Source organism: Dasypus novemcinctus, chromosome 9 (genome assembly GCF_030445035.2).
Source record: "Dasypus novemcinctus isolate mDasNov1 chromosome 9, mDasNov1.1.hap2, whole genome shotgun sequence".
NCBI lineage: Eukaryota > Metazoa > Chordata > Mammalia > Cingulata > Dasypodidae > Dasypus > Dasypus novemcinctus.
The window spans coordinates 3,351,576-3,494,792 of NC_080681.1; the positions used below are offsets into that span (position 1 = coordinate 3,351,576).

The following is a 143,217-nucleotide window of genomic DNA, read 5'->3' on the forward strand; positions in this document are numbered from 1 at the left end:
CACGTAGGAGGAGTGCGGGCTGACACAGAGAGCCGGTGCAGCAAGATGACGCAACAGGAGACACAGAGGAGAGAAAATAAGAAGACATAGCAGAACAGGGAGCTGAGGTGGCGCAAGAGAGTCAGCTCCTCTCTCCCACTCCAGAAGGTCCCAGGATCAGTTTCCAGAGCCACCTAATGAGAATACAGAAGAACACACAGCAAGTGGACACAGAGAGCAGACAACGGAGGGCATGGGGGCAGGGGGAATAAATAAATATAATAAATATTTTTTTAAAAAAGGGATGGTGTTAATTCTTTTCTTAATTAATTTTTTTAACAAATCAATTTTATTGGTGCCAATTAGTAAATCCATTTAAAGCATACAGTCAAGGGTGTTTGTGCATTTATCACTTGAATCTGTTAATTCTTCTTTAAATGTGGTAGAAATCACCTGTAAAGCCATATGGTCCTGGAGTTTTCTTTGGTGAAAAGTTTTTTTTATTATTTATTCAATTTCTGTACTTGTTATAGGTTTGTGAAGGTTTTCTGTTTCTTTCTGAGTCAGTTTAGGTCATTTGCATGTTTCTAAATTTTCCATTTCATCTAGATTATCTAATTTATTGGTGTACAATTGTTCAGTGAATTCTCTTATAATCCTTTTTTTTTATTTTGGTAAGGTAAGTGGTGCTATCACCATTATCATTCTGATTTTAGTTATTTGGGTATTTTCCTCTTTTTTTTCTAACTAAAGATTTTTCAAATTTACTGATTTTTTTCAAATAATCAACTTGTAGTTTTGTTGATTCTCTCAATGCTTTTCTTTTCTCTATTTCATGTATCTCCACTTTAATCTTTATTATTTCCTTATATCTGCTGCTTTGGAATTACTTTGGTCTTCAGTGTGTAGCTCCTCCAGATGTATGGTTAAGTTATTGCTTTGAGATCTTTTTTCTTTTTCATTATGTTCATAGCTATAATTTTCCCTCAGAGCACTGCTTTTGTTCTGTCTCTTAAGTCTTCATATGTTGTGTTTTCATTTTCATTAGTCTCCATTCTCTAATTTCCTTTATTATTTCTTCCTTAACTTATTTGTTGTGTATGAGTGCGCTGTTTAATTTCCACGTATCTGTAAACTGTCTAGTTTGCCTTTTGTTACTGATTTCTATCATCATTCCATTGTGTTCAGAGAAGTTGCTCTGATGATTTCAATATTTTAAAATTTATTGAGACTTCTTTTGTGCCCTAATATATTGTTTATCCAAAGAGTGATTCGTGTGCACTGCTGTTGTTGGTTGAAATGTTCTACATATATCTGTTAGCTCTAGTTTGTTTATAGTGTCATTCAAGTCCTCTATTTCCTTGTTGATTTCTTCTCTAGATATTCTATCCAGTATTAAAAATGGTGTATTAAAACCTCCAACGATTATTTAGAGGTCTGTTTCTCCCTTCAATTCTGTCAGCTTGCTTCATGTATTTTGGGCCCCTGTTGTTTAGGGACATATACATTTACAATTGTTATATCTTCTTGTTGAATTGCCTCTTTTATCTACGTATAATGTTCTTCTTTGTCTCTTGCAACAGTTTTTGACTTAAGGTCTGTTTTGTCTGATATTAGTATAGTCACACCAGCTCTCTTTGTTGCTATTTGCATGGAATTTCTCTTTCCATCCTATTACTTTCAACGTATCTCGATCTAAAGTGTGACTCTGGTAAACAGCACAGAGAGCATACTTCTTCATCCGTTCTGTGACTATCCTGCTTATGACTGGAGAGTTTAATCCATTTATATTTAAGATAATTACTGATGAAGCAAAACTTGCTTCTGTCATTTTGCTAATCATTTTGTGCATGTCTTACACCTTTTATGGCCTTTCCTTCCTCCATTTCTGCCTTCCTTTTTGTTTAGGTGGTCTTCTATAATGAGTCATTTTTCCCCAAACCCAGAATTGGATTTATTAGATGTGAGCTCATGTTGTCAGCTTGCCCTGAGCCCCCGCCCTGGGATCTCTGTACTTGCTTTTTGGGGGACTGTGGGTTCAGGGTCTAACCACTGGCAGAGCACGTTTTGAGACTAACGTGCTCTGCCAGTGGTTAATGGGGTGCCATGACGTATTAGCAGGTTAAGAAATCAATTCACTGGGTTGCAACAAGCATTTTACTGGGATGGGATGGACAGGAAGAGACTAGGAAATACGTTGGCCCCACCTTGTGGAACACGGGTGAACCTGGCTTTGTGAAGCCCTGACTTAGGCTCCTAGCACAGCGGTCTGGCTGCCTCTGTTAGTGAACGAGTCAAGTGCGTGTGAGCTGATGCCCAGGCCGCCGTGCCAGCCCTGGCCACGCCACCCGCCGGGCCCTGCCCTGCTCAGGGGCAGTGCTGGCCTCCCGGGCTCCCAGCGCCTTCTCCGCTGGCACGGCGAGTCCCTTCCCACCGACCCGGGACCAAGCCATCCCGGCTGTCGGTGTTGCCGGTTCCTCCTCGTTCTACCGACTAGCCTCGGGGAGTAGAAGTGTCGCTGTCACGCAGGGTGGAGCGGCACTTCTGGGCTGGTGTCCGCCGGCTGGTGGGTGGCCCCGGGGGCCCTGGGCGCGCCCCCCCTTACTCCCCGCAGGGCCAGTCCCAGCGGCCCCAGGAGCAGGTCCCGCCCTTGAAGTTCTGGGCCGTGCCAAGGGGCCACGGAGAGAAGCATCCGCAGCCACGGCCCCCACGGGCGCAGCCCCTGGTGCGGCTCAGCCAGCGCGGGGCGCGGGGTGGTGCAGAGGCAGGGCCCCCTGAGGAGGAGGTGGACGCACCGTCCCAGGAGCAGGGTCCCTGGGCCGTTTGTAGGGGTCCAGGAGCTCCAGACCCTGGGACCAACGGCTCAGATCCTAGCTCCTCCCCTTCCTGACTGTGTGACCTGGGCCGAGTTACTGAACCTCTCTGAGCCTCACTTCTGAAAGGGGGGACCATCAAGGGACCCACCTCCTGGATTTGTGAGGATTGAAAAAGTAATCCATGGGCAACACGTTCAACAGTGCCTGCAGGCTGTAGGTTTTGCTCCTGTCATCACTGCCATTAGACCAGAACTCATTAAATTACGGGTTTTCACATAAGTTCCCAAAATCACAGCGATAAAGTTAAATGCAGGCCCCGAGGTGCTGACCAGAGTTAAAGCAGAGCCGAGCGGGAAGCGGCTGCGGCTCAAGCAATTGAGCTCCCGTCCACCCTGTGGAGGGCCCGGTTTGATCCCCAGGACCTCCTGGTGAAAAAAGAAAGAAAAGAAAAAGAAAAAGGACCTCCTAGACCTTTAAGACAAGCCCCCTCCCTCCCCTCCACCGAAGGGACGCCCCAAAAAGAACAGAGAGAGAAAAGGAAACAGCAGAGCTGAGGCTGAGGTCTCCCTGCCCCTCTGCGTTTAGTCGTTCGATGTGCACTTATCGTCTCAGCTCCTCCTCTGTGCCGGAGCCAACAGAGAGCAACTCCCGCCCTCTGGGAGCTCAGCATCCAGGAAACAGGTCAACGGAAGCCAGACGCTGGGCCAGCCGTCCAGCGCGGAGGTTTCTTCGCAGGGAGGGCAGGTGGACCTGGCGGGGCGGGCGAGGCACGAGCCTGGTGGCCTTCTGGGGGCAGAGCCTGCAGGAGGGGAGGCGCGCGGGCCGGTGGTGGCCTGGGTTCTGGTTCTCAAGGCCTCCTCTGACCGCTGTGTGGAGATGGACGGAGGGACACAAGTGGGACCAGCTGTCCACTCCCCTCCCCGGGCCGGCCTCTGCTCACTCCTCGTTAACTGGTCCTAACCAGATATTTTTCTTTTAACCCCTCTCTCCTGACGAGGATTGTTGGGCTGCAGGAAAAGCGACTGCTCTATCTGGTGTAAGTAAAATAGAGGGCTTAGAATAAGGATTCAGGGGAGCCTCTGAGAACCGCAAAAGAAAGTAAAGCTAGGCTTTGTGGAAATGCAAAAGTTGCCCATTCGTTCATTAAAAAATTTTTAAAGAACAGCGACTGTGTGCCACACACAGTCTTGGCACTGGATAACAGTGATAATAAAACAGGTCAATTTCCTGGACTAGTTAGGAAGGCTTAAACAGACAGAAGTTTCTTTGTCTCTCACAATAAGAAGGCCAGGTCTGGCATGATAGCTCAAGGATGCCATCATGGATCCAACATAGTTTCCATATTTTTGTTCCACCAAACTTAGGGTATAGTCCTTCCCAGTCATTATTGTTGACTCATGGTTGCAAGATGGCTGCTGCCCCTCCATAGATCATGTCCTGGTTCCAGGCAAGAGTGAAGGAGTGGAACGCTTTCTCCTGGTGAGACTGTACCTTTATAGAGGGGAAATATATGCCTTTTGCAGGGACTTCCAGTGACATCTCACAATGTGTCAGATGGCCATCCTATCTGCAAGGGAAGCTGGACAATTGAGTATGTTAGCCTTCCAGCCTCTGTTACAGAAAAGGGCCAAGGAGGAGGTTGTAAACAGCTTGTGGTAGCCAAATTGTCGTGTCTGCCAGGGTTCTGCCCTCATGGAGTTTGGATTTTGCCACCCTACGGTTACTCTCTCCCTGCTTTCCATCCTCTTCTCTCTCTTTTGGGGGGCACATGATCACTTTTCCTGCATTTCTCTGTACTTCCCCTACAAGCCCACATTTCTGACACTGAGAACTTCAGCAGTTCTTTATCAGTTACCTCATCATCTTACCTCCTGGAACCTCTGCTCTTTCTGCCTGCTTCACACCCTTTCTGAATTGCCTCTTTCTCCTTTACTCCCTCCTTGAATTACCATGGAAACAAGGTGGTTGTGGTCACAAGCCTTTCTTTTATGAACCGAGGCTTAAGACAGGTCCATGTTCACGTACAGAGGCCTGAGTATTTAAAATCTGACTCAAGCCAGCAAACCATTCAAAGTGTTCGGCCTTTCTACCTGGACACATAGACCTTGGTAACAATCTGTCAGGCTAAGTTCAAATAGGACCTCAGGGATTCCTCAGAGTTCCACATAAGAACCACAGGAATTGCATTTAGTATACTAAATCCATTACAATTTAGTTTGTATTGATACCAACTTAATAACCTACATACTCTGTGCCTATATCCTGCTGCCCCTCCCCTTTTGTTTTTGTTCCAAACTACATCTTTATCCATTGTTTGCCTAATAAAAAAGGTTTATGGTTGCTTCTATGAATTTGAATGTTAAGCCTTATAGGAAGGAAAAGGGAGCTGGTGGCTGGTTCACACTCAACCAGATGTACAAGAGCTGAACTCTCAGCAGACTTTCCCTTCATCTCGCACGCCCGCGCTTGTTCTAAACGTCCACTCTGGTTCCAGGGTTACCATCTAGTTAATTCCAACCTCTTTTTCCAGCTAGCTCATTTTTCTGGTGGAGGGAATGACCTGTAAAACTCCCTACTCCATCATTTTGCATCTGCACTTGAGAGGGGATATCTTTTCACTTTTTTGATGGTATCATTTGAAGCCCAAGGCTTTTTTAATTTGATGAAATCCAATTTATGTATTTTTTCTTTGGTAGCTTGTGCTTTGGGTATTATATCTAAGAAGGTCTTGCCTAACTCAAAGTCACAAAGATTTAGTCCTATGTTTTCTTCTAAAGGTTTATCACCTCTCTGTTCCATTTTGATTTGATTTTTATGTATGGTGAGGGAGGTGTCCAAAGTCATTCTTTTGCATGTGGAAATCCAATTGTACCAATACCACTTCTTCCACTTCTTTTTTTTTTTTTTTAAAGATTTATTTATTTATTTAATTTCCCCCCCTCCCCTGGTTGTCTGTTCTTGGTGTCTATTTGCTGCGTCTTGTTTCTTTGTCCGCTTCTGTTGGCGTTAGCGGCACGGGAAGTGTGGGCGGCGCCATTCCTGGGCAGGCTGCACTTTCTTTCACGCTGGGCAGCTCTCCTTACGGGGTGCACTCCTTGCGCGTGGGGGCTCCCCCACGCGGGGGACACCCTGCGTGGCACGGCACTCCTTTCGCGCATCAGCACTGCGCATGGCCAGCTCCACACGGGTCAAGGAGGCCCGGGGTTTGAACCGCAGACCTCCCATATGGTAGACGGACGCCCTAACCACTGGGCCAAAGTCCGTTTCCCTCTTCCACTTCTTAAAAGGGCTATTCTTCCCCTGTTGAATTGTCTTGCCTCCCTTTTTGAAAATCAACTGACAGCAAATGGAAGGGTTTATTTCTGGACTTTCAATTCCAGTGACTGATGTGCCTATCTTTGTGTTAGCACCCCATTCTCTTGATTACTATTACTTTGTAGTAGGTTTTGAAATCTTTTTCAAGATTGTTTTGGTTATTCTGGGTACCTTTTATTTACATATGAATTTTATAATCAACTTGTCACTTTCTTCAAACAAGCCAGTGGAAGTGTTAGGAATGTATTGAATTTGTAAAACAATTTAAGTAATATTGAAATCTTAACATTATTAAGTCTTCTGATCCATGAACATAGGACATGCTTCCATTTATTTAGGTCTTCTTTAAGTTCTTTCAACAATATTTTATAGTTTTCAGAGAACAAGTTTTAAACTTAATTTGTTCACTTTATTTTATTCGTTTCAATGCTATTATAAATGCAATTGTTTTCTTAATTTAATCTTCAGATTGTTTATTGCTAGCGAGTAGAGACACACTTAATTTTTGTATATCAATCTTAAATCTTGAAACCTTTCTGAACTCATTTATTGGTTCTAATAGAATTCCTTTAGGATCTTCTAAAAGCAAAACTATGTCATCTGCAAATAAAGTTTCTGGTATTTTCCATCAGCACCACTTTGGCTGACTAATACACTTTCCTTTAATCTTGAAAAGCATGATTTCCTTTAGCACTTTAAACATATTTATAATAGGTGCTTTGAAGTCTTTGTCAAGTCCAAAATAGGAGCCCTCCAAAGGCATTTTCTACTGCTTGCTTTCTCCCCAAGTACGTGGAGCACACATTCCTGTCCCTTCACAAGCCGTGTAACTTTTTGTTGAAAACCGGCCACCGCCTCCCTGGGACACGCTGCTGCTCTTGTTCTCTTGTCCGTTTGGTGACTGGGCTGGACTAGTGCAGTAAGTCTACTGGCCCTGCAGTGCGCAGCCTCTGACCGGAGGGCGCCTCCTGGGCACTTGCGGTCACCCCAACATCCCGTCCTCCTCTGATCCCCCAAGAGGGGACAGCGGTTGTAGCCAGGCTGCCTTAGTCTCTCTCCCTGACCCTCTTCCTGTTAAGTTTCTGGATGTCTGCCAATATTGGAATCACACACAGCTATTAGCCCTACTCTTTGGAATCTGCCAGATCTGGAAATAAAACTTCAAGTTTTATGTATATGTCACACTAATGAAATGGCTAAAATGGAAAAAAAAAAAAAAAGAAAAGAAAAGGAAAGACAAGTCAGATATTATCACATGTTGAAGAGGATGCAAAGCGACTGGAACTCTCAAACACTGTTGGTCAGAGTGCAAATTGGCATAACCACTTTTTAAAAATGATTTTTAGTTATTCATTTCTCCCCTCCTCATTTGTGCTCTCTGTCTGCTCATCTTCTGTGTTTTTCAGGAGGCACTCGCAACTGAACCCGGGGCCTCCCCGTGGGAGGGAGGCGCCCAATCGCTCGAGCCACCGCTTTCCTGGCATAACCACTTTTTCTTTGGTCTACCTGGTTGTGTCGTCATCTTTTTGGTGCACCTCTCTGCACTGTGCAGATCTGGGACGCCTTTTTTCTTTTTCTTTTCTTTTTTACCAGGAGGTCCCAGGTATCAAACCCGGTCCTCCGTAGGGTAAACAGGCGCTCAGTTGCTTGAGCCGCTGCCGCTTCCCCCAGCACAACCCCTTGTGAAACTGCCTGGCAGTGCCTACTAAAGTGAACAGACCAAGGTCCTACGACCTAGAAATTCCACTCGAAGGTAAAACCCAGTAAAACCACATCGTCTAGTCTCCAGACACATGAGCTAGAATGTCCAGGGCAAGACTATTCAATTATTTTTTTAAGAAGATTAATTTAATTTATTTATCTGCCCCCCCCATTGTCTGCTGTCTCTGTCCATTCACTGTGTGTTCTTCTGTGTCTGCTTGTCTTCTCTTTAGTTGGCACCCGGAACCAATCCTGGGACCTTCTGGGGTGGGAGAGGTGCTCCATCTCTTGCACCACCTCAGCCCCCTGGCCTGCTGTGTCTCTTACTGTCTCTCCTCCGTGTCTCTCTTTGTTGCATCCTCTTGCTGTGCCAGCTCTCCACTCAGGCCAGCTCACCACATGGGCCAGCACTCCTGCACACCCAGCGCTCTGCTCGGGCTAGCACGCCGCGCAGTCCAGCTCTCCACGTGGGCCAGCTTGCTGTCACCAGGAGGCCCCGGGAATCGAACCCTGGTCCTCCCACTCGGTAGACGGGAGCCCAATCGCTTGAGCCACACCCACTTCCCACACCTATTCTTAAGAACCCCAAATTGTAAATAACACGAACGCCCACCGGCAGTGGAATGGATCAGTGCACAGCGCTGTGTGCCACAGGAACCCGGGCAGCAGGGAGGATGAAGGAGCCCCCATCTCACGGCACCACACGGATGAATCTCACAACCGTAACGTGGAGCAAAGGAGGTCAGGCACCAAGGAGCAGGTATGTTCCTGTTCACATAATGTTCAAAACCAGACAAACCCATGTCTGGGCTGAGACGTCAGGAGAGTAGTTGCCCTTAGAGGTGGCTGTGGGTGGCCCCTGGGATGATAGCATTCTCTTTCTTAATCTGGACTTTGGGAGAATCCATGGCGCTGGACACCTGGGGTTTGTGTGCTTTTCTGTAAGTACCTGGACTTCGTGGAAGGCTGGCTTAAAAAGGAGCCTCATGTAATCACACACTTCACCAGGCAAGCCTTAACTGCAGCCCGGGGCCTCGGGGTAGCCACAGGCTCACCCGCAGTCCCCCCGCCTACACCTGCTGGGCAGCCGGAAGGCTCCTCTTTCCTCCAGCTACGTCCAGGATTCCCAGACACATGTAACTGAAGTGGAAGCACCAGTTTTCCATGGTCTTCTGACACCCAGACACCCTCGCCTCCCCTGTCATCAGAGCCCCGCTCACCTCCTCTCTTGTCCGCAACCACTTTGCTGCTCGCTGCTCCCTGGTCTGCTACCGCTGCCTCTCTAGGGGCCTGCGTCGCTCCCGGTCTCCAGTCTCCTGTGCGCTCTTTTTTCTGACCAGTGCATGCACAGTTCCAGATCTTTCGGGGAGGGCCTGCACAGCTGTACTATGTGAGACTTCATGACATAATTCTAGTGTTTCTAGCACAGCCTTACTGTCTGAGGTTTGCAGTAGTTAACAAGCTGTAGCTCAGTTTCCCCTGATGTGCACTGGGAAAAAGGCAACCCCCTCCCCCATGTCTGAGGGCACCGCAGTTTCCACAGGTTAAATGAAGAAACCTGTCGAGACAGGAGTACAGGGAGAGACCTTCACCATCTGCACGTCAGAGGGAGATGGAGATCTCTACTACCTCTACCTGCAGGTCAGAGGGTAGACAGAAACCTTCGTATTTACATAGCAGAGGAAATAAAGAAACCCTTTAATCCCTACAGATCAAAAGAAACATCTGCTCCTGCAGCATTCCAAGAAGCCATAACTCCCTGCACTAGTCTCTGGTCATTATCAGGAAAGTTTTCACCTCTAGGGCTTCCTGTTGGCCTCTGCACCTCACTGGACCCTCAGCCCCCTCCCAGCAACTGCCATTCCCCACCTAGGGAAGTTCTATAGATTCAAGTCCCCCCTCCAGGAGTGGCTGACGTCCCTCTGCAGCCCCCTCCATTGGGAGAGCTTCTCAGTAAGTGGATTTTCTGCCTGTGGTCACTCAGTCTCTGTGTCCCAGTGATGGCCGTTCTTCTCCAGCACTTACCTTACCAGGGCTCACGGCTACGGGGGGAGGGAGAGAAGGACGCATTCCACAGTCCACGTGGCCTTCCCACTCCCTCCTCCCCCTGCTTCTGCCCTCCCCAGGTCCTGCTGCTCGGCTGAACTCATGCCGGTGTGTTTCCTTCCTCCTGGAGCTCTGCTCTCCAGGGCCCCGCCGAGAGTCCCTGGCGCCCACCTCCCTGGGTTCTTCAGGTCTTAGGCAGCTCTGTAGTTACAGGCAACGTTACAGACAACGTTCTAGTTCTCTCAGACTAGTAGGCTGGCCAGCTCACCAGTTTATCCATGAGTTTCCTAGTTTTCACACTGACTCCCAAATCCCAGGAGCCCCCTCGCCGGTCACCCTCCCGACAGCTTCTGGGCCCCAGGAACCGATGCAGCGAGACCCCCGCGTGACTCCCCCTCAACCTTCCCTGGCAGTTGGGAGGCCGCTAGGTCCAGGGCACACCTAGGACCTTGAGGGGACTGTACCGCTCCCTCACACGCAAGCCTCTTAGCCAGAGCCGGGGGAGAAACTGGGAAACTGAGAACTAGAAAAACAACCAGAAACCCCTGGACCCCGTCCAGCGGAGAGCCTGGCCTGGCCTGCGTGTCCCACGTCTAGCCGGTTCTGGGTGGCTAGAACGTCCGCTGGCTCTCCCGAGCGGGTCCCTGTCATGAAGGCACCGCCACCAGGAAGCCGGCCAGGTTGTGCGGTTATCGCAGGGGGCGACCAGAGAGAGGTGAGGGATGCCGACCACGGGCGGCCCGGAGACCCACGCTGGCTGGCGGCGTGTCAGAGAGCCCGGGGCCGTGGGGCTGAGGTTAGAACGGGGTCCCCAAGGAGAGGACATCCTTCTCATGGGCTTCAAAGTGCAGGCGGGAGGCTGCGCTGGCCAAACTGCATCCACGTGGAGGCTTCTCGTCATTAGAAAACGCTGAAGGCTAATAAAATATTAACTAGCACACTGTTCTCAGATGGCACCTGTACAGTGTTGATTTTAGGCAGTGATCTGTGCCTGTGGTTAGGGAAATAGCAGGCTGTAGTCAAATGCTACACACACACACACAGCCAGAAATGCTGCTAGCTTACATGTTCACTAGGGGAATACTTTTGTGCTGACACTGGATTTTAGTATAAGTAAAAGGCAAGCAATTTCGGCCACAATTAAGAAAAATTTTCCCATTAACCTGTTTGTCTTCCTGGAGAAATGTCACCATTATTTCATTTTCGCAGTTAAAAAAACACCACCACTAGTTTATGGGAGAAATAGGGGCTGAATTTGAGAATCTTTGCTTTAAGGAAAGGTAAGGCGCGTTAGAATACAGCACGGTGGTGCTTCAGGTCGCTTCAGACCTGTTTCCTTAAGCTACACATTTACTACCACAGTCTTTGTTTGGCTCTTAATTTGCCTTGCAAATCCTGTTGTTCAAATCGTTTAAAGATGAATCGGATGTCCAGTTTATTGAGGATTTACTCCACGGTGCAAGAGTTGTTTCCAGCCTCCTGACACGGCCCTGCTTCTTTCTTGTCTTCTGCGTTGGGTTCTTGCAGAGGAATTGGCTGTCAGGGGCTTCGGGGCGACTGGTGACTCTGCAAAGTGGATTCCGGGGACTCGAGCGCCCTCGGCAGCCGAGGAGGAGGCTTGCTGGGGAGGGAAGATGAGAAGAGGCCGCTGCAGATGGCTCCAGGTGGCAGCTGAGCAAGAGCCGGCGGCCTTCCCTCCGGGCGCTGTGGCTCTCCAGCCGGTGGGCTTTGCCTGAGGTGGGGGTGAAGGAGCGCATGCCGGGCCGGCGGCCTCTCGGTGTGGCCCGCTGGCCGTGGGTGGCGCCGGCCTTAGCCACAGCGGGGGGGGTGGGCGACGTCTTCCACCGGCCCCAGCAGCCCCTGCAGCTGCTGCAACAACCAGCCTTCTCCCTGCATGGCTTTGCTCCGTAATGGTGACCTCGGGCCAGGCCTGAGCCACTTATTTTTCAATTTCCTCAGGGACAGAATCCCTCCACAACACAGTTGTTGATCAGATGAGGCGACGCAGGAGCGGGCTGGTAAAGAGCCACCTGCTAACAGGGGACAGTTCTTGACTAACCCTAAGGGAGAGGCAGAACGCGACCGAGTTCTGCGAAGCCCAGTAGGGGGCGCCCTTGCCCTCCACATGCCCTGCACGCCCCGTTACACAACGCCGTAGCTGCAACTCCCGGGCTTGGTTTTCCTCAGTCTTAAATGGCAAGGGAAGGGAAGACGCAGTCTCGTTCCCTCCCCTTAGCGATGATGCCCAGGAGAAGGCCCCTTTCTTATGCCTTTAGCATATAACACCATTAAAAATCCTGTTGGTAGATTTCCAGGGCCAGCATTGCGGGAAGGCAAGTGATAAAGAACATAGGCATTGAGGGCAGTAGGGGGTGCAACCATTTTGGGGGACAAATGAATTGCCAGAGGGAGCCGGGAGTGGCTGTTTAAAATCTGTTTTGTGCTAGGTGTTTTACAGACATGATTTCACACCATCCTGTGTAACGGGTTGGCAGGCCACCAGCCAAGAGCCACTTCAGCTGCCTGGCCGTCTCCCCTCCCCTCACTGTCTGCGCTCGCTGTGCGCTCTCTGTGTCCATTTGCTGTGTGCTCTCTGTGTCTGCTCATCTTCTTTTAGGGGCACCGGGAATCACCCCCAGGACCTCCCATGTGGGGGCCAGGCACCCCAGTGCTTGAGCCGCATCTGCTTCCATGACTGTTCTTATTCATAAAGTTTTATTGGAACCCAGCCATGCCCATTCATTTGTGTATCGCCTGGGGCTGCTTTCATCCTGCAAGGGCAGAGGCTAAAATACTTGCAATCTGACTTTTTACAGAAAGTTTTCTGGCCCCTGGTCCATAACCATGTGAAGTGGGAATTATACCCATTCTACTAACAAAGGAACTGAAACTCGACAACTAAGTAGCTACCCAAAGTCACACAGCTAGTAAATGGCAGAGCAAGAATCAAATCAGAGCTGACTGCTTTCCAGAGCCTTCCTGACCTCCTAGCACTGCACAGCGCTTCCCAGGAGGCCAGCTGCCTGCACAAGCCGGCAGTTCACTTTAGTGAGTGCAAGCGACTGCACTGTTGAGTACCTGCACAGTTTAATCTCAGGCTCCTACCTCTCCCCTAGTGAGCCTAGCTCACGTCAGCCCGATCCTGCCACTTCCCAAACACACCGTTCGTTTCCTGCTAGTGCCTCCCTCTCGTGCTTCCACTACCTCCAAATACATGCCTCCCTCGCTCTTCAGATCCTGCCTGCCCTGCAGGAACCCTGCCTTGTCCACCCACTCAGAGCTGAATTCTTTCTCCTCCAAAATGTACGTACTTTATCTTTTTTTTTTTTTAGGAGATACTGGGGACTGAACCCAGGACTCACACGTGGGAAGCAGGAGCTCAGCCACTGAACTACCCCACTCCTCAACGAGAGTTGGTTTTTTTCATTTGTTTTTTTCAGGAGATACTATTTTAGGATTTGTTTCAGGATTAAACCTGGAACCTTGAACATGGGAAGCAGGAGCTCAACCACTTGAGCTACATCTGCTCCATTACTTATTCTTGATTTAGTACTTATCATATGCTGCCTTGTGTTGCCTTTTTTAAAAAAGATTTATTTATTTATGTATTCCCCATGTTCACTGTGTCCATTCGCTGTGTGTTCTTCTGTGTCTGCTTGTCTTCTGTTTAGGAAGCTCTGGGAACCCATCCTGGGACATTCTAGAGTGGGAGGGAGGCGTGCAATCTCTTGTGCCACCTCAGCTCCCTGGTCTGCTGCATCTCTCTCTCTTTCTCCTCTGTCTCTCTCTCTTTTTTTTTTGTGGTGACCAATTTGAAATTTTATTTTCATTACCCGGGATTTGGTGATGTGTCTCTTTTTGTTGCGTCATTTCGCTGCGTCAACTCTCTGTGTGGGCCGGCACTCCTGAGCGAGACAGCACTGTGCTCGGGCCAGCACCCCTGTGTGGGCCAGCTTGCCCTCACCAGGAGCCCCTGGAAATTGAACCCTGGACCTCCCCCACGGTAGACGGGAGCCCGATCGCTTGAGCCACATCCGCTCCCTGTGTTATCTTTTTATAGGCGTGCCTTATTTTCTAAAGAAGGTTGTAAGTTTCCTGGGAGCGAGGACTGTGCGTCCCCTGCACACCCTGCCGTCGTGTGCCGTCCACACTGGTGCCCTGTCACAGGGGTGGATTTAACTGAAGAGCGTTCCTCCGTAAAAATAAACCCTTCTCTCCTTCCACACCTCGGCGTGGAACTGAAAGCACAATACTGGAAAAACCTGGGTCTGTGGTGTGAAAGGCGATGACACGAAGTATCCTGGGTATACAGTGCAAGGAAATAGGTATCTTTTTAAAAAATTGTGGTGTTATAAATATAGATACTTGACCATTTTAACCATTTTTAAATGTACATTTCAGCGGAATTAATTACACTCATAATGTTGCACACCGCCGTCACTGTCATCCATTCCCAAAACTTTTACATCACCCCAAACAGAACCTCTGTGCTATTAGACAGTAATTGCCCATTGCTCACCCCAGCCCCCGGGACTGCGGATCTACCTTCTGTCTCCATGAATGTCTATTCCAGATACTTCACGTGAGTGGGGTCTTACAATATCTGTCCTTCTGTGTTTGACTTCTCTCACTAGCCATAATGTTTTCAAGGTTCATCTTGGATACAGCATGCGTCTACTACATTTTGCTCATCCGTTCTCCTGTTGATGGACCTTTGGCTTATTCCCAGCTTTTGGCTATTGTGACTAATGCTGCTGTGATCATTGGTGTGCAAGTAAGTTTGCGTCCCTGTTTTCAATTCTTTGATGCATATATCTAAGAGTGGAATTGCTGGGTCATATTTAACTCCTATGTTTAACTTTTGACTTTTTGAGGAACTGCTAAACTTACATTTGCTTTTTTTTTTTTTAGGAGGTACCAGAGATTGATTGAACTCAGAACCTCATACATAGGAAGCAGGTGCTTAAACTATGAGCTACACCCACTCCCCAATGAAAGTTTTTTTATTTTATTTTATTTCTTTCCACTTCCCCCTCCCCCCCAGTTGTCTGCTCTCTGTGTTCATTCGCTGTGTGTTCTTCTGTGTCCATTTGGATTCTTGTCAGCGGCATGGGAATCTGTGTTTCTTTTTGTTGCATCATCTTGCTGTGTCAGCTCTCTGTGTGTGTGGTGCCACTCCTGGGCAGGCTGCGTTTTTTCACACGGGGTGGCTCTCTTTACGGGGCACACTCCTTGCATGTGGGGCTCCCCTATGTGAGGGACACCCCTGTATGGCATGGCACTCCTTGTGCATCATCAGCACTGCACATGGGCCAGCTCACCACATGGGTCAGGAGGCCCTGGATTTGAACCCTAGACTTCCCATATGGTAGGCGGATGCTCTATCTGTTGAGCCAAATCCACTTCCTGAGAGTTGGTGTTTGTTTGTTTTTAGGAGGTACTGGAAATCGAACCCAGGACTTTGTCCATGTGAAGCAGGTGCTCAACCACTTGAGCTATATCTGCTGCCCCTACATTTGCTTTTTTTTAACATTAATTTTATTTATTTCTCCCCACCACTGTTGTTTATGCTCACTCTCTGCGCTTTGTGTCTGCTGTGTGCTCGCTCTTTCTGCTCTTCTTTCTCTTTTTCAGGAGGTACCTGGAACTGAATCTGGGACCTCCCAGGTGGGAGAGAGGTGCTCAATTGCTCAAACCACCTCAGCTCCCTGCTTTGTTGTGTCTCTCATTGTCTTTCCTCTTTGTGTCTCCCTGTTGCATCATCTTGCTGTGTCAGCTCGCCACGCCTGCCTATTGGGTCAGCTGTCTTGCTGTCTTCTCCAGGAGGCACCGGGAACCGAACCCAGGACCTCCCATGTGGTAGGTGGGAGCTCAGTTGCTGGAACCACATCCACCTCCCTACATCTGCTTTAACCTAGGACTGCAAGGCTAAGAATTGTCTATTAGGTTCCCTTCAGCCATGTGAGCTAACGGCGCCTTTCCTAGGACGACGCGATGACCAGCAGCGAGATCGCCAGTCAGACCTGAGTGTGAAACGCGACTGTGCTTCCTGGCTCGGTGGCCTTGGGCAAGTCACAGAACCTCTCGGAGCCTCAGTACTCACATATTTAGGAGGGAAAATGTAGCACCTGCCTAACCGAGTTGCAGCGAGGAGTAAGTTAGAAGAAACATGTAAAGCACCGCGCCTGGCTCCTCTTAGGCTCTGAATGATTGTCAGCCACTGTTTTCCACAGCTCTGAGCCTAGCTGAGCACGGGATCTGAACAGTCAAGACAGGCTGGACCCTGTTCTACTGCTACGCGTCAGGCACCGTCCCTGATGTCAGCAGCACCCCACCACGTGTGCACCGCCAGCTGAGGGGCTCCCCAGACGCGGACGATGCACCCCCTGCGCATGCACCAACGCTGCAACGGGGAGGTGGGACCTGGAAACACCGGTGTTTCCTCTCCTGCCCTCTCGCTCCACATTACGCAGCAGGCGTGAGAGCTCAGACTGGAGACGGCGCAGCAAACAGCGCTGTGCCCTGGTCTGCTGGGCTGATGCCCCTGTGCCCCTGGGTGCCTGTACCTGCCCCCCAGGACCCAGCACCCCCTGTTTGCTCTACTGCTGACTGAGGGCTGCGGTTTAGCCATGCCCTCTGTTCCCCTCCTCCCTCCACCGTCGCAACTGGCTAGCAAACCAAGTCACTCTCCAGGTACTAGGGTTACAAACGTTCTACCCCGGGATGAGGGCCTGGACTTGAGGTAGGCAACAAACGGATGAAGAAGCCACCGGTATTAACGGCGGGCATCGAATCCAGACTGAGTAGCTGAATTCTGATTTTCCAGCACCAGTGCTTTCCCTTTCTACTTGGTTGGCCAATTTTTCAATATGATCCTTGGAAACACCTGGTTTCAGGTTAAAACTACCCTCTTCGAAACCCTCAGAACTCTTAGGATAGTTATTCCCCTGGATTCTGTGTTTTCAAAACCTTTCCTGTATCTTTATCTCGCAGGACTCCAGGGAAATGGATGTGGCTCAGACGACTGGGCCCCTGCCTACCACACGGGAGGTCTGTGGTTCAGATCCCAGTGCCTCCTAAAGAAGACAGCGAGCTGGCATGACGGGCAGGCATGGCAAGCTGGTGCAACAAGATGATGCAACAAGAGACACAAGAAGAAAAAGCATAATGAGAGATACAACAAAGCAGGGAATGGAGGTGGCTCAAGCATTTAGGTACCTCCCTCCCACTTCAGAGGTCCTGGGTTCAGTTCCTGTGCCTCCTAAAGAAACAAGCGCAAACAAAGAGGGTGTGGGGAGAAAGAAATAAATGAATGAAATTTTTTAAAGAAGACTCCAATCTGGGAAAAATTCTTGTTCTGACTTTCCAGCTTCTTCACACAGAGTAAACTCATATATCACAACAGATGTAGCTAAGGGCAAAATCCCAATTAGCCATCCATCTCCCATCCTACCCCCATTCCACAAGACTTCCCAAAAAACTCTTGACATAAAATGTAACGACTCTCCATAATTCTTCCATTTATTTATAATGCATACACAGATTGACTGATTCCTTCTCAGTTGACCTTTTGAAGCTGTTAGACTAGTTTCTTTTTATCAATTGCCAAAGCAAATGACCATGAATAAAATCTCACAGGGAAAAAAAGTGCCTGACTTTCTCTTCAAAGTTACAGATGAATCTTCCAGACAAGAGAACATGTCGGTGCAGTCTCAGTGCACGAGGCACAACCATATGGGCAGAACTTCCCACTGCACAGCCTGGCCGGCTGCCGGGGCAAGCTATAAATAACTCTAAGTGCTCCTGAGTAAAGCCACGGCCAAAGAGTCCACTGGTAACGCGTGAAGGGCCTTTGCCAGCAGATAAAGTTCTTTCTGGAAGCTCACACGGGGAATCCAGGAGTAAAGAGGAAGACACAGAGAGATCAGAAGTGTTCCTGTAGTGGAAGGCTGGAGCAGATTTCCGGCTGAGACTCTCAGGAAGTCAGCAAACTGAGGCAGCCTGAGCACAGTGACCCGCAGGCTCACGGGAAGGCCGCCCTGAGCAGCAGGGCCTGCGGGGGAAGCAGAGTGCACAGCGCCCCTTATCCAGGGCGCCCAGACGTAGCTCTGGCAGGGCCATCACGGCCTCCACGTCCCCCGGGGCTGTCGCCCAGCTCTGGACCGAGGACGAGAGCTCGTGGCTTTTGAGTGGTGGGAGAAAGGGACCACCTCCCAGCAGGGACGCGTGGCCGGCACCGTGCTCGCTGCCTTGCATCCTGAGGGGAGGCAGGGAGGGCACCAGGAGGCCTGCCCTTGCCCTGGTGTTCTGTGGCCTATCAGAACAACGGGGAAGCAGACTTGGCCCGGTGGATGGGGCGGCCGCCTACCACATGGGAGGTCCAAGGTTCAAACCCCAGGCCTCCTTGACCCGTGTGCAGCTGGCCCATGCGCAGTGCTGATGCGTGCAAGGAGTGCCCTGCCATGCAGGGGTGTCCCCCGTGTAGGGGAGCCCCACGCGCAAGGAGTGTGCCCCGTAAGGAGAGCTGCCTAGCGTGAAAGAAAGTGCAGCCTGCCCAGGAATGTCGCCGCACACACGGAGAGCTGACACAGAAGATGATGCAACAAAAGAAACACAGATTCCTGGTGCCGCTGACAAGAATGCAAGTGGACACAGAAGAACACACAGCGAATGGACGCAGAGAGCGGACACCTGGGGGGGTTGGGGGGAGAGGAGAGAAATAAATAAAAAATAAATCTCTTAAAAAAAAGAACCATAGGCATTCACGGGGGTGGGTGTGAAATATGATAGTGGAAGGAGGAAGGCATTTCAGGTGAAAGAAGAAAGCCTCAGCGCCTGGATAGAAGTCTCCAGGCTTCTGGATAATTTGGTGTCACTTCAGATTAACATCCTTTATTAGGGAGGGGAGAAGTGACCTCTGTTAGTGAAAGCGGAGGCCCCCTTCTTTATATTCAAATAGGGGGTTTACTTCCACACTAGCCGTAAGGGGACACTGCACGCATCTGGAAGTGCCTTGGGTTTCGCAGTCTTCCCAGCACTGATCACGGGGGAGCATCAGCCGCTCAGACTCCCCAAGGCGGGAGAGCACGTCCTCGGGCGTAGGTCCCTGGGCTGGTTCGAAGCATGTTTCTAAAAAATATTCTTCTTAAATCACTGGAAGACTGGCAAGACAGGGGCATGTGAAGTGTGACTTTGTTTTTCAGCCTAAAAACTTCATTGTTTGATTCCTTATTAGCTAGAATACATTCACACATCACTTTTTTTTAAAGGAGGTATCAGAGATGGAACCCAGGACCGTGTCCATGGGAAGCAGGTGCTCCATTGCGGAGCTACACCTGCTCCCACATACCACTTCTGTAATCTATACTTTTTAAATATACATTTTTTTATTTTTTTCATCTATGCTCTTAACTATATTTTTAGTTTCCTCACTGTTATTCATTGATTGGCTTGGATACAACAGCACATTTAGCACTCTTCTATAGTTTTCATTGTCTCTTCAGTTTTCATTTAAAAGTCCTAACCAGATGACTTCATGAGAGGCATATTAAAGGGATTAAAATTCATAGTTAAGAAAATCTCTTAAACCCTGTACAAATGAAACCACGTTTCATTTGGTTTCAGGATTTCAGCTGCCAGGCCAGGTCTTCTCAGCATGGGCACAGGGCTCTAATTACATCAAGAAACGTGCGTGTCAGTATCACAGAAGACCTCAACCAGGATAAATCCACAGATGGTGGAGTGCTTCTACACATCCATCCAAGGACACGTCTCCCTTGAGTGGGTCGGAGCCTACTGACATTTCACCACCGGCTCGGTCGAAGCCCGGGTTAACGGCGCTGAGCCTCTGATCAAGTCTGGTGATGTCCCACCGCTTCTGTGAAGGAGCTGGGGCAGCCGGCCCTGCCCTGACTCCGGCTCTTGCTTCGTATAACCCAACTCAGTCACGGAAACACTCCAACACTCAGTTTCCTCATCTGGAGACTGGGGATATTAATATCTGCACAGTCGAGCTTCTAGGGCCGCTTGCCACCCAGACGAGGTAAGGCATGTGAAGACGTCGTTGTAGGTCAGCCGCTGCTGCCACACGTGCTGTTTTATGAGAGGGGGAGAATGTTATGTTGGTAAAGTAGTATCCTAACGAATAAAGTAATCCCAACCGATGGCGCCCCTTGACTTCTTGCCAAGCACCCTTGTGAACTGGTGGTTCAGAACATGTGGGGAGTAGGGCGGTGCTAAAAAGAGCGACGGCCTGGAAGTCCTAACACTACGTTCAGCTGAGAGGCACAAGTGCCAGTGTACCACTGAAGCTCGCTAGGTCCCTCATCTGTAAAATGAGGTGTTTGGATAAAAGCCCTTTTGTATTCTATAAAGACGAAAGCAATGCTTTTTAGACTATCGAAGATATACAAGATACCAAAGACCCACATTATAAACTCAGGGGCTTGTCTTCTTCACTGAGGTATCCTTCAGTAGGTATTCAATAGATACTTTTTGAAGATAATAATGACAGTTCAATCATAGTATTCACTGATATATGGGATAATTTTGTATTTCTTTTAAAGCAATGTTATTCTTGTCTACAAAGATGAATACAATCCTATACAATTAATATGAACTACTTTTCTAAGGCTTAATACCTAAAGATATCCAAGAACTCAAAAATGATTCTGATTTGGCATGAGGAAAAAAGGTGATCATGCCTTGAACAGGATTTGATATTTAGATTTGGCATTTTCTAGGACTTGGCTTCATTGCTTCATCTATGCCATTTCTTCCAGCACTAAAAATTTAAGATCTAGAACAGCTCATTGTATTTTCACTCCTTTCCACCCCTACGCCCTCATCCTGGCTTCACTCTGGCCTTCCAGAATGCTCTGCAGTCCTTCTGAGTGCCCGGGAGTCTAGGTTCAAGGTCTTAGCACGCAAGCTTTCTCTGACGCTGAACCACCTCCCTCCCTCCGTCTGTTATCCTGGCGACTCCTACTCCTCTTTCCAGGCTCGCCTCGAAACTTTCCCAGAACCGTTTCTTGGCCCACTGGGGTTTCCAGCTGGCTAGTCCGGCAAATTGGGTGTGGATGATAATAAGAGTACCCGCTTTATAGCGTTGTGAGAAGTAAGTTATTGAAGGATTCATAGACAGAAGCATAGAGAACAAGGCTTGGCACATAGTATCATATGTTTTTGCTAATATTGATGTTAAATATTATTATTCTTACCTGCCTGGTTGACTTGAAAAGCTCATAGTCTCCTCGTTGTGTTCCCAGCACTGTAACTGTCCCATAAACACTGGTTGCATCCGTGGATGTATCGTTTCTCCTTCACTGAAGCCACACAGGGCAGCCCTCTGACATGACAACGAAGCCCTGGAAAGCTCAGAGATGAGACGGTGGGTCTTGGGGGGGAGAGGGAGGGACTGGCCAAGTTTGCTAGATGCTAAAGCAACCTATTTCAACAGAGGATAAAGTTTTGTTAAAACCATTTAAAATGCCGTGCATAGTGGTAAATCACAGGGAAGTTAGCACACCAGGGGAAGTGGTACCTGACTCTGTCGAGTACTTCCCTTGTACCCCAACAAACAGTTCCTGCTCTCAAGCCAGGCCCCCGTGAGTGTAAACACGGTCTTTTGAAGATGTCGTTCTTAGTTAAGGTGTGGTCCGCTGAATTGGGCGGATCCCTTTTTAAAATTAATTTAATTATTTTCCCCCACCCCGCCCTGCTGTTTTTGCTGTCCATGACCATTCCCTGTGTGATCTTCTGTGTCTGTTTCTCTCTCTTTTTTTTTTTTCTTCTCTCCTCTGGGCTTCACTGGGATTCGATCCTGGGGACCTCTGATGGGGAGAGAGGCTCCCTGTCGCCTGCGCCGCCTCGTTTCCTGTTTTCTGGCGCGCCTTGCCTTGACCCTCCTCTGCGCCTCCCTCCTGTGCGTCATCATCTTGCTGTGTCACTCGCCGTGCGGGCGTGGCTCGCCTTTGTGAGGAGGCCCCGGGGACTGAACCTGGGTCCTCCCGTGTGGGAGATGGAAGCCCAAGCCCTTGAGCCACCTCCGCTCCCCAGGGTGGATCTTAATCCGTCTTACTGGAGGCCAAACGCAGAGAACCCGGAAGCCACAGCAGTCAGAATGCAGAGGCCGTTCCTTGGAAGGTGGAGAGTCACGCCAGGGAACCCAGGGATGCTGGCAGCCAGATGCCAGGCTCCAGGAGAAAACAAACCCAGCAGGCGCTTGACTTTGGACTTGCTGGAGCCTCAACACTGTGAACCAATAAATTCCCGTTTTTCAAGCCACCCTGGTGCTGGATTTCCTCCAGGTTCTTGGCTATGTTACATAAAAGGATTTAAAAACATGCCGATTTAGTAAGGCCGGTAGTTTATTAAGGAAACTGAGGGAAGAGAATAGAAATGGGAGAAAATAACAGATTATGGTTTTCTAGGTGTACTTGCAGGCTGGTCCAGGCAGAGACGGGAAAAGGAGCAATTTAACTTTTGCACTTTCTTTTTTTTTTTTAAGATTTATTTTATTTATTTATTTCTCCCCACCCCTCTGTTGTTTTGCACTTGCTGTGTCTGTTCATCTTTTTGGTTTCTTTTGGAGGCACCAGGAACTGAACCTGGGGCCGCCGATGTGAGAGGGAGGTGCCTAATCACTTAAGCCACCTCTGTTCCCCGCTTTATTGTGTCTCTTGTTATGTTTTTCCTCTTCTGTCTTTTGTTGCATCGTCTTGTCACGTTACCTTGCCATGCCTGCCATCACTCCAGCTTGCCGTCCTGCTTGTCCTCTTTAGGAGGCACTGGGAAACTTTGCTCCTTGCTTTGTTGTGTCTCTCATGTTTTTCCTCTTGTGTCTCTTGTTGTGTCACTTGTGTCAGCTCACCACATCTGCCAGTTGCACCAGCTTGCTGTCTTCTTTAGGAGGCACCAGGAATCAGACCACAGACCAACCATATGGTAGGTGGGAACCCAATCACTTGAGCCACATCTGCTTTCCTGCATTTGCTTTAAAAAAAAAAAGTATACATTTTTTTATTCCCACCCAGCCTCCTTGTTTTGCACTCACTGTCTGCTCTCTGTGTCCATTCCCTGTGTGTCCATCTGTGTCTGTCTGTATTCTCTTTAGGCGGCACCAGGAACCAACCCTGGGACCTTCTGGAGTGGGAGAGAGATGCTCAATCTCTTGCACCACCTCAGCTCTCTGGTCTGTTGAGTCTCTTATGGCCTCTCCTCTGTGTCTCTTCTTGTTGCGTCATCTTCCTGTGCCAGCTCTCCATGTGGGCCAGCTCTCCATGTGGGCCAGCACTCTGTGCGGATCGGCACTCCGCATGGGCCAGCTCTCCACCCGGGCCAGCTCGCCCTCAGCAGGAGGCCCCAGGAACTGAACCCTGGACCCCCTGTATGGTGGGCAGGAGCCCAGTGGCTTGAGCCACATCCACTTCTCTGCGCTTGCTCTTTAAGCCATTTATTATTCCCCCCACTTGCGACTGGAGAGTGGTCCCAGTTGTTCGCTGTTTTGATCGATTACCCACCCGTCAATTACCTCTGGTGGGGGTCCAAAGACAAAGCCTTCTGAGAATACGTGGGCTTTACCTTGATCCAGGGTGAAGTCCCGTTCCTCACGGCGAAGGCTGGAGGGCTCTTCCCGCAGCTTCTGGTGGGGAGGGGTCTTTCACTCAGAGGAGCTTCAGGGGGAATTCCGTGCCCACGTGTTTCCTGGCTGTGTTTCTCTGCCAGGTCCCAGACTCGTCTTTGCATTCCCTAAACCAGCCTGCCTCACACCCATGGTGTGGTACTCGTCACAGCAGCCTGGCATCCAAGACGAGCATGCACAGAGTGGAAGAGAACAAAGCAGTTCAGCTCTCCTCCCTGGCTCAACGTGGGGCGATCCGCCGTTTTCTCCCCAGTCTGTCTACCACACAGACACTTTCTCTCCTTCTCTCTGCCTCTTTACCTCAGGGTGGCCGCCACTGTCCAAACGCCTTAGCAGGGTTTGCCCTGTCATTTAGGATTGGGCCATACCCTCTTCCTCAGCCTCAGGCACTGCCGTTCCATGCATCCACCTTTTCTGTGAGTACCCGCCTTCCCCTTAAGAATCTCCTATCTTATCTTTATCTCCCCTCCCACAGATAAATAAACCTCAATGAGGAAAAAAAAAAGAGTCTCTTATCTTTGTCCTTGCCTGAATTGCACAGTTCATGATCCAGAAAACCTGCCTCCACCATCCACGGCTCAGCTCAGCTGTTGCCCCCAGGGAAGCCATCTCTGGCCCTCCCAGCTTCTTCTACAGATTACACATTGTCTCCTCACGTGGTTGGGGTTCTTCCACCAGATCCTGCCGGGCTGTGCCTTTCATCTGGCTGTCCCAGTGCTGAGGACTGTGCCTGGAAGCGGGCAGGCAGGCACTAACATGGTAAGTGTTCAACTGGAGAAGGAACGACCAGCTGGACAGAGGGACGGAGCGAGGGCACTTCCGGCTCGGCCCTCCATGCTCCTGTTCTGGATGTTGCTTTTCTCTCTTCTTGCCTGAAGGGTTTAAATTCAGCCTCTGTGGTCTCCTGTTCAGCACTCTCAAATAAATGTAGCCTCCCTGAGTCTCGTTTTTCCTGATTCGTGAAATGGAAATATTTATGAACATGAAATAAATGGGATGGCACCTGGTGTACAATAAGTCCCACGGAGACAATCACATTGCCTGCAAATGACAGTTGTGCTTCTTCATTTCCAGCCTCACACCTTTGATTTTCTTCTTCACCCCAGTGGGGTGGCGTGGATTTCCAGGACCAGTTTGAGGACAGCATCCTAATCTTGCTGCTCATCTTCGAGAGAGGGCATCTAAAGGTTCTCCATGGAACGTGATGCACATGGATTTTAAAAGCTGACTGGACTAAATATTTTTCTAGCCTCTGGAGTAGGGAGGAGAGTGAAATCTGTAACTTGACCCATATTACCTGTTTAATCCTGTGACTTGCAACTGATTTTCCCCCTCTCCACATCCTTGAGGGATAAGAGACTCCAGCCTACACGGAACCCAAAAGAGGCTTTTGGTAGTGGAGGCATTTGCAGGAGGTGGGTTGATTTAGAGCCAGCTCTCAGTACAGCTAGTACTGGTGATAATATCCCCGGATCCTCCCACCTCTTCCTTTGATCAGATAGAAAACACTATCATTTCCCCTCCCCCAAATTCTCTTCTGAGGAATAAAATAACTTTAATATTTGGATACATTATTCTTTAATAAAATATTCACTTTATAGGCTATACTTTAATAGTTTACTTTTAAAGCACATATCCTAGCAAAGCTGCTCACAAACGAACATTGATGCTCCTTCCAGCTGCTTCAAAAAAATTTCTTCATTAAACATATTAAGCAAGTATCTTTTAAATTCTCCTCTAAAAGCTAAGCACTAGGCTAGACTCAGGGGCACAGTTATGAATCAGACAGACGATCCCTATTGTTTTCCTGCTAGTTGCAGAAAAGAGACCAAAACAGTTAAAGGAAGTTTAAAGTGTTTCAAATATAAAGACAACAAGCAAGGCACTGACAGAGAATAAGGGGAGGCTACTTTAAAGAGAATAGTCAGAGATGTGTAGCAGTTTGATATGGTTATGAATTCCAAAAATAGATATTGGATAATGTGTGTAATCTGGTCTGTACCTGGGTGTGATTGGGTTATGATTAGGGCTTTGATTGGGCCATGTCATTAGGGCGTTGAGTCCCTGCCCCTTGGTGGGTGGAAACTCACAGATAAAAGGCAAAGCACAGAATTGAGGGTTTCTGATGTTGGAGTTTGATGCTAAAGTCTTAAGCTGGAGCCTTGGGGGGAGAGACAGAGCCGTTCACCTGATAGTCCACAGCTGACCTTGTGGAGGAAACAGAGGAGCTGAGCCCAGAGGAACCCAGGAAGCCTGAGCCCTCACAGACGCTAGCAGTGATCTTGCTCCAACACGGGAAAATCGACTCTGTGAGGGAAGTTAATTTATGCTTTATGGACTGGTATCTGGAAGCTTCTACCCCAAATAAACACCCTTTATAAAAACCAACCAAGGGAAGCGGACTTGGCCCAGTGGATAGGGCTTCTGTCTACCACATGGGAGGTCCACGGTTCAAACCCTGGGCCTCCTGACCTGTGTGGAGCTGGCCCATGCTCAGTGCTGATGCACACAAGGAGCGCCATGTGACGCAGGGGTGTCCTCCACGTAGGGGAGCCCCACGTGCAAGGAGTGCGCCCCATAAGGAGAGCCGCCCAGCACGAAAGAAAGTGCAGCCTGCCCAGGAATGGTGCCGCACACATGGAGAGCTGACACAAGATGACGCAACAAAAAGAAACACAGATTCCTGTGCCGCTGACAACAACAGAAGTGGACAAAAAACAAGAACACGCAGCAAATAGACACAGAGTACAGACAACTGGGGGGGGAGGGGAGAGAAAAAAAACCCCAACCAATTTCTGGTGTTTTGCATCAGCACCCGTCCGGCTGGCTAATCCAGAAGGTCTGTGTAAAGAGGTGACGTTCACATTTAGGATGAGAAGGTCTGTTCACAGAAGGCTGGACTGGCAATGGAGTGCTGACTCTAGGCAGAGCAGGGAAAAGGCCCTCGTGTGGAGTACACCTCTTAAGACTTATGCAGCAGGAGCTAACTCCACCACAAACAAAGCAAAACAGAACACAGAAACAGAAAACAATGTTGTCCATTCCCAAGTAGTAAGCCAGTCAAGCTAAACCATAACATTAAAGGCTGAACTCTCCTTTTCTTCCTTCCTCCCTCTCTCCCTCCTTCCTTGCTTCTCTCTCTCTCTTTCCTCCCTCCCTTCCTTTCAAGTAAAAGAACTAAAAAAGGTTTTTGTTTTCCATTTAGGAAGTGACTGGCCAGTGTCCCGTCATTTGAACCTTGGAGTGGGCGGTTCACCACGCACAGCTGCGAGCTCCCATGTGGACCGCGGGCTCCGAGCTGGCGGCGGCACACGAGGACATCTCCTGGGAAGAGGACCCCTCGCCGACCGACGCTGCCCAGCTCGTCCATGCCCTCCCCTCCCTGAGGGTTTCCACCATGGAAAACACTGAAGTCTCTGGGTTTAGACAGCCCTGCTTGCGTTGCAAGAGGCAGAAATGCAGTTCACACTAGATAAGTGCACCGAACGGCGGGGGGCCTGAATGGACTCGGCAGGGCAGTCGGGGGTCCAGGGGGCCTGGCTGCCGGGAGCTGGGCGCAGCGCCCTTGCCCGTCCCTGCTCTGCTCTTCTTCCTCTGGGCTGCCTCCACGTGCAGCCTCGTCCCGTTCTGCTCTCTTTTTCAAGCAGCAGTTCCAGCAGGAAGAGCGAGCCTTGCGGCCTCGGGTCCCAGCCCGGCCTGAGCCCCCGGCCTGAGCCCCCGCCCTCCCGGCTGGCACGGCCTGGGTCACAGGCAGGCCTGGAGCTGGGGGAGGAGGGGCGTGTTGCGGGGACAGGCGGGCCCTGCTCTCTCCCATGTCACCTGAGGGGAGCGGGCGGCAGTGGGAGCTGCAGGAAAAACGTCACCCGCGCCGCGCAGTGCCCAGCGTGTGTCCATCAGCAGCCGCGAGGCCACGCTGATGAGGACGCAGCTCCCGTGGGGAAGTGGGGGTGCGGGGCGCGGCCTGTGGGGCTCCCCTGTATATTCTCCGTGACATTTACGTAATCTAAGTACTTTTTTAAAAAGTAAAAAAATGACAAGACAAAAAATAATAGCCTCTTTTTGCACTATTAACCACAATCCTCATCTAGTTCATAAGAATATGGTGATGCATTAATAGAATTAATGTAACTTACGGGCAATAGTTAACAGAAATATTCTAATAGTCTTGCATCAGAGTCAGCCCTAAGGATCAATGGGACTTTTTCTTTTGGACTAAGGAAGACATTAAAAAATTTACTGAGGTGATGACTGCACAGCTCTGAGATGAAAGTGAGAGCTAACTGAGTGTGCACTTTGGGTAGACTGTACAACGACTCATGGGACGGTGTAACAGTGCAGCATGTGGTGGGAAATGGACTGCAGTTAATGGTATAAATAGAATGCTCTCTCCTGAACTGCAACAAATGTACAATACTAATGCATGTTAATAATAGGCGGTGTGTGGGGAAATATATCGAATGTGTGCTATGGACCATAGTTAGTGGTAATAGTCTGATGATGTTCTTTCATAATCTAACAAATGTTCCACAACAATGTAAGGTGCTGTGGAGGGGTGAGGTATGGGAAGTCTGCACATTACGCCTGATGGTTTTGTAAGCTCACAACTGCTCTAATAAAAATATACATTAATAGTTTCCTTATGGTTTACATTATGGTTTACATTTTAGCTTATAGACTTTTATACACATTTGGTGTATGTTAACATATCCCATATCCATCATTACATGATCTTGTGGAGCACGTCCACTGCCCCCCAGTTGCCCTGCTTCCATCTGGTTCGTTGGACTTACCCAGGTCAGCTAAGAGGGAGGTGAAGATGGTCAACCACCACACCAGGGAGCCAAGAGCGCCTACAACTGCAAGCAGGAGAATTGCATCCATCATCCATGTGGGATCTAAGCCCCCTCTTGATCTAGAGGTGGAGGGGACATCACCATCCCAGGGTCCACAGGATGGAGGATAAAATATGGACTACAGTGCACTTACTGATATTCTACTATAAAATGATTGTGATAAGTAATAGAAGAAATTGTCGCATTGAGGTGGAGAAAGTGGTCACAGTAGCTGCTGAGGGCAGGGAGAGGGAAGAAGAGATGTGATGTGGAGCATTTTTGGGACTTGGAGTTATCCTAAATAATATTGCAGGGTCAGATGCTGGATTTTATATTTCCTGCCATAACCTACTGAATGTACTGGGGGAGAGTGTGAACTACAACATAAACTATTACCCATGTGGTGCAGCAGTGCTCCAAAATGTGTTCACTGAGTACGATGAGTGTGTCACAATGATGGGGGAGGTTGTTGGTGTGGGAGGAGTGGGGTGGGGGGGTGGGGGGGTATACAAGAACCTCTTATGTTTTTTTGATGTAACATTTTTTGCGATGTATATATCTTCTAAAAATACAATTTACAAAAGTGATGGGAGTTGGAAGTGGGTTATATGGGAACCTCTTATGTTTTTTAATGTAACATTCTTTGTGATCTATTAATTTTAATTTAAAAAGTGTAAAAAAATACATATATATTAATAAAAACAATAACCTGCACTGCAGCCCATTTCTTGGCTTCCCTTCTTCCACACATATGGTTTTTAAAATGCCCCCACTTAATGGCTTTTGGTGTTTCTGCCCACGACTGGAAACGCACTCTTCCTCATGCCATAGGGAGACAAGCTTCCTTTGTGACGAGCCCCTGGCCCATGACCTCTAAGTGATGCTCTCTCTTTCTGACAGCCTGTAACTAAACGACAAATTTGACTACTCCCCACATAGTAAATGTAAAATAATGGAGGAGAAAATAGGGTAGCTCCTCCGTGAAAGCAAAGGGAACGGGTAAATAGTAAGCAGTGAGGCTGTCCCACAGCATGTATCAAATTCTTTTAACAGGAAATAGCAAGGGTTATCCAGGGGAAAGAGGCCTTTTTTTTTTTTTTAATGCTTTAGCTTACATAAATGTTACATAAAAAATACAGGGGATTCCCATATGCCCCACTCCCTTCCCTTCTGCACTTTCCCACATTAACAACATCCTTCATTAGTGTGGTGCATTTGTTACAATTGATGAACACATATTGGCGCACTGCCACTAAGCATGGATTATAGTTTACATTATAATTTACACTCTGTACTGTATGGTAAGTTATATAAGTTATGAAAAAATACATAATGGCCTGCATCTATCATTGCAATGTTATTCAGGGCAATTCCAATGTCCCAAAATGCCCCCATATTACACCTGTTTTTCCCTCTCCCTCCCCTCAGAACCTCCAGTGGTCACTGCCTCAAATCATGATAAAAGTTCTTTCACTGCTAGAATAACAATAAGCCTGTGTAGAATAACAGTAAGTCTATTCTAGTCCATCACTCATTCCCCAATCCTGAGGGTTCTGGGATGGTGATGCCCACCCCACCTCTAAGTGAGAGGGGGCTTAGATTCCATGGGGCAGATGGATGGGACTATCTTGCTTGCAGTTGCAGACTCTCTGTTCCTTGGGATGGGCATTGTCCATCATCATCTCCTTGTTAGTTGTCCTGGATGAGTCCGATGATCTGGAGAGTTGGGCCCAACTTGCACATGGACAGCCCAAATTTTTAAACCTCTTGGACATACACCTATCAAGTCTAGTACTAACTATAGGTTCAAATAGAAGGAGCAGAGAGCCACAAGCCACAACTGAATCCAACTCTGTCACACTTGGGAGTGTAAATTCCAAAGCAGGACCCACTGGCAGGGTGTCAAACTGCTGAGCAGTCTGCCCTGACTGTAGTGTTTGGACATCTCTAAAGCCCTCAGGAACCCTGCTATTTGAGGTACTATTTCCTGTGGCAGTCAAAGAGCTCCTGCTGAGATGTGTATAAGCATAACCTCTGAACGACCTCCCAACTCACTTTGAAATCTCTTAGCCATAAAAACCCATTTGTATTTACCCTTTTTCCCTTTTGGCCACGGTCTTTTTTCAGGTGCATTGTTTGTTGGCGTTTGGTAATAATCCCTCAGTGCCAGGGAGTCTCATCCCGGGGAGTCATGTCCCATGCTGGGAGGAAAGTAATGCATTTATATGCTGAGTTTGGCTTGAGAGGTCACATTTGAGTAACAAGGAGGTTCTCAGGAGGTAACTCTTAGGCACCTTATAATACTAGGCTAAGTTTCAAGTTCAAAATTAAAGGTTCATAAGCACAGTCATCAATATCAAGAGCCTGTCAGTGGTCCGTCCTCCTTCACTAGCCACTGTCCCTGTACTTGGGGGGTTCTTGTGTTCCATTAGAGAATGTGGCAGGGTTCCCCAGCACGGGGACTGGATATTCTGTTGGTGATTGTGTGACTCTCCACCCACCGTGACAATGCCCCATGAACACTTGAACACATTTATGTGCCTTATATGTATCCCCAGGTGAGCTTCCCCCCTGCATGCCCAGAACTGACACTTTGTACCCATGGTCCTTCCCTGTCACAGTTGTAAGCCTTCTGTGATCCAAAACTTCTTCAAAAGTGAAGCCAACAATTAATCAGAAAATGAAATAATAATGGTAGTTTTAAAAATTACAAATAAAGTGCAAAAAAATTGAAAAAATTTGAAATAAAAAATATTTTTTGACATTATGTTTTTCATCACTGTGAGATCTGTTGTACATACAATGATATTTTCTTACATATATTCCCCCAGTGTCTTTTTCTTTCTTTTTTTTTTTTAAGCTTTAGGTTACAGAAAAGTCATGCACAGAATAGGGGGGATTCCCATACACCCAACAACCTCCCCCTTTCCCCCCCTCCCCTATTATTAACATTTTACATGCAGATGGTACATTTGTTACAATCGATATACAGGCATTAAAGCATTGTCACTGACCATGGTCAATAATGTACATTATGGTTTGCATTTTGGAATGTACACTTTTATAAATTTTGACAAAATTTAAAATGGCCCGTATCCATTATCGCAAGCTCGTGCAGAACCATTCTAACACCCTAAAAACGCCCTGCGCTCCATCTAGTCCATTCTTCCGTCCCCCTCCCCTCGGGACCTGTGCTGACCGCTAAGTGGGAAAAACTCTTACACTTTTCCTGCATGACACCAGTGCGAGGGGAGTTGGAAAGGACCCGCCTTCCTTGGGATGGAGCTGCCCTGGCCGCCCACTTGAGACTGGATTCGAGTTACGGAGCTGTCTTCACTCGAGACCCTGGCCTGGGAGTTTCTTTCTCCAAAAGGCATTAGGGCTGACTCACTCTCCAGGCTTCGGGTTAATGGCCTCGATCTTGGCCTCTGTCTGGGAACAATTTGAAATAATTATCTGGGGGTGAGGAGCACTGACGAATCTGCCTCGTGAACACCAGGCTAGATGCTGGTGGATAGCTCGTAATTAGGGTGACCTGCTTCATAGCGGGTGGAATTATTAATAGCACCCCGACTCACGATCAAAATTGCCCCAGTTTAGATTATATGGTTACCCTACTTAAATTGGGGTTAATTCTTCCCTTTTTCAGATCAGGAGGAGTTGGATGCGGACCCCGGGGACAGTGTTTCTGTTGTCGTGCCATCACTACCTACATAGCAAGGGGCAGAGAATTTCATTTTTCCAACCTGGCACAGTTCAACAGATCTGATTCCTGACCATTTGGGATTGCTGGCTACAGGAAGAAAGGATATCTTTTAGCCAGGCTGTAATTTCTTCTTCTTTGCTTCTATTTAGGACCGAGCCTGTCTCTTCCTTTCGAATATTTATAAAACCTACAGGTGGCCCAAACCTTCTAAAATCCTGACATTTCAATCAAGTCCTTTAAAACTCCACCCGTGGAATGCTGTGGGTCTGGGAGCCAAGTAGAGCAGGTGACCGTTCATCCAGTTGTTTGGCTACCACACCACCAGGACTTCCAATCCCTTAGCCTGGCACAGAGGCATCTTTCCTAGTCACACTTTCTCAACACAGTCAACTGTGCATTTAAGTAGCTGCACTGCAACATCCCCGCCCAGCAGCAGAATGCTTTTGGCTGCAAGAATTAGATAGAACTCAATGCAAAATAGCTTAAGCCCTAAAGGGAATATTTTAAAAAGTCTAGGAGTATCTTGGCTTCGGGTATGATAAAAGAATTTCATTTCATAAGGATTTGCTTATGCTTTCTCTCTCTGTCTCTGTCTCTCTCTCTTACACACACACACCTGCTCCCTTTGGTAGCTTATCCCTCATACAGCAATGGAATTCACTCATCAGCAGGTCTTGCTCACATACCCACCACTGAAGTGGAGCTACAGATGGTCTCTGCAACTCTGTAATCCATAGGACTAAAGGTGAAAAGAAGGTTATTTCCCCGAAGGTGCTGGTGGTGAAGGAAAAAGAGGTAAGGGGAAAAGATTTGTTTAATTTAAAAAGAGATCCCAGGGAACAGATGTGGCTTAAGCAATTGGGCTCCCATCTACCACATAGAAGGTCCAGGGTTTGATTCCTGGGGCCTCCTGGTGAAGGCCAGCTGGCCCGTGTAGGGAGCTGGCCCATGTGGAGAGCAGGCAGGCGCTGAGAGCTGGCACGGCAAGATGACACAACGAGAAGAGACACAGAGGAGAGACGATAAGAGGCGCAGCAGACCAGGGAGCTGAGGTGCCGCAAGAGATTGAGCACCTCTCTCCCACCCAGGAAGGTCCCAGGACGGGTTCCCCGGAGCCGCCTAAAGAGAAGACAGTTAGACACAGAAGAACACAGGGCAAATGGACACGGAGAGCAGACAGTGAGTGCAAACAAAACAAAATGAAACAAAAAACAATGGGGCGGGAGGGAACAAATAAATCTTAAAAAAAAAACCAACCACCCAAAGTCGCAGGCTTAAAAAGCTTAGACTTTCGGAAGCTGCTGAGCGCCTTTCAAACCTACTGTCACGACGGGAAGAGCTTCACGCATTCACCAGTGGGAAAGGCCTTGTTTCCCTCCTCTCACCGTTTGTCATTACGGTCCCCTGAGGGTACAGAGGGCTGGCGAGGGCCGCGAGAGGAATGTCGTTTCCCCAGGGCCCCCGACCCGCCTCTCCCCTCGAGGTCCAGCTTCTCCCTCTCACCCAGGTGCCGTGGAGCCCGGTTAGCCCTCCGCGCGTGCTGAGGGCGCACCCGCCCCTTTCTGCGCTGGCTTCCCCTGCGCCTCCCTCCCAGGCCCTTCCACCAGCGCCTCGACCTCTCCAAGGATCCCCAGTCTTTAAAGCCAAGCGCCACCCACACAAAACCAGGGTCCCACTCCTCTCCCGGCCACCAAGCCTTGGCCACCAGCGGCACTGGGCGCCTGCCCGCCCTGGCCTCCCGCCCGCAGCCCTCCGCGCCCCCGGCCCCCGGCCTCTCCTGGAACTACAGGGCCTGCGCTCCGAGAACCCTAGCCCCTGCGGCTGTCCCGGCCCGCGAACACAGGCGGAGATGGCCCGCGGAACCTCGGCCTTTCCCCTGGAGCGCACGTTCCCGGCTGCTGACTCGTAACCTGCTCAGTAACTATCCCACTGCTGAATGGTACCTTCTGTCCCCTCCAGGCACGGAGCTAGTGCTAGTAAGTGTTCAATAAATCTTTGTTGAAGTAATTAGTTAACGTGACTGGCCACAAAACGGGAGGACTGGGTTTGGTAAGGAGGTGACGATGATGCGTGAAACGTAGCCTTCAGCGGGAGTTAGGATGGAGGAATAGAGTATGGATTAGAGTGGATTTACCGATATTCTATTCATGAACTATTGTGATTAGTAATCGAAGAAAATGTGGCCTTGGTGTGGAGAAAGTGGCCATGGTGGCTGCTGGGCGTAGGGAATGGGAGGAAGAGATGAGATGTGGGGGCGTTTTCGGGACTTGGAGTTGTCCTGGGTGGTGCTGCAGGGACAGTTACTGGACATTGTGTGTCCTGCCATGGCCCACTGGGTGGACTGTGGGAGAGTGTTGTCTATGATGTGGACCATTGACCATGAGGTGCAGCGGTGCTCAGAGATGTATTCACCAAATGCAATGAATTCTCATGATGATGGAGGAGGTGGTTGTTATGGGAGGAGTGGGGTGAGGGGGGTGGGGGGAATAGGGGACCTCATATTTTTTAATGTAATATTAAAAAAAATACAAAAATAAACCATAAAAAAAAAAAAAGAAATGTAGGGGAAGGAGAAGAGTGGTACGGGAGAAGCAAGGGAGAAGAGCTCCAGCAAGAGGGCAGAGATGATGCCAATTGCTGTGTCAAGCCTCCTGGCCTTTTAAATGACGCCGAGGACAGGCTGCTGGGTTTGTCCAGCACTCTCCGTGCTCCTCGCGGGAGAGGTTTCAGTGGAATGTTGCCAGACTGCAAGCCCCCGAGAGAGGCAGGAATCTGTAGGGTTCAGAAAAGGCGAGGATCACAGCTCCATTGATTTAAGCGCTCAGTAGGGCGAGGCTCAGCAGGAACTTTGGGCGGTGGACAATCCCATCTGGAGGCTTCTTATCCATTCTGCCCCTTCAGTTAGTCCAGCCCATTTCATCCTTGCGGCCAAGGCTCTCCAGAGAAAGAACATTCTGGAAATGGAGAGACTTCTTAAATGTAAGCTGACCCCTCACCCGAGTGTGCTGGTTCATGTGGATTTGAAAGGTGAGAGGCCAGGTGGAGATGGCAGGTGTTGGGACCTTCCCCGGCTGCTTTCAAACGAGTCAGGGCGCCTTAGGGAGGCCTGCCTGCTAGGGGGGTTCATTCATCCTTCTCACCCTGCCTGAGAGAACACAGCTAGCACTCGTTTTGTCTCCGTGTGGCCCTTCCTTGAATTTCCCGGGAGGGTCCTGGGTAGGCAGCCCCAGGTTAGCCAGGCGCCTGCGGGGGCAGGGCGGGTGGGTTTAGCTGGCAGTCTAGTTCTCCCCTGCGCCCATCGCCTCCCCGGCCCGCGCTCCCTCGCTGCCCAGTGGCTGCCTTTCACAGAACCCCGGACACGAGCAGGGAAGAGCGAAAAAGAAGCAGGAAGCCCTGCGCGTTCCTAATTCAGCAGCACAGGGTGTTTATGTGTCTCCTAATTAAACCGTGTCATCTATTTTCCATCTTTTAACTTAATTGCTTTTCTTGAAAAGATGCCTGGGACGAGGCCAGCGTCGGAGGGAAGAGTGTCGCCGAGTCAGGGTCAGGAAACAATCAGCTCCGTATGGTTTCAGGGATGGAGTGCCAGGATCTCCAGGAACCCCAATTCCTTGCGAGCAGTCAAGTTCTTTAATGAGCAGGATTCCAGCGGCTTAAAAAAAAAAGGGGGGGGGGGGGCGCGGATCTCATGAAAGTCATCCAAAATCGAATCCACCCCAGCCTTCCTCTTTTCGAAAGAAAAGGCGGCTCCAGCGCAGAGCCCTGGGCGCGCGGCGACAGCTCCGCGGCCGGGCCCCGGCGACCTCGGGCAGCGCGCGCGGGCGCGGGCGGGCAGGACCCCCGGGCCGCTGTCCTCCCGCCCCCCGTGCTCAGGGGTCCCCGAGTCCCGGCCGGAGGCTCGCGGGAGCTACCTGGGGGCGCCCGCGGCGGGGCCCAGGAAGTCCCCGGGAACTACAAATCGAGGCATGCTGGGAACGGCCCTGCTCCTCCCAGGAAATGTCCTTTGTCCAGCCCCACAGGAAGCCGCGGCGGACCCGCGGGCCGCCAGCCTTGTGCCGCCAGCCGCGGGCGCCGCGGGCAGACGCGGGGTGGGGCCGGGCGCGTGCCCGGGGCCCGCGCAGGTAGGGGCGTCGCCCGGGGCTCCGCGCCGCCTGGGGGGGGGGGGGGCTGGTCGCCGCCCCGCGGCCCTCGCCGGGACCCGGTGCCCCCCGGGCGCCGCTGTCGGCTCCCCCGCGCGCAGGGGCGCTCGCGGCCGCGAGCCGGGCTGCACTCCCTCGGGGGTCTCCGCGGAGGGGCGCGGAGGAGGCGGGCAGCGGCGCGGCGAGAGGGAGCCGGAGCGTCCCGCCGGCCGCCCGGGGGGCTTCGGGGACCCCCGCAAGGATGAAGCCAGGGAGGCGCTGGGAAGCCGGGAGGAGGCGGAGGGCTTTGTGTGCCGCGGACCCCGCGCGCGCGCCCGCCCCTCCCTCCCGGGGCTCAGGGTGCCCGCGCGGGCCGAGGGGCGGGGGGGCCGCCGGTCCCCGAGGACCCTGGCGACATGTGCTCCTCCTTTGGTGCCCGCCGCCCCTCGTCCCGGCTCCGGCCCGCCGCCTGGCTGCCCCCAGGCCGGGCAGATGGCACCGTGAGGGCGGGGGCCGCAGGGATGGGCGGCAGCGCCCGCCTGCTCCTCGCCCGGCAGGCCCCCGCGGAGGGCCTCGTCTGCCCGAGGTGGGCCGGGGTGGCGGGCCTAGGGGGAGCCGCCGCCCAGGGGGTGCGCGGCGCGCGGGGCTGCTGGGACCCGAGGACGGCCGCGGGGGGACAGCGCCCGGGCACTGAGGGGGCGTTAGGGCCAGGCTCCGGGAATCGGGTGCCCACTGCCTCCCGGGCTTTCCGCGATTTTCCTTTGCCTGACTGTACCCAACCCCCGCCCCGCAGAGCATCACCCCCCTCTCCTCCAGGAGCGCCTGGCGGGGTGGGCTGGGGACGTGTCCTTGCGGGGGCCCTCTCCTGTCGGGGCGCCCTCCCTCCCCGGGGCTGAGCGGGGCGCCGGCGGGACAACGGCTCGCGCGGAGCAGCGGTGGGCGAGAGGACAGCCGAGCAGCCCGGCTGCGCCTGCGGCCCCGGCCACTTCCGCCCGGCCTCGCCCTCGTGCCTCTGCTGGTGTCTCGTCTGCGCTTTGCGCCGTCCCAGTTGTCGCCTGCCTCCCTCAACAAGCCGACAGAGGGATGTGACCGAGTGTGGCGCTCGTTTAGGAGCCAGGCGCGCCTTTTAAAAGGCCCCGTGACGGGCAGGGCCGGCGGGAGGGGGCCGCGGCGCGCCGAGCCCCCGTGTGAAAGGATTGTGGCCGAGGCCCGAGTGCGTTTGGCTGACTTCTCTGGGAGCGCTGAGGTATCTGAACTAAGATAGGAATGGAGTGGAGAGAAACCGCGCTGTCCAGGCTGAGGGCGAGGCCGCTCCCGGGAAGGGAAGCGCTCCTGGAGCCAGGTGGTTTCAGCCGGACCGTGTTAGCGGTTCCGTGTGTCGCTGTCCAGGGAAACGTGGTGTCCGATGTTGAGCCTCGCCCAGAAGAGAATAAGATGAGGCCAGAATGAACTCAGACCATAAACAGGACGTGCGGCTGCCCTTTCCTTTACAGAAGAAGGAAGCGTAGAGGCCTTCAGGCTGAGAGAAGGGGTCAGCAGGGAGCGGAGAGACCTGCGTTCAGGTGGCAAAGGGCGGCCTCGCTGGAGGCCGAGGGGTCGCATCGCATTTCCTCGCCCTGCTCCCCTAAAGGCTCTCTGGAGTCCCTCAGAATCAACAGGCTTCCTAATTTCTAGTGTCCAGTGAAGGGAAGGAGAAAGCATTGAAATTGGTTACAAAGATGATAAATTAAGGCAAGAGAGAGCGAGCCTGCTCACATATACAGGGGGAAAAGCTGCAATGCTGCTAGTGGCCGGCGCATTTGGGCTCTTCTTGATACTGAAGATCCTTCTTCCTTTTACCTTCCTTTTTTCCCCTTCTTAATAGATGTCTTAGTACCCAGCACTACACAGTGTTGATGTAGTGAACAAAACAACTTTAGTTCAGTATTCAAAACCCCTCCCATTTCAGTGCTGTCTACCCCCAGCCCCCCCGGACCTGCCCCCACACTCCCCGCCCGTCCTTGCAGCACACCTCTCCCCATGCCAGATGCGGCAGCTGATCTTCTGCCTCTCCTTCACCAGACTGGACGCATGCCTGCTGATCCCCGCACGGTCCTTGATGCTGTTTGTCCAGATCCCAGCCTAGCTGATGGAGCTCCCTCAGGGAAATCTTCTAGGCCTCCCGGTCAGAACTAATCTTATCCGCTTGGTACTCTGTGTCCCTTTGATAAAGGTCATCTGTTAGATGTTCATCTCTCTCCTCCTGGAGGGTTACAGCCCACTCCACCCGGTGCTTTATGCCTAGTGGGTGCAGAAAGGATGTTTGATTTGGAGAACATGAATGAATGAATGAATGAGTGAAAGGATGGATACATTTTAAGTTATCTCTTTCCTAAGAGACCCTAATCACAATGTCTAATACAAAGGCATTCCTTAAAATAGGTTCCTTGATGACAATCTAAATTTCAGACTTGATTGGCAGCATGTAGGACCAATCCCAAGCAGATAACCTATGACTTTTTCCATGTTCCTAGACTTAAGAAGGTGACTTTCTTCCCAATTATGAAGGTACAATGTGCTCACTTAAAAGCACCACTAGAAAGACTGCCTTGCTATATGCAACTAAGCTGCGGACATCCTACATGTTGCTTGATTCTGCTTGAGTGACATCTACTCCCTGGTCATTTGTTTTTGCTCATTGTCTGCTTGTTGTTTTTGCTCGATGTCTGCTTGTTGTCTCTCGTTGTTTGTCATCTTTAGGAGGCACTGGGAACTGAACCCAGGACCTGCCGTGTGGGAGGTGGGCACTCAACTGCTTGAGCCACATGCGCCATTCCCCTGCTTTGATTTTTATAACCAAAGCAAACCTACCAGAATTAAAAGGTAGTAGGTAGAAGTGCAAGACAGATCAGACTCTCGAACTTTTCCCAAAGACATTGCCATTTAGTAATCCCTCACTTATTTATAACTGGGCAACTGGCAATTTTTCATGCTTTCTTTTACATGATTGTGGGTCACTATTTATTGAGCATTTACATATCAGCTCCTGAACTAATTTTCATGATTTATTCATTACTGTCTCCTTTCTAAAAATGAGGAAACTGAGGCTCAAAGAAAAATTAGGAAATTTCTCTGGAGTCTGAGTCTATACTAGAGATAGACTTCTATTCCTCCATCTTCCTCTGAGATTCTCGACTTCCCAGATTTGCTGCCAGAAAAACTGTTTCTAAAGTCACTCTCAGTGGATCTCATTCTGAGGAGCATTGGTTTTCCCACAAATGTACTATTTTAATGTCCTTAAACTCCAGTGGACTTCAGTTGGAAAGACGGGCTTCAGAATCTCCAGTAAAGCCTTTGGGCACAGAAGGTTTGCGTGGAGACTTTCCCTCTTTCTTCCAGCCTGTCTGAATTCCTTCTGCCCCTCCCACCTGGCCAAGGCTCCCTTCCTGACCACCCCAGCCTACCCTCAGCCTCTCCTTGAAATACCTGGGGCGCGGCCTGGAGCCCCCATCTTCTCTTCCCCCTTCCCCCTTTCTTTGCCTGTACTCTACGTAGTCATACACTTTGTATTACTGTATTAGAAATCTACAAATCTGCTTTGTGCTTTTGATACTGTTGGATCCTTATAATCAAAACTTTTACTAGGGTATTGAATCAATCTCGTCTTATTAGAAAAGTTTTTTTAAAAAAGTGGATGCGCGCCAGCTTCAGCAGCTTGCGGGACTATTTCCGTAGTCACTGGGTGTGCAGGGACTGTGTGTCCTCAGCACAGCCCGGCACGCCGGGGGCTCTGAGGATCTGGGAATCGTCGAATTGGGAATGACTGAAAATGCCGAAATGAAGACGTGACACTCCATGTGCATGTTGATGGTCTGCTGCTGTTGTCGGAGATGGCTCAGAAGACGGGACAGTCCTGTTCGTAGTTAGTTTTCATCCTTTTCCTGTGAGCGCCCTCTGGAAGCATGCCTGAGCAGATCTGTGTGTTGGGAGCTGTGGGAGCTGCCCTCCACCGGCGCGGAGCAATCGCGGCACCTTACTGCAAGGCACCTTACTGCTGTTGGGTGGCGGGTGCCTTGCTTCGGTCCCCACCCGCTCACTCTCCTCTGCCATGTCTTCAGGAAAACCCTTTTTGCTGCACCCCTGAAATTAGAGGGGCTTTCTTGACTCTCTAGGTATGCAGAAAAAAAAGGACTGTGATAAGGAAGGGTGATAATGCATTCTCTTTTCACCCCTGACAAGAGCAAAACTTGTGTGGCGTTTGTGTTTGGGCTTCATGCTCCTTGCATTCCTAAGGAATGGGGAAAGATCGCGGCCTCTCCTCTTTGGTGGAGGCACCATTGTCCACTTCAGGATGGAAGCCATCTCCTGGGGCTGTGGGAACCTGCTTTTCCCCTCCAGATTCTCCAGGCCAGGAGAGCTTCTGACCTCAGGGCCGCTTAGTGCCTCGCGGTGTGCAGGGGCTGCAGCAAAAGGCTGGCGTGCTGCTCTGCTTTCATTCCTCCTTGAGTTTTAAGCTGCTGTTAGGTGGGTCCTGTCTTTTCCCCCAGGGGTAGGAGACTGGGAGAGGCCAGCAGCACTTCCCAGCACCAACGCAAACAGCTCTGTGCTCCTCTGGTCTTCGCTTGCCTGGAGTGAGTGTTAGGTCCCGCGGGGCGAGGGCGGGGAGGGACTTTCACGGGGGTGGGGGTGGGGGCTGCTGACATCACGCCAAAGGATGCAGGGTTCTCTTCTGAGAACGCTCTGTTTCCACCTCTGAAGCTGATGGCCACATTCCGCTCTGACCACCGTCTAGCAGGATAAGTAAGCTCTCCTTACTTGGCTCCTGTTGCTGACAGGTTATTGGATCCAGTGAGGAGAGCTAGCTGTTTCCATGGCTCTGCCTAACCTGATGAGATCTTGAGCAGATCCCTAGATTTCCTCCTCTTCTCTCTCCTAGTTCTTCAATTTGAGGCATGAGGGAGAGAAAGAATTGTACCCAGTGTTATCCATTTCAAGAGATATCTGATGTCCCAATAGATGAGGGAATCACAAAAGACATGACTTGTCCCCACCTGGATGACAGTTGAGAGGTGTTGTGGAAGGAAGACACTAAGATATGGATTATTGTAACATTCATTATTCTAATAAAACTAGTATTAGGCAGAATAAGATAAGGGAAAGTGCCATAAAGAGCTATACAAGGTAAGATAATACTGAAAAAGAAAAAGGTAGTGCTCATGCAGCCTGAGCACGTACTGCTAGTAACTCACCTAACCTGACCCTGACCCTCTGACCTGGGTCCTTCTGTTTCCATTGTGTGGATGAGAAAGTCGAGGCTGAAAAGGTCAAGCAACGTGCTTTAGGTCATGCAGATTACAGAGCCAGAGACTGGCCTGAAGCAGGTGGTCTGGCCCCGGAACCGAGCTCCAGCCCCGCAGGTCCTGCCTGCCTCGGGGAAAGGAGAGCTTGCGGTAGGTTTCTTGAGGAGGAAAAGCATGGCCGGAGAGGAAAAACAGGGTGCGTGCGAGTGATTTAGAGCAACTTCTTCTGGTGGAGTGAGGGGACAGAGGCCGAGGAGAGGCGAGGGTCCTGGAGCTCCACTGTTGGGGACTGGGAGCTGGCGTCGCTGCAGAGCAGGCAGGGTCATCGGGGGGGGGGGGTTTCTGAGCAGGAGAGTAAATGGAGCGGCCCCGAGGTTCTGGGATTGGCCTGTTGGACTATGCATGGGAGCACTGACTGTTCAGACAGCCTCCTGCGGTAGGAGTGGCCGTGGGAAATAAGAGAAGTAGAGGAAAGGACAGGAGGGCCACTGTGATTGACGGGGAGGGTGGGGGAGGACGTGGGGGCCGCTGTGATTGACGGGGAGGGTGGGGTCGAGGCTGGGTTTTGAGCCTGGTAAGAGAAGGCCTTCACGGAAGTGAGCCTGGTCAGGAGGAGCTGATTTAGAGGACCGGGGCGGGGAGCTAATATTTGCTTTAAGTTTGCCTGGGACAGATGCGTTGCAAAGGGACATTCACTTCGGCTCGACAACTACCTTCAAGTCGTTGTTTTTGGTTTTTTTTTCCGTTGTCCAGATGAGAAAACTGATACTCAAAGAGGTCAGATAACTGTCCCAAGGGCTGTTGTGTATAAGCAGCAAAACTTGTCCTGGAGCCTAGGGCTCTTTGCTCTAGCGGTGTGGCTGCTCCTGTCTGAGCTTGTGCAGGCCGGGACCGGCAGGGGGCACCGCGGGACCTGCAGGGGCATCGGGGGACGGCAGGGAGCACCGCGGGACGGGCAGGGAGCACCGCAGGACGGGCAGGGGGCATCGGGGGACGGGCAGGGGGCACCGTGGGACGGGCAGGGGCACCATGGGATGGGCAGGGAGCACCGGGGGACGGGCAGGAGCACCGCGGGACGGGCAGGGGCACCGTGGGACGGGCAGGGGGCACCGGGGGACGGGCAGGGAGCACCGGGGGACGGGCAGGGGGCACCGGGGGACGGGCAGGAGCACCGGGGGATGGGCAGGGGGCATCGGGGGACGGGCAGGGGGCACCGGGGGACGGGCAGGGGGCACCGGGGGACGGGCAGGAGCACCAGGGGACGGGCAGGGAGCACCGCGGGACGGGCAGGAGCACCGGGGGACGGGCAGGGGGCATCGGGGGATGGGCAGGAGCACCGCGGGACCTGCAGGGGCATCGGGGGACGGCAGGGAGCACCGCGGGACGGGCAGGGAGCACCGCGGGACGGGCAGGGAGCACCTTGGGACGGGCAGGGGGCACCGGGGGACGGGCAGGAGCACCGGGTGACGGGCAGGGGGCATCGGGGGACGGGCAGGGGGCACCGGGGGACGGGCAGGGGCACCATGGGATGGGCAGGGAGCACCGGGGGACGGGCAGGAGCACCGCGGGACCTGCAGGGGCATCGGGGGACGGCAGGGAGCACCGCGGGACGGGCAGGGAGCACTGGGGTTCGGGCAGGGGCCACTGGGGGACAGGCAGGGGGCACTGGGGGACGGGCAGGGGCCACCGGGGGACCTGGACCAGCAGGGAGCACCGCAGGACGGGTAGGAGCACCGCGGGACCTGCAGGGGGCACTGCGGGACGGGCAGGAGCACCGGGGGACTGGCAGGGGGCACCGGGGGATGGGCAGGGGTCTTCGCGCTCCTCCGCGCAGCACGTCCCCCAGCTCTGCTAGAGATGTGGGTCTGGGCAGTTGGCAATTTTGGCAGCAGTTGGCGCTGGAGGTTCGGGTTAAGCCGTTAGTTAGTCCTAGCCGGGGTGGAGAGGGAGAAGAAATGGGAAAAGAAATCTGGAGCCTTAGCCTGCTGGAGGGGCTCAGAGGAGGCGGGTGCATCAGGGACGTTCCAGGACAGGGCAGTGTCGGGGGCCCTAGGAGGCCCTCCAAGGAGCACGCCCCGGGGCCCCCGTGGCCATTCGCTGACCCCCAGGGCCCTCCGCGGTCATTCGCTGACCCCCGGGGCTCCCCGCGGCCATTTGCTGACCCCCGGGGCCCCCGCTGTCATTCGCTGACCCCAGAGTGCTCGTGGTCATTCGCTGACCCCCGGGGCCCCCGCTGTCATTCGCTGACCCCAGAGTGCTCGTGGTCATTCGCTGACCCCCGGGGCCCCCGCTGTCATTCGCTGACCCCAGAGCGCTCGTGGTCATTCGCTGGCCCCCGGGACCCCTGCGGTCATTCACTGACCCCAGAGCACTCGTGGTCATTCGCTGACCCCCGGGGCCCCCGCGGTCATTCGCTGACCGGTACAGGCTCCTTGGGGCCTGCTGGAGACCCGCGGAGCGGGGGCCGTCGGGTTGGGAGGACAGGAGGACCGCCGCCGGCGTCAGCCCGCTCCCTCAAGTGGGCAGTAAGGACTAGCTCAACTGTCAAAAGTGGCCCATGTGGCCGTGCGGGGGCTCGGGGTGTGGGGGCCCCTCCCACATGGGAGGCCCCGGGTTTGGATCCTGGGGCCTCCTAAAAAAAGACGAGCAGACAGCGAGCACAAACAAACAAATAAAATAAGTTAATATCTGAAAATAAATAAATCTTTAAAAAAAGGAACGGCGCACCCAGGAAGCGGTGGTTGGGTTCTCTACAAGAGCAGGTGGTGGCCGGTCAGTGCTGCTTCGGATGAGGACGCCTCCCCGGCAGCGAGAGGCTGTCGTGCTTTGAGTGGAGAATATCTTTAAAGAGTCTTTTCGAATGGCATTAACGGTGCTGCTTCTTCAGGTCGAGACTGCGTGGGCTTTGTTTTCTCTCTCCGTGACTTTTCTTTCAAATGCTGCACAAAAAACTTGGAATTATTCACTGCTTACCATGACACTCCATTAAGTCAGTCCCAATTCGAGCAACTGCTTTTTTTTTTCCTGGTGAAAACAGTTGAGGGGAGCACATGGGGCTCAAGCAGTTGGGGGCCTGCTTCTACACGGGAGGTCCTGGGGTCAGTTCCTGTGCCTCCTAAAAACAAAAATAAACAAACCGCAAGCAGACAAATGAGAAAACCAACTCAGGGGAGATGATGTAACTCAGTGGTTGAGTGCCGGCTTCTCACATACGAGTCCCAGGTTCAGTCCCCAGCCCAGGCACCTCAGAAGAAAACAAAACAGTGGATCCAAAAATCACTGACTCAGAGACAGTCAATCAAAAATCACTAAATCAGAGACCATTTCTGAGAATCATGTAAAGTTACCTTTGAAGAGCATTTTCTATGGGTTTTAGGGGAAAAATAATTAAAATTACAATAGAAAAAGAATTAGCAGGAGTTCGGGAGAAAACAAGAAAAATAGAAAGGAAGAGGTGGCCTGGCGCATTCGTGCACCACCTCCCACACAGAATGCAAAGCTATTTAAAGCGAGCAGAAAGCTGCGCTCCCCGGAGGGTGCCTCTGAGAAGCGGTGCATCTAGCCGTGGGGCTGCTGGGCGCGCCAGGGCCTTGCCGCCTGGCGCGCTTTCCTTGGTGTTAAACGTGACCTGCACGTCCGCTGAGTTGCTCCCGGAGTCGCCTTCCTTCGCTCAGGGGTTTCCATGTTATTGTTTGCGGGCAGGATGACTTTGCTAACACCTGAAGATTGTTAGGAAGGAGTTGGTGGCTTTGGCCCAATTTTAATTCTTTTTCCTTTGGGAAGGATTAACTAACGCAGCACACCGTGTACTGGGTGTGTTGTGACTTATATGATTTCTCTCAGGACCCGAGTAAGCAGCTGACGGGAGCCATAAATCTGGTGTCAAACTCGCATAAATTAGATGCATTCCAGAGAGGCGGTGTGTTAGCTGTGTTAGGGTTTTTGTTTTTTTTTAAGATTTATTTATTTCCCCCCACCCCCTCATTGTTTGTGCTTGCTGTGTCTGTTCGTCTTGTTTCTTTTCAGGAGGCACCGGGAACTGAACCCAGGACTTCCAATGTGGGAAGGAGGTGTCTAATTGCTTGAGCCACCTCTGTTCCCTGCTTTATTGGGTCTCTTATTATGCTTTTCTTCTTGTGTCTCTCGTTGCATCATCATGTTCCATCAGCTTGCCGTGCCTCCTCATTGTGCCAGCTTGCGATCTCACTCATCTTCTTTAGGAAGCACTGGGAACCTCTGCTCCCTGCTTTGTTGTGTTTCTCAGTATGTTTTTTCTTCAGTGTCTCTTGTTGCATTGTCTTGTTGCATCAGCTTGCCATGCCTGTCCATCGTGCCAGCTTGCTGTCTTCTTTAGGAGTCACCAGGAACCGAACCGCAGACCTCCCATGTGATAGGTGGGAGCCCAATTGCTTGAGCCACATCTGCTTCCCCATTAGAGGTGCGAAGAGCAATCTAACTTCCTCTTGGTGCGCCTGTCACACAATGAATGATTAGCAAGTGGAAAGCAGGTGGACTGATGAAGCTGGGAGAACCGAGTCACCAGTGGCAGTGGCCGCAGGCTCTTCTGGGTTGAGTAGAAAGGGCATTGGAGCAGAAGGTGGGATGCCATAATGTTTCTTCTCTCTCTCTGACACTGGTGTGTTCGTGGGTAATTCACTTAACCTTTCTGGGTCTTCATTGCCTGCCTCGTCTGTAAAATAGGGTGCTGGCTCAGCAGACCCCAGCCTGAACTCAACAGGCAGGTTCCATTTGTCAGGTTCCCACTCTGCCCCATTGCCTCTTTGAAATATAATGATGTCTCTGTCAGTATCTCCCCTCCTCCGCCAGCCCACCAAAAGGTCTCCTGGCTTAGAGTGGTGCAGTCACTCTTACTTCCTCCCCTAACTATTCTGGAGTACTAGGGTAAGGAATTTGATCAAGAGTTCTCTGTCGTACTGGTCTATGACTGGGTCTCGTTTGTTTTCAGAGTGCAAGGTAAAGCTCTGGGTCTTTCCTTCAGAAAAACGTGCCTCCGTAAGGTTTCGGGGAGTTCGTGGACTCTGGAGAACCCAGGCTCTAGAAAATGCCATTGTTCTGTTTCACAAGCGTCAGTGTGCTGCTGCGCTCTCAGGAAGAGCTCGGGGCTAGGGCGAGAGGGTGCGAGGAAGCCCGGCAGCCAGCGGGAGGGAGGACTGGCCGGCGCCCGGCGTGGGGAGCGGCCCGGGCTGCTGCACATCCTTCTGGAGACGACGGCTCGCCTCCCGGGCGAAGGCTGCGTCCTCTGACTGGCTCTGTAGCCGACCCGCGGTGCTCCCGGGGCTGCACGGAAACCACCGTGCGCTCCTGACGTCCACCTCAGAGCGGGGCAGCGAGGGCTCCGGCGCTGGCTCTGGTTCAGCGAGGAAACGCGGACGGCAGGGCACTGTCTCAGCCGAGGGATCCAAGGCTGGGCCCGGAAAGCACTTCCTGCCCTGCCGGGGCTCATAACTAGAAGTCACATTCTCATAAATCGCTAGTGTGCGGTTTTCATTTCCAGCTTACACATACGCTTGCATTTTTCATCCCCTTAGAGCAGGGGCTCTTCACCTTTTCTGTTCCATGGACCCCTTTGCCAGTCAGGAGGAAACCACGGGCCCCTTCTCAGAATGGAGCGGCAGATAGTTTAGGACGCTCACCTAGCGTCCGGTCAACAGCTACCAGAATTTCCAAGTATAGATGGGCGTAAGTGATTTTTCAAGATACGCAACATCTGAAATGAACACTACTGTTATTTACTGCCTGCATTCGTAAGTGAAGGAAATGCTATACTTCAGTTTGAGGTCAGAGAAAATAAAGATAAGAGGTAGATTTTTTTCCATTCAAGCCCACAGGCCCCCTGAAATCGTTCCCTGGGTCTCCGTGCCTTGGATGGTCATTCTTGGGTTGACCAGTGATTGGCAGTTCACCTGCTGGGCACTCGCGTCATCTCATGCCCGTCACCGTCCTGGGGACAGAGCGCTGCGCCCTCCCAGGGCCCCAGCCTGCCGCTCCCCTTCGTTTTGAGGATGGATTTGCTGACCTAGTGGTGGCCAGCACAAAGCAGACAGAAGTGGGAACAGGATTCTGCTTCTATTTTGGACGTAACCACTATTGCGCTCTCTTAAAAAAGAAAAACAAATCATATATTTAAGTTTCTTTGCTTGATCCGTTTGCCCCTCTGCCCTCCCCCTAATTACCACTGTCTCTGTTCCATGTTAAGCATAGTAATCACCCCTGATTTGGCGTGATTTGTAAAAGTAGGTTATTTCTTTCGTTGGAAATCACCTACATTTTATTATGGTGTGCCCAGATTTTACGTGAATATAATTAACCTTAAATTGCAGAAAAATATAAAATCTTTTATGGTTTCCATTTTTAAAACTTTTTTTTACATGTAAGTTTTCTAGCAAAGACGAAAGTAGATAGAGTAGTATAATAGAACTTCTATGCCCTTGCCAGCTTCAGCAGTGATCAAGATATGGGCAATCTTGTTTTACTTGTACCCCCACCCACTCACCTTTGCCCTGGAGTTGTGTTGAAGCAAATTACAGATGTATCGTATCACCTGACACTATTTCATTATATATCTCTGAAAGGTATGTGATCCCTTTGTAAACTTAATCAAATGCTAATACCTTAAAAATTAGTAATTCTTTTTTAAAAAATTTTATTTATTCCGCAGCCCCCCCATGGCTCCCTTCTCTGTTTGTTGCTTTTGCTCATTGTTTGAGCTCACTGCCTGATCTCTTTTTTCTGCTCATTGTTTGCTTGTTGTCTTGCTCATTGTTTTTGCTCCTTGTCCATTCGTTGTTTTTTCTTGATGTCTGCTCTATCTGCTTATTGTTTGTCTTCTTTAGGAGGCACTGGGACCTGAACCCAGGACCTCCCATGTGGGAGGTGGGTGCCCAACCACTTGAGCCATATCCATTCCCCAAAATTAGTAATCCTGAAATATCAAATATCTAATCAGCACTCACAATTCCCAAATTGTCTTATACTTTGTTTTTGTATTTGTTTATTTGAAAGGGGATTCAAGTAATGTCTATCCATTGAGGTTGACTGATATATCTCAAATTTTTTAACCTATAGGTTTCCCTCCGTTTCTTTTTATTCTTTTTTGGGGGGAGGGGAGGGGGTCTTTTTTTTTTTTTTTGCTGCTGTTGAAGAAACTGGATTGTGTGTCTTAAATAGTTTCCCACAATCTTGGTTTTTGCTGATAATCTGTTATTTTTGAAGGAAACAATAGTAACACAATATGTATGTAATTTTTAAAAGGTATATTTAAACTTATGCAAATATTTCAGTTTAAACTGAAAAGAATCTAGGTATGGAGTGAAGAACTCCAGGCAGGAAAATTCAAGAAACAAATGACATGATGTCTTCCCATTTTTATTCCTGCCTTCTCTTTGCTGGATGATGCTGTGGCAGACAGAATGCAGAAGGGTCACTTACCCACTGCTGACAGGTACTGGGCCGGGGCACGCCAGCCATTCCTTACCAACAACACTAAACAGTTATTTTGGGCAGAGCATTGGAAGAGCAGTTTCTTCTGTTGAATCTGGGAAGCTGGGATGATTGAATGGGCTCCTCAAGCACTTTGGTGAAAACACTCTTCTCTCCCTATTTGCTGTGATGAACATTCTCTTGAGTGTTCTTCATTCCAGTGGAAATCTGATCACAGAATCATCTGGGTTGGAAAAACTTCCTGAGGTCACCAGGCCTTAGCTGGCAACCCTAACACAGGATTCCGCATCAGTTCTCACCAAACAAAGCTTGTTTTGTTAGTAACTTCCATATTTTTTTAAAAAAAGATTTTATTTATTTATCCCCACACCCTTGTTGTTTGTGCTCACTCTCTGCTTTCTGTGTCCACTTTTTTGCATGCTCATTGTCTCTTTAGGAGGCACCAGGAACCAAACCCAGGACCTCTCATGTGGAAGGGAGGTGATCAATCACTTGAGCCACCTCCGCATCCCATGTGTGGTGTCTCATTGTGTTTCCTCATTGCGTCTCCTCGTTGCATCAGCTCATCTTCTCTAGGAGGCTCCAGGAACCAAACCCGGGACCCCCCATGTGGTAGGTGGGTGCCCAACTACTTGAGCCACATCTGCTTCCATCAACTTCCATATCTTATATAAACCTGTGCATTCTAAGTCTCTTTTCTCTTTTGTCTTTCAGTGAAAGAGATGATTAAATTGCACCTTTTTCTGCTGTGGGTGTTGCGCACACACTTGTGTTTCTGTAGATCCTGAGATTAATCTAGATTCTTCCTTCTGCCCCCTCTAGGGGCCCCCATTCAGCTAATTAATAATGGCCTTCATGAAAACGGAGATGGTTTTATGGATAAAGTATCATAGGGTTATTAGAGACGATGCTTTTTAGCAACAGTATTCCAAAGAAAAAAGACCAAGGAAGCGAATGTCTCTAGACCCCGCCGTCCTTTTGAAGCGGTGTGTTACGTGAAAGCGGTGCGAAGATCCCTGGAGGCAGCGGCCCCCTGAGGTTCTGGCCATAGCTCTTCTGCCAGCCTGGCTTCAGCCTCTAACCTGGCCCCTGGCCCTCGGTGAGCCTCAGTTTTTTGTTTGTAAAAGGAATTTGAACTAAGGGAGTTCCAAGGTCTGTGATTCCATGAAATCCGAACACTGAACACTTGAGCCAGAGAAGGTATCCGAAAATAACCTATTGAGAACTGCTCAGGGTGGGTTTCTCCTGTTAAATAAGAAAGAAAGGAAAAAAAGCTGAGGCTGTGGTGGTGCCAAGTACAGAGGCTGCCCTCTGTCGTGACCAGGATTCCCTGTGCGGGGGGCTATTCTCATCAGTTCAGGGGAAAGCGTGGGTGAGCAAGTGCCTCCCTGGTGCCTTCCAATCCGAGCACGCGCGCTCCAGCCTTGAGGGGCCCTGGGCTGGCCCTGCGCGCAGTAATTCTTTCTTCTTGCGGGGAGTTGGGAGGGGGGCTTGACAGCTCTGCCAGGCTGCGGTCCTCAGGCCAAACCAGGGGCGCTAGCCCAGGCGCTGAGGGACAGGCCTGACCCCGAGGCCGTCTGTGCTGCTCTTGACCCAGAGATCAGACGGCCTGGGATTAGCCTGGGCCGGTGGGGGCTTAAGTGGATTTCTCTGTTGCCCTGCTTTCAACTTTGGTTTCCCTTTCCAGCTTTAAAAAGAGAAGAGAAGGGAAAAAAGCAGTAACCACAAGGAGGGAGCCGTGTAATTTTAGCTTCTGTCTGGAGCGCGTCCCGCTTAGCTGCAGAAGCGCTCGGGTTTCCTCCCGGAGGTGGCGCTTAGGCCCCCGCAGCCGCTGGGGAGGCGCGCACGGGGGCAGGGCAGGGGCCCGGGAGAAGCCGGCCGGCCGGGCTGCGCGGGGGATGCTCTGCTGCCTGGTGCCGCGGCCCGGGACACGCGCTCGGCCCCCTGCCCCCGGGCTCCCCTGCGCTGTGCTCCTCGCGGAGCGGCCCCCCAGCGCTCTGTTGGCGCTGCGGGCGGACACGGGTAACCGGGGCGGGAGCCGGGCCTTTGGACTGCAGCTCCCGCGGTTTCCCCGCGGCTCGCCCTCGGGCGCCCCTGCCCCGCGCGTGGAAACACCCCCCCCCCCCCGGGAGCGCGGGGGCGCAGGGGCGTGGGAGTGGAGGAGGGAGGAAGGGGCGGCGAGATGAGGGGAGACGGGAAGGAGCAGCTCGCGGTCAGGACAGCCAGCCCCGGGCCAGCCACCACCCACCCCCCTGCCCGGGCAGCCCTGCCCGCAGGAGGGTCCCCTCGTCTCGGTGGGGCCAGGGGGCCCGCAGGGCTCCTTCCAGCCCGGCCTTCCTCTTCCCAGTCCAAATGCCGGGGTGACCCGCGGGGTGGAGATGGGGTGGCCGAGCGACCCCCCCACGCTGCGTTTGGCTCTCCTGAGCCGTTTTCTCCCCACGTAAAACAGGTGAGCCCAATTTATCGCTCAGTTACGAGGGTCAAACGAGCTCGAGCTGCCAGGTGCTGCTTAAATTGCACAGACTGACGCCGCCCCAAATTCTGCTCGTTGGCTCTGCTGCGCTCGTGCTGGCCTGCAGATAGCGCGGGGTCCCCGCGAAGCGCGGGCCCTGGGTAGGAGAGGGCCCTGCGATGGGCTGCCTTTTAGAGGCAGTGAGACGGGGTTATTTCCAGCATCGGTTTGGCGGTGAAGCCTGGGCAGGTGCGGAGGGGTGTGGGCGCGTCTTCCAGCATCGTCCGGGAAGGTGGGTTGGATCCACAGGTGTGTGAGAAAGCGTTTGCAGGCAGCCCAGCGTGGGCGGAGGCATGTGCCAGGGGCGGGGCGCTGCTGGCCCAGGCCCCTTCCCCACCCGTACATCCTTCTCCCCCCCCTTTTTTTCTCTCCTCCCTCCTTCCCTTCTTTTTAAAGACACTTTATCACATTTACTTCCACTAAATAGTCTTCACGGTGACCGGTTTAGTTCTTAAAAGGGGTTGAGTTGTCTAGAGGACCCTTGTGCATTTTCCTCGTGACTTTATAGGTAAGAAACATTACTCTCTTGGGGGGTATGGGGTGGGCAAAAGAACACAAAACTCTTGCAAGTTCTGGAAACTGAGATTTGAGCAGTCTTGGTGGAAGTTGCCCAATCCCATCCTGTATTGCGTGCCAAGCAAGAGGTTTGTGGTGGCCACTGGGTATTTCAGGAGTTAATAGCTTGCTGTGGGAGTTGAGTAAACAGGCTGGAGCTGAAACTATATCACATGACTACAGCTAGAAGAGGTGTCAACTTCTTTGAATAAGAGGCTCAGAGAGGGCAAGTACTTTCCCAAGGTCACACAGCCCCATGGCTGGCTGGGGAAAAAACAAAAAAATGGGGTCTCTCCCTCAGTACTCACTGCTCTTCTGTCTCCCTCAGTGATCAGAACTGGATGCAGAATAAATCGTGTCTTTCGGAGTGAATGATTACATGTTTTTTCCCTTGAACCCCTCTACCTTCTGACTCGGGGGTGGGGGTGGGGACGCCGCACAGGACTGTAAGTCGGGGTTTGTGGAACTGCACCTCCTGCTGCATCCAGCTTTTGACCTGTGCTATGCACGGGATGCGTTATCAGCAGCTACAAGCCCCCGGGAACGGAGCCTTCGTCCCCTGCTCCAGCTCCCCGGGCAGCTAGCCCCTCCGGGTTCTTACCTCCACTGGGTGACCCATTCTGCAGTAGAGCCTCGGCAGCCGGGTGGAGCCAGCCCGCGCACAGCCAGGGGCGCCCCGCAGAGCCGGGGGTCAAGCTGCCGCCCCTCAGTGACGGGGTCAAGCTGCCGCGGTGCTCTGCAGCTGAGGGGGGGTGTGATTTTTTTTAAATTAAGGCGTTGGCCTCGGTTTACAAACGCCCTCCATCGAGTCTCTGTTATGTGCCAGCTGCTTTTGCAAACACCATCTTAGGTGGCTCTCAGAACCCTGCGGGGTGGGTGGCGGCATCCTGGTGGTGGACGCAGAAGCTGAGGTTTCCAAGGGGAAAGTAACTTGCCGAGGTGAGACAGCCAGTACACAGCAGAAGGCGGGCCAGGTCAGCCTGGCCACAAAGCTGCCACACTCCCCAGCGCCCCGCGTGCTAGCCAGCCCTGGCCTTGCCGAGGAAAGCATGTTGCTAGTTTTTATTTTGAGAATGAGTGGAAGAGGCGTTGGAACAAAATGTGCCTGGGTGTCTACTGTATTGATTGACACTTGTTTTAGCACAGTGTCTAAGTAATGTTTCTGAAAATTGTCTTCTAGATTGCGGTAATCATATCTCCTATTATGTCTTCCTCTTTGTTGCTTCTTGGATAATCATAGCTTTTCCTTTAACATATTCTCTTGCACTAAAAACAGAGCTAGCTTTTTTTGGTGATAAAAATACGTGTTTATTGAGAAAATACAGACACGCACGGGAGGAAAAGTCTTCTCAGACAGTGCATGAGAGGAAAATCTGGTTACGAATGTGTGCAATGGAGCTAGACTTCAGGGATTTGAATCCTTATAGCTGGTATGACCTTGGGCTAGTCAAATTCTGTGCCTGTTTCCTTATCTACAGAGGTAGAAATAATACCCTACACCTCACTGGGTTGTTATAAAGTCATTTTTGTTATTGTTTTTAGGAGGAACCAGAAATTGAACTCAGGACCTCGTACATGGGAGGCAGGCACTCAACTACTGAGCTACCCCCGCTCCCCTTAAAATTTTTTTTAGGATCATTGGGTTAAGTTTAAATTAATTGCTATAAATCCCCCAGAAGGGCCCGAGAGATGTTTATTGACATTGTAATAACCCGATTTTCCTCTCTGACTTGTGTATGCATGTGTGCTGGTGCATGCATATTAGAAACACAAAAATGAATTCTTTCCTGGTCAGCTATTTTTCGTCTAATATATTGTCACCATCCTTCCTTACCTCTAAATAGTCTTCTCTGCCCCTTGATACCTTGCCTCTAGTACTCCATGACGTGACGGCATGGAAAGCAATCCTTATTGCTGGGTATGCAGAATGCCTATTTCGCACAGGCATATATGCAGTTTTCAATAGATTTGAGCAGATATTGTGCCATGAATTGTCTCTCTAGGTGAGGAGTTGCCCACCCTTTCCAGATCACACCCAGTCCTCTCTCTTGGTGGTAATGAGCGTTGGGATATGCGTCCTTCGGGGTTCAGAATCTTTCAAATTCCAGGTGTGCTCTAAATGGGGACGTGTACTGTCTCTGTTCTTTTTAAATCTAGGAAAACTGTCTCCTTGCTTAACAGGTCTGATAAGAATTCTCTCTAGGTTCCTAAGAAAGCAGAAGTGGGCAGGGTCAGCACTCGCCAAGCCTGAGGCGCTAAGACGCTGTGGTAAAGGGGCTCCAGGTAGAGCTGCTCCCTGCTTCCCAGCCTGCCCCAAGCCCTCCTCCTGCGCCACGTGGGCGCCGGCGCCCCGTCAGTCCCCGCCACTTAGCTTTGGGAGTTGCTGGCAATTGCCTTCTTGGATTCCGTTAGCAACTGATGCAGAATTCTTCTTGTGGTCTTAGACTGGGAGAAACAATTGATTAGCCCCGGTCCTCGCCCTGCTTTTAGCCACCAGCAAGCCATGGCTTGAAAACTCATCTCTTTACCGCCCCCTCCCCTGGGGCTGCATTCCATGTCGAGAGTTGAGGGACGTCCTTCTCTAGGAGGCTGGGCTCCAGGAGGCAAGGAGATGGGGAGAAGTGATTTGGGGCCAGTAGTCTCTTATGGAATAGACTTCTTAAAAGGTTACAAGGTTATGGCCCTAGTGGGATTGCTCTCCTACCATCTGGCAGAAGAAAACCTGAGTGTATGAAACTATGAAACCTTGAGTGTTTTTTTTCTTCTTCTTGTTCTCCCCCCCCCCCCCCAATGGCTCCTTCTGTCCCCTTGTTGTCCCTGCTAGCTGTGTCAGCTTATTGTGTTCTCATCTTTAAGAGGCAGGGGAACTGAACTTGAGATCTCCCATGTGGGAGGCAGGTGCCCACCTGCTCGAGCCATATCTGCTCCCTTCTCGTTGTATCTGCCCATCTTCTTTAGGAGTCACCAGGAACGGAACCCGGGACCGCCCATGTGGGAAGCAGGTGTTCAACTGCTTGAGCCACCTCTGTTCCCACCTGGATTTTTAAACTGTATTAATCTATAGAGACTGCTGCACTGTTTACCTTCCAACCTCAGACCTAGCCATTTCCCTGTGACATTTAAGAGAAGGGCTTGCTTCTTCACTTTAGGGAGTGTATTAGCATCCCTGAGAAAGGCTCTCATGTGGTGCTATGTAGGGCGATGGTCTGCCAAGGCGATGGATGGGCCAGTGTGTCCTTGAGGCGTGCTGGACTAGCGTCAGGACTTGAGAAAGAAACAGCGCACGGATCCCACGTTGTTCAAACTCAAGGCATGGATTACCCGTGGTGGGATCTTCCAGAGAGACGCCCTCCCTCAATCCCGATGGACACTGAAACACCGTGAGGTTGACGGGCGTGCCCTGGGCCAGGCAGCATGGCACCCGAGCAGGGACGCCCTCTCGTGGGAACTGCCGCCTTCCTCTCCAAGCCCCGAGAGCCGGCCGGCTGCCTGGGGAGCACGTCCCAACTGAGGCGGCAGCTCCCAGCCAGGCCGGGGGCGCCGGCCTCGCAGCGTCGTCTCCGCAGGTCCCGCTGGGGCCCGTGAGCAGCGAGAAAGCCTGTCTTTTCAAAGGCCTAGTGTAAGATTCTCGCCCTCGAGACCGCTTGGCTGCTTTGAGCGCCAGTGGAGGGGAGATGGGTGACAGAAGGAAGTTATTTTTGGCTTAACTGCTCAGTCTTGGCAGGGGGCCCTTTAAATTTGAAATGTAAACCTGCCATCTATAAGGGGTTCAGCAATCTGATGCCCGCCCCCCCAGTTCACACGCTGGCCTTTTCCGTACAGGGACCACAGACGATGCCTAATACACGCAGGGCGAAGTTTCTCTGCAATGAAAATGTTTAAGAGATGCAATAAGGACCGTGGAGAGTCTCTCTGTAGAGACCTTGTGCCTCCTCCTCCCGTGCCCAGTGCGTCACCTGAAGCTGCAGTCGTCTTGGCTGTCCGCTCCTGGCGTGGCAGCAGCTCCTCACCCCATAGCCAGGCTGCTGCCGTCCTCCACAGGGACGCGGACGGGAAGTTACTGTGCCCACACTTCTGTTATTCTCATGTCTTTTTTTTTTTTTTTGAAGATTATTTATTTCTCTCCCCTTCACCCCCCCCCCCCCATTGTCTTCTCTGTCCATTTGTTGTGTGTTCTTCTGTGTCCTCTTGCATTCTTGTCAGGCGGCACTGGAATCTCTCTCTTTTGTAGCATTTTTCTGTGTGGGCGGCGCCATTCCTGGGCAGGCTGCACTTTCTTTCACGCTGGGCAGCTCTCCTTACGGGGCGCACTCCTTGCGCATGGGGCTCCCCTACGAGGGGGGACACTCCTGTGTGGCAGGGCACTCCTTGCGCGCATCAGCACTGCGCATAGGCCAGCTGCACACGGGTCAAGGAGGCCTGGGGTTTGAACCGCGGACCTCCCATGTGGTAGACAGACGCCCTATCAGTTGAGCCACAGCCGCTTTCCTATTCTCATGTCCTGAATGTGCTTTTCCTCTAGCTCCATGCAGGCCCACCCATAACTAGCCGAGTTCCTCACCAGGGACTCCTGTGGCTTGCAGAGGGCCAGCCGATGAGGAGAGCGCTGCCCGAGGCGGCTCTGCTGCGCGCCAGCCCCTCCACGCCCGCCGAGGCAGTGCTGAGGCTAGCCCGGGTGTCGTGAGGCTAGCCCGGGTGCGGCGTCCAGCTCGTGCTCTCAGCCTAACGTGGTAGTGCTCGCCCCGCTGGTAAAACTGTGAAACCGCGCTGAGGACACCACCTCGCAGGCAGGACAGACGGCGCAGGCCAGGGAGCGCGGCCTCAGGACGAGGCTGCCAGGCCAGCGCCCTCGCATTCGGGTCTTTCACTTGGAGACGTGGGCTAACGCCGAGCTTGGCCACCTGGGGCTTGGGCACTACGTTTTATTGGGCTGGTTTTTTTGGAAATCAAGCCCAGCCCTGGGGAGGGGGCGAGGCCACACTGACGTGACCCCTCTGTGCGTTCTGTCCCGCGCAGGGATCCCCGGCCCGCGTCCTCCTGTATGGACCAAGAGGACGAGCAGAGCGTGAGTGACGCCGAGGACTCCGACGACAGGGGCATGGGCTCCGGCCTCGAGAACGCGGAGGACAGGGAAGGGGACGCGGAAGGAGGAGGAATGGGCTCGACGCTGCGGGGCAGCGCCAGGAGGCAGCGCCACGCGGCGCACATGGGCGCCGTGCCGCACGACGCAGCGCCGGGGGCCTCGGCGCGGGAGACAGGTGAGGCGGCGGGCGTCCCCGCGGGGCTGCGCGCGCCTGGGGGCGGGAGGTGGCGCCCGGGGTGGCACCGCGCGGAGTTCAGGACCCTGCCGTGGGAGCAGCGCTGTAGCGGCACCTGGGCAGGCAGCACAGGTGGCGCTAGCACCTGCCTCGGCGGGCTGCTCCCACCCACACGCAGCGGAGCCCCGCGCTGTGCTGCGTTTAGAGGCGCGGCCGTCAGCCCCGCTCAGGCAGGCCAGCCCTGGGAAGCCACCTGCCTAGCCCGGGCGGCCGAGGACGCCGAGACCCCGGCGGCCTCTCCGGGGAGAGTCAGCGCCGCGCCCGCCTGCTGGCGCGGTCTGTTGCTTCATGCCGCCCCACACCCCGTGGAGACGCGCGACCCCGAGCCCCTTGTTGCCGGGACCAGGAGGATCCACTCCTCTGCCTCTGGGCGGCCTCGGGCTTCCCGCCGCCCCTCGGTGCCCGCAGGCGGTCGTTTCACATCTCAGCAGCCTCCTTGCGAGCCCCGATTGGGAGTGGCGAGGGGCCACAGGTGCGCGCTCTCGTGGTCTCGGCAGCTCTGCGCCCTGTGCTCCCCGTTTCCCCACCGTAGCACGCCCCCGCGTCCACAGGGGTAGGTATGTTTGTTTTTCCACCTCAAGCTATTCCAGACCGATCATATTTTCAAAACCAGCCCAGGGCCTGGTTATGCCGGGTGATCTTTCCCTGTGGTTGGTGACAATGGACTGGGTTTTTTTTTTAGGAGTGGGGGGCCTGGGATTGAACCCAGGACCCTCGTATGTGGGAAGCCGGTGCTCAGCTGATGAGCCAGGTCAGCTTCCCTGAGTTGGTTTTTCCGTTTGTTTTGCTTGCTGTTTGTTTTTTCAGGAGGCACCAGAAGCCAACTGGGACCTCCCACATGGGAGGCGGGCGCTCAACCGCTGGAGCCACACCCGCTCCTGGACTTGTCTGTTGAGGCTAGAGCTCCGGGAAAGTGCAGGCCTCTTCTCGGGGATCCTCCCTAGTGCCCCCGGGCCCTGACTTTACCACCTCGAGCACAGGCCCTTGGACGCCAAGCCTTCAGGAGCCGGGTGCGGTGGGTGGGCCCGGGCCCTGAGGCAGCGGCTGCCGCCGGGGGCCTCGAGGGCGCTTTCCTCAGGTGGCAGAGCCTCTCTCAAGGGGGCCCAGGTGCGCGGGAGCCGGGGCTGGGCAGGGGCGGTGGAGAGGCCTGAGCTCGTCCAGGGAGGAGCTGCTCTTTGCGGCGCCTGCACCGTCGGATCTGCGCCCCCGGCTTTCCTGACCTCGCGAGGGCGGAGAGCGGGTCCCCTCACTGCCGCCCTCTTCTCTTGCAGGGGCGCTGCTGAATGAGGCAGAAGGGGTCGTGCTCCGTGAGGAAGAGGACGGCCCCCCCGGTGCGGCTGGCACGGCCACGTTTCCAGGACTGTCGGCGTCCGACAGCCTGTCCCGGAGCCCGGCGGCGGCCGAGGAGGGCGCGGCCCGGCCCGAGGCGCGGCCCGTGCTGCCCTGGCGGCGGCACCTGTCTCTGGGGAGCCGGCTCCGGGGCGACAAGCCTGCGCACCGCCGCTTCCGCAGGCCGCCCCCGCCGGCGGCCGGGGGCCTGGGCGAGCTGGGCGGCCCGGGGGCCGGCCTGGGCGACGCGCCCACCATCTGCGCCGCCTGCGGGGAGAGCTTCAGCCCCGGCGCCGCCTTCCTGCAGCACGAGCGCGCGCACCGGCTGGCCGAGGCGGCGGCCGCGGCGGGGCTGCACCTGGCGGGCGCGGGGGCGCTGGGCGCGGGCGGCGCGGGGGACCCGGGGCCCGCGCTGGCGCGGCCGGCGCGCGACAAGCCCTTCCGCTGCGGCGAGTGCGGCAAGGGCTTCAGCCGCAACACGTACCTGAGCAACCACCTGCGCCTGCACAGCGGCGAGCGGCCCAACCTGTGCGCCGACTGCGGCAAGAGCTTCAGCTGGCGCGCCGACCTGCTCAAGCACCGGCGCCTGCACACGGGCGAGAAGCCCTACCCGTGCCCCGAGTGCGGCGAGGCCTTCGCGCTCAGCGCGCACCTGCTCAGCCACCGGCGCGCGCACGCGGCGGCGGGCGGCGCGGGCGCGGCGGCGCTGCGGCCCTTCGCCTGCGCGGCCTGCGGCAAGGGCTTCGTGCGCCGCTCGCACCTCGCCAACCACCAGCGCATCCACACGGGCGAGAAGCCGCACGGCTGCGGCGAGTGCGGCAAGCGCTTCAGCTGGCGCTCGGACCTGGTCAAGCACCAGCGCGTGCACACGGGCGAGAAGCCCTACATGTGCTCCGAGTGCGGCGAGAGCTTCAGCGTCAGCTCGCACCTCTTCACGCACAAGCGCACGCACTCGGGCGAGCGGCCCTACGTGTGCCGCGAGTGCGGCAAGGGCTTCGGGCGCAACTCGCACCTGGTGAACCACCTGCGCGTGCACACGGGCGAGAAGCCCTTCCGCTGCGGCCAGTGCGAGAAGCGCTTCAGCGACTTCTCCACGCTCACGCAGCACCAGCGCACGCACACGGGCGAGAAGCCCTACACGTGCATCGAGTGCGGCAAGAGCTTCATCCAGAGCTCGCACCTGATCCGCCACCGCCGCATCCACACCGGCAACAAGCCGCACAAGTGCGCCGGCTGCGGCAAGGGCTTCCGCTACAAGACGCACCTGGCGCAGCATCAGAAGCTGCACCTGTGCTAGGGGCAGGGGGCGGGAGGCGCCCCCCGGGGGGCCCGCGGGAGAGGAGGTGTCCTGGGGGCAGACCCTGGAGGGAGAAGTGGGGGGTGGGCGGGAGGGACAGCCTGAGCGTCCCTGGGGAGCTCGGGGAGGGGAGGGGAGGGCGAGAGTTCGTTGCCTGCCGCCTTGCCACCTAAGAACTGTTCTGAGACGTCCGAGAGCGGTGGCTTCCTCCACGCCTTTAGGGGGATGCGGGGTCTGGTGCAGGCATCCGGAGGATGGCGAGGAAGGGGCGTCGGGGATGGGGGACAGGGTGACAGGCAGCAGGGTGGGTGGGCTGGGGCGGCCCGCGGCACTCAGGAGAGGGGCTGTGGTTGGAACCAGGGGGATGGGGCAAGGGCGCCTTCCCTGGACTTCAGGCCGGCGTCTGCCCTGTCCCCCACCCCAACTCTGGTCCCGTGAGAATTAGGGACCCTTGTCAGCCCTCTGGGAGGGGATGCCTTCTTGCCTCTTCCCTTTCTCTGAGCCGCAGTTCGCTGCTGTAGTGAGGCATCCGGGGGAAACGGGGCCGAGAAACCACATCCTCCTTTCAAGGAGCAGCCTCTGGGGTTTAGCGGTTCATTCCTAACTGGTTCTCAGGCGCCCTGGGAAGGACGGGCCCTGCTCCTGGGTGTTTGCTCCTTCCTTGGCAGGCCTCTCGCTTCGTGCTAGTCACGTGGTCTATGCGGAGGACCAGTCAGTCCCCTGCTCCGTGCCACGTGTGTGCCAGCCCCAGTCAGGTCACACTGTCATCTTCTAAATGCAGGAAAATGGAACCATTCCCGGCCACGTGTGGCTTTTCCCCTTCCCAGATCAGCTGGATGCTTGTGTAACTGCGGCAGAAGTCACCTAGCCCCGAGGTTTGCTGTCCTTGGGTAAGAAATCCAGGAGAGCAAGGTGCTCAGAAGTTGGGGCAGAAGGCTCCTTTGTCTCATTTGCCGTCACTTTGGCTCTGTGACATCCCCTCCCGTACTTTAGTAGCGGGAGAAAGACCCGAACCTCCAGCGCTGTCCTTACGGATGGGGAACCTGGTCCGAGCAGGGATTTCTCTTTTCCTTCGTGTAGAAATCTCAAGGCTTTACACAAGGAGGGTGAGGTCAGGGAGAGGTGTAAGTGCAAAATTGCCAAAAGCACAAGTGATGAATGTTCTCTGGTGGTTCTACAAATGCCAAACTAGCACTTGGATATGAGCACAGTGCTTTATGCTTTTTAATGATTGTTTGGTTGTTTCTCACATCTTTGTGAGGTGGATCAGTATTATGACCCCTATCCCGGGTGTGCTGTGGCCCGTCCTGAAAAGAAGCTGGGGCAGCGTGAAGCGGTGTGGTCTGACCATTTGGGCTCTCCAGCTCAGCTGCTAGGAAGACTTAACCTGCCGTGAACTTGTGTAATGAAGTAAGGACACTGAAAATTCTTAACGCTAAATGGAAAACTGAAGACTCATCTAGAAGGGCCAAAGATGTCCTTGTTGACAGAGCTGGTCTTTGTCTCCTAATTAGGGTGTCCTAGCTATGTTCCATTTCTGGTAGGAGACTATAGTTAGGTGTCTCGTGTAGCTCTCAGTTACCTGTGCTGAAAACCCCTCCCCTAGGGTAGCCATTAGCCGTTAGGGCTGTGAAAACGGTCTTATTTTCTACACTAGCAATTGTTACCCTATACCTTTCATGGAAGCATTTTCTCAACCTTGAACACACTTGAAGAAAAAAAAAAAGCTACAAGATTATTACCACTTGCAACAGTTCTGGCAAAGTTTCTGAGGATGCTGATAATTTATACTTGATCACATGTATTCAAGCAAAGAAACTCTTTGGGGACTGTCTGAAAGCATGTTTTTGCCATTATGAATGAAAACACTTTCTTTGTTGTTAAGTTCCTGAGAATTCCGTTGATACAATGCCTGTTGATAATGTCCTCATCAGTTTATTGTTGTTCAGCAATGCAAACAGATTTTCAAAATACGGATAGATTTGGAAGACACGGTTTCTTTCTTTTCTTTTAATGAAGGATAATATAAGCAAAGTAAGCACCCAGTGTTTATTCTGACTCATGTCGTCCGAATACTAATACCCATCCTAAAATAACATAGCCAATTTGTAGGTGATCTTATTCCTTTTTTATTCCCTGCATATCTACCTCTTCCAGGTGATTTAAGTTCTCTCAAGTCTGTGCCTATGAAATCTCATCCAACTTTTGATGATTCATGGGTTGATTATCCACTTTATGGGTTGTTGGCCCTTTGTTGCCATTCTGTATTTTTGCACAGTCTCATCTGTATCAAATATGTTACATATCAGCTTTAGAGAAAGTTCAAAGTAGAGAGGTGATCGAAGCTAATGTAAAATAATTTAGTGCAGTGGAAATCTTTGGATTTCATATACCTCTCTTAGTCTTTCTATTCCATGGATAAGAAGGTCAGTTACTACTTCAGTAATCTGTGAAAAAATCGCTTATAAGAAAAGAGTTCAACCACCTATGCTCCTCTCTCACGGTACGTTTGAAGTGTGATTCCATTTTCCTTGCATTTCTTCAGGGAGCATATCTGCATTAAGTGAGGGTTAAATGCATTCAGGAAGTTGTTTCTTATATCTAGTACTAGCATAATAGTATTTCTTCAGCAATCCCTGTTATCTGTGGTTCACCTTGGAAATGTTCATCTGTTTGGAAGACTCCTTCGCCAACTCCTTAATGACGAGAGGCAAATGTATTATTTGTTGCCTGGGGAGTTGGGCAAGCGTGGGTGGCCTCTTCTGCCCGTCACTGAGCAAAACCTGGAGCAGTTTCAGTAGGTGCAATGGTTCGATTAAATCTTGAGCTTTGAGTTGGAAGAAGGTGAGCCCTTAACCCTTTGAGCCATGTGGTCTCTTCAAGATCAAGAGGCTGTGAAAAATTCCAATCTAAGAACCTGTGTTCATAGACAATCTATACTGTGTTTCTAAAGTGTGTGTACATTCTCCTTCTTTGTAATACTATTTTACAACTTTTAAAATAGTGAATAATTTAAAGATCCTAGAAGTAACACGTTTTGTGTGAGTGTGTGCTTGTGTACATGAGAATTGCCCAGTTTTCAGGTTGGTTTATTTAATGATGGTTCCTTGGACAGCATTCTGGTGTTCAGCAACCAATATGGAATATTTGTCATTAAATCCATATCAGTCTTTACCATGGTCTGCTTTCTTCCTTCCTTGTCACCAACTGGGTATCGCTCAGCTCAATCTATGGAAGTTATGTCTTGGTAGAGAGGGTGTCAGCAGACTACCAAACCCAGCCTGCCTCTTTTTATAAATAAATTGTATTGGAAGACAGCCACGCCCCTGCAGCCACGTTTTCATATTTTCTCTGGCTGCTTTCACAGTACAGTGGCCAAGACTGCCTGGCCCATAGAGCCCAAAATACTTACTGTTGGACCTTCACAGAAGCTTGCCGGCCCGTGTTAGGCTGCTCAGGTGGCCCCTCCGTCAGCCTGGACTCGCCATGTCTCAGGGCCTGCCCGTGCTCCCCAGCAGCTCAGCGGAACACTGCTGCAAGCCGGACTCGGGGGTCTTGGGAGTGTGCCAGTGTTAAACATTTAGTGTTGATTTCCAGAGAGCTGTAAGAGCCAATCTGTGGCGGAAGTTTAGGGGCAGGGCGGGGGCAGTAGTTAGGGAGAAGGAGAGACTGTCTCAGGCCTGGTTTCCCTAAAGAAATGTCTTCTGGGTTCACAAAACAAAGTATTTTCTTTCCCTTAGTTTTCAGAAATGTAACAACGGCTGCTGATAATATTGAATGGAATTTTATCAGCTAGACGCCTTTGGCTCAAGCTGTTTTTTAGCTAGTCTCTGCCCTACTTTATGGAAACAATGAAACCGCAGTTCGTAAGGAGGGAATCGGCAAGAAAGAGGAAAGATGAATGGCGAGGGCCTTATTTCCTTTTTTTTGGGTTTGTATGTTATTTTTTAATATATTTTTTATTTTTAAAGGAGCTTCAGATTACATAAATGTTACATCAAAAACATAGGGGATTCCCATGTAGTGCCGCCCTCACACCCCCACGCTGACACCACCTCTCGTTAGCGTGGTGCGTTTGCTGAAATTGGTGAGCACGCTGAAGCCCTGCCACTAGCCGTGGTCTGTATTTATTTATTTTAAACATATTCATTTTCCCCCTACCCCACCCTCCTGTCTTGCTGTCTGTGCCCACTGGCTGTGTGGTTTCCATATCTGTTTTCCTTTTTGTCTTCTCATTTTCTCTCCCCTAGGATTCACCGGGATTCGGTCCTAGAGACCTCTGATAGGGAGAGAGGTTCCCTGTCAATTATGCCACCTCAGTTCCTGGTTTCTGCTGTGCTTCACCGTGACTCTCCGCTTGTCCCTCTTTTGTTGTGTCATCATCTTGCTGCATGACTCACTTGTGCAGGCACTGTGCTGCGCAGGCACTCGGCTCGCCATGCGGGCACTGGCTCACCACGCGGGCACTCGGCTCATCATGCGGGCACTGGCTCGCCACGCGGGCACGCTTTCTCTTTTTTCCCAGGAGGCCCCAGGGATCGCTCCTGGGTCCTCCCCTGTGGTAGCGGAGGCCCTATCACTTGAGCCGCATCTGCTTCCCTATAAGTCACGCTTTGCCCTGCACAGTTTTATATATTTGGGCAAAATGTATAATGGCCTGTATCTGTCATCGCAACATCATGCAGGACAATCCCAAAATCCCCAAAATGCCCCGCGTTGCACCTGTTCTTCCCTCTCCGTCCCCTCAGAACCCTGTTGGCCACTGCTTTTATATCAATGATTCATGCTCTTCCATTGCTTGAATAATCACGAGTCTATGATAGAATGACTTACTTCCTTGTAATGGTGAAAGCTCTCCTGTCTGAACACTGCCAAGGCCTCTCCTGCCCAGCAGGGCCATCCAGCCTGTGGCCACAGCCCTCTCTCCCGGGGCCAGCTGTTGGGGCTCGGCGCGACTAGACCAGCCCCTGGTGCCCTTTGCTTCTCTTGGATAAACAGCATTCAGCTAAGTATTGGTTCAGGGCCCTGCGGGAGTGCAGCAGCACACCTGGTGCTCGGAGCGACACCTGGAGAGGTAACTGGTCTCGACTGACAGAGCCTGCGCCCGTGTTCCTAGAGGAACTGTGTCGGGTGCACTTGCAATCCAGGGGTCTGGTTAGGCCAGAGGTTTTCTTAGCCTTCACTGCCCTCTAGAACCCCGGAGAGTGAGTCATTGGTCTGGGGTAAAGCCTGAGGATCTGGTTTTCTAAGAGCTCCCCAGGTGATTTTAACGGGAACCAGGGCTGAGCACGGTGCAGGACCAAGTAGGCACGTTTTTAACCGGGGGGATTCTGGCAAGCCGCGACTCCTCCATTATGGAAGGGAGCAGGCAGCGGGCTTGGCTGCCCGCTGCCTCCTGTTGGGCCCGCTTCCCGGGGCCCCTGCAGAAGAGCTAAGATGACAAGCATGGGCCAGGAGGAGGCCCTGTCGTGCTCAGAGGCTGAGGCCAGAATGTGCACTGGAGGCTGCCGTAGGCCTCTCTCCACCTTTGCTAAATGCAGCCTGCCTTCCTCTTCAACTCTTCTTTCTGATCTTCATCCCCCCACCCAGCTTCCCTAACAAAGCAAAAGCCCATGCTTTGGGGAATAGATGGGGCTCGAGCAGTTGAGCGCCTGCCTCCCGCACGGGAGGGCTCTGGTTTGGTGTCTGGTGCCTCCAAAAGAAGCAGCAAGCCGACAAGGAATGCAAACAAGGAACAAAGACAACGAGCAAACACGAGGGAGCCATCTGGGGGGTGAGGGGGGAAATTCCATGCTTTACTCCTCTTCTCAGCTGCCCTTGTAATTCTTCGGTCCTGTGCATTTTGGGCCCTGGAGAGAGAGGGAGAGCACAGACACCTAGCGTGTGGCTCTTGTGTTTCCAGAGCTCCCAGTGCTTTGCAGATGATGATTCCCTGCTGCCAGCCTGGGTGTGCACGTCCCCTCTGCTGCCCCAAAGCAAATTCCAGTGGCTTTCAATTTCCAGCCGCCCCGAGGGCCCGATCTGCTGCTCACGGCCCTCTGGTCCGTCTGGTGACCTGCCTCGTCCCAGCAGCAGGGACACTGAGCTTTGCTTGGCCTCTCCTTGAGCCGGCCTCGAACTGGAAGCCGCGGCTTTCGGAGGGACGCTGCCCTGGCTTTGGGAAGGCTGGGAAGAGACCTCGGGGCGCGAGGGCTCACGCTGGCATAGCCCCGCGTATTCAGAGGGTTTCCATCCCAGGCGAAAGGACTGACAAGCCCCAGGCCTCCCCGGTACTGGGCACCCGGGGTGTTTGGTGCACATCTGTCCATGGAAGGTATTGCCCTGAGGCGCTGCCCTAGCGGGCTAGGGCCGGGCAGTTGGGAGCAGCGCTCCGTGACAGCCCACGCCGTTACCTGTGTGCCCAGGCTCCCCCTGCCAGGGCTGCGGCTCAGTGAGGGCAGGGCTGGGGCAGGGCTGGGGCAGGGCTGGGGCAGGGCTGGGGCAGGGCTCGGGCAGGGCTGGGGCAGGGCTGGGGCAGGGCTGGGGCAGGGCTGGGGCAGGGCTCGGGCAGGGCTGGGGCAGGGCTGGGGCAGGGCTCGGGCAGGGCTGGGGCAGGGCTGGGGCAGGGCTCGGGCAGGGCTGGGGCAGGGCTAGGGCAGGCCCCCTGTACGTCTCCTGAGGCTCCAGGTGCAGCTCGGGGCTGGGGTAGAGGTGTGCAGAGGCTGCGTGTTTAACCTACATACGGTGAAGGTCAAGGCTGAATTGTCCTCCCTGCCTGCCATCAGACCCCTGTGGATTATTTTGCAGACTGTGAATATGATTTATGGAATTCAGCCCCTGGAAAAGCCCTACTTTTTAATTTTTATTTTTAAAGAGGAACCTCTTAATAGCAATCTGCAAGTGCTATTGTGAGCGAGATGGTACCTTCAGCAGAGGCTCCGGGTCAAGTCAGATCGCCTCCACCCGCTCACCCACCCTTGGCAACACCCACCGCCTCCCGCTTTGGTGGGTGGGAGGAAGGGGCCCGTGGACCCTGGGGGAAGGGGAGGGAAGCATTGGGCTGGGTGTTTCTCACCGGGTGTCTTTACTGGAGCTAATGTCTGAGTGGAGCCGGAACTCGGGGAGACCAGGCCCGCCTGGAGGTGTCCTGTTCAGCGCTGCGGGAGGAGGCCCCGCCGCCTGCAGCGGGCCGAGAAGAGCCCCGCAGAGGTCCACCACAGGGAGCCCGGCCGCGCCTGCTGGCCGTGGGGCCACGCGGGCATGAGGGGCGTGCGGGGGGCTCGTGGGGGGCTGGAGGCTGAGCAGGTGTTGGGAGGCGAGGTGGGCGGGGGCGGTCACCCCCGAAGTCAGGGGGCTCCTGGGCGCGCAGCAGCAGGCGGAGGCCGCTGCGGGGAGTGCGTGAACCCCAGCTCTGGGATTCGGGGCCTCTGGCGCTGGCTGGGGAGCGGTGGGCCTTGGCTTTCCCGGGCCTGGAAGGCAGAAGGGAGGCCCAGCCTGTGCTGGGGGCGTGGGGTGGGGGCGCGGGTTGGGGCCCTGGGACGGGAGGGAGGCCCAGCCTGTGCTGGGGGCGTGGGGTGGGGGCGCGGGTTGGGGCCCTGGGACGGGAGGGAGGCCCAGCCTGTGCTGAGTTGTGGGGTGGGGGCGCGGGGTGGGGGCGTGGGGTGGGGCCCCGGGGCAGGAGGGAGGCCCAGCCTGTGCTGGGTTTGTGGGGTGGGGGCGCGGGGTGGGGGCGTGGGGTGGGGCCCCGGGGCAGGAGGGAGGCCCAGCCTGTGCTGGGTTTGTGAGGTGGGGGCGCGGGGTGGGGGCGTGGGGTGGGGCCCCGGGGCAGGAGGGAGGCCCAGCCTGTGCTGGGGGCGCGGGGTGGGGGTGCAGGGTGGGGCCCCGGGGTGGGGCCCTGGGACAGGAGGGAGGCCCAGCCTGTGCTGGGGACACGGGGGGGAGGGGCCTGGGGCAGGTAGGAGGGCCCAGTCTGTGATTAAAATGCATGTTAATCTTTTAATCGAAATATGAGGTCAATAAAATCCATGACTTTGAGAAGTAGCCACTAAACAAGTAAAATGCACTTTTGCTTAAATTCCACTTGAAAAACATTTAAGGGGCATTCACAGGACCTCAGCTGGGCACTAGGAGGATCTGAGAGTGCCGAGGCAAGGCCCCTGCTTTCTGGGAGATGTCACTCCAACAAGGAAGGCAGACTGTATCTGACATCCTGATTCAAGACTGGTGAGGCGCAGGGCCACGCGAGCTGGGGGCCTCAGGAAACCCCTTTCTAAACAGCTTTGCCTTCCAGCAAACAAGTCAGCCCTGGGGGCTGGGTTCTAACACAGGTTAACCGCAGTCCCGGGCAGGGCCGGAGGCTGCCGTGCCGGCGCAGAGCTGCCTGGCGTTACTGGAAACAGACCGGAAGTGGACTTGGCTCAACAGGTAGAGTGTCCGCCTACCACATGGGAGGCCCAGGGTTCAAACCCTGGGCCTCCTGACCTGTGTCGTGAGCTGGCCCATGTGCAGTGCTGATGTGTGCAAGGAGTGCCCTGCCACGCAGGGTTGTGCCCTGTATAGGGGAGCCCCACGTGCAAGGAGTGCGCCCTGTAAGGAGAGCCGCCCAGCATGAGAAAAGCGTAGCCTGCTCAGGAGTGGCACCGCACACACGGAGAGCTGACGCAGCAAGACAAAGCAAGAAAATGAGACACAGATTCCCAGTGCTGCTGACAAGAATATAAGTGGGCACAGAAGAACACACAGCGAGTGGACACAGAGAGCAGACAACTGGGAGTGCGTGTAGCTCAAGCAGCTGAGCACTTGCTTCCCACTTACGAGGTCCTGAGTTTGATCCCCTGTGCCTCCTAAAAAGAAAGAAAAAAGCAAACAAAGGAAAAAACCAACTCAGGGGAGCTGACGTAGCTTCATGGCTGGATGCCGACTTCCCACCTACGAGGTCCTGAATTCAATCCCCTCATACTTAAAAAATAAAAAGAAGAAAAGAAAAAGAAATGGGCCACCACCTCCGTTTTTTACATAGGAGTCAACAGTCTAGGAAGGTGGTGAGATTTGCCTGACTCTGATGGAAAAACTGAAATGGAAACTGAGAGTTCCCTCATTTGTGGAAATAGTCCCCCTCAGAAACAGGAGGCTGGGCCCCGTTCCCCGGCCCCGCCCCCGCCCCAGCACGCTGCCTCTGCCTGCAGGTCCCTGCGCCACAGCTGAGGCCCGGGCGGCTGGTGTGCCTGCTGGCCGCCCTCCGCCCGCTTCCCCGGGGTTCTTGCGTAAGTCGCGTTGGTAGGGGAGCCCTGGGCCCTCTGCCTTTTGGGCCTCCAGAGCAGGCAGCGCCTTCCCTTCTCAGCGCCACACTCTTGAGCCCAGCTTCGGGCTAGCGAATGAGAGGTCACGATGACCGGAGATCGTGAGTCCAACTTTGTCTTGCTTGGGGGACACTCATGCTGGAAATACTTCCACCCACTTCCTAAAATCCCGTTTATTCTGGTCCAGAGTCCTTTTGCTTGGTTCTGTTGTGTTTTTTTTGAAGATTTGTTTGTTCACTTTATTTACCCCTCCCATCCCCCAGCTGGTGCTCTCGTCTGTCTGCTCACTGTCTGTTCACCTTCTCCAGGAGGCACCCGGAACCGAACCCGGGACCTCCCACATGGGAGGCGAGTGCCCAACCGCCTGACCCACATCTGCTCCCTCCAGGCTGCGGCATCTGCTGGCTGTGGCCGCTGCTCACCATGGCGGGCGCAGGAGGGGGGACAGGGGTGTCTGCTCTTCTTTAGGGAGCACCAGGACCAAACCCGGGACCTCCCATGTGGTAGGCAGGCACCCAACTGGTTGAGCCGCATCTGCTCCCCTTGCTTGGTTCCTTAAGTAAATCGCCACATGGGGCAGCTGCAGGGTCACCGCTGTGCACGGGCTGTCAGTGCAGGGTCCCCGTGGTGCCTTCCCCCAGTTAATCAGCAGCCACGCTGCACCGTGAGCAGCTGACGGTGGGTCACGTGGCCGGCCAGGGCGCCTCGGGGACCCTCCGCCCCTCCTGACAGGGTCTGCAGACGTCCCGGAGGTGCAGCGTGATGCACTTGAGGAAGCGGTGGGGGCCAGGGCACCCAGGGACGGAGGGGGGGCCGGCGGGGTGACGGTGGAGGCGTGGTGTGGCTGGGACAGTTGTCTCTCCAGCTCTGCTGCTGGTTGACGGGTGATCCCGGGAAAGTCACGTAACTTCTCAGGCCTCCAGTTTCTTATTTTTAAAATGAGGGAGGAGAAGGAGCCCGTAGTTAAAAGCTGGAGTAAAGGTCTCTGGGCCCCTTTTTAGCCCTCAAATGTGACCTTCACAAACACTTGGATCTCCCTCTGGAGGTGACACGGGACTCCCCGTTTACCTATGACCAAGCTATAGCTATTCTGCCTGCTGCGGAAAGAAAGTCCCAGAATCTGGACAGGCTGCATAATATTGGGGTCAATTTTGTGAAATGAAATGTGGGGCCTATTATTCAGAAATTATTAAGAATTTCAGGACAGCCACAGCAGATATTCAAACCAAACACAGGCTCCCGTGTGACTTCCCAGGACACATGTCCTTGAAACTGCCTTGCTCGTAATGGCCCCCGCGACCTTACCGTCTCCAGCGGCTGCAAGGAGGGGTTTAGGTCTGCGTTCACGAGAAGCGCGTTCCCGCGAGGTCTGGGCTCCGGCTAGCCCTCGTGCCCCCTGCAGTCTTGACCGCTGTCACCGGTGCCTATTTGCGAGGAACTACTGGCTTCACTGGTGCTGGTTCCTGAGCAAAGCCTGACTTCTCGGGGAGCTTCTGGTTTCCAGAACAGACTCAGGACTGTCCCAGGGCTTGCAGCTGACCCAGCGCCCCTGCCCTCGGGGCAGAGTGTTTTGTGCATCCTCCCTTCCTGTCCACTCCCTCACAATGAGCCTCTTTCATGCCTCAAAACGCAAACTCCACTCGCTGCCCATTACCCTTGCGGGGGACCTTGGGTCATGGTAAAGGCAAAGGATTCCCCCCAAATTCCCCTAGGGTTCCCTGATTTTTTTTTTTTGTCTTTATTTGATTTTTTAATGTTACATTAAAAAAATATGAGGTCCCTATATACCCCCACCCCCTCCCCCCACTCCTCCCCCCATAACAACCTCCTCCATCATCATGGGACATCCATTGCACTTGGTGAATACATCTCTGAGCACTGCTGCACCTCATGGTCACTGGTCCACATCATAGCCCACACTCTCCCCCAGGCCACCCAGTGGGCCATGGGAGGACACACAATGTCCAGTAACTGTCCCTGCAGCACCACCCAGGACAACTCCAACCCCCCAAAATGCCCCCACATCTCATCTCTTCCTCCCACTCCCACCCCCAGCAGCCACCATGGCCACTTTCTCCACACCAAGGCCACATTTTCTTCAATGACTAATCACAATAGTTCATGAGTAGATGTTTTAAGAAGCACCTGGAGCCCGAGGAGGCTTGGGCTTGTCCTCAACTTGAGTCACTTAAGATGGTGGGAGATTTTCTTCTGAATTTAGTAAAACAACAAAACAAAACAATTTCTTTATTTTTGTAGTATAAAGCTCTGGAGCACCGCGGGTATAGCGGGTTTAGCACCTGCTTTGTGTGGGCACGATCCTGGGTTCAGTGCCTGGTACCTCCTAAAACAAAACAAAACAAAACCTCTCTGGGTATTTCATTATTTCATAGTTAATTTTATATTTATTTCCAGCCCCCTTAAAATTTTCAGAGCCAGATTTTGCCTTCATCCAAGTCTCTTCTCTCTTCCTTCTCATATTCCTTTCCTTTGGCTCACTCTCTTATGCATGGTATAAATAAGTTCCGTTTTCTACGCCAGTCCTCCTGACTCTGCTTCTCTTTTTCCTCATTCTCATAATTTTGGTCCAACTTTCCTCAGGCTCATTGATAGCTTGAAGACGACTTTGAATTCTTTCCTTGTCATTCCTTCCGCCTCCTTAATTTCCTATCCTGTCCACCTCAGCAATGCTATTTAATTTTGCTTTTCTATCTGTCATCTATCATCTATCTATATCTATCATCAAACTATCATCTATCTCTAACATCTATTTATCTCTTTCATTTATCATCTGTCTCTATAATCTATCTTTCTCTATATCATCCTTTTCTGTTATGTATTTATCACCTATCCATCTATCCATCTATGTACCTATGTATATATGTATGTATGTATGTATGTATCTGTCTATCTATCTATCTATCTATCTATCTATCTATCTATCTATCTATCTATCTATCTATCTATCTATCTGTCTATCTGTCTATCTATCTATCTGTCTGTCTGTCTGTCTATCTATCTATCTATCTGTCTATCTGTCTATCTATCTATCTGTCTGTCTGTTTGTCTATCTATCTATCTATCTATCTGTCTGTCTGTCTGTCTGTCTGTCTATCTATCTATCTCTCTGTCTATCTATCTATCTGTCTATCTAACCTACCTACCTGTCTATCATCTATTGCTATCTACCCACCACCTACCTGCCTTTCTATCTACCCACCAACCTGCCTCCATATCTACCTCTTGTGGATCCAGCCTTTGGGTAAGGCACAGGGCCAGGCACTAGGGATGTAGAGATGAAATGGTGAGTTCTGATCTCAAGGATATATCAGTGTAGCAAGGGAGGCAGAATATAGAATGAATAAATATAGTGCAATTAGACATGCACAAGGCACAGAGGCAGTGAAGTGGAAAATTGTGGATGGTCAGGACGATGTGCCGACAGGCCGGGCGGGCACCCTCTAAGTGGAAGGAGCACCGTGCAGTGGCATGGAACAACGTCCAGCATGGGATATGTACAGGGAATGCCAAGTCTGGCATATTGTTGGAGCACAAAGCTGGAGAATCTGGAGATAGTGCAGAATCTATCTGGGGAGTTAGACAGGGGCCAGATCTCGAGGGCATTACTTGTTATTCTGAGAGTTTTAGCTCATCCTGAGGGTGCTGGGGCCCCATTCAAAGGTTTTAAGGAAGGGACTGACACGGTCAGATTTGCAATTTGGGTAGAGAACGCTGAAAAATGTGAAGAGAATGGCGTTCACAGGCCTTTGTGGAAGGTCAGGCGGGCAACGGTGCCGACCTGAGCCAAGGCTGTGTCGGGGGTGGAGAGGGCACTTCACAGCCGAGCGATGTTGGCGGTGAAACTGGCAGGACTGAGGGAGCTGGCATCAGGCTCTGGCTCGAGGAGGTGGGTGCTGGGGGTGCTGTGGCCACACTCAAGCATCCCTGCAGCCTTGTCCGCCCTCCCTCAGCCTTGCCTCAGCTGCCCCCTTTCTGTTTTGCTAATGCATAAATCAGGCAGTTCTACTTTGCATGGATCCATCCTGGCAACACTGCCCAAGTGACCTTCCAAGGACGGCGGGACCCTGATGTCCCACAGGCCCCGCTGCACACTGAGTAATGCCCAGGCGCTTCAGCCTAACGGTCAAGGTCTGCTGGACGTGGAGACAAGCTCTTTTCCCTTCGGGCGGTCTCTCTCCAGAGAGGACGAGGCATATTGGATGTGCAGGAGGCGACTGCTCTGTTCCTCAGGATGGATGCTTGAACTCTCAGGGCGATCCCATGCGGCTGCAGTCTTGGTCTGTGAATTCCCCCGGGGTCAGGCGGCCTCCTGAGGGCGGGCTGGACACTTGTCCTGGCGGTGGTAATGGAGACGCGCACCACCAGGTCGAGGTGGAGGCAGGTCTCCTGCCCGCCCCCTCGAGTCGCACGGTAACCCTCCACCTGCTTCTGTCCACCACTGTCCTGCTGACCTGGGCCATAGTGGGCTGTGACCTCCATTCACGTAAAGAACGTGTCGCCATTAAGCCCCCAGCCCTGCCTCAGTTGAGCTCCTTTCCTTGGAGAAATGGAGAAGGACGAAGGCCAGTAGAGGAGAAGATGGAGGGAAGGAAAGAGGTCAATGGGGTGCAAGGATAAAGGCAGAGAGCAAGAGCGATGCAAGGGAGAAAAGGGAGAAGGAAGAAAAAGAAGTGGACTCTCTAAGGGTGGGCTCTTGGGCCTCTGCTCTTCAGGTAGAGCAGGAAGCACGTTTTCAGGGAGGATTCATACCTGGTCCCTCCGTTTTATATGCTGTGGCTTGTGATTTGAAAGGATGAAATATAAGATTATGAATGATCACAATGACCAAAAAATGTACATCCAGGCATGTTCTAGAAAGCCCCAAGGGAACTGGGCTTGGAGGTGGAGGCCAGTGGCTCCCTGCTCTTCCCTTCCCCGCCCGGGAACATCTGGTAAGGGCATCCAAACCCTCCCACACACCTCTCGGGAATCTCCGGTACCTGGGGAGTGTCCTGCAGGGGACTGAGCACCACATGCATACCCAAGACCTGGAGCTCTCCCCAGGAGCAGCCCCTCAGGCTGGGCCCTGCCGGGTCAGGACCAGCACCTCACGTTCTGGTGCCCTGCTGGGTCAGGACCAGCACCTCGGGCTCCTGGCCCTGCTGGGTCAGTGGCAAGCCCCCTGTCCCCTCCCTCTCCCTGACATTTTGCCACATAATTCAGTCAGTTCAGGCTGGATGCTTTCGTAGAAAGACACGGGGGAAGCGGACTTGGCCCAGTGGTTAGGGCATCCGTCTACCACATGGGAGGTCCGCGGTTCAAACCCCGGGCCTCCTTGACCCGTGTGGAGCTGGCCCACATGCAGTGCTGATGCGCGCTAGGAGTGCCCTGCCACGCAGGGGTGTCCCCACATAGGGGAGCCCCACGTGCAAGGAGTGTGCCCCGTAAGGAGAGCCACCCAGAGCGAAAGAAAGTGCAGCCTGCCCAGGAATGGTGCCACACACACGGAGAGCTGACACAGAGATGACGCAACAAAAAGAAACATAGATTCCCGTGCCGCTGACAATAGCAGAAGCTTACAAAGAACACGCAGCAAATAGACACAGAGAACAGAAAACTGGGGTGGGTGGGGGCAAGGGAGAGAAATAAATAAATAAATCTTTAAGAAAAGAAGAAAAAGAAAAATAGAAAGGCATGGACTTTCAGGGTTGCCTGGCCAGCTCCTTAGCAGTTCATGCGACTGTGGCATGTTTCCTTGTTGACAAAGGGGGAGTAGTGGTTGCTGCCTCACCGTGTCTGGCAAGGAGTAGCTGTGTAACACATCAGTCCCACGTCCGGGCCTGAGACGCTGCCGACGCGTGATAAACCTTCGTGCCTCCTTTCCTGGCCCCATCGCCACTCCTGCCCGCGCTCGTCCCCTTCTGCTTTTCCAGACTAGAGACAGGGACAGCTGGTAATGGAGGGGAAAGACAGACCACTACCAAACCATTTTATGAACAAAACGATTTATTGTTCTTTTCTCTGAGCAGTGTGAAGGCACGAGTTTGTAAAAGAAAAAGAAATGCTTTAGCATGTAAGAGGGAACTGGAAGTAATAGGCATAACTCCAGGTCAAAAGATGCGCGGACGTGGCGACAGAAGCTGCCGCCCTCTGGGGGCCCGGGCCGCGGGGGGAGCGTTCTGACGGCATCTCGGGAAAGACAGACAGGGGCGCCGGGCGTGTGCCCCCGTTCCCGTGCGCATGAAGTCACGCCGGGCACCTCGACCAGCGCCTTGCACCGGTGCCCAGGCCCGCACCCCCCTTTCCGCCCATCAGCCGGTCTTTGCCTTGCCGGCCTCCCTGTGCTGCTCCACCACCGAGCCGACCCACTGGACGGTTTTCTGCTTGGCTTCCTCCCAGCGAAAGGGCGGCTCGTAGCCCAGGTCTCGCTGGGCCTTCTCGTAGGAGAAGGTGAACACGCTGTTGGACAACGTCACCAGGTGGCGGGTGAACGGGGGCCGGAAGCGGCACAGCGGGCGCAGCAGGAAGCTGGCCAGCTCCAGCAGGAAGGCCAGCCAGTACTGCAGGGCCACGGGCAGCCTCGCCCTGGAGTCGAGGCGGAGGCCCCACTCGCGGCCCAGGGCGTAGCTGAAGTCGCCGTAGCTCTGGTGCGGTGTGTCGTCTGAGATGTAGTAGAACTGTCCCCGGACGCGCGGGGCCTGCTCAGGGTCCCGCAGCGCCCTCGAGGCCAGAATGTGGGCCCAGGCCACGTTGCCCACGTAGACGGGGTTGGCCACGGAGCGCTTGGTGTTGTAGTGCAGGAGGCCGTCGTTCTCCAGGGCCCTGGTGACGTCCGCGTGAAGCAGCGGGCTGCCCTCGCCGTAGATGTACATGGGCCTCAGCGCGCACGTGTGCAAGGTGCCGCTGCCCGCCAGGGCCCAGCCGTCGGCCGCCAGCACGGCCTTCTCGGCCAGCCTCTTGCTGTACGGGTAGGCGGAGGCCCATCGGCTCTCGTGGTTGTCCTCCTCGCGCCCGTTCCGGACGGCCTCGCTGTAGGAGTTGGGCCCCGCCACCTCGATGGAGCTGGTGTAGATGAAGGCCCGCACGTTAGCCTGCGCACAGGCCTCCAGCAGGAGCTGGGTACCTGGCACGGGGAGCGCACCGTCAGCGTCGGGAAGGAGCCCGCGGCCGGCGACGCCGGGCAGGAGCGTGTCGCTGCACGCCCCAGCCGCCGTCGGACAAGCACACCGGGGGAAAGAGACCGGAATTTCTAGGTTCTCAGACTCCGTGGGCCTGTGATGTGTGTGTGTATTTTAAATTTGGACAAGGACGTAGGGCTGCCACTATGGACGTTAAAAATGACCACGGGTCACCCCTACCATTTTATTAAACACAGGCCACTTTAAATGAGGGAATTCAGAGGCCGTAATCTCAGAAGACAGACAATCGGAGGCTTGTGCCCAAAAAGGACAGCTGAGGAACTCCCATCACAGACTCACCCACGCACCGTTGGGCAGAGGCAGTAATACTCTTGAACATACATGAACCTTTTTATATTTTTCTCATTTTGTGGAGGACCAATAAAAACCTTGCCACGAGGTGAGTCACTGAGCACACGGCTGTGGGAAGGGGCTGCGAACAGACTCAGCTCCAGCAGTGTACTTCCTGTGAAGGCCACCTCAGCTTCGGGCCGGGCCTCCGTTTACGCAGGGGTAGAAGTGGGGGTGCGGCCCTGCCTTTACCCAGCACCCCCAAGCCCTGCGCCCGCCTTTTGCGCAGACCCCGGGGAGGCGTGGAGAGAGCGCGCCCCCTGGTGGTAATAGCTGCGAGGGGCGAAAACGCCCCGGGAAGGGACCCGGAGCTCCTTAGGTGGAAGGACGGAAGGCCATGCCTGGGCGAAAGAAAAGCTTTCATTTATGTATTTTTTTCTTAATGCTTTTGTACCTCTTAGGGTCTTTGTGAAATTTGATTTTCTAGGGAGACAGCCTCACTTTCTCACTTAGACACCGTGGGAGCCCTTCCCTGTGGCCCCGAGTCGTGGTCCCACAGGACAGCCAAGAGCCAGGACAGCCGCGAGAGCTGGGAGGAGCAGTGGGGGACGGGGCGCTCCTGCCCTGAGCCCGCCCTGCGGCCCGGGCCTGCCCTCCTCGTCCGGCCCTGGCACATACCCTTCAGGTTGATGTTCATGACCGTCTCCCGCGGCAGGGCCTCCCCGGGGTCGATGACTGCGGCCGTGTGAATGACGACCGACACGCCCTGGCAGGCTCTCCTCAGGCACTGCTTGTCCAGGATGTCTCCTTGCAGCACGGTGAGCTTGCCCTTGTGCTGGGGACCTGTGGGGACACACGGCGGGGCTGGGGCTTTCCGGGCCGGCAGGGAGGGCGTTGTCCCGCTCCGTGGCAGTTCACCTGGGCCTTAGAAGGGGAAGAGGAGCAGGGTCCAGATGGGAGGACCAAGCCAACGAAGGCACAGAAGGCAGAACGGGCAGCCTTTATTGGGAAAGAGAAAACATCTGTTCACAATTCCCGCTCATTCCGAAGAAGGAGTCTGAGCGGCCCAGTGTGCCCGGAACGTCGTGTTGGTTCAGGAGAGGAGCGGGACATGACGAAGGAGAACAGGGTGACTGAGGAAGCTGGACATCACAGGAAACAATCTGAGCTTAAGTGTGTAGGTCATGAGCAATCGTGGATGGATTTTGAATAAAAGGAGAAACAGCGGTTGAGGAAGCTAATCCTGGCCACAGTGTAGAAAATGGAGTAGAGTGCAGTGCATACAAAACTAAGAAAGAGCAAGATGATTGAGAGATTAATCAAATACAGCTCCAAGCAGGGGAATCGCATCCATCAGCCATGTGGAACCTAAGCCCCCTCTCGATACAGCGGTGGAGTGGACATCACCAACCCAGGGTCCACAGGAATAAAATGTGGATTGGACTGGACTTACTAATATTCTACTAAATAACTGTTGACTCTAGCAATGGAAGAAATTGTAGCACTGATATGGAGAAAGTGGCCACAGTAGTTGCTGAGGGCAGGGAGAGGGAAGAAGAGATATGATGTGAGGCATTTTCGGGACTTGGAGTTGTCCTAAATGATATTGCAGGGACAGATGCAGGACATTATATATCCTGCCATGGCCCACTGAGTGGACTAGGGGAGAGTATAAACTACAATGTAAACTCTTATCCATGTGGTGCAGCAGTGCTCCAAAATGTATTCACCAAATGCAATGAATGTGCCATGATGATGAAAGAGGTTGTTGATGTGGGAGGAGTGGGAGTGGGGAGTGGGGTATATAGGAACCTCTTATATTTTTTAATGTACCATTTTTTGTGATCTATGTATCTTTTAAAAAAAGAGAATTTTAAAAATAAAAAAAAAAAAGATTAATCAAAATGCCTTTACCAAAGTTCAGACAAGGAACAGCAGAACAAGGGCAGAACAAGCAACGCGACCAGGGAAGGGGGGGATACAGAAGGTTTGAGTTACAGACCTTTCCTTGACCGGGTCCCTGTCCTGTTTGGACAGAGATGAGAGGAGAAGTCACAGTCAGCCACAGATCCCCTGGCCTGGGGGACCAGGCACAGTCGAGGCAGGGGGCCGGGCAGGGGGCCGGGCAGGGTCCCGAGGAGGGACTGTGATGGGAAATGTCTGCGGCTACCGGCGCTGGAGGTGCTTGTCGCCAAGGCAGCCCCACTCGAGCCGTCCGGGCACGCGCAGTGGACACCACCGTGCCTTCAGACTCCTCTGTGACCCCAGGCAGTGAGACCGCCAGGGACGGCGCTGCCGATTAGCCCACGAGCAAGCCACGCGCTGCACACCGTTTGGAGAAAAACATGCGCTCGTTTTGTGCTTTGTGATTTGCACGTACCTTTCACGGTTTTCTTTTTTCTCTTTCTCGGCTACCTCATGAGATAGATAGTATGACGTCCACTTTGGAGCTCAGGAACTTGAGGCTTGAGAGGTGAAGGGGTACGTCAGAGGACGTACTTGGGCAGAGGACGCCAGCCTGCCCCCTGCCTGCCAGGGTTCTTCGCTTCCCCCTCTGACGCAAGCAGGGCCCTGGCTGTCGGGGAGCAACTTTGCTAAGGCAGGGTGAGGATAAGCCACTTTCCCTGAAATTGGCAACGAAAGCTAAAGAATGGTGGACGCTGACTTTGGAGGGGAAAATTCAGGGCTGGAGAATCTCCTTCCTGGGTCAGGAGCAGCAGCATTTGCTCCGTCTGCCTCCCCGCCCCTGCCCGCTGTCAGGAACCCCAGAAGGCCCCGATGGGGTGAAAGGCTGGGAGGAGGTTGTGGGGGAGAGGGCGAGCTGCCTGAGCATCTCAGCTTGCTCTGCCTCCCCTCCGGGGCGGCCTCAGGCAGCCCGGCTGAGTGGAAGTGATATGTCAAGGGGAGAGAAGCAGAAAGCCCAGAAAGAAAGGTTTCCTTAGTTTGCAGAGAGACCAGGAGAGGGTGCCACGGACGCCTTGGTGAGGAGCTCTGACTCCCTCTCCGAAAGGCGCTGCGGGCTCCGCGGGTGCTTACAAGGCGGGAGCTGGCCTGGTGGCCAGGTCTAGGAGCACAGCGGCTGCAGTGGGCACCTGCGTTCAGGCCAGCTGCGGGACCTGGGACAAGTTAATTAACCTCTCCTGTGTCCTCACCTGTGGAAAAGGAGGGTGGCAGAGTCCCTGTGCCCTAGGGCTCTTCGGAGAAGCAAATGAGTTGACACATGCGAAACCCTCCCTGAGGCGCCTGGCCCAGAGGGAAGACTGTGTGTTCTCTGTGATTTTCTCTCCACAGCCCCCTGCCTGCCCAGCACACCACCCGGATCTTCCCTGGGGCAGGGACTGTTCTTCTAGGTTAAACATCGCCCCTTCTTGGCAACAGCTGTTAGATTGCCAAGACTGCAGACACGGTGGTCACGCATGAATTTGTTTCTCAGAAATGCCACAGAAGTAGAAAATGGAGGAAACAGGGCGTTCGAAGGGGTCAGAGAAGAGCAAAGGAAGCCCAGGAGAGCTGGCCAGGGGTGCCTGGGCGTGGAAGCCTCAGGGCCTCTGGCTGGGGATGGGGACAGGGAATTGGTTTGGAAGGGAGGAGACTGACCATCACTCCCTTTTCCAAGAGTCAGCGCTCGGGCTGGGGGCGGGGCCCTGCGCTGGGCTCTGCTCCCCCGTCATCAGGGGACCTGGCCCGGTCACTCTGCCTTTCCTGCCCCACCTTTCCTACTTGTCTCATGGGCTTCTTTTGAGGATCCGGCCACGAAGGGGGCTGGAAAACATGCTGTAAATCCAGCTTTGGCATTTGCACCTGGGGTAGCAATTTGGAAAGAGAGCAGAGTGCTGCTACAGCAAATTCTGCTGCCACTTTCTATGTGGTGATGAGGCACAGAGACGGATCGTGCAAAGAGATGTGCAAGAAATCCAAAGGAGGGGTGCCGGGGCTCTGCTTCTCGTCCCTCTTCCCCACACACACACAGACATACGTACATTCAAGTTCACATTTACTTGCTTTTATTTCACCCCCTGGAGATGCTCCGGAGGCACAACATGACCAGGGCAATCAGGGCAGGCAGAGACCCTCTGGTGGGGTCTCCAGGCTAAAGGGACTTGCCTGCCCCTTTGCAGATACCGTGAAGCAAACCCACGTGAAAAATCTAGAGTAGTAGAGAGCTGTAGACAAGGGACAGATCTGATGGATGAAAAGAAAAGGTATCAAGAGGCGGAAGCGGCTGTCCCAGCCATACCCTCTAGTTCTAGAACAGATTCAGAACCCAATCGTGTACTGTTTTGTGTGATCCATTTATCTTTAAAAAAAAAAAGACAATGAAAAAGAATATTTTAAGGTGAAAAAAAGAACCCCACCACCCGACACCCAGTCTAGTGCCATTTTACAGAGTCTCCTTTCGGCTGACTTTGGAAATGGGCAAAGCCTTGATCTGGCCACAATGCTCCTTAATTGGCAAGACAAGAATGCCCCTCCTGACCCTCACGCAGGGGCTAAGATGGAGCCCCCCACCCAGGTCTTGAGGCCACTTACTAGAGAATTCCTCCTGCACTTCTGGTCGGAAGACTTTGTCCAGCGCCCTGACCTCCTGCAGCTCCTTCTCCTCCAGCAAAAAGCGGACGATCCACTGACCCAGGAATCCTCCTGCTCCCGTTACGAGGCAGCTCCACCCAGCCATGTCCAATCTCGGGCACCAAAGGAACGCTCGCCAGGAGCCAGAAAACCCAGAGGAGCAGCTTTGATTATATGGTGACCCTGGAGGATATGAGAAAGAACAGTCAAGTTGTTACAGGCTGCACAGATCCACTTTGTTTTTCCAAAAGTCCCATGTTCCCACCGTGACTAGGAGGACTTGAAAGAGGACGAAAAGGCTCTGACCTGTTAGACTGCTGAAAGCCAGATGAAGTGGCCTGGCTCTCTTCTCCCCACCCCGAGGGAGGACTTTATATCTTGTCGCAGCCTGGCTCCTGGGCCTGGGCTGTGCCTCTTCACCTTGAGATCTCACTCATTACGTAATCACTGCCCTACCCTCCTCCAGGGTCCCTCCTCCCCAAAGAGAAGCCCTGACCTTTGAGTTCCGTTTCTCATTCCTCCCAAGCACAGGAAGGGAAAGTGAGTTTCAAGGCCACTGCGTGACAAGCACTCCTGGTTTCAACTGCACGGGATGCCCGCTGGTGGACTCTGGACCCTGGCACCTGAGGACGGGGAGCTGTCCCCAAGCCAAATGTTGATGTGGGCCCTGGGCATGTAGCCCAACTGCAGGAAAAAGCCACTGGGGCACTCTGTCTCTGCCCTCAGAGTGTCTCAGGAAATGGAACTGCTGCCGTGCAAAGTTGAGCAATTTGCCATGATGGCAGCTCCGGTCATCAGATTTTATGGGAGATGACTTTCTTTCCCACCAAGCAAGATCAAAACGTCAGTTTCCTCTGGCAGACATATGGGTTCCTGGAGGACAATGGGCACATATGGGTCAATACTGATGATGGTGAGGACACTGAAACTCTTGATTCTGCTTAGTCTTTGCCCCATAAACCTGTAATGGTCTGCCCTGAGCAATCAGCCAACCAACCTCTACCTGAAGAGTCTAACCCTGCTGTACCTGATAAACCTGTAACCACCTGCCTGGAGGAAAGAGCCTTCACAACTCTGTCTGACGAAATTAATACTGTTTCACCAGATGAAATTGCAATGGAATGCCCTGAGGTAAAATGGCTTGCAAGGCACATGTAATTTATCTCATGATCCACCCCCACCACTGGTCTTTTCTTCCAGACCTACAACTAGACTGAAGTCTCAACAGATCCCAAAAGACAAGGTACAAAGTATTACCTGTGAGGAAGTGGGTTATACTCCAAAAGACCTGTATGATTCTTCCAATTTATATAGACAGAAATCAGGGAAATATGTGTGGGAATGGTTAAAAATTGAGTAGGAGGGTGCTGGAAGGCACATAGAGTTTGATCAGTCTGAATTTATTGTTATAGGCCCACTAAGCAGAGATTCCAGCTAGCTGTAGAGGTTAAAAAGTGCTCTCACAGTTTGTTCAGGTGCCTGGCTGAAGCATGATCCAAAAGATGGCCAACATCGCCTTAAGTTGAAATCCCAGAACTACCCTGTAGATGAAGGACTGGGAACCAAAGACTTAGTGAGACTGGAATGCTAGAGTGGATTTATCATGTAAAACCTGCTTATCCACCCCACGAATGTCCAGAGGTTATACCTGTAGTACCCAGCCAAAGGGGTGCTGCTGCAAAATACCAGAAATTGGTTGGTTTTTATAAAGGGTATTTATTTGGGGTAGGAGCTTACAGATACCAGGCCAGAAAGCATAAGTTACTTACCTCACCCAAGTCTGTTTCCACGTGTTGGAGCAAGATGGCTGCTGACATCTGTGAGGGTTCAGGCTTCCTGGGCTCCTCCCTTCCAGGGTCTTCCTTCTCTTTCCTCTGTGGGCTTACTTCCCGGGGCTCCAGCTTAAGACCTAAGAATTCCGCATCAAACTCCAACATCAAAACCCTCAACTCTGTCCTTTGCCATGCCTTTTATCTTTGAATCCCCACCCACCAAAGTGTGGGGACTCAATGCCCTCCTGGCGCAAGAGGTTCACATAATTACTTAATCAAGTAAACCTGTGACTCCAACATAATCTAGTATGTCCAGAGGAAAAGATGAGATCACAAACATAACCCAATATTTCTTTTTGGAATTCATCAATAATATCAAACTGCTATACTCCACCCTCTGAATTCCAAAAAGACATTACAATATTCAAAAAAAAAAAACTTAAATCAGTTACAATGCAAGTACTAAATCATATCACAATCAATTTAAAGAAATACAGTTTGTCTTGGCAAAGCCTTGACTGCTATAAACCTCTGAAACTTACAAAACAATTCATCTGCTTCCAGTACAAGTGAACAGACATAGGATAAACATTGTCATTACAATAAGGAGAAATTGGGAGGGAAACATGAGTTATGGGTCCTCTACAGTTCAGTAAACCTTCAGGGCATCCACCATTCTATTTCAAAGTCTGAGAGTCATTCTTAAGAAGGTTTCTTCTCCTTGGTGCTTTGTGGGAACCCACCCTCTCCACATGCTTGCACAATGGCCATTTTCTTGGTTCCACCCTCATTAAGCATCTGGGTGTTGACCAAGCTCCAGACCTCTCCCTCCAAGAGTGTTGGGGTGTTACCCAATCTTTGGGTTAGAGTCTTAACCCCCCTAGTACAATGATGTGGAGACAACATTCCCCTAACCTTTGGCAAACAGGCTCAACCCTCTCAGAGCAATGAGTTGACCACCTGGCCTTCCCTAACCTTTGGGGAACAGGTCCACCCCTCTCAGACGTGTAAGGTGCTAACCTTAACCGCCCTAATCCTCGGGGAATGTGCTCCACCCTCTCTGCACCCTGGGGCAGCAAAACTCTCCCAGGACATTGGACAGGATCATCCACCTTCTTCAACTGCTGGTGCAAATGCACCCTCTCTGTACACATGGGTGGGGTTCCTCTCTTGGCCCAAGGTGATGTCCTAATTCCAGATCTCAGCTTCCATGGTTTTCCTCTTAAAGCTGTTTCTCCTTCAATCTCTCCTTTCCATGTCCTTTTCATTCCAGGCTGACCATGGTTTTGTTCATACAGCTCTCTCAAAAACCTTGTTGGTTTAGCGTGCAGGAAGCAGGGATCTAAACCATCAGACAGTAAGACTTTCCACAAGTCTTTTCTAGATAACTGCATCTTCAAACTTGATTTACCAGTTCCAAGGTTGGTTAAGTCCCTCAAGGGGGCACTTTCATCTGGAAGCTTGACTTCCAGAGGCTTGGAATTTCCAGAATCAGTTTCTGTTTTCTTTGTGCCCTGACAGTTTAGTCAACAGCATCTCTCTCTTATCTAGCATTTTGCTATAAGCTGCAAGCAGAAGCCAAGCTGCATTCTCTGTGTTTACTCTGGAAATTTCTTCAGCTTAATGCCCCAGCTCACCATTTTCAAATTTTGCCTTCCATTAACCACCAGGAGTTAATCTTGCTAAGTTCTCTGCAACTTTAAAGCACAGATCAGGGAAACAGACTTGGCCCAGTGGTTAGGGCATCCGTCTACCACATGGGAGGTCTGCGGTTCAAACCCCGGGCCTCCTTGACCCGTGTGGAGCTGGCCCATGTGCAGTGCTGATGTGCACAAGGAGTGTCATGCCTCGCAGGGGTGTCCCCGCATAGGGGAGCCCCACACACAAGGAGTGCGCCCCATAAGGAGAGCCACCCAGTGCGAAAGAAAGTGCAGCCTGCCCAGGAATGGCGCCGCACACACGGAGAGCTGACGCAGCAAGATGACGCAACAAAAAGAGACACAGATTCCAGTGCCACTGACAACAACAGAAGTGGACAAAGAAACAAGACACAGCAAATAGACACACAGAACAGACAACCAGGGTGGGAGTGGGGGGGAGGGGAGAGAAATAAATAAATCTTAAAAAATAAATAAAGCACAGATCACCTTTCCTCCAATTTCCAATAATAGTTTCATCATTTACGTCTAAGGCATCATAAAATGTCTCCTTAGCATCAATAGTTCTATCAACAGTCTCTTCAAAGCATTCTAGGCCTTTCCATCAAGCATCTCACAATTCCTCCAAAAAATACCCTTTACCCATTTATAAAACCATTCCAGCATTTCAGTAATTGCAAAAGCACTTCTCCACTCCTCAGTACCAAATTCTGTATTAGTCACCCAAAGGGGTGCTGATGCAAAATACCAGAAATTGGTTGGTTTTTATAAAGGGTATTTATTTGGGGTGGGAGCTTACAGACACCAGGCCATAAGCATAAGTTACTTCCCTCACCAAAGTCTATTTGGAGCAAGATGGCTGCCGACGTCTGCAAGGGTTCAGGCTTCCTGGGTTCCTACATTCCTGGGGCTTGCTATTCTCTGGGTTCAAGGTTCCTTTCTTCCTGGGCCTGGCTTCTCTTTCCTCTGTGTGCTGACTTCTCGAGGCTCCAGCTTAAGTCTTCAGCATCAAACTCCAACATCAAAATTGCAACATCAAAAACTCTCAACTCTGTACTTCACCACGCCCTAATCATAACTCAACCATGCCCAGGTACAGATCAGATTACAATCATAATCCAATATTTTTTTTGGAATTCATCAGTTATATCAAACTGCTATATCCACCAGTGGGGCACTTTCATCTGGGATCTTGATTTCCAGAAGCTTGGAATTTCCAGAATCAGTTTCTGTTTTCTTTTTGCCTGACAGTTCAGTCCTCAGCATATCTCCCTTGTCTAGCATTTTACTATACTCTGCAACAGAAACGAAGCTGCATTCTCCAGGTTTACTCTGGAAATTTCTTCAGCCAAATGCCCAGGCTTGCCATTTTCAAATTCTACCTTCTATAAAACACCACGAGTTAATCTTGCTAAGTTCTATGTAACTTTAAAACACGGATCACCTTTCCTCCAGTGTCCAATAATAGTTTCATCATTCACTTCTTTTTTTTAAAAGATTCATTTTATCTATTTCTCTCCCCTTCCTCCCCCCCCGGTTGTCTGCTCTCTGTGCCCACTCTCTGTGTGTTCTTCTGTGTCTGCTTGCACCCTCGGTGGCACCAGGAAATTGCATCTCTTTTTGTTACATCATCTTGTTGTGTCAGCTCTCTGTGTGTGTGTGGCACCACTCCTGGGTGCGCTGTGCTTTTTTCCTTGTGGGGCGGCTCTCCTTGCAGGGCGCACTCCTTGCGCATGGGGCACCCCCACATGGGGGCGCCCCTGTGTGGCAAGGCACTCCTTGCATGTGGCATATCTGCGCATGGGCCAACTCACCACACAGGTCAGGAGACCCTGGGTATTGAACCGTGGACCCTCCCATATGGTACGTGGATGCTCTATCGTTGAGCCACCTCCACTTTCCCATCATTCACTTCTAAGGCATCATACAACGTCTCATTAGCATCCATATTGTTATCCACAGTCTCTTCAAAGCAATCTAGGACTTTTCCATCAAACATTTCACAATTCCTCCAAAAACTACCCCTTACCCATTTATAAAACTGTTCCAGCATTTCAGCAATTGCAAAAGCACTTCCCCACCCCTGGGTACCAAATTCTGTATTAGTTAGCCAAAGGAGTGCTGCTGCAAAATACCAGAAATTGGATGGTTTTTATAAAGGGTATTTATTTGGGGTATGTACTTACAGATACCAGGCCTTAAAGAATAAGTTACTTCCCTCACCAAAGTCTATTTCCACATGTTGGAGCAAGATGGCTGCCAACATCTGCAAGGGTTCAGGCTTCCTGGGTTCCTCCCTTCCTGCAGCTTACTTCTCTTTCTTCTGTGGGCTTACTTCCCATGGCTCCAGCTTAAGACTTCAGCATCAAACTCCAACATCAAAACCCTCAACTCTGTCCCTTGCCATGCCTTTTATCTGTGAGTCCCTACTCGCCAGAGGGTGGGAACTCAACGCCCTACTGGCACAAGATGTTTCCATAATTAAGTAATCAAGTAAACCTATGAATCCAGTATAATCTCATATGCCCAGAGGAAAAGATCAGTTTACAAACATAATCCAATATTTCTTTTTAGAATTCATCAATAATATCAAACTGTTACAATACCTTTCACGAGGACTTGAGGTATAAATTTGTGAGACTACCCATCATCCCTGGAAAACTCTGTGGTGGTTCTTCTTGTAGGGCAGGTAGTACGGTAGGAAGTGCTTTCAGTGAACTTGGGTTTAAGTACAATAGGAATGACTGGATCCCAGAGTGGCAGAAACCAAGTGGTGGCACTTAATCTCAAATGACTAGGTGGGGATGGCTGCTGTAATACCCAGCAAAATCAAAGCTATAAAAGTAATCAGATTAATTTGACGTGCAGAGATCTGTGATGTTGGATAATAGATCTTGGAGTACCTAGAATTAAAGTAGATGGGTATCTACTAAATTCTTGCTTGATCTTTATAAAGAAAAGAGTTCTAGGTCAAGTGAACAAAAGTCTAACTTTAATTACAAAAACAGCCCAAACCCTCAATCAATTCCTAGACTTGAGGTACTTATAGACCCAGAAACCCTTGAATAAAGAGAAAGCTGGGTACCCTCGGGGAAGGACCCTGCTACATGACCAAAAATTTATACTGTTAATCTTCCTCCTAGCCTTCCCCAAAGGAGCCAAAGCCTCTTATCAGTGTAACTGTGCTTTCGGGAAAAGGAAATGATGAGGAATTATTAGTCATTGGTGTAGAAGTGACATTAACTTTAAGAGACTCAAAACATCTCTGTGGTCAACCAGTCAAAGCAGGGGCTTGGGAGGTCAGGTGAGCAATGGAGTTTTAGCTCAGCTGTGTCTCACAGTGGGTCTCCTGTGTCCTTGGACACATTCTGTGGTTATTTCCCCAGTTCCAGAATGCATAATTGGAGTCAACATATTTATCAGCTGACAGAATCCTCACATTAGATCCCTGACTTGTGGAGTGAGGGCTCTTACGGTAAGAAAGGTGAAGTGGAAGGAAGCCGCTAGAACTGTTGCAACCTAGTAAAGTAGTAAGTCAAAAGCAACCCTGCATTCCTAGAGGGATCACAGAGATCAGTGCCACCGTCAAGGACCTGAAGGATGCAGGGGTGGTGATTCCCACCACATGCCCATTCAACTCTTCTACCTGGCCTGTGCAGATCTATCTTGAAGGATGACAGTAGATTATTGTAAACTTAACCAGGTGTTGACAATAATTGCAGCTGCCGTTCCAGATTTGGAATTGTTGCTTGAGCAAATCAACACAGCTCTTGATACCTGGTTTGTTGCTATTGATCTGGCAAATGCTTTTTTCTCAATTCCTGTTAGTAATGATCACAAGAAACAGTTTGCTTTCATCTGGCAAGGCCAGGAAAACACCTTTACTGTCCTACCTCAGGGATACATCAACTTTCCAGCCCTATGTCATAATCTAGACAGGGACTTTGATCACCTTTTCCTCCCACAAGACATCACACTGGTCCATTATATTGATGATGTCATGTTGGTTTGTCCTAGTGAAAAAAGAGTAGCAACTACTCTAGGCGTAATGGTAGGGCATTTGTGTGTCAGGGGGTGGGAGATAAAAATACAGAATTTTTCTACTTAGTGAAACTTCTAGGTGTCCAGTGTTGTGGGGTATGTCAATATATCCCTTCTAAGGTGAAGGATAAGCTTTTGCATCTGCCCCTCCTTCGACTGAAATAGAAGTACAATGCCTCGTTGGCCTCTTTGGGGACAACATAGCTCTCATTTGGGTATTATACTTCAGCCCCTTTACTAAGGGACCTGAAAAGCTGCTAGTTTTGAGGGGAACTGGAAAAAAAGAGGAGGCCCTTCTCCAGGCTGTTGTTCTAGGTGGTCTGTTACTTTGGCCACATGATCCAGTAGATCCAATGGTGCTGGCAGAGTCAGTGGTAAAGGCAGATGCCATCTGGAGGCTTTGGCAGGCTCCTATAGGAGAACCACAGCACAGACCCTTGGAGTTGTGGAGCAAAGCTCTGCCATCCTCTGCAGCTAACTGGTCTCCTTTTGAGAAAAAGTTTTTGGCCTGCTACTGGGCCTTAGTAGAGACAGAAAGCTAAACCATGGACCACCAAGATACCATGAGACCTAGTTTCCCATCATGAAGTGGGTATTGTCTGACCACCAAACCATAACGTTGGGCTTGCTCATCAGCACTCCATCATAAAATAGAAGTGGAATATAGGTAGGGCTCAAGCAGGCCCCAAAGGCACAAGTAAATTACATGAGGAAGTGGCCCAAATGCCGTAGAACCACTCATGCCACACTATCTTCTCTTTTCCAGACCACAGTTTTGGTCTCCTGGGGAGTTCTTTCTTATCAGTTTACTGAGGAAGATAAAAACATGGACCTGGTTTACAGGCAGTTCTGCATGATATACAGGTACCACCAAAAAGCAGACAGTGGTAGCACTATGCCCCTTTTTTGGGACATCCCTGAAGGACAGTGGTGAAGGGAAGTCTTGCCAGTATAGAACTTTGAGTAGTGCACCTTGTTATTCATTTCACTTGGAAGGAGAAATGACTAGAGGTGTATTTGTACACTGTCACCAATGTTTTGGCTGGATGGTCAGGCACTTAGAAGGAACATGATTGGAAAATTGGTTACAAAGAGGTCTGGGAAGGAGTATATGGATAGACCTTCCTGACTGGGCAAAAAACTTGAAGATATTTGTGTCCCATGTGACTGCTCACCAGAGGATGACTTCAGCAGAGGAAGATGTTAATAATCAAGTGGATAAGATGACCCATTGTGTGGATACCCGTCAGCCTCTTTCACCAGCCATTTCTGTCATTGCCAAATGGGCTCATGAAAAAGTGGCCATGGTGGTAGAGATGGAGGTATTGCATGGGCTCAGCACCATGACTTCCCCTCACCAAGCCCCATCTGGCTACAGCTACCACAGAGTCCAAGACTCGGTGACCAATCACCTTAGGGAATGGTATCATTCCCTAAGGTGATCAGTCTGCTTCCTGGTGGCAGGTTGGTTACAGTGGTCCACTTGCATCATGGAAGGGGCAGAGTTTTGTTCTAACTGGAATAGACACATGTTTTGGTTGTTGGTCTGCTTTCCCTACACACAATGCTTCTGCCCAAACTAACATTTGTGGGCTTACAGAATGGCTTATCGACAGTCAAGGTATTCTACATAGCACTGCTTCTGATCCAGAAACCCACTTCATGGCCAAGGAAGTGGAAGAACGGGCATTCCCTGGACTTACTTTCATCTTCACCATCATCCTGAAAGAGCTGGATTGATAGAATGGTGGGATGGCCTTTTGAAGCTCAATCGCAGTGTCAGCTGGATGGCAATGCCTTGAAGGGCTGGACAATGTTCCCCAGGAAGCTGCATGTGCTCTAAATAAGCTTCCGCTTTATGGTGCTGTTTTCACAGGTCCACAGATTAAGGGGTGGAATGGGAATTGCACTATTACTCCTAATGATCCTCTAGAAAAAAATTTTGCTTCTGTCCATACAACCTTTATCTCCACTGGTCTACAGGTCTTAGTTCCAAAAGGAGGAGATACAACAATGTTTCTGTTGAAGTTAAGACTGCCACCCAGTCACTTTGGCTCCCCATCCCCTGAATCAACAGACAAAGATGGGAATTACAGTATTGACTGGGATGCTTGATCCTAATTATCAAGGGGAAATAGGACTGCTATTACACAATGGAAATAAAGAAGAATTTGCCGGGAATATATAAGATGCCCTAGGTTGTCTCTTAGTACTTCCATGCCCTGTAGTTAAAGTCAATGGAAAACTGCAACAACTCAATCCAGGTAGGACTACTAATGGTCCAGAAACTTTAAGAATGAAGGTTTGGGTCACCCTGTCAGGCAAAGAACCAAGGCCAGCTGAGATGCTTGCTGAAGGTAAAGGGAATATGGAATTGGTAGTGAAAGAAAGTAGTGATAAACATACCCATGTATCTAGTTACAGAAACAGGTCTGTTATTGATTATGAATATTTCTTCCTTCTTTTGAGTATATTTGTATAAATCTGTAAAAAAAATTTTTGGTTTATTCCCTATCTTGTGCTCTTACCATATAATATAAATTGTGTTAACTTTTATGTTGTAGTGTTTAAGTTAGCGTATATCACGTTTCAGAGTGAATATTTCCCCAGGACTTACTTCCTCTGGTGGGGAAAGTTAGTGCCTTTCTGATTGTACACAGGACAGTTGAGTATTACTAGGTGAAATTTGACTGTTATTTTTATTATTTAGAAATTAAGTATGGTTTAAAGAGGTGTGTATGGGTGCCAGGTTGACAAGGGGTGGATGGTGATGATTAAGTTCGTAAGTCAACTTGTCTGGGTTAGGGTGTACAGTTGTTTGGTCAAGCAAACATTGGTCTCTAAGGACATTTTGTAGAGTTAAATTATCAGGAAGTTGCATCTATGGCTAATTACATCTACAATTGACTGAGGAGTTGCCTTCAACAGTGAGAGAAGTCTCATCCAATCAGTTGAAGGCCTTAAAAGAGTAAGTGATGATTTCAGCAGTCAAAAGGAAAAATTTCCATCCTTACTTGAGCCAGTCAACTTCTCCTAGGGAATTCATGGAAAACCTTCATTGGAGTTCCCAACTTTTGGCTTGCCCTGTGGAATTTGGATTTGCCTATCCACACAGTCACATGAGCCAATTCTTATAATAAATCTCATAATATTTACATAATATATATGTGATATATGTATCTCTCCTGTTGATTCTGTTTCCCTAAAGAACCCTGACTAATACAATATTTAAAGACCTAATCCATTTCTAATTATTTTTGTGTAAGAAGTATAGAAAAATTGACTTCTGATTTTCTCTCTTGTTTGTCCATTTTCTATTTCACTGTTTTTTTAAAGATTTATTTAGGCACCTTCCCTTCCCCCACCCTGCTTTTTTTTTTTTTTCTGTCTGTGTCCATTCGCTGTGTGATCTTCTGTATCTATTTCTCTTTTTGTCTCTCTCTTCTCATTTTCTCTCCTCTAGGATTCACCGGGATTCAATCCTGGGGACCTCTGATGTGGAGAGAGGTTCCCTGTCAATTGTGCCACCTCCGTTCCTGGTCTCTGCTGCGCTTCACCTTGACTCTCCCCTTCATCTCTCTTTTGTTGCATCATCATCTTGCATGACTCACTTGTGCAGGCACTGGCTCCCTGTGTGGACACTGGCTCACCACATGGCACTGGCTCACCACGCGGGCATGCTTCCTCTTTCTCTTTTTCACTGGGAGGCCCCAAGGATTGAACCCGGCTCCTCCTATATGGTAGGCAGAAGTCCTATCACTTGAATCACATCCGCCTCCCTATTTCACTGGTTTTTAAAATTTTTATTATTCACTTCTTTTTGTTTGTGTTTGTGTTTAAGTTACTCTTTTTCTAAATTCTTATGGTGAAAGCTTAGAAAATTGATTTAAAACCTTTTGTCTTTTCTCATATAAGCATTTAATGCTATAAATTTCTCTCCAAGCACTGCATTGTTTTAGATGCATCCAATAATTTTGATGCCTTGTTTTTTTTAAAAAATTTCTTTCTCCCTACCCCCTCATTGTTTTGCACTTCCTGTGTCTATTCATCTTCCTTGCTTCTTGCTTCTTTAGGAGGCACTGGGAACCTAACCCAGATCTTTCAATGTGGGAGGGAGGTGCCTAATCGCTTGAGCCACCTCCATTCCCTGCTTTGTTATATCTCTCAGTATGCTTTTTATTCCTGTGTCTCTTGGTACATCATCATATTGTGTCAGCTTACCATGCCTGCCTGTTGCACCAGCTCACTGTCTTCTTTAGAAAGTACCAGGAACTGAACCAGGGATCTCCCATGTGGTAGGTGGGAGCTCAATCTCTTGAGCCACATACACTTCCTGTGTTGTGTTTTTATTATCACTCAGATAAAAATATTTTCTAGTATTCCTTTTGATTTCTTCTTTGATGCCGCAACCCACGCAGTGCAGTCACAGCCGAACAGGGTCTGTACAGTTCCAAGGAGGGGGGTTGAAAAGGTGAAGAAATGAAAGACACAAAATAATGGGGACCAGGTGGACAATGAGGAGCTTGCAGGAGCTTGCAGCTACCTCAGGCACCCAGCTTAATCATCTACTTTATTTTTTTTATCTTTTTTTTTTAATAAAACTTTTAAAATTAATGTTAATCGATCACATAGAACGTTACATTAAAAAAACATAAGAGGTTCCCATATAACCCACATCCCACTCCCCCACCCCCATCATTTTTGTAAATCGTGTTTTTTTTAAGATACACATATCACAAAAAAGGTTACTTTATAAACATAAGAGGTTCCCGTATACCGCCCATCCCCCCATCCCTCTCCTCCCACACCAACAACCTCCCCCATCATTGTAGCACACTCATCGCCCTCAGTGAACACATTTTGAAGCACTGCTGTACCATGTGGATAATAGTTTACTCTGTAGTTCACACTCTCACCAGGTCCATTCAGTGGGTTATGGCAGGATATATAAAATCCAGCATCTGACCCTACAGTATCATTTAGGACAACTCCAAAGTCCCAAAAATGCCCCCTCATCACATCTCTTCTTCCCACTACCCTCAGCAACTACTGTGGCCACTTTCTCCCTGTCAATGATATAATTTCTTCTAATAGTAGTCACAAAAGTTTTATAGTAGAATATCAGTACGTCCACTCTAATCCATATTTTGTTCCTCCATTATGTGGGCCCTGGGATAGTGATGTCCACTCCACCTCTATATTGAGAAGGGGCTTTAGATTCCACATGGATAATGGATGCAATTCTCCTGCTTGCAGTTGTAGACACTCTCAGTTCCTTGGTGTGGTGATTGACCATCTTCACCTCCCTGTTAGCTGACCTGCGTTAAGTCAAATGAACCAGAGAGTTGGAGTTGCAACTCTGCTGAGGCTCAGAGCCCAGCTGGCACATGGACAGTCCAGAGATTCAAGTCTCCTGAGTATACACCAATGCTAGCACCAACCAAAGGTTCATTAAAAGTGACAGAAGAGGCATGTGTAGAAAGGTCACATCTGAGTCCAACTCCATCACACTCAGGAACACAAATTCCAAAGTTGGGCCCACTGACATAGTACTGAGCTCCAGAGCTATCTGCCATGACCATATCCCTGTGGGCCTCTGTAGCCCTCAGGAGAACCAGTACCCGGGGTTGTATCCATTTTGGCTGTTTCTGGGGTCCTCCTAAGGAATGCATAAGTGTGACCCCTCTGATGATCTCCTGACTCTTTTTTGAAGACTCTTAGCCATATAAACTCATTTGACTTTGCCATTTCCTCCCTTTATTCAAGGTCAAAAAGCAGTTTTTTAACACATGATCCTACATGTGGGCTGAGATATTCTGCTGGTCTGAGTTGACCCTTTTATTCAAGGTCTTTTTCTATTTACATCACCAGCTGGTGCTTGCTAGTAATCCCTCAGTGCCAGGAAGGCTCATCCCCGGGAGTCATGTCCCACACTGGGAGAATGTAATGCATTTACATGCTGAATTTGGCTTAGAGAGTGGCCACATTTGAGCAACATGGAGGTTCTCAGGAGGTAACTTTTAGGCAGCCTGCAGCTCTAGGCCTAGTTCATATTACAGGCACACAGACTCATGAGTTTCAAGGGCTCATTGTTGGAAAACCCTTCTTTGTTGGTCTTTGCCATTGCACTTGGGGGATGGTTGCTATTCCATTGGGGAATGTGATAGAGCTTCCCTGGCTAGGAACTCAGCACTCCCTCAGTTGTCATTTTTAACTGTTATCTAAACATTTTTATGTCCCCTATATACATGCCCTGGAAAACTCCCTCCCAACCATGTGTTCCCCCAATCAATAACACCCCACACCAATGTTACTCCCTTGCCATAGTTAAACCTTTTTGTGGTCCAAAACTTCTTCAACAATGAAGCCTAATATATTGCCAAATCCAATTAATAGGAAAATGAAATATAGTGATGAGTTTAAGGATTAGAAGTATACATACTAATTTAGAAATATTAAGATAAAGTAAAAATAAACTGATGTATTAATAAATATGAACAATATTATAAATATTTGTTTTTAACATTTTGCCTTTCATCACTGTAATAGGTGTTGCTCTGCATGTACAGTGGCAAGGCACTTTGTTTCATTTCTTCCTCAGTGTCTACATCCGTTCTTTTGTAAAAAAATTTTTTACTAATTTTTAATTTTGTCTTCAGAAAAATTTTAGATCACAGTAATTCACATATACAATATAGGGGACTCCCCTATATCCAATATCAAACCCTTTCCCCCTTCCCCAGCAATTAAGTAACAAGAGACACAAGAAGAAAAAGCATAATGAGAAATACAACAAATGTTATATTTGCTGTAGCTGATGTACAGATTTTGATATATAGCTTTCAAATATGGTTACATTTTGGTTTACATTATGGTTTATATTTTAGACTGTACACATTTCTAAATTTTTAATTTCCTGATGTTTTACATTATGGTTTACATTTTAGCTTATAAACTTGTATACATTTTTGTTGTATGTTTACATGTCCTATATCCATCATTACATGATCTTGTGGGGCACTTCCATTGCCCCCCAGTTGCCCTGCTTCCATCTATTCTTTACCTCTCTCCCCCTCCTCTTGGGGCCCACAGTGACAATCAGTCTTCACTGCTTGAGGGACCAGATTTACAGATACTTGTAGCAATGCCGAGGGCTTGACATACTAGACTGCCCTAACCCACTGGGAGCCACCGATTTTCTCGAGGGACACAATTCTCTCCATTTGAGAACATCAGGTCTCCCCAGGACATGGATACACCTTCACATTCATTGTATGGTCTCCACTCAACGATTTAACGCACTATGACAAACTGAGCACTCATTCCCTAACAGCGTGCCCCCGTGCCAGATGCCCCCCCTTAAACACCTTAAACATGTAATCCCTCCTTATTATATTTTCTAAAGAGTTTTCTCAACCTTATAGTTTCAACCATATACCTGATATTCTCCCATATTCAACCATTCCCCCCAGCCCTCCCCACAATTCCTTGGGCCATCTGACCCATCCTTCCAACCCTAGCCCCCCTCAGGCACACAAAGCCCCCCCCCCAAAGGTATCCCTATGCCCCCATCTTATCTTTTCCCTGTACAAATACTTACCTCCAGCTTATCATAGACTTCACCCATGTAGGGTGATGGGTTTCTGCCCCCCCAAAATTCCTTTAAGCCTATCTTCCAGTCTCTAGTTCTTTGAGACAGCTTGGTTTGCTTGTTTCATATCAGAGAGGTCAAGTAGTATTCGTCCTTCAATGCCTGGCTTGCTTCACTCAACGTAAGGTCCTCAAGATTCATCCATGTTATCATATGTGTTTGTTCTGTATTCCTTTTCATAGCTGAGTAGTATTCCATTGTAACATCTTTATTTTATACTTTAGGTGACATTAACACCTTTAATAGTTCTCGAGGGAAGCTCTTATTCCTAGGTCACCACAAATATAATAGTTATTCTTCTTTTCATTAGCCCGCTGGTAACAGTTTTCCTGGAATTCTTTTCCATACTTAGCCTATTTCTATTTTGTTCCGCCCAATGCCTTGCCCAGGGGCATCTCCTTCTTTATCTACCTTCTTACTGTGAACCGTGGAGCCTGCTTTGCAGCCTTCCAGGGACCCTGCTTTGCAGGGCTCCCCACACTTTGACTCATGAGTTATTTAGAAGTATATTGCCTAAGTTATAAAAAATTGGGGATTTTCTAGACATCTTAGTTTTTGATTTCTAACTTAATATCATTGTGGTCAGAGCATCTACTTTCTATGGTTTTGATTCTTTAATATGTGTCTTATTTTATGGTCTGTCTTGGTGAATATGCTTTATGCACTGGAATGTTTTCTCCAGTTGTTGGGAGTAGTGCTCCACCAATGATTGGCTTTGACTCCCTACTCTGAGCCTTTTCCGGGCCCCACACTAGTGTGGAGGTCTTCCTTTTCCTACTTGGATCTGACTCCCAGGACCTCCAACGCACTTGCTTAGGGAAGGCTGACCCGATGCACTGAGTTGTAGAAGCTTTTTCTTTGAAACAGTCAGCACTGGCCAATGGCCTTCGGGGCTGAGACCGGCAGATCCCTGTCTGAGACCACCTAGGAGCATTGCATCTCTATACCGCTATAGTGGATGCTGTGTTGCCCCATTCAGAGCCGCCATTCACTGCCATGCAGTGCACCTTCCCCCAGCCTTTGGGAGTGATGGAGGCTGGTAGCTTTCAGCTAGTGTCTTTCTGGTAATTGCCTTCAGCCATAGAGTGCACTTTGCTCAAGGTCACATCCCCTCCTGTGCGGTGACCTCCATCCAGTGAGCAGTCCCTGATGGAGTATAAAATCCAGCATCCTTGCCTCAAGATCAAACAACACTGAAGGGCCATCCCAGCCCCACAGTTCCCCATGGGATCCTTGGAGGCTTTTGTTGTATGTTGCATTCTGACTTCTCCTTTGCCCAGTCCTTCTTCTCTCATGTCAAAAGTTGATCTGAGGTTTCCACTCCCCAATAAATGAGTATACTGCCTTCAAATGTCTGGCTCAGTCATTTTTCTAGAGAACCTGGCCCACAATATTTGCTGAACCCTAACTGCCTTTGCTACAGTCTGCACACCATTGCCAAGGAATTTTGCTCCTTGATTTCCTTTGTCTTACATCAAAATCACCTAAGGATAAAATTACTGTGATCAGAAATTATCCTTCAAGGTCATAATCTCCCATGTTCAGTCTTAGGGTTTACATCCCAGATCACAAGAGTGGTCCATTTAAGCATTTATAAATTGCCAAGGTAATTTATAAAAGGTCCGGTATTTCATATCCTATTCAAGAAAAATCTCTCTTGAGTGTATTTTTTGCTCCTCCACATTCTTGTTTTTATTTCTCAATGTTCTTGGACAATAGATCAATAGTTTAGAGTCACCGAGTGGGCCCAATAAATGTAAACCCTATACAAAGTGAGAAATAAAATAAAAAATAAGGCAGATGAGGGCCATGATAACTACTTCTCTTTTATTTGTGTGTTTTTTAACCTCTTACCTTCAAACTTATGGGACGGTTACAAAAATAATACCAACCCTGTGCAAAGATCTCCAACATACCCCTACCTGGCCATATACCCAGATCCACCAATTTCATAATTTTGTCACATTACCTTATCTTTCTATCTATCTATCTATCTATCTATCTTTCTATCTATCTATCTATCTATCTATCTATCTATCTATCTATCTATCTATATCTATCATATTTCTATCTATATCTATTATCAATCGATTTCATGAACACTTGAGTGTAGCTTCTATACCTCATGATCCCCTTGAACAATCCACGCCGTTTAATGTCTTATGAAACCACCTTATGTGCAGTTATCATGTTTGAGAAATTTAACATTGATAAAAAGTTTAGTCTATATATGTCCCAATAATGTCTTTTTTTACAAGATTCAAATAATAATTCTATTATTTTTTCTTTTTTCATAGTATTTTTTAATTGTATTTTTTTTTGAAGATATATAGATCACAAAAAAATGTTACATGAAAAAATATAAGAGGTGGGAAGCGGCTGTGGCTCAATCAGTTGGGCTCCCACCTACCATGTGGGAGGCCCTGGGTTCGTGTGCTGGGGCCTCCTTGTGAAGGCGGGCTGGCCTGCATGCTATAGAGAGCTGCTGCCCCAGGTGCTGCGGAGAGCCGCCGGCCTACAAGTGCCGTGGAGAGTCAACTCAGCAAGGTGACGCAACAACAAAGAAAAAAGAGAGACAAGCAAAAAAAAAAAAATGCAGAAGAATACGCGGTGAATGGACACAGAGAGCAGACAGCAAGCAAACTGCAAGGCGGGGGTGGGATGGGAATAAATAAGTAAAAATGAAATACAGACACAGAAGAATGCACAGTGAATGGACACAGAAAGCAAACAGCAAGCAAAAAAAAAAAGTTGCAAGGGGGGGACAGAAAAAATATATATAAGAGGTTCCCATATACCCCACATCTCCCCCCACTCCTCCCACATCAGCAACCACTTTCATCATTGTGGCACATTCACTGCATTTGGTGATACATTTTAAAGCACTGCTGCGCTGCATGGATGATAGTTTATGCCTACATGGGTGAAATAATGTCTTTTTGAGCTTTTGCTCTTTCCTTACTAGATCCCATCTAGGATTATGTATTGCTTTTAATTGTCACTTTTTTCTTTAGTTTCCCTCCTTCCCTCCTCCCCACCCTCCTTTTCATTCTCTTCCTCCCCCTTCCTTCCTTAATTGCAGGAGCATATATACATCATAATCTTTCCCTTCTCAAGAACTCACAAACAGAGAGTGGGGGGTGGGTGGCAGGGAGGGATGAAAAAAAAAAGAGAACTCACAAACATACCAGTTATTGGGATTAATCACATTCAAAATATGTGGTACCCTAGCAACTTTCCATTACTGAAACTTTCCCATCTCCCAAACAGTAATTTGACAATATTACGCATTAACTCCCCATTTCCCTGCCCTTTACCACTGGAAATCTGCTTTCTACTTTCTGTCTCTATGGGCCTGCATATTCTCCAATATTTTATTTGTAGTTTTCATGGGGCTACCGTTCTAAATTGATAACAAACTCATTTTCTTTGACACCAACTTAACTTAAAAAATGTTCAAAAATTATGTTTCTATACCCCTCTGACCCATATATATATATATATATATATATATATATTTTTTTTTTTTTGGTACCAGGGGCCTGGGGATTGTGTTTGGGAAGCGAGAACTCAACCACTGAGCCATGTCAGCTGCACTGAGTTCGTTTTTTCATTTGTTTTGCTTGTTCGCTTTTGTCTTTTTTAGGAAGCACCGGGAACCAAACTCAGGAGCTCCCATGTGGAAAGCAGGTGCTCAACTACTTGAGCCACATCTGCTCACTAATTAAGGTTAATGTTCTAGAAACACTTTTTGTTGTTGTTTGTTTTTGTTTTTAGGAGTTCCTGGCGATCAAACTGAGGACCTCGTACATGAGAAGCAGGCACCCAACCACTTGAGCTTCATCTGCTCCCCACCCCCAACTTTTAGAGTTCTTGTCACAAATTACGTTTACACATTATGAGTCAAAAACCACCACTTTCTTATAACGTTTTATGCATTTGCCTTCTAGATCCTGTGGGAAGCAAAAGTGGAGCTACAAACCGAAAATACAATAGTACTGGAATTTTCCTTACTCATGTTACCACCACCGGAGATCTTCATTTCTTCATGCAGCTTTGATGTAGCGTCCTTTGCTTTCAACCTGCAGATCTCTTTTTAACACCTTTTGTAGAACCAGTCTAGTGATGACAAACTCCTTCAGGTTTTGATTATCTGGGAATGCCATAATCCTTCCCTCATTTTTTCCTTTTTCTCTTTTCCATTCTTTTTTTTTTTTTTTTTTTTGGAGGTACCAAGGACTGAACCCAGGACCTTGTACATGGGAAACAGGCAATCACCCACTCCCCTCTCCTCATTTCTGAAAGACAGTGTTGTCAGATACAGAATTCTTGGTTGGCAACGTTTTTGCTTTTCAACACTAAATATGTCATCCCACTGCCTTTTTGCCTCTATGGTTGATGAGGAAAGAGCACTTAATCTTATATTACCTTGTACATGACATGTTGCTTCTCTCTTGTAACTTTCAGAAATCTCTCTTTATCTTTAGCATTTGGCAGTTTGATTCTATTATGCCATGGTGTGAGTCTATTTGGGTTTACTCTGTTTGAAATTCTTGAACATCTTGGATGTATATATTCATGTCTTTTTAAAAATTTGGAATTTTTTAGCCATTTTTTTTTTTTTTAATATTCTCTCTGCCCCCTTCTTTCTTCACCTTCTGGGATTCCTTCAATGTGTATATTGGTGTGCTTGATGGTGTCCCACAGGTGCCTCAGGCTATGCTCACTTTCCTTCATTCTTTCCTCCTTCTCCTCAGACTGAATGATTTTAATGGTCTTATCTTCAAGTTCTTTGATTCTTTTTTCAATCTGCTGTTGAACCCCTCTAGGGATTTTTAATTTCTATTACTGTGGTCTTAAAGCTATGTTTTGTTTCTTATCATAATTACTATCTCTATTGATATCCTCTTTGAGTTCATCTATTGTTTCCCTGATTTGTTTTAGTTCTTTGTCATGTTTTCCTTTAACTCTTTGAGCATATTTAGAGCCATTTTTAAAGTCTTTGGTATGTTCCAAATCTGTGTCCACTTCCTTTTTTTTTTTTTAAAGATTTATTTTTTATTTATTTCTGTCTCCTTCCCCCCCACCCCAGTTTTCTGCTCACTGTGTCCATTCACTGCGTGTTCCTCCATGACTGCCTCCATCCCCATCAGCGGCACCAGAAATCTGTGTTTTCTTTTTGCCACATCATCTTGTTGTGTCAGCTCTCCGTGTGTGCAGCACCATTCTTGAGTAGGCTACACTTTCTTTCGCACTGGGCAGCTCTCCTTACGGGGTGCACTCCTTGTGTGTGGGGCTCCCCTACACGGGGGACACCCCTGCATGGCAGGGAGCTCCTTGTGTGCATCAGCACTGTGCATGGGCCAGCTCCACATGGGTCAAGGAGGCCTGGGGTTTGAACTGTGGACCTTCCATGTGGTAGGCAGATACCCTGACCACTGGGCCAAGTCTGCTTCCCTGTGTCCACTTCCTTGATGGTTCCTAATGCTTTAATGTCCTTTGCCTGGGCCATCAATTCCTGTTTCTTTGTATGTTTTGTAAATTTTTGTTGAAACCTGGACATTTTAATATTTTAATGTGTTATCCCTGGAGTTTAGACTCTGAGGCATCTGAACATTAAACCAATTAGTATCATGACAGAGTGTTTCTTGATTGCCAGGAACTAGCAAAAGCAGAAGAAGAAAAGAAGTAGAAGACACATTGCCAAGTCTTTGCAGATTGACCTGTGCAAGTGCTTTCCTTCAGGGCTTATCCATACAACGAGTTTAAAGAATAGCTACAGGCCAAAGTATAGGGGCCTCCCTGATCCTTTCTGTACGTGCATTTTGTCTTGGGTATGACCACTTGGCCCTAGGAATTCCCATGTTCACACAGTTCCAAATGTCCCCTCTTCCCTAGGAAACAGTCCGTTATGGTGTTTATGTACTGCACCTACAGCCAACAATCCTATGCCCCAGGCAACCGGACTTGACTTCTCCTCCACAGTGTTCTGTGGGAGAGTTCTTTGTGCTGCCTTCTACACACAGGGCAAGTTCAGGCAACACCAGACAGACAGACTGGGCCAGACACAAGATCCCAGTAAATGCACGAGTTACTCTGCCTGCCAGAACTGGGAGCAAGGATTTGCACAGGGAGCACAGACTGCTCCATGCCAAGGAAGTGAAGGGTTAGGTGGGGGATAGCCAGTTGTAGGTTTACAGGAAAATCACACATAAAATAGGGTTCTCATATAGCACCCTATTATTTGCACCTTTCATTAGTGTGTTACATTTCTTACAAAAGATGAAGAACATTTTATAATTGTACTACTATCATCCATAGTTTATTTTAGAGTTCACTGTGATGTACAGTCCTAAGGATTTTTAAAAACATTTATTCTAGTAATATATATATACACAACCTAAAATTTCCCCTTTTAACCACATTCAAATATATAATTCAGTACTGTTAATTACATTCTCAATGTACTACCATCCCCACCATCCATTACCAAAACTTTGTCATCATCCCAAATAGAATCTCTGTGCAATTTAAGCTTTAACTCCCCATTCCCTACTCTAATCCCAGCCCTTGGTAATCTATCTTCTAGTTTCTGACTCTATGAATTTATATATTCTAATTATTTCATATCAGTGAAATCATACTTATTGTGTCTGGCTTATTTCACTAAATAAGATGTCTTGGAACTTCATCCCTTATATGGCTGAATAACATTCCATTGTGTGTAGATACCATATTTTATTTATCTGTTCATCAGTTGATGGACACTTGAGTTGCTTCCAATCTTTGGGCAATTGTGAATAACGTTGCTATGAACAGGAGTGTGCAAATATCTGTTCAAGTCTCTGCTTTCAATTCTTTAGGGTATATATCTACAAATGGGATTGCCAGGTTATATAGTAATTCTATACTTAACTTTCTGAGGAACTGCCAAAACTGTCTGCCATTTTACATTCCCACCAACAATAAATGAGTATACCTGTTTCTCTACAGCTTCTCAGACACTTGGAATTTTATTTCATTGTTTTAATAATAGCTATTCTAGTGGGTGTGAAATGGTATCTCATATCTCAATGTGATTTTGATTTGCATTTATCTAGTGACTAAAGATGTTGAATATCTTTTTATATGCTTTTTTGACTCTGTATATCTTCTTTGGGGAAATGTATTCAAGTATTTTGCCCATGTTTTAATTGGGTTGTTTGTCTATTTGTTGTTGAGTTTTAGGATTTTTTGTGTATTCTGGATATAAAACCCTTATCATATACAGTTTCTCTCATTTTGTAGGTTGTCATTTTACTTTCATGATAATGTTCTTTGAGGAACAAATGTTTAAAATTTTGATGAAGTCCCATTTATTTATTTTTTCTTTTGTTGCTTTTGCTTTGGGTATAAAGTCTAATAGACTGTTCCTTACGCAAAATCCTAAAGATGTTTCCTTATGTTTTCTTCAAATAGCTTTATAATTCTGATTTTTGTATTTAGGTCTTTGATCCATTTTGAGTTGATTTTTGATATGGTGTGCTGTAGGGGGTCCACCATCTTTTCTCTGTCTTTTGACAGGAGAGTTTAATCCATTTATATATTTTTTACCAGTTTTTTCTCTCTCTATTTTTTTTTAAATGTCACATTCAAAAAATATAAGAGGTCCCCATATACCCCCGTCTGCCTCACCCCACTCCTCCCACATCCACAACCTCTTTCATCATCATGGGACATTCACTGCATTTGGTGAATACATTTTGGAGCACTGCTGCACCACATGGATAATGGTTTACATTGTAGTTTACACTCTCCCCCGGTCCACACAGTGGACCATGGCAGGACATACATTGTCCACCATCTGTCCCTGCAGCACCACCCAGGACAACTCCAAGTCCTGAAAATGCCCCCACATCATATCTCTTCTTCCCTCTCCCTACCCTCAGCAGCTACTGTGGCCACTTTCTCTACATCAATGCTACAATTTCTTTCATTACTAATCACAATAATTCCATAGTAGAATATCAGTAAATCCACTCTAATCCATACTTTATTCCTCCATCCTGTGGACCCTGGGATGGTGATGTCCACTCCATCTCTATATCGAGAGGGGTCTTAGATTCCACATAGATGATGTAATCCATTTTATTTAAAGTAATGTTAGTGTAAGACTTTCTTCTGCCATTATTCTATTTAGTTTTTGTTAAGTCTTAAACCTTTTTTGACCCTCAATTCTGCCATGAATGCTTACTTTCATAGTTATTTTATGTTTTGTTGTGCCATATTGAGTCCCTTCTCATTTCTTTATGAATAAAATTTTCATATACTATCTTTAATATCCTGTCTATATAACAAATCATATTTTATTTGATACCAGCTTAACTTTAACAACATACACATACACTTTCTTATACCTGTCCATCCTCCTTCCAGTTTATTGTACTTGTTACAAATTATAACTTTATAATTGTATATCCAAAACCATAGATTTATAATTACTTTTATGCATTGGCATTTTAACACTTCTAGTAGAATTGTCATTAAATTAAAAAAATACAATATAATAGTATTAACAATTATAACTATGCAATGGTTACTTTTTTTTGATATCTCACCAAAGTATATATTCAGATTGCAAACACACACATGATAGAATGGTTGTTTTAGTTTCCTAGCTGCTGAAACAATACCATACAAAATGTTGACAACACCAGGAAACGATTGGCTTATGGTTTGAGAGGCTAGAAGGTTACTTCCTTCTGTAGTTCTGTCTTTTAGCTGGCTTGCAATCTTGTGGGTTCCTTGACTTCCTGTCACGTGGTAATGCAAATGGTGGCATCTTCTTTCTCTCCTGGGTTCCACTGTCTTCAAGAGTCTTGCTAATCCCCATTTGTTCTCCCTCCATCTGAATTTCACTCTTTTTATAAAGAACACCAGTAATCTAGATTAAATCCCAAACAGTTGTGCTTCAAATTAACTAAAGTGACATCCATGTCCAGCCTGGGGTAGAAAATTCAATCCACCACAGGCAGCCCTCCACACCCAAAAATGATATGTTCTTTCCACTTGTAAAATACATTCAGTGCATCAAAACTCAATCCACCAGAATTATTGGGAGAATGCAAAGTAAAACAAAAACCAAATAACAGTGCAAACTCATTAGAAAAGGTGAAATGAGCTAGATTTTCAATAACAATGGCTGGAAAGGATGTAGACTGTGGTGGTTTAGAGTGATGTATCTCCAGAAAAACATGTACTTAAACAATCATATGGTTACTTTTATTGAGTTTTTTTATTTCTTTCTGCCACTTTGATCCACTATGTAATGTCCCTTCTTTCCAGTCTTTAGCGTTGCTTGTAGGGCAGGTCTAATGATAATGATCTTCTCAGCTCTTGTTTGTCTGGGAATGTCTTAATCTCTCTCTCATTTTTGAAAGAATGTCACACTGGGTATAAAATTCTTGGCCAAAGGGGTGCTGATGCAAAGTACTAAAAATTGGTTGGTTTTTCTAAGGGTATTTATTTGGGGTAGGAGTTTATAGATACCAGACCATAAAGCATATGTTACTTTCCTCACTAAAGTCTGTTTTCATGTGTTGGAGCAAGGTGGTTGCCAATGTCTGCAAGGGTTCTGAGTTCCTGGGTTCCTCTCTTCCAGGGTCTTGCTTCTCTCTGGGTTCAGGGTTCCTCTCTTCCCAGGGCTTGCTTCTTCCTGGACTCAAGTTCCTCTCTTCCTGGGGCCTGCTTCTCTTTCCTCTGTGAACTTACTTCCTGGGGCACCAGTTTAAGGCTTCAGCATCAAACTCCAACATCAAAAACCCTCAACTCTGTCCTTTGCCATGCCTTTTATCTGTGAGTCCCCACCCACCAAGGGGTAGGGACTCAATGCCCTAATGACATGGCCCAATCAAAACCCTAATCGTAAGTTAATCATACCCAGGTACAGACCAGATTACAAACATAGTCCAAAATCTATTTTTGGAATTAATAACCATATCAAACTGCTACATGTGGCAATTGTTTTCTCTCATGCTTTAAGTACTGCATCCCACCACCATCTTCCCTCCATGGTTCCTTTTCCTTTTCTTTCTTTCTTCTTTGATTTTAGAAAGTATAGGGAATTCAACCCAGGACAGTGTATACGCAAAGCAGGTGCTCAACCACTGAGCTATACCAACTCTGCTTGCCTCCATGGTTTCTGATGAGAAATTGACATTTAGTCTAATTGGGACTCTCTTGTACATAGCACATTGCTATTTTTTCATTTTTTCATTTTTTGTTTCTTTGAATATTCTTTCTGCCCTTTTCTTCTTTCTTCTCCCTCTGGGACTCCTATAATGTGTATATTAGTATGCTTGATAGTGTCTCAAGATTTCTTAGGCTATTTTTGCTTTGTCTAATTATTTTTTCTTTCTGTTCCTCAGCCTGACTCATTTCAATTGTCTTGTCTTTGAGTTCAGTGATTCTTTATTCTTTTAGCTCCAGTCTCCTGGGAAGTTTTCATTTCAGTTATTGTTCTCTTCAACTCCAATAAAACTTTTTGGTTCCTTTTTTTAAAATTGCTGGTAGATTATCATATTGTTCATTCATTATTTTCCTGACATTATTTCATTCTTTCTCTGTATTTTCCTTCATCTCCTTGAGCATACTGAAGACCTTTTCTTTTCAGTCTTTGGCTGGTATGGCCACAGTATGGCCACAGTCTTGTCGTCTTCACCAATGCTTTCAGGATATTTATCCTTTTCCATTGGATAGGTTATCATTTCCTGGTTCTTTGTTTGTCTTGTAATTTTTTTTTTGCATGCTGTGCATTTTAATATTTTAACATGTCAACTCTGGGATTTGGTACCTGAGCTGTCTGTTTCTTACACTATTTCAGCTTTTAGGACAAATTAAGGTGGTGGATTGTGAAGAATTGTTTCCTAGGACTGTCTTTCCCAGTGTTTCACAGGTCAGGGACCCACAAACGGAGTGCCAGCTGCCTCCACACTGCCCTGGGGGGGGGGGGTGAGGTCAGCAAGGGGTAGGAGCTTCTCCAGTGACGCTCTGAAGCTATGTTTTCTTGATTTGGTACTTGCCCAGTAAATCTAGCCCTTTAACTGTTTTTTTTTTTTTTTTTTTTTGTAGTTTTGAGGAAGAAACTACCTTTAAGACTCCTTTGTCACTTTTGCCTGAGGATGGTTGGAACAATGATCACCCTCTGAGTGAGGTCTGTAGCAATCTGATGTGGCTGATACAAAGCTGTGGTCAGCAATGTCCACAGACATATGTGGACTTCTGTGTTTGGCTTCTTTCACTTGGTATAACATATTTTTGAGTTTCACCTGTGTTGTAACAAGTATTGCTAATTCCTTCCTTTTCAGTGCCATATAGTATTCCATTTAATGGATATTCCACATTTTGTTTATTAATTCATTAGTTGATGGCTATTTGTAGTGTTTCCATGTTTTAGATTGCTATAATAAAACTAATAAATATTCTCATGTAAGTCTTTGTGCGGACATATATTTTCATTTCTCTTGGGTTGATAATTAGGAGTGGAATTGCTGGGTCATGTAGAAAATCTATGTTTAACTTTTTAAGAAATTGCCAAACTCTTTTCAAAAGTAGTTGCATTTCTACCAGCAATGTATGTTTCAATTTTTCCACATCATTGTTTCTCTATATCCTCCAACTGTTATTGTCTTTTTCAAAAAACAGCGTTCTATTGGCAGGCAGTAGTGTTGCATTGTGGTTTTGACTTGCATTTCCTTAATTTCTAATGATGTTGAACATATTTTCATGTGCTTATTGGCCATCCCTATACTTTCTTTGATGAAATATCTCTTCCAACCTTTTCACCACTTTTTAAATGGGTTGTGTTAGAGGTTTGCAATGATCACCAGGTCATAAGGCTGTGGCTCCATTCTGATCAATTGAGCAAGCTGCCTGCGTGCAGAAGACAGGGTATCTCCCCCAAGAATGAGCCATATCACAGTGGGAATGGAGCAGATAAGGACCCTCATCCCTTCTGGACCCTCAAACCCTCCTGCGTTCCAAGAAAACCCTGCTTCCTAGCCCACCACCCCCAAGCCATACACAATCCCTTTATTAACTGAAGGCTGTACTCTGGACCCTAACCCCTTCCCCATGAACTACCATTTCCCCGCCTATTGATGTACCATATAAATTCACATCTGCACCTTCCACGAGCGGGCTGAAGCCTCTCTGCAGACCCCCACCATGCTGGTGGGGGGGCTGAAGTCTGTTCTTCAGACCCCTTCCATTGGGAGAGCTTCTCAGTAAATTCTCTGCCTGTGGTTATATCAGTCTCTGTGTCCCAGTGAATGCCGTTTTTTTCCCAACAGGTTGTTTATCTTCTTATTCCTGAGTTGTAAGTGTACCATATTCTGATTACAAATCCTTTATCACAGCTATGATTTGAAAATGTTTTTTCCCAGGCTATGGCTTTTATTTCATTTTCCTAAGGATGTTTTTTGCAGCACAAACATTTTAAATTTTGAATGATTTCCATTTATCTGTTGTTTTCTTTTACAACTCATTTTTGCTTAACCCAAGGTCATGAAGATTTTCACCTATATTTCCTTCTAAGAATGATATGGTTTAGCCCTTATATTTAAGTCTTTGATGGATTTTGAGGGGATTTTTCTGTTTGGTATAAGGTAGTGGTGTAAATTTATATGGTCAATTGATTTTGATGAAGGTGACAAGTCAATTCAATGGGAGAAAGGATAGTCTTTTCAACAAATGGTGCTGGGAAAACTGGGTGTCCACGGGCACACAGATGAGCTTAGAGTTCAGGGAAGTTAGGGCATGTCATAAAAGGGAGGCCCCGTCTGGCCCTGGCCAGTTGGTGTCAGCCTTTGGGAGTAATTCTTCAACACTACATAGCATGGGAAAAGTAGTATGCTATATTAAGAAAACTCACAAAGACCAAGAGTCAGCAAAGGAAGAGAAGGTGTGATTTCCCATCCTCCCATCACCTCACACTCATACATACAATGGTCGAGGTATTAGAGTGTAGGGAGCCGTCTCTCTCACTCTCGACACAAAACGCCATGATTCATTTGTGTTGCGCTCTAAGGCAGCCATTCCTTGGTTTCCTACTTCCTCTTTCTTCTTCCCCTGTGTCCTCCCTCTCCCGCCACTGTTTCAGGCGACACGCTCCTATTGGCCACTCCCTAAAATGTGCGAAAATCTTTCCGCGGACGCTGCAAAACAACCATCTGCGCATGCGTATGGCGCGAAAATCAAAATCTAGTTACCCAATCATTTACCGACACATACGTTGTCGTCAGTATGTGTCACGTCCTTCATCCCTGACTATATATACCCCTGACCAACCCTCAATAAACGAGACTTGATCAGAATCCTGTCTTGTCTCCATTCTTCGTGTGTCTTGTCCCTGTCTTTGCGTCATTTGCTTTGTTCTAGATTCCCCCCCGTGTTGGCCCGGGCTGCGGGCGGTCCCGGGTCATTAGAGGGCCTGCATTAGGAGTCTGTATCCCTATAGAGGGACACTGACTTCCTTTATTCTATTTCTGTATAGTGTAAGTGTTGGAGAAAATATGGTGCTTACTGGGACACAGACTGATATGAATATAGCGAAGAAAGATTTATTGAGAAGCTCTCCCAATGGAGGTGCTCTGAAGAACAGACTTCAGCCCCCTCACCAGCCCCCTCTGGAAGGGGGGATTTGGATTTATACAGAACTTTCCTAGGCGGGGGAGTGATAGTTGGTGGGAGGGGGTTGAGGGTCCGAGTGAAGTATAGGGGCTAATAGGGAGCCCTAGAGGTGAAAACTTTTCCTAAGAGTGACTAAAAGATAGTGGGTTAGGGAGTTATGGCTTCTTGGAATGCTGCAGGAGCAGATGCTTCTTTGTTCTGTGGGAATTTTATCTCCCTCTGATATGTAGGTGGGGAAGGTCTCCATTTCCCTTTACTCCGTCTCTATGTGGTTTCTTTGTCTAACCTGTGGGGAAGCGCCGTGCCCTTGGACACATGGGCTTATGGGGGGTGGGGTTAGCCTTTCCCCAGTGCATATCAGGGGAAACTGAGCTACAGCTTGTTGATTATTGCAAACCTCTAACAGTCAGCATAAAAACAGCTTTGTCCATGGAGGAGTACTCAGGCTGTTGGTACCAGACTGGCTGGACTTGGTCTGTCAGCTGTTTAGAAGGAAAGCCAGTTGCCCAGCACCTGGGGACTCCCGGGACATTCTCTCTGTTTGGGACAGGAAGCTACAGGTGCCGTGGGGAGCTGATAGAGTGCAGTGCCTCTTGCTGGGAGGATGAGAATCCCAGTTCCTGGAGAGCTTGTTAAGTGTTTGGTTACTTTAGGACAATTAGGCTCCTTGTCCTAGAGAGGTAAACTTGGAAAACAAAGTGTATGGTGTTTTTGAAGCTACAGGACTGGATAAAAAAAAGTCTTAAAAATAAACCCTGGAACAGAGATACTGACATTTGGAGACTGAACGGAGGAGGAGGAGCCAGCCAAGGAGACTGAGCAGGAGCTTTGTGAGGCAGGAGGAGAGGCAGGAGGGGACGGCGTGATGAAAGTCAAAGAAGGAGCTTTCAAGAAGAGGGCGGCCAGCTGTGCTGGGTGCTGTCGAGGCATCAAAAGCAGTGACGAAGAGAATGAATCATTTATTTAGGCAACATTGAGCTCATAAATACCCAGTCAAGAGCAGTTCTTTTGGAAAGATGGAGATGAAAGTCCAACTGTGCTGGGGAACAAAAGAAAAGAAGTGAAGACAGTTTTGCCATGAAGAACTCAGTAAAAAGGTGTGATAGTGGGTCAAGGATTTATAGTTATTGCTGTTGTATTGTTTTAAAGACATTTAAAGAACATAGCAAATATTCAAAAATTGTGAACATTCAACTGAATGGACTGCCTGTGTTTTATCTATCTTTTTATTTCTTAATACAATATACATCTATTGGGGAAGCAGCCGTGGCCCAGGGGTTAGGGCGTCCGCCTACCACATGGGAGGTCCACGGTTCAAACCCCGGGCCTCCTTGACCTGTGTGGAGCTGGCCCATGTGCAGCGCTGATGCGCGCAAGGAGTGCCCAGCCACGCAGGGGTGTCTCCCGCATAGGGGAGCCCCATGCGCAAGGATTGTGCCCCGTAAGGAGAGCTGCCCAGCGCGAAAGAAAGTGTAGCCTGCCCAGGAATGGCGCTGCATGCACGGAGAGCTGACACAGCAAGATGACGCAACAAAAAGAAACACAGATTCCTGGTGCCGCTGATAAGGATAGAAGTGGTCACAGAAGAAGGCACAGCGAATGGACACAGAGAACAGACAACTGGGGGTGGGGGGGAAGAGAAATGAATAAATAAATAAATAAATCTTTAAAAAATATATATCCATCTATCTACAGCACTCATATGCCTTTAACTCAGTATCCAATACTTAAAAGGAGCTTAAGAAATGTTTGCTGAATGAATGAGTAGCTGAGTGGAAGAAGGGGTGAACAATCAAGGACTCTAGAATGTCATCGTGCTTATGGAAACCCTATGGACTAACACAGAAGCAGGAACAGCAGTGGCCACACAAATGAGGGTCCTGGAGGACCTCCCACGCTAGCGGGGGCCTGAGACTGTTGCCTAGGCTCAAGCAATGTGCCGAGGAGAGAAAGTTTTCCTCCCACGGAAAGCATGGTGATGGTAGGCTCCCCAGTATTGGAAGCGTGCCTGAAGATCCAGTTTTCATTGAGTCAAGAAGAATGGATTGTAAGGGAAGGCTAGGGCCACAGCTTGTTGCCACTTTAAGGACAACTTGGCCGTCTTTCCCACAAGGCAGGGAAGCGCTGTAACACTGGGGGTCTCTTTCCTACCTCCCACCTCCTGCTCTGCCTGCCAGTTACTCGGGGGTAGGGAGCACACGGATGCCATTCGATCAAGTGTCCCGAGACTGGCCGAGATGGCACTGCAGCCAGCTTCTAAAGTGGCTCCCGTGACCCCCTCCTGGTGTTCATGCCCTTGTGTAACCCCTCCCCTCGACATGGGCGGAACCTAGCAGCGGCTCCTAACTGATACAATATGGCAAAAGCGAGGGGCTGTCCCCACTGCACGCAGGGTGGAGAAGATTCTGCCTTCCGTCTTGCTAACAGCCCCTTCTCCCACTGGCTTTGATGATGCGAGCGGCCACGTTGCGAGGACCAGGGGCAGCACTAAGGAGTCCTCGTCAGCAGCGAGCAGGAACTGAGGCCCTCGGTCCAACAGCCCTCCAAGACCGAGTCCTGCCAACAGCTGTGGGCACTGGCCCACCCTCCCCAGTTAGCCTTTCCGCTGAGATCCCTGTTCTGGGGGACACCGTGACTGCACCCCGCCAGAGAGCCTGCAGCGGACAGCCCCGCTAAGCCACACTCGGATTCCCAAGACATAGTCTATGAAATATTAAATGTGCTTTTAAGATGTGAAGGAGCAGAGTTGGGGGTAATTTGTTGCCAGCAATAGAGAACTAATACTTGTGGGATCTCAGGTCGTGCGAGCAAGTTGATCTAGTGACCGAACAAAGCATAGCCTGCCTTACCAAGAGGTTACTGTAAAGCCAGAGCCGTGTGCCATCCCTGGAAACCTAGGGACACAAGTCAGGAGAGACCTGGGCTCAGGATCTGGTTCTCCTACTAACTCGTGTGGTGGCCCTGGGTACGTCACCGGACCCCTGTGTGTCTCAGGTCATTCGCCCATGATATAAGGAAATTTGGTTAGAGCCCTGGGAAGTCCAGAGAATCCGGGAGAAATGTGAACTCAGAGTAGATTGTCAGAGATCCTTTTTGGGACTCTTCTGGAATAAAATTGATAGCTAAACACTAATTTCAGCCTCTAATCTGCTTCCTAATTTACGATGTTGTCAGAAACATAGAGCTGTTTTTCGGCAAACACATTGGCAATAAGCTCTCTGAGCACAGGATCCATGTCTTGCTTCTATTTGAATCGCCCCAAATGCTTGACCCATAGGTGCTTAACAGACGTTTGTTGGGTAGATGAATAAATGAATGGTGGGTGGATGAATGAATGCTAGATGACCTAAATGTCTTGGGAAAAAATACAAACAGACTCCTTTATTAAAACCAGGCCCTTTGCTGCTTTATGTTGCTGACATAGTTTGTGGCTAAGGGGTAGTGAGAGCCTGTTTTTGCAATTTTTACAAAACTCAATTCGAGTAACATAGAGAGCTTTATCTAGTGTCAGAGTACAGAGGGCACAGAGTCATGCAGATTTGATGCAAGGACACGTCACGCTGATGATTATCATCGATCTTGGTCTCTAAGACAGAAGCCTTGTGTGGGTTTCTTTGTGGCAACAAAGCACTCTTCTCTTTATTTCAAAGCCTTGAATCAAGGCTTCCAGTCAGAACTGATGGATTGAGGCCTTGGAAATGCTCAGGTTAACTCTTGTGAAAAATGCTCTTTGATGACCTAATGTGTCCAAGACTCTCGACTGTTTTATCCCAACCTTTGTACCATCTGAAGGTCCTCGCAGACATTTTCTCTTATCTTGTATTGGCTACATTTTCTCAAAATAGTTACTGCTTCAGCACGCAGGATCATTGTATTTCTTTTCCTCCTACGAGGATTTTTTTTTTTTTTCCATTCCTCTTTGCTCTTCTAAGCCACCAAAAGTGTGTCTATTGCACTGTGGTAAAAGAAGAGGCGAGAGGGAATGAAGGCGGGGCGCGGAGCTCCACGGTCTCGCCTTCCGCTTGGCTCAGGTCAGCATGCCTCTTCACCTGCGCTGGGAGCGGGTCCAGGGTCCCAGTCGAGCCCCAGTCAGCCTCGTCAGATGGAATCGAGTGTGGTGAGGCCTATTTTTTTTTGTCTCATAAGTGACCTTTGGTTTTTAAGTGAAGGAAGACTCTCTGGGTCCACCACGCTGAAACTACTGCCAGAACCACCTGCTCTCTGGAGGTGGAGGGAGGGCTTGGCGGGACGATCCATTGACCTCACAGTTCTTTTAAATCAATTTTAAAAAACCACGCACATGGATTGGCTTTGTAGCTTGAGCTACACTAGGGTATAGGGACACTAAGATGAACAAGACACAGGCTTTTCCTTGAAGAGTGGATAATACGGTGTGGAAAACAGATAGGAAGATAGAACCTCAGTATGAGCCACTATTGACCGACACCCGTTTGAAGACAAGCCCAGCTGCTGGTCCTGTGTCTTGGCCGGGAATGGGATCGAATCCAGGGAGCGGGTGCAGAGTCTGTTGGCAAATCAAAGTCTTCCCTGGTCCTCATTTTCACCTTCAACTTTCTTTTCCATCTGCCTCTTTAAAAACAAAACAAAACTGTTTTTGGAAAAAGCTCAGTATAAAACAAGTACTACTTATAATAAATAATTTAGAAACTAGAGAAATATATACAGATGACATATTTAAAAATCATACCCAAAGAAAACCTTTGCTGAAATGAGGTGTATTTCCTTCTCTCCTTTTTGTTTGCCTGATTTTATGTACGTGCATGTGTGTTTATATGTGTATTGCATTGGGAACAATAGAAAATTTAATCTAGCAGTATAAACAAATATAGTTTTAGATCCTCTTTTGTCACTTGGCCATATTTAGAAGCATTCCTCCATGTCATTAATATTCTTTGAAAACATTATGCCTATATGCTATTCCATCACATGAATGTACAATAAATTACTTAATTGTTTCCTCATCATGAGATATTTAGATGATTTCCTATTTTTTTTCATTACCATAAATCTTCAACCTCATAAGTAATCAAAAAAGAGCTGTAGCAGTTTGATATTATTGATGAATTCCAAAAAGAAATACTGGATTATGTTTGTAAACTGATCTTTTCCTCTGGGCATGTGAGATTATATTGGATTCAGGTTATATTGTGTTAGTAGGGCATTGACTCCCTGCCCCCTGGTGGGTGGGGACTCTTAGCTAAAAGGCATGGCAACGGACAGAGTTGAGGGTATTTTTTGTTTTGTTTTTTTAAAGATTTATTTACTTCCCCCCACGTTGTCTGTTCTCTGTGTCCATTTGCTGCATATTCTTCTTTGTCTGCTTCTGTTGTTGTCAGCGGCACGGAAATCTGTGTCTCTCTTTGTTGCGTCATCTTGCTGTGTCAGCTCTCTGTGTGGGTGGCGCCATTCCTGGGCAGGCTGCACTTTCTTTCGCGCTGGGCAGCTCTCCTTACGGGGCGCACTCCTTGCACGTGGGGCTCCCCTAAGCGGAGACACCCCTGCGTGGCACAGCACTCCTTGCGCACATCAGCACCACATGTGGGCCAGCTCCACACGGGTCAAGGAGGCCCAGGGTTTGAACCACGGACCTCCCATGTGGTAGACGGACGCCCTAACCACTGGGCCAAGTCCACTTCCCTAAGCTAAGGATTTTTGATGTTGGAGTTGATATTGGAGCTTATGCTGAAGCCTTAAGTTGGAGCCGCAGGAAAGAGGGCTCACACAGGAAACAGAAGCCAGCCCCAGGAAGAGAGAAGCCCAGGAAGCCTGAACCCTGGCAGACGTCGGCAGCCATCTTGCTCCAACACGTGGAAACAGACTTTGGTGAGGGAAGTAACTTATGCTTTATGGCCTGGTATCTGTAAGCTCCTACCCCAAATAAATGCCCTTTATAAAAACCAACCAATTTCTGGTGTTTTGCATCAGCACCCCTTTGGCTGACTAACACAAGAGCAAATAAAAACAACATGGTATCACAAAATGTCAATCTGCTGTCACTCCAACGTTATGAAAGAAAGCAAGAAAGCTAGATTGTCTATCCCTCAAGTGGCTGTCTTCCCTCCTTGGAGATTTCTTTTGAGTTACTTACAAACAATATTAGTTAGCCTTTCACTGAACCTGGTTTGAAAACACAACTAACTTAGCCAATATTAGCATAACCAAAGTTACTAAGTGTTGGGGAAGATGTGTAATGACAGGCATGCTATTGGTGGAAGTGTAAACTGATTCAAATTTTCTGGTGCGTATTTGACAAAATAGCTGAATATTTTCAATATTCACACGCTTTACCCAGCAATGCCACTTGCGCAAATTTATTTTAAGGGATGATTAGATAGAAGAAAGTGAATTTATGGTGGCATTGATGTATATGCCTATTCTTCAAGATGAGAGGTCTAAATGGCCCCATGTTGTATGAAAAAAGAGTTTTCAAAACATCAAATATAGTCCAATCCCATCAAAGTAAACTATATTGAGTGTGAACAATATCATATTCATAATAAAATAAATGTCACTTTTACTTTGAAAAAAGAAAAAGGAGAAAATTTAAGTGGTAGCTTGGAGTTATGTATCCCAGGAAAACATGTTCTTAAGTTTATCCATTCCTGTGGGTGAGAACTTTTGTAAAAAGATTTTACGGTAGATTACTTCAGTCGATGTGTGACTCAGCTTAATCAGGATGGGCCCTGGGAGTGGATGGAGCTCAGTGGTTGAGCACCTGCTTCCAATGTACGAAGTCCCAGGTTCAATCCCCAGGACTTCCTAAAAAAAAAAAATGAAGTAGAGGATGGGTCTTAATCTTATTACTGAAGTCCATATAGGGAAGGCTACAGAGAGAGAGGAAGTGATAAAGAGCAGCCAGTAGCTGGAAGTCAATGGAACCCAGGAGCCTGTGCAGGCACCACGTCCATTGCTATGTGACAGCAAAGCCTAGCCCAAGGATCGCCAGCAGCGAGCCCCACAGCGCCACACACAGTCTTCTGGGGGAAAGCATCGCCTTGGTTTTGGACTTCTCCTAGCCTCAAAACCATGAGCCAATGAATTCCCATTGTGTAAGCCAACCCGCTGCATGATATTTGACTTAGCAGCCTGGAAACTAAAACACTTAATAATAAGCATCTTTGTATACACATAATCATCTGCTAGACTAAACCTCATGAGACTAGAAACTGCCTGTTCTTACTTGCCATTTGAGGTGGATTGAACTGTGATTCCCCCAAAAGATAGGCTTGAATTTCTATTTGGAAATAGGGTCTTTAAAGATGTAATCAAGTTAAAATGAGGTAATAGTAGATTAGGGTGGCCCCTGAGTCTGGTGTCCTTAGAATGAGAGAGATCGGGAGACAGACCCAGAGGGAAGAAGACCTTGTGACACAGCCACCATCCGAGAAACACCAAGGACTCTGGCAACCCCAGAAGCCAGGAAGAGGCAAGGCTGGCGCCTCCCCAGAGCAGGGCTCTGCTGACACTTTGACTGTGGCCTGCTGGTCTACAGACCTGGAGACAGTAGATTTCTATTCCTTTAAGACACCCAAGCTGTTGTAATTTATTACAACAGCTCTAGGAAGTTAATATACCACTGTATCTTCAGTACCTAAAATAGTTTGGGCACACAGTAGGCATTCAACTAACAGTGGTTGAATAATTTAATGAACACAAAAATTTTTAATGGTAAATTCTCTGAAGTAGATTGATTGAGTATACTGGAGCGTGGATACACACACGTACACATTGCCAAATTATTTTTTAGTGCATTATTTCTAGATACACTCCACCAGTAGTGTATGACAGGGCTAGTTTCATGATTAAATTCTGCTTATCATCATTTTTCTCTGATAATTAGCAGTTGATAAAGAATCCCATCCTCAGCTCCTGCTCAGCATCTCTCTTATCTCTCTACACAAAACCTTTCTTGCCAGCTGCACATCGTACTTATTTACCCACAACTGGGCAGAAGTTGGATCTGGAGACCTATAGGATGTCTCCTGGCTCATCGGAAGCTCTATAGTTGAACCCCAATAAGTTTTACTCTTAATTGAGGCACAATGTGTCAAGTGCTTACATATATCATATCATTTATTTTTAATAATGTCAATCCAAGAAATCGGTAGTATCATTCAGTAGAGACAGACAAATCGCTTTGAGTCTTGTCCTACACCTCGAGAACAATGTTGCCAGAATCCAATCATGCAGCCTGACCCCAGCATGACCCCCAAATCAGTAGGCAGTGCTTATCTTTTAGATATTTAACCGCTGAAAACTTTCCAGGGGAGACTATTTCTTTGCCTTCTTTACCCGTGCATTCCAAGGGAGGACCTTTTTAGGGGTCAGGAAGTTCTTTCTGAAATTTAATCTGAATGTCTTCAGGTCACTGTGGGAATTCCCTCTGTCATGCCTCTGTGACAGTGGAGAACCACCCTTTTGGTATCATTATTATAATATCCTTGATCACTTCCCTTGGCATCTTGGATCTAACTCTCTGAACCCAGAAGAAAAAGTAAGTTATAAAAAAAGCACACACATGCCCAAGACCCAAAGAGCGCAGTTATCAGCAAGATAAAAGCATATAGGGAGAGCTTATGCTAAATTTTCTTAGAAACTAAGCTAGCTCCATTGCCTGCATAGCAATTTACTTAATGCCATGTGCTATTAGGATTTGTGTCACTCTTGTCCCCAGTAAATCTAGAAAGACCAACCAAGTCTCCAGCTGTTTGGAGATTCCAGGACTGAAAGGATGGCCTGGCCATCATGCTTACTCAGAAAGGTAGGGGCAGTTGTACAGCATTTTCACCAGCCAACAAGATATTCAGAGTATGGAAAAAATTCTGGTGTATGAGATTGCTGTGGGGTGGTGAGCAGGGTGGATGCTATCATACCAATGTTTTCTCTGGTTTCAAGCCCTATATCCAAGGCTGCTTAATTATCATTTTGCACTACAAAGGACAATCTTGAACTGAGAGATCCTCATCTTATTTCTGTTGTAAAGAGAATAATGAGACCAAACTTATGGACTTAGGGGAATGGAAGGAGCCCTAGACAGTTTATGGAAATCAGTGGAAAAGTGCCCAATAATACCCTGAGTTCTTTAATTTCAATAAATTGCATGTTTAGAAATTATCTAGTTCAACACCATCATGTTAGAGATGGGAAACCAGGATCTAAATTTGAAAAGTGGTATGCCCATCATCAAACGGTTCTGACATGTTCTTTTTTACAAAATAAAAATTATATTAGTGCACCAAGACAACAGGAACAAAACAGTCACTGCTCATTGATGGCATATCCACTGGTACAATTAATTGCTCCAATCCAGAGATAGAGGAATTGTTCTAATTAAATGTGTAAAAAAAGGAAAAGATAATAAACATATAAATGGGGATGGGTGTTTGGGTGATGGTAGCGGTAATTATGGGGTTGTGATAAATTCTTTTAGAGTGTGAACATTCTGAGAGTCACTTTGTTTCTCTAACTCTTTACATTTAAAAGATAAAGATAAGGATATTTTCCCAGTGATAGACGGAGTGAAAGAGAGTACGGGAGGTAGTATTGAACAGTTTTTAAGAGCACTCAGGATAGGATAACTTTTAATTCAAATATTGTCTCTTGTTATTTACCCAGCTATGCAAACTATGCCACAGAATTGAAAAATGAAGCAATAATATCTACATTACAGTGGCAGTAAGAATAAGACTGAATGTAGTGTTCTTTGCACAGTGGTTAGCAAAATCAAAATGTTTAACAAATGGGAGTTACTTAGAAAGAAACTAATACATATTAACATAAAATTCAAATAGTACAGAATGGTATAAATAGGATTTAACTGTGACCCAGACTAAAGCTCAAAACATTTAAGGGGGAAAAAAAATCCAACACTCAAGGATGTAAAATTCACAATGTCTATGTTTGTCATCAATGAAAAATTACCAGGTTTTCCAAGAAGCAGGAATATAGTGAGGAGAAAACTCAATCAATAAAAACAGACCCACAAATGACACAGATGAGAGAATTAGTAGCCAATGACATTAGAGCAGCTATGATAACTGTTCTCCATATGTTTCAGAAAGTCAAAAAAGCATGAGTATTTTAGGAGAAACATGGAAGACATACAAAATAGCCAAATCAAAAAATATCTACATGTGAAGGGTAAAGATAGACACAAAGATGGAATGGATGAGAGACTCCTGAAGCAAACCTTCACACGTATGGTCAGTTATTTTCAGCAGAGGTGCCAGGGTAATTCAACTGGTGCAATGGAGATGGGAGCAGGAGGAGATAATCTTTTTAGCAAATAGTGACAAAATGATTGGATAGCCATATGCAAAAGAGTGAACCTCACTTCTTCATTCTATGCATGAAGACCAACTCATAACAGACTTTAAGTGTAAGAATTAAAATGTTTAAACTTCTGAAGTAAAACACAGGGTGAATTCTTAGTGATCTTGGGTTTGGAAAAGTTTTCCTAACTAGGACACAAAAAGTATAAACTATACATTTGCACACCGATGTTCATAGTAGCATTATTCACAATTGCCAAAAGATGACAACTCAAGTGTCTATCAACTGATGAAGGGATAAACTGATGTGGTATATATATACAATGGACATTATTCAGCTGTAAGAAGAAATGAAGTCCTGAGGCATGCAACAACACGGATGAACTGCGAGGACGTTACAGTGAGTGAAATAAGCCAGACACTAAAGGACAAATATTGTATGATCTCAGTAATATGAACTAATTATTTTCGAGCAAACTCATGGAGTTAATATTAGAACATAGGCTACCAGGGGATAGAATGAGGGTAAAGAACAGGAAACTGATGTTTAATTTGTGCAGAATAAGGTTGATAATACAGTTTGAAAATGGATAGAAGTGATGGGAGCACATTATTGTGAGTGTAATTAATAATGTTAAATTATGTGTGTGGTTGTGGTTGAAAAGGGAAGCTTAGGGTTGTGATGTCACTAGAAGGAAAGCTAGAGGATGAAACATGGGATTGTATAACATAGTATCCCCAGCTGTGGGTGATAAATGTGGTTAATAGTACAAATATAAGAATATTTTTCGTGAACTAGAATAAATGTATGTCACTATTACAAGGTGTCAATAATGGGGTAGTATAGGAGGAAAATACAACTAATGCAAACTATGGACTATAGTTAACAGTGATATATATATATATATATATTTTTAAAGATTTCTTTCTTTCTTTCTCCCCTCACCCCTCATTGTTTGTGCTTGCTGTCTGCTCTCTGTGTCCATTCACTGTATGTTCTTCTGTGTCTGCTTGTCTTCTCTTTAGGTGGCACCAGGAACCCATCCTGGGACTTTCTGGAGTGGGAGAGAGGGACCCAGTCTCTTGTGGCACCTCAGCTCCCAGGTCTGCTGTGTCTCTTTTGTCTCTCCTCTGTGTCTCTTCTTGTTGTGTCGTCTTGCTGCGCCAGTTTGCCCTGTGGGCTAGCACTCTGCATGGGCCAGCTCTCTGCTCAGGCCAGCTTGCTGCACAGGCCAGCTTGCTTTCACCGGGACTCCCCAGGAATCAAACCCTGGACCTTCTATTTGGTAGAGGGGGGCCCAATCGCTTGAGCCACAGCTGCTTCCCAGTAATATTTTAATCAATAATATGGGAGTACATGGGGTATGGAGTTTTACATGTTTTTTTATTTTTTGTTTGAGCAATGAAAATGTTGTAAAAGTGACTGTGGTGATGAATGCGCAACTCTGTGATTATACTGAAAGTCATTGATTGTACACTTTGGATGGATTGTATGGTGTATGAGTAAAACATCATTCAAAGAGGAGTTCTGGCCTTTGCTTTTGGCTTCAGGAGGGCTTCTCCGAGCCCTTAGAATGTTAGGCCTAATAGGAGTGTCTTTGTTCAGGGCTGTCCTCTGTGCGTACCGTGCACTCTAATTTTGTAGCTGGCATCAGAAGAAGTGGGATTCTCGAGAACGACCAGTGTCCCCTACACTGAAGCATGTGGGTTGAGAAGGGTGAAGGGCAGGTGTGATGAGCCTCGATTTTCAGGGCAGCCCCAGGTTCAGCCTTGGTGTGGATCTGCAACTGTGCTGTGGTCCTACCTGGAGATAACAGTTACCAACGGAATTTAGAAAAGGGGGTTCAAATTCCTGGGAGTTAGTTCACTGGGTACATAATGAAAAGAAAAGTAACGAAGGAACAAGGAGAAAAGATAAATATATTATCCCTTGGTTATTGTTATCTCTAAGAGCTAAAAGTAAAGTAAAAGAGAGTGTTGGGGGCAGATCCTGAGGCTGGACATGGCTTGGATTCTGCCCTGTCAGAGCTGCAGATATTAGCCTCAGGGTCACTTCCAATCAGAAAAGTTACACTGAAACAACAAATAACAAAGAAAGTTGGACTGATTCACAAAAGAATGGGGACAAACAAAGGGAGATTCAACAGACTTGCCCCAGCAGGATGAAAATCTTAAAACAATTATTAAGAAAAGGGATGAATAAAGCAGACATCGATGGGTTCAAAACAAAGGCCTTGGAAGCTGGGTGGACCACAGAAAGCCCCAGAGGGTCCCCAAACATAGAAGGCCCCTTAACATGGCTGTTTTATGAACTTTCCTTTGGAAAATTAAAACCCAAACAAACTGGAAAGTAAAGATGACAATAAAAATCCTGACCTTGAATCCCCTGAGGCTCCTCAAGCTAAGGACTGACAAAGGGCCAGGGCGCCTTGGCCCAGCCCTGGGCTGGGGACTGAGGGACATCACACGTCTTGGGTAAAATGGCTGGGGGCAGAGAAGAGATGCTTGTGGGGCTCTTTGACATGAAAGCACCAGGCATTGTCTTCCAAACCTGTTGATGAGGTCCTAACTGGGCTACCTTTAGCTTGGAAAATATGGCGATGCAAGAGCTGGTGGGATGAAGGTGAAAGCCTGGATGAAAACAGGAGTGTTTGAGCAGGTATTACGTGATGTGGTTGTAGCTCCTTTACCTGAATATATTAAGGGAATGGATATTATGCCTGACTGGAGAACACTTGCCCTGCCTGGTATTATAAAATAGGGAGTATTTCCAATATTGATTGGCAACATTGTTTGGATGTGCGAAATGGGAACCAGTAAGATTGCCTGCACCCATGCAGGTTGTTCATTTGCTGTACAATAGCTCTGCAATGGGGCACAGAATGGAGTTTATGGAAAAAGCCAGTGACTGCCACCCAGGGTGACCTCTGGGATTTTGGATCAGGAAATTTCCATTTGACAGGCAATTACTACCAGATTGCTATGGGACATTAATCAAAACTGCCTCTGTGATTGAAGAAAATAAAATAAGCTTGGAACCTGAAATACTCATAATATCTTAGGTGATGGGGAAAACAGTGCCCAGAAAAGTTCCATCGTGAAATGGAAATGGTTTATCCAGGAGCATGCTACCAGGGAACACGAGGGCAGAGAGCCTAGTTTCCCCTATGGCCAAATTTAGAACCACCTGAAGAGTAGCCAGATCCTATTGTCACCCACTTGTGAACAGCTCTTGATGGAGCAATAAAGAGCTGCTTGACTTATTACTGATGGCAGTTCCTAGGTGACGGGATAGCATCCTGTTTGGAAGGTTGCCTCTGATTGAAGAAGATAAAAAACAAATCAGCTTTGGGGACTGCCCTGCATGCTCTGTTTGTCCCTGTGCTTGAGTTTCTTATTAACTCATGGGCAGTGGCTAATTAATTGCCTGGTCATATGGTCAGGCAGATGGGCAACAGAAAACTGGCTTATTAAAGGGATGCATGTTTGGGGAATGACCCGATGGAAATCACCGTGGGAACGGAAGGGTTACGTGAGAGCAGCACTGTCGACACCGATCAGAAGACTCCCCTGCCAGTCCAGGAATGGCTGTGCTGGTGTGCTTGCTTGAGCCAGAGCAGGTGGCTTGAGGTGGCCGCCTGAGTCCATGAAATAAATGGGCACTGGGGGCAGGGAGGCTGAATTTGGCATATTCCTCTTCACCCTCTAAGGCCGGAAATGCCAACAAGAATTGTTCCATCTGCCAAGCAGAGACTGCAGAGAGCAATGGGGCAGATTCTTCGAGGGAAAGGCCCTGCTCGGAGCTGGCAAGTTGCGCTGAGGCTGGTAGTCCTGGAAGGGTACAGATGAGTCCTGGCAGGAATAAATGCTGCCCTGGGCTTCGCTTACCAGTGGTGAATGCAAATGCTCAAGGCACTTCGTTTATTTATTTATTTTTAATTATTATTTTTTTATTTTTAGAGAAGCTTTAGATTACATAAATGTTATATAAAAAATAGAAGGGATTCCCACATGCCCCACACCCTCCCCCTCCCACCCTTTTCCACATTAACAGCATCCTTTATTAGTGTGGCACGTTTGTTACCACTGATGAACTCGCATTGAAGCATGGCTACTCATTATAGTTTACACTTTGTCCGGCACAATTTTGTAAGTTATGACAAAATATACAATGGCCTCTGTCACTGTGATGTCATGCAGGACAAATCCGAAGTCCCAAAGATGCCCCCATATGACACCTATTCTGCCCTCTCCCTCCCCTCAGAACTTCTGGTGGCCACTGCCTTTACATCAATGGTAAGTTTTTCTATTGCTAGAATAATAAGGCTATAGTAAAAGAATAATAAGTCTATTCTAGTCCATTGTTCATTCCCCAATCTTGAGGATTTTGAGATTATGATGTCCACTCTGCTTCTAATTGAGAGGGGGCTTAGATCCCATGGGGCAGATGGATGGGACTATCTTGCTTGAAGTTGCAGACTCTCTGTTTCTTGGGATGGTCGTTGTCCATCATCATCTCCTTGTTAGCTGTCCTGGGTGAGTCCAATGAACTGCAAAGTAGGTTTGCAACTTTGTTGAAATTCGGGGTCCAGCTGGCACATGCTCTTGAACATACACCCATCAACTCTAGTACTAACTATAGGTTTAAATAGAAGGGGCAAAAGAGCCGTGGGAAAGGAAACCACAACTGAGTCCACCTCTGTCACACTGGGCAATGTAAGTTCCAAAGTAGGACCCACTGGCAGGGCACCAAACTCCTGAGCTGTCAGCCCTGACGATAGTGTCTGGATGTCTCCAGCGCCCTCAGGAGCATCATTATTTGAGGCAATAGTTGCTTTGGCAGCCAGAGAGATCCTGCTGAGATGTGCGTAGTGTAACCTCTGGAATGACCTCCCGACTCGCTTTGAAGTCTCTTATCCATATAAACTCATTTGTCTTTATCCTTTCCCCCTTTTGGTCAAGGTCTTTTTCCAGTGCATTACCTGCTGGTGCTTGGTAGCAATCCCTCAGAGCCAGGGAAGCCCATCCCGGGAGCCATGTTCCACATGGGGGTGAGGGGAGGCAAGGCAATGCATCCATGTGTTGAGTTTGGCCTACATCAACGCCATTTTCCTGGGACTCTCTCAATATGTAATACTTGTGTCTGATTTCTTTCATTTGGCATAATGTTTTTTTGTCTATTAACATCTCATAGTGTTAACATACATTTGTTCAATTTAAGAGAAACAGCCTTGTATATGCAATTTTATCCATATTCATATTTCACATGCAGTTTTATTATGCTCTACAGTGCCTCATTACATTTTTTTGGCTTTCCTTTTAGTAATACACATGACTTTAGATCTTCCGTTTAAACCCCTTTCATACCCACAAAATAGTACTGCTAGTTACAGACATTATATTGGGCTTTCACCTTTCTATTCATTTCCATAGATTAACACACATCCTTTTTACCAATTCTGCACAATTTAACCCTCAGCTTTCTATTCTCTATACTTTCTATTTTCTAGTGACCCATATTCAAGTTATTAACTCCATGAGATTACACAATATATTTAGTTCATAGTAGCATGATCATACAGTATTTGTCCTTTTGCGTCTGACTTCCTTCACTCAACAGAATGTTTTTCAGGTTCATCCATGTTGTCATATGCTTCACAACTTCATTTCTTCTTAGTTGCTTAATATTCCACCATTTGTATACTCCATAATTTGTTAATCCATTCATTGGTTGATGGGCACCTAGGTTGTTTCCATTTTTTGGCAATCATGAATAATGCTGCTATGAACATCAGTGAGCAGATGTCTGTTCGTGTCACTGCTCTCAGTTCTTCTGGGTATATATCTAGTAGTGGTATTGCCAGATCATGTGGTAAGTCTATATTCAGCTTCCTTAGGAACTGCCAGAAAGACTTCCACAGTAGCTGTACCATTCTACATTCCCACCAACAGTGAATAAGTGTTCCAGTCACCACATCCTCTCCAATATTTGGAGTTCTCTGTATTTTTAATAGTGGCCATTCTTATAGATATGAAATGATATCTCACTGCAGTTTTGATTTGCATTTCCCTAATTGCTAGTGACATTAAACATTTTTGTGTGTGTTTTTTTGCCACTGTATTTCTTCTTTGGACAAATGTCTAGCCAAGTCTTTTGCCCATTTTTCAATTGCGTCATTTGTCTTTTCATGGTTGAGTTGTAACATCTCCGTATATATCATGGATATTAAACACTCATTGAACATATGATTTCCAAATATTTTCTCCAATTGAGTCAGCTGCCTTTTCATCCTTTTGACAAAGTCCTTTGTGACACAAAAATGTTTAATTTGAGGAGTTCCCATTAATCTATTTTTTGTTTTGTTGTGCATGCTTTGGGTGTAAGGCCCAAGAAACCACGTCCACTACAAGGTCTTGAAGATGTTTCCCAAGATTTTCTTCTAGTACTTCTATGGTCCTAGATTTTACAAGTAGGTCTTTGACCCATTTTGAGTTGATTCTTTTTTTTGTCTTTATTTTTTTAATATTACATTCAAAATATATGAGGTCCCCATATACCCCCCACCCCCATCACCCCACTCCTCCCTCCATAACATAACAACAATCTCCTCCATCATCATGAGACTTTCATTGCATTTGGTGAATATGTCTCTGAGCACCATTGCACCTCATGGTCAATGGTCCACATCATAGCCCACACTCTCCCACAGTCCACCCAGTGGGCCATAGGAGGACATACAATGTCCAGTAACTGTCCCTGCAGCACCACCCAGGACAACTCCAAGTCCCGAAAATGCCCCCACATCTCATCTCTTCCTCCCACTCCCTACCCCCAGCAGCCACCATGGCCACTTTCTCCACACCAATACCACATTTTCTTCGATTACTAATCACAATAGTTCATGAATAGAATATCAGTAAATCCACTCTAATCCATACTCTATTCCTCCATCCTGTGGACCTTGGAATGGTTGTGTCCACTCCAAATCTATATCAAGAGGGGGCTTAGATTCCACATGGATGCAGTTTTACAGATTTGATTATGTTCTTCCCCTTCTGCTATCTTGGCTTCACCATATTTCCCTCTTGGGGCTCCCTGCTAATTTTCTTTCATACATCTCAGTGTTCTCTTCCTCTGTTAACCATTTACATGCTGTTGTTTTTTCCAAATTCTACTCAATTTATTCATTTTTTAAAAAATATTACATTAAAAAATATGAGGTCCCCATTCACCCCCACTGCCCCCACCCTGCCACTCCCCCCACAGTAACACTGTCCCCCATCATCATGACACATCGATTGCATCTGGTGAGTACATCTCTGGGCATCGCTGCACCCCATGGCCTGTGGTCCACACCATAGCCCACACTCTCCCACGTTCCATCCAGTGGGCTATGGGAGGACATACAACGTCCGGTAAGTGTCCCTGCAGCATCACCCAGGACAACTCCAAGTCCCCAAAATGCCTCCACATCTCATCTCTTCCTCCCATTCCCCACCCCCAGCAGCCACCATGACCACATTTTCTTCTATTACTAATCATAATAGTTCATGAATAGAATATCAATAAGTCCACTCTAATCCATATTCTATTTCTCCATCCTGTGGCCCTTGGAATGGTTGTGTCCACTCTACATCTGTAACAAGAAGGGGCTTAGATTCCACTTGGATGCTGGATGCAATCCTCCTGCTTTCAGTTGTAGGCACTCTTGGCTCCATGGTGTGGTGGTTGACCTTCAACTCCATGTTAGCTGAGTGGCGTAAGCCCAATAACCAGAGTGTAGGAGGCTCAGGGCCTGGCTATCACATGGTCAGTCCAGAGATTCAGGTCCCCTGGGTATATATTAAACCCCAGCACCAATTACAGTTCCAGTAAAAGTAACAGGAGAGGCTTGTGAACAAAGATCCCATCGGAGTCCAGCTCTATCACACAGAAACACACACTCCCAAGTAGGGCCAATTGAGTTGATTCTTGTATAGGGAGTGAGATAGGGGTCCTCCTTCATTCTTTTGGTTATGGATATCCAATTCTCCCAGCACCATTTGTTGAAGAGACTGTTTTGTCCTATTAATGTGACTTTGGTAGGTTTGTCAAAAACCAGTTGGCCACAGAGGTTTAGGTATGTTTCTGGATTTTCAATTCTATTCCACTGCTTGATGTATCTGTCTTTAAACCAGTACCATGCTGTTTTGATCACTGTAGCCTTGTAATAAGTTTAAGTCAGGTAGTGAAATTTCTCCCACATTGCTCTTCTTTTTTAGAATGCTTTTGGTTATTTAGGTGCACTTTTCCTTCCAAATAAATTGGGTAACTGCTTTTTCTTTTTCTGTGCAGTAGGCTGTTGGAATTTTGGTTGGTATTGCATTGAATCTAAAAATCAGTTTGGGTAGGATTGACATCTTAACAATATTTAGTCTTCCAATCCATGAACACAGAATATCTTTCTATTTGTTTACATTTTTAAAATTTTCTTTTAGCATTGTTTTGTAATTTTCTGCATATAGGTTCTGTACTTCTTCGGTTACATTGATTCCTAGATTTTGAATCTGTTTATTGCTATTGTAAATGGAAATCATGAGATTTCCATCTCAGATTGTTCAATACTAGTGTCACAGAAACATAATTAATATTTGCATGTTGATGTTATATCTTGCACTTTCTTGAACTTGTTTACTAGCTCAATAGCTTTGTCATAGTCATTTCAGAATTTTCTAAATATAGGATCATGTCATCCACAAATAGTGAGAGTTTTACTTCTTCTTTTCCTATTTTGATGCCCTTTAGTCATATATTTTCTTTTAGAATTCCTTTAGCTAGAATTTCTAGTACAATGTTGAATAACAGTGGTGACATTGGGCAACCTTGTTTGTTTCTAATCTTTCAACATTTCATCACTGAGTACGATGTTGGCTGTGGGTTTTTCATATATGCCTTTTATCGTATTGAGGGATTTTCCTTCTAGTCCTCTCTTTTGTAATATTTTTATTAAGAAAAGATGCTGGATTTTGTCAAATGCCTTTTCTACATCAATTGAGATGATCATGTGGTGTTTTTTTTCCTTCAATTTGTTAATATGGTGTGTTGCAATAATTGATTTTCTTATGTTGAACTTGGCTTGCATACCAGTAATAAATCCCACTTGGTCATGATGTACAGGCTGTTGGATTCGATTTGCAAGTATTTTGTTAAGAATTTTTGCATCCTTGTTCATTAGAGAGATTGGTCTGTAATTTTCTTTTCTTCTAGTGTCTTTATCTGGATTTGGTATTAGGTGATGCTAGTTTCATAAAATGTGTTGGGTAATTGTCCCTCCTCTTCAATTTTTTGGAAAAGTTTAAACAGGATTGGTATTACTTTTACTCAAGATGCTTGGTAGAATTCACCCGTGAAGCCATCTGGTCCTGGACTTTTCTTTGCTAGGATTTTTTTTAAATTTATTGAAATATATCACTTATACATAAACATTAAATGTATAGTAATAGTTGTTGACTTACAAAACAAACATATATAACATCATACAGGAATCTCATATCTCACCCTACCATGAATACCTTGCATTGTTGTTAAACATTTTTAACTAATGATTAAAGATCATTATCAAAATATTACTGCTAACCAAAGTATTTTCCCCAAACCCACCCTATTATTTTTATTACCTTTATATCATTTATATATGAACATGCATAAATAATAAGTATGTAGTAAAAGTTGTGAACTTACAAAGCAAACATGCATAACATTATACAGGGGTCCCATACATCAACCTTCCACCAACACCTTGCATTGTCATGAGACATTTGTTAAAAATAATGAAAGAGGGAAGAAGATTTGGCTCAACTGGTAGATAGTCCACCTACCATATGAAAGATGCAGGGTTCAAACCCAGGCCCTCCTGACCCATTTGGTGAGGTGGCCCATGCACAGTGCTGATGTGTGCAAGGAGCACCATGCCACGCAGGGGTGTCCCCCACATAGAGAAGCCCCATGCATAAGGAGTGTGCCCTGCAAGGAGAGCTGCCCCACGTGAAAAAAGCACAGCCGTGTGTGGCACCACACACATGGAGAGCTGATGCAGCAAGATGATGCAACAAAAAGAGATACAGATTCCCAGTGCTGCTGACAAGAGTGCAAGCAGACACAGAAGAACACACAGCAAATGGACACAGAGAGCCGACAATGTGGGGGGAGGGGAATAAATTTTTAAAATCTTAAAAAATAATTATGAAAGAATATTGTCAAAATCTTACTGCTAATTATAGTCTTTATCTTATATTTGGTGTATTTTCCCCCTACCCTACCCTATTATTATTTTTTAAATATGTTTTTTATGATAGAAGTTGTAAACTTATAAAACAATCATGCACATGTGCAGAATTCCCAAACAACACCCCTTATTCAACACACCACACTGTGGAAGAACATTTGTTCAAATAATATAATATCATCTGATTGTTACCCTATCCATAGTGTACATTTGGCACACATTTTCCATACTACCTCATTATCAACACAGTACATCTTTCACATAGATGCAAGATTATTATATTATTACTGCTAACCACAGTCCATAGGTCACTCCAATTGTATCTTTCCCATACTTCTCCACATTCCCACCACCCTGCAATGGTGATATAAATTTGCTCTAGCTAACAAAGAACACTCTTGCATCTGTACCATCAACCACAATTCTCATCCACCTCTTGATTTACTGTGCTATTCAGTTCTTAGATTATTCTCTAGCATTCTGTCAATTAACATTTACATACCTAGACTACCATTTTCAGCCACATCTCCATTTATAAACTAGCTGACACTATGTGTTACCATCCACTCTATACATTTCCACACTTTTACAGTAAAGCTAATTAAAACTTCTACATACATTAAACATCACTAGTCCATCTCAATCCTCCTCTTATCTCCTTTAAGAATCCACCACCTACCACCAGGTCTTGAAGCTATTTTCCTACAATTTTTTATAGGAGCTTTATGGTTCTTGCTTTTATTTTTAGGTTTTTGATCCATTTTGAGTTAATTTTTGGATAAGATGTGAAATAGGGGTCCTCTTTCCTTCTTTTGGCTATGGATACCCATTTTTTTCAGTACTATTTGCTGAATGGACTGTTCTGCCCAAGCTGTGTGGGTTTGACAGGCTAGTCAAAAATCACTTGACCATGGGAAGTGGACTTGGCCCAGTGGTTAGGGCATCCATCTACCACAGGGGAGGCCCGCGGTACAAATCCCAGGCCTCCTTGACCCATGTGGAGCTGGCCCACATGCAGTGCTGATGCGCATAAGGAGTGCCCTGCGATGCAGGGGTGTCCCCATGTAGGGGAGCCCCACATGCAAGTAGTGCACCTCATAAGGAGAGCTGCCCAGCACGAAGGAAAGTTCACTGTGCCCAGGAATGGCACTGCATACATGGAGAGCTGACACAGCAAGATGGTGCAACAAAAAAGAAACACAGATTCCCGTGCCGCTAACAACAACAGAAGTGGACAAAGAAAGCACAGCAAATAGACACAGAGAACATACAACTGGGGGGGGGGCGGCGGGGAAAGGGGAGAGAAATCTTTTAAAAAATCATTTGACCATACATGTGAGAGTCTGTTTCTGAGCCATCAGTTTGGTTCCATTGGTCTATGTGTCTGTCTTTATGCCAGTACCATGCTGTTTTTATCACTATAGCTAGGTAATATAATTTAAAGTCTAGAGATGAAGATTTGCTTTTCCTATTTAAGATGTTTCTGGCTATTCAGTACCCTTACCCATCCAAATAAATTTGATAATTGTGTTCTCAATTTTTTAAAAATGGTGGAATTTTTTTATCAGGATTGCATTGAATCTGTATATCAATTTGAGTAGAATTGACATCTTAATGATATTGTCTTCTAATCAGTGAGCATGGATGTTCTTCTAGTTATTTAGGCCTTTTTTGATTTCTTCTAACATTGAGTTGCAATTTTCTGAACACAAGTTCTTTACATCATTGGTTAAGTTCATTCCTGACTTTTTGAGTTTTATCTGTCATATTTTATTTTCAGCACTCTTTTGACACTTTTAGTTACTTTTATTATTTTTTTTTTTAAGATTTATTTTATTTATTTATTTCTCTCCCCTTCCTCCCCAGCCCCCCTGCCCTGGTTGTCTGTTCTCTGTGTCTATTAGCTGTGTCTTCTTCTTTGTCCGCTTCTGTTGTTGTCAGCAACACAGGAGTCTGTGTTTCTTTTTGTTGCATCATCTTGTTGTGTCAGCTCACCATGTGGGCAGCACCATTCTTTGGCAGGCTGCACTTTCTTTTGCTCTGGGTGGCTCTCCTTATGGGGCGCACTCCTGGCACATGGGGCTCCCCTACATGGGGGACACCCCTGCATGGCACGGCACTCCTTGCGTGTATCAGCACTGTGCATGGGCCAGCTCCACACGGGTCAAGGAGGCCTGGGGTTTGAACCATGGACCTCCCTTGTGGTAGACGGATGCCCTAACCACTGGGTCAAATCCGCTTCCCAGTTACTTTTATTGATATAATCTTCATTCCTAGACTCTTTCCCAAGCCTCTTTCTCCTGTCTTTTCTTTTCAGACTGTAAGACATCCTTTATTACCCTTTATTATTTCCTGCAAAGCCAGTCTCTTTGTTGTAAACTCTCTCAGTTTCTGTTTATCTGTGAGTAATCTAAACTTGCTCTTAGTTTTGAAGGACAATCTTTTCAGTTATTAGATTCTTGGCTGACAGTTTTTCTCTTGCCGTATCATACCACTGTCTTCTTGCCTCCATGGTTTCTGATGAGAAATTGGTACTTAATCTTATTGGGTATCCCTTGTATGTTATGTATTGTTTTTCTCTTGCTGTTCTCAGAATCCTCTCTTTGTCTTTGGTATTTGACATTCTGAGATGGTCTATTCAGATTTTTTTGCATGCGAGTACATTGTGCTTCCTGGACATGGATATCTATGTCCTTCAATAGGGTTAGGAAATTTTCTACCATTATTTCTTCAAATATTCCTTCTGCCACTTTTCCTTTCTCTTCTCCTTCTAGGACACCCGTGACATGTATGTTTGTATGTCTTTCGCTGTCATTTAGTTTCCTAAGGCCTTGTTCAATTTTTTCCATTCTTTTCTTCATCTGTTCTTTTGTATGTTGTTCGCTTTCAGAGGCCATTTCTTTAAGTTCGCCAATCCTTTCTTCTGCTTCCTTATATCTGCTATTATATGATTCTAATGTTTTTAAATTTTCATTTATTGTGTCTTTCATTCCCATAAGATCTGCTATTTTTCTATTTATGCTTTCAAATTCTTCTTTGTGCTCATCCAGTGTCTTCTTAATATCCTTAATCTCTTTAGCCATCTCATTGAATTTATTAAGGAGATTTGTTTGAACATCTATGATTAGTTGTCTCAACTCCTTTATGTCATCTGGAGGCTTATCTTGTTCCTTTAATTGGGCCATAGCTTCCTGTTTCTTGGTGTGGATTGTAATTTTTGTTGGTGTCTTGGCATCTGGCTTACTAGAGTATTTATTCTGGGTATAGCTTTTCTCTTTAGTTTAGGGCTTCCTGCCCTTTCTTCCTTGCTGGCTGTGCAGTAGGAGCCAAGGATGTAGTTGGTGCTGTAAGCTGTGGAGACTCAAGCTGCCCTCATTGCCCCAGGGACCAATGAAGCTTCTCCCAACTTTCTCTTTTGCCAGCTTAGGGACAGAGTCACAGCTGTGTGGAATAATCCAAGTGCAGGCCTAGACTGTAGTTGCCCAGAGAGACTGATGAAGCTTCACGCCCCTTTCTCCCCTGCCTGGAACAGGGATGGAGCTGTATGTGTGGGCAGCAATCTATGCAGTGCTGGTCCTAGATGACTGCAGTTGCCCTCATAGACTTCTGATTATCCAGTGTGTGCCAGCCAAAGGTACCTGGATGCAGAGCCCACCAGCCTCTTCCCTGCCACCGGTGGTGCTGAAGCCTAGCCTAGGCCTGCAGGCTGATCTGGGTGAAAGAAACTGGTTCCTACCATCACTGTGATTTTCAGTCAGCCCAGCTTTCCCTCATGCTGGGGTGAAGTCAAAGTGGTGACTACTGGCCTCTTTCCAACCTGGACAGGTTTATACTTCAGCTGTTCTTAGGGTTATACTTTAGCAAGCTGAACTTACTAATCAGTAGCTGAAATTGGTGGCCAACCATCTCTTCCTGCCCTGTTTTGGGGAAATGGAGCTTCAAATTCCAGGCACAGAATAGCTCCTGGGGCAGCTCGTGTTACCAAAGTAGGATGCTCACCAGACTCTGCAGCATGGCCTATATTTTCCCGGAGAGTCTGGCGCATGCCCCCTGCCCCCTCCCCCGGCTTCCTCCCTGCTAGAGGTGGAAGTGGGGCTTAGGTTAGACCTGCAATCTGACCTGGATGAAAAGAAGCCTGCCTCACCAGTGCTGTGATTTTCAGTCCGCCCCACTTCCCCTAGTGCCAGGTGCTGAGTTAAGGTGGCAGCTACCAGCCTCTTTCTGACATGGACGTTCAAATTTTAGCTGTTCTCAGGATTATACTTTAGCCTACTGAAAATATAAACTGTCTCTTCCTCCCTCATCATTTTTGGGAAGTGGAACTTTCAATTCCAGCCACAGAACAGCTCTCTAGATGGCTTGTGCCCCCAGTGGAGGATGGGCACTGGCTCCGGGGCATGGAGCTTCTACTTATGAGTCTTCTCAGCAGATGGGGAGTCTTCTCCTTCCATTCCTTCAAGTATGATGCAGGATGCTCTTTTGGTCTCCTGGAGCCCCCAAACAGGTGCAGTAGCTAGCTCCAGAGAGCTCTGGGTGTTTACTAACTGCTCTGTTGCAGGAGCTGACTCTAGGAGCTCCTTACTCTGCCACCATCTTGCTCTGTCTGCTGGGAGATTTTTGATGAATGATTCAATCTCTTTAAGTGTGATTCATTCATTAAGTTCTTGCATTTCTTGTAGCATCAGTGTAGGTTGTTTGTGCATTTCTAGGAATTTGTCCATTTCATCTAGGTTGTCTAGTTTATTGATATACAGTTTCTCATAATATCCTCTTATGACCTGCTGAGACCAGCTCAGCAATAGGTTTGCATGAAGGGAAGGCAGCATGGCACTGAAGAAATAAAAGGACAGAAAGAAAGACATGAGAAGGAAATTAAAGATGGGACCAGGGGGCTCAATAGCTTCTGGAGCTGAGAACCTCGACCCTAGCTTCCATGTTGTATTTATTAGCAATTACAAAGCAATAGTTATTAATGTTTACTTTCAAGTCTGCTTATTATTAAAGCTGCAACATTTGCAATACTAAGGAACAGGCCATACAAAGTTCAAATGCCTCCTCACGCAAACAAATTTTGTGTTGACCAGATAGTGTTCCATCTAGGCAAGGCTGGTGTTCCTAAGCCCACATTTTTTATCTGCTTTATGGAAAAGTCTCAACTCCAACCTGTGTTCCCATGTTCAAATTCAAGCTATTTTCCCATATTTCCCCCTTTTTGTTTTTGCAAAGCTGTAAAGGCCAATTTGGTGATTTCTTGCTGCTTTATACCCTGGAGGGCTTGTTGTAGGCATCCAAGGACTAAATACATACAAAATGGACAGGAACAGATAATATACCTCCTAGAAGACCCCCTACCCAACCCTTAATCCACGTCATAAGGTTCAGGGATCTTAATCTATCCGCAATTCATGTCATAGTTTGTGAGGCAGAAAGCAATTGCAAATGAGCGTGTTGAATGCTTATTATTTGGACTTGCAATTGAGAAATATCTAACCTTAAATTGTTTTTATGCCCATACAAATGACGTTTCACTGGTTCCTAAGGAATATCACTGCTATTATATCCATAAGGGGTTACACAAAAACTAGATATATTCCAATCACATTGTACATGGAAGTGTATATTTACAGTTTGTAATTCTTCCAAGCCCAAAACTGCATTTTACACATAATCTATAACAGCAGTAGATTATACAACAACAAACAATAAGACTTCCAACTAGCAGACATTTAATGAATAGACTTTCACGTTTCATGGGCTAAAGATTTCCAATGAGCAAGGCTATATAGGCCAGTATTTGATAAAAAATGACCTCATTTTCCCCAGTTGGTATGGTTTGAGGCATAGGCAGTGACAAATTATTGTTACTCCCCCATCTTGGGCTGTGGGGCAGCTGGAAGTTTATCTCATAATTCCACTGCCTTCCTTGGTCTTGCTGTTAGCATCTTCACTAGACCTGGGGCCACAACTCAGTGCTGAATTTAAACTTAGTCCATTGTTACGAGGATTCATTTTCTAGTCAGAAAATAGTAGCTGTCTTATTATAAGAGTCCCGATGCAGTGTCTGTAGCAGTGAAAGCATACCTTGCCCCTCCCAAGAGCAGGAGGGGTCTGATGTCACAGTCATTGGCGTGAGCACGAAGGACACTCATGGTGAAGTCCGTGAGCTGTTGGCAAGTAACAGGCAGCCGGAACTGCTGGGCTAAGCACCACAAGGTTTGGTACTCAATGTGTTCGCCTTTCTGGTGTAGCCACTCTTCTTCTTTTCAGGTCTCAATGGTATGGCTTTGGATCTTCTTGAGGGCATCTGCCTCAGCAATCCTGAAAAGGATGTTAGAGGATTGGGCAGGGACATGACAGACAGTTACCTTTCACTGCTAGCAGGCGAACCAGATGTTCTTCCAAAGAACTCTGCCCCAGAGGGCGAGCCACAGCAGTCCATTGTTTCTGTCTTGTTTTTAGTATTCGCAATCCACCCCTGGATGGGGATGGCAGTCTTCAGAGTGAGCAGACACTATTGAGGTAAATCTTTCATTTTCAGCCAGGCTGGGTATACTGCACACAATTACTTTTTTATATTGTACTTTTGGCCCCTTCCCAGAATTGTGACTAAAACCCAAGGGGTACTTGTTTAGAATGCTGCCTCTGCCACAAACCCCACCCAAAGGCAATACTGGTGCTGGCCACGTCCAATTCACAGGCTAAGTCAATGTCCCCTTCTCTTTTCTTATTTTTTACAGCAGCCTGCTGGAGGTCCTCCTACTCCCAGGAAGGACCCTTCCCAATTAACACATACAATGGTTTTAATATTTGAGCAAGTGAGGGATGAAAGATTTTTAGTATTCCAACAGTATTACAAACTCATTAACATGAGAAAACATTGTACTTTATCAATTACAGCAGAGGGTATACTTTTGTCTTACCCAATCAAATAACATTTAAGAATTTGATAGAGCAGCAGGGACCTTGCAGCCTATTCTAATAGTTTGCCTATTTTAGGCTTTCAAGATAAGATACTATTGTTTCTGATATTTCTTTTAATTCTGAAGAAAGGATTACTGGTTAACATAATGTCATCAGTGGGGTTTCAGCCACAGATGTCTTCTACGCAGTCAGATTCTTTGCCACCAGGCCAGGGCAGATGGCTGGGCTATGCACACAGCCTTGGGGAAGCACTGCAGAAGTCCATTGTTGACTTTTTTACAGGTAGAAGAATGCAGGCTGACTTGATTTGCTTATGGAAATACTAAAGAAGTCTTAGCAAGTTTTAAAACAAAGTGATAGTGACACAGTTGGATATTAATTTCTTGCAACAAACTAGAAATATTTGGGACTGCTGCATACTACAATAGTGGTACTTTAATTTACCATAAAAGATTGTTTCTGTGACACATACTATTAAATAATTACAACCATGATTAACAACACCGTATTTTTTTCTAATGTTATGCTAAAACACTGGTAAATTTCCAGGAATTTTATATACTCTTTAAGTATTCATATGAACTTTTTACTTATACAACTTTAATTAACAGAGGGTTAAATAATCTTTTTAATTTTGTAACACTTTTAAACATTTTCCATTCAACTTAGAACATATTAAAGGAAATTAATTCTTTTATTACTTTAATTTTTTCAAGGTAAAAGAAAAAATCTTTTGCAATAGTTTGAAATAAAAAGACACTTTTCAGGATCTGATTTTGAGAAAGCAGGTTTGAACATTAAGTTCCTTTAAAAGTGATAAGACTTGTTTCTTCTTAAAAAACCAAGGAAATGAGAAGGTTAAACTACAAGAAGCTATTTTGATAAAGCAGACTTTTTGTATACTGATTATTCAGAAGAAAACTCTTTATAAACGTTTACTAAAATAGACTAATGACTTGAGAAACTGAAAAAGAGCAAAATTTTAACTTTGCATCAGTAAACTATTTGATACTAAAGTTTTTAAAAATAGGCCCATCAAATCTTACTCAACTTTAACCATAAAAATTCATTTTCCATGAATCTTCTGCATTTTCTGTATTCATTCAGGTTTAGTTCCATATTTTACTCTTTCTTAATAACCAATCATTTTATCTTAGGACAAAATTACTTACTGTTTCTGCAATAATAAAAACACATTCTATACACCCTATGTAAGTTACAAAAATGATTTTGAAACTGTCTCCAAGCAAACTTCTTACAACATACCATTACTATTAAATAATTCAGTTTGGTTACATGCAAATATAACTTTCCTTTATTTCAAATACCTAGTAGCATGCAATACTAGAAACAGTCTTTAGAAATAAGTTGGCAGGGGAGACTGGCTGCCAACAAGTTTTCCTGGTATAAAATTATTATCGATTCAGGTTTTATTTAATAATGACTTCTTGGAATTAGCCATTTAAACACTTTAATTCAAACAATGATTCCACAAACTTCTTACAATTATTTATAACCATATAGACTATAATTATATTATTTTAAGACAAATTTCACCTTCACAGAATACATTCCCTTACTTAAAGGAACCACCATACCTTTTACAACTTGCCATATGCATTCAAGTCTTGCCCCTCATATTTCCATTTTGATTTTATGAAAACTAGCCATCTTATTTTAGGACAAAACATACTTTTTTAAAACAAACTTATTAAATTTCAGTCAGTGCTCCCACAAACTTTTTACCTTCTTTAATATTCATTTAAGTTTTACATCCTTCATTTTATCCTGTGAAGAAAAACTATTCATTTCAATTTAGGCAAGAACTATTTTTTATGAAGAGCTTTATAGTAATTTCATTAATCAAGACTTAAAATTTTTATCATTGTAGAAATTTTATTAAAATTTAAACTTATATATTAAATTAATGTTAATACTGAAGTTTTAAGTATCAAAAGTTTTAATACTTAAGTTTTAAGTATTAACTTAAGTAACATAAGTTAAAACTTACGTATTAATATAAGTCCTTGTTTAATTTTTGGCCATTTGAATAGAGCTCTTTTAGAAATTTTTATTTATTAATTTATATTCCCGTCTGGAGGTATCAAAATATACTACATTGAACAAACAGACAAACACAAAAGAATTACAACATGCCAACAGAAACATAAAGTTTACAATTTGACTCATCATTCTTACTTTTCTGGTATACCTGTTTTAAGTTCTCCATCATTTTCACATCTTAGATTTTACTGCTTTTAAGATTTCTTTTGGGATCATTTTGCCTGTAACATGCAAGCTTGTTCTTAGAAACATTTTTATTAGTAATCAACAACCAGTTAGGATTCCTTGAGCAGCATAAATGTAGTTAAGCTCTTATTTAGCAGTTTAGACAGCTAACACACATCTTTTGGATTACTACTCTTTAAGACTACACTAAGACTTGAAGTTCAGGAGTAAGTTATTGATTCAAAACCGAAAATTCCTTTTAACACCTTGATAAAAATTTTGTACTAATTTTATTAATTTGGCTAAATAGGCCCAATCAGAATCAGCATGGAAACAAAACAGAACACTAATGTTGCCATGTTTTCTTCCTCTTCCAGTGGCTTAATTCCATCGACCCCACTAGCCCACAGCCACATTATCATGTAGGCAGCAGGGGGTTTGCACAGTTGCTGCCAGAATATTTTCCTTACCTTAGTTAACACTTTAGCAGAGAGTTTTCTTACAAGCATGGTTTCACTAACAAGGGCCTTATCAACACTTTTGCCTGTGCGGGATGTTGTTTTTGTGAGATAACCTCTCCTTGCACAAGCGGCGCCACATGATTTCCCTCCGTTCCAGCCTGCAAGATGCCCTGTTGTAAAGCTGACAACCTTGGCAGAGTGTCTCTGGGTATGGGAGGAGGAGGAGGTGTTGGTGGAGGGGAACGTGACATTTTAAAGTCAATTAATGAAGGAGCTGAAGGCAAAACTTTAGATTTAGTATCAAAACAGATTTAATAACAGTCCAAGTGGGCCAAATAGTAACAGGGAGCGGAACATCTTGTATATGTAATACGTTTAACTCTTTTTCCTGCTCTTTCCTGATCTCCTAATTCTAAACTTCCCATTGCTGGGAACTATGAGCAATATTTTTCCATAATCTCTAAGAGTTCTAGAATACGAGACTCACTGGCCTCGGCGCCTCTTGCCTTGAGGAGTTATTTGAGGAGACAGACATTTGGTGAACCATCTCTTTCCCATCGTAACCCTACTAAAATACCCGAGAGTGTCTCATTTACCGAGGACTTGGAAGGCCTTCTAAACCACCGGGGCTCTGTGTCGTGACAGCACCTTTAGTTTCGCTTGAAGCGATTCTTCTTCCCCTCAAGTCCCTGTTTGGGCACCAGTTGCTGAGACCAGCTCAGCAACAGGTTTGCATAAAGGGAAGGCAACACAGAACTGAAGAAATAAAAGAACAGAAAGAAAGACACAAAAGAGAAAATAAAGATGGGACTAGGGGACTCAACAGCTGCTGGAACTGGGAGCCTCGACCCTAGTTTCCACATCGTATTTATCAGAAATTACAAAGCAGTAGTTATCTATGTTTGCTTTCAAGGGTGCTTGTTATTAAAGCCACAACACCTGCAATACTAGGGAACAGGCCATATAAAGTTCAAATGCCTCCTCACGCAAACAATTTTCGTGCTGATCTGATAGCGTTCCAGCTAGTCAAGGCCAGAGTTCCTAAGTCCACACTTCTTATCTGCATTATGGAAACGTTTCAACTTCGAGCCAGGTTTCCACGTTCAAATTCAAGCTGTTTTCCCACAATGTACCTTTTCATTTCTGATCGTATTTATTTGCAGCGTCTCTATTTTTCTTTGTTAGTCTTCATGAGGGTTTGTCAATTTCACTGATCTTCTCAAAGAACGAGCTTTTGGTTTTGATGTTTTTCTCTTTTTGTTGTTGTTGCTCTCAATTTCATTTATTTCTGCTCTAATATTTATTCTTTCCTTCTGCTTGCTTTGGGAGCAGTTTGCTGTTCTATTCTAGTTTCTCCAGCTGTTCTGTGAGATCTTTGATTTTAGCTCATTCTTTTTTAATATGGGAATTTAGGCTATGAATTTCCCTCTCAGGAGTTGCCTTTGCTGTATCCTATAATTTTTGGTAAGTTGTGTTCTCATTTTCATTCATCTCAATATATTTACTGATTTCAATGCAATTTCTTTTTTTGACCCATTGATTATTTAGGAGTGTGTTGTTTAGCCTCTACACATTTGCACATTTACTTGTTTCCTGTCTGTTATTGATTTCCACTTTGATTCCATTATGATCTGAGAAGGTGCTTTGTATAATTTCAATCTCTTTATATTTATTGAGAGCTGCATTGTGCCCTAACATATGGTCTATTCTGGAGAAAGATCCAAGGGAACTTGAGAAGAATGAATAACCTGCTGAGTTTGGATGCAGCATTCTATATATGTCTGTTAGGTTTAACTCATTCATCATATTGTACAAGGTCTTTGTTTCCTTGTTGATCATCTGTCTAGTTGTTCTAACTAATGATGTGTGTGGGGTGTTGAGTCTCCAACAATTATTGTACAGATATCTATTTCTCCATTCAGTATTGGCAGAGTTTGCATCATATATTTTGGGGCATCCTGGTTAGGTGCATAGATATTTATGACTGTTATATCTTCCTGGTGGTTTGTCCCTTTTATTAATATATAATGGCCTTCTGTATCTCTGATAACTTTTTTGCATTTAAAGTCTGTTTTGTCTTATACTGGTATAGCTACTCCTGCTCTTTTTTGGTTGCTGTTGAATGGAGTATCTTTTTCCAACCACTTCAATCCAGTTTGTATCCCTGTGTCTAAGATAAGTTTCTTGGAGGCAGCATATGGATGGTTCATGTTTTTTAATCCATTCTGTCAGTCTGTATTCTTTGATTGGGGAGTTAATCTATTCACATTCAATGATATTTGAAAATGCATTGTTTACTTCCACCATTTTATTCTTTGGTTTTCATATGTCATATCTTATTTTTATCTGTTTTTTTTACTCATTTGTTTACCCTTCTTGCTATTCTTTTTTCTATACTCTCCTTCAAACCTCTCTCTCCTGTTTTTTTCTTTCAGGCTCTAAGGCTTCCTTTAATATTTCTGCAAAGATGGATTCTTTTTTACCAACTCTTAGTTTTGGTTTGTTTGAGAATGTTTTAAACTCACCTTCATATTTGAAGGACAATTCTGCTGCATAAAGAATTCTCAGCTGGCATTTTTTCTCTTTCAGTATCCTAATTGAATCATTTATTTAAAAAATTCTCTCTACCACCTCATTATTTGCACTTACTGTGTCTGTTCATCTTCTTTGTTTCTTTAGGAGGCACTAGGAACCAAACCTGGGAACTCTGATATGGGAGGGAGATGCCTAATTGCTTTAGACACCTCCATTCCCTGCTTTGTTGTGTCTCTTATTGTGTTTCTTCTTGTGCCTCTTGTTGTGTTAGTTTGCCATGCCAGCTCATCTTATCAGCTCTCTGTCTTGCTTGTCCTCTTTCGGAGGCACTGGGAAACTCTGTTCCCTGTTTTGTTGTGTCTGTCATTATGTTTTTCTTCTTGTGTCTCTTGTCGCGTCAGCCTGCTACATCTGCCCATCATGCCAGCTCACTGTCTTCTTTAGGAGCCACTGGGAACCAAACCAGGGACCTCTCATGTGTTAGGTGGAAACTCAATCACTT

At 48.0% G+C, this 143,217-nt stretch overlaps 2 protein-coding genes across 4 annotated transcripts; one reads left to right on the top strand and one right to left on the bottom strand.

Moving 5' to 3' along the window:
• The first annotated feature begins 36,095 nt into the window (after nucleotides 1-36,095).
• ZNF697 (zinc finger protein 697) lies at nucleotides 36,096-59,973 on the top strand. The gene is made up of 3 exons (XM_058302959.2): nucleotides 36,096-36,158; nucleotides 56,979-57,220; nucleotides 58,552-59,973. Exons 2-3 carry the CDS (start codon nucleotides 57,004-57,006, stop codon nucleotides 59,904-59,906), a joined length of 1,572 nt encoding a protein of 523 aa, XP_058158942.1. The 5' UTR covers nucleotides 36,096-36,158; nucleotides 56,979-57,003; the 3' UTR covers nucleotides 59,907-59,973.
• Nucleotides 59,974-75,172: 15,199 nt separating this feature from the next.
• LOC101447815 (3 beta-hydroxysteroid dehydrogenase/Delta 5-->4-isomerase-like) lies at nucleotides 75,173-81,822 on the bottom strand. 3 transcript variants are annotated; one of them, XM_012524458.4, is made up of 4 exons: nucleotides 81,719-81,822; nucleotides 81,184-81,405; nucleotides 77,332-77,496; nucleotides 75,173-76,307 (listed from the first exon to the last, which is right to left on the bottom strand). In XM_012524458.4, exons 2-4 carry the CDS (start codon nucleotides 81,326-81,328, stop codon nucleotides 75,496-75,498), a joined length of 1,122 nt encoding a protein of 373 aa, XP_012379912.2. In that variant the 5' UTR covers nucleotides 81,329-81,405; nucleotides 81,719-81,822; the 3' UTR covers nucleotides 75,173-75,495. The 3 variants fall into 3 exon arrangements, 2 of the variants coding, with proteins under 2 accessions (XP_012379912.2, XP_058158943.1); XM_058302960.2 differs by lacking the exon at nucleotides 81,719-81,822 and adding an exon at nucleotides 81,529-81,693; XR_009187054.2 differs by lacking the exons at nucleotides 75,173-76,307; nucleotides 77,332-77,496; nucleotides 81,719-81,822 and adding an exon at nucleotides 79,875-80,835 and having other exon boundaries at nucleotides 81,184-81,322.
• Between the last annotated feature and the right edge of the window lie 61,395 nt (nucleotides 81,823-143,217).

Bases quoted from the DNA above. Each gene is read 5' to 3' on its own strand.
- ZNF697 (XM_058302959.2), top strand. From the start codon at position 57,004: ATGGACCAAGAGGACGAGCAGAGCGTGAGTGACGCCGAGGACTCCGAC. The intron at 57,221-58,551 runs GTGAGGCGGCGG...CTTCTCTTGCAG, and splicing joins GGCCTCGGCGCGGGAGACAG to GGGCGCTGCTGAATGAGGCA.
- LOC101447815 (XM_012524458.4), bottom strand. From the start codon at position 81,328: ATGGCTGGGTGGAGCTGCCTCGTAACGGGAGCAGGAGGATTCCTGGGT. The intron at 77,497-81,183 runs GTAAGTGGCCTC...GTGTCCCCACAG, and splicing joins AGTGCAGGAGGAATTCTCTA to GTCCCCAGCACAAGGGCAAG. The intron at 76,308-77,331 runs GTATGTGCCAGG...TCCCCGTGCCAG, and splicing joins CATGAACATCAACCTGAAGG to GTACCCAGCTCCTGCTGGAG.